The sequence below is a fragment of the Phragmites australis genome, chromosome 7, assembly GCF_958298935.1.
Source record: "Phragmites australis chromosome 7, lpPhrAust1.1, whole genome shotgun sequence".
Classification (NCBI taxonomy): Eukaryota; Viridiplantae; Streptophyta; class Magnoliopsida; order Poales; family Poaceae; genus Phragmites; species Phragmites australis.
In genome coordinates, this window is record NC_084927.1 from 31,129,586 (window position 1) to 31,239,352 (window position 109,767).

Genomic DNA, 109,767 nt, shown 5'->3' on the forward strand with positions numbered 1-109,767 from the left:
TGATGAACCATTCGAATGGTCAGGGTGGAGTCATCTGCAGTCTATCCATCCATGATCATTGATCAATCTAAACAGAAGCGTGGCACTAGTGATATACACGGCGCAACAAATCGAGCAACTAACCGTCAAAAGTTCCAGGACCAATGAGCACGTACGAGGTCCACGATTTAGGTTTGCGGGAAAACCAAACCAGATAAGATAACCACCCCAGGCGGGGCGGAAATTGAGGGGGAGCTAAAAAACGCAAGGTGAAAAACAAAAGCTAGGGGAGGATGGGGAAAGAAAGATAGAGAGAGGAGGACGCACACTTTTTAACCTTTTTTATGTTGCACGCATCCATGGACCATGGCCGTGGTAGAGAGAGAAAAAGAAGGCAAGGCACCGCACCACCCGACGAAACGAGGCAGAGAGCAGAGCTGAGCTGCTGAGAGGGCTCCAGAAGAGAGCGAGAGGGTCGAGGCGTAGAGCTAGCACAGCTGCAACAGGCAAGAGCACACACCGCTCCTCTCCCTGTTCCACGCCCACGCCCACAAGCAAGCGCACCACCACCGAGAAGAAACCGCCTCTCGCTCCAGATCTCGCTGGCAGGGGCGCGCTACTATGCGCGAGTAGGTAGATGAGGGCGGCGCCCATCAGTGCTGAGGGGAACGGGGTGGGAAGCATAGAGGCGCTGCTTTGGCCGGAGGAGAAGGGCGGCAGAGGGGCGCTGCTGGTGGAGCCGAGGTCGGTGCTGGACTGCAGACGGAGCCCGAGCCCGCCGTACTCGACATCGACGCTGTCTTCGTCCCTGGGCAGCGCCGGCGCGGACTCTACCGGCGTGGCGGCTGTTTCGGAGAACAGCGCCGCCGCCGCCGAAGCCACCAAATGGGCGGCGCCCGGCGAGCATGGTGGCGGCGGCGGCGGGAAGGAGGAGTGGGCCGGCGGTGAGCTGCCGCCCATACCGGGGAGCCTGGACGTTGGGTTCGTTGGGCAGGAGAGCTGGGATGCCATGCTCGGCGACGCCGCGGCGGCCGCCGGGCAGGAGCAGACATTCCTTAACTGGATCATGGCCGCCCCCGGCGACATGGAGCCACCGGCGCCCCCGCTCCAGCACCAGCAGTTCCTCGGCAATGCCGCCGGCTTCGGGTTCCCGGCCTCCAACCCGCTCGGGTTCTCCCTGCAGCATCACCCCTGCGGCTTCACTTCGGCCGGCGCGCTCGCCTCCGACCTGTCGTCTCCTGGGGCAAGATCGCTCACCAGCAGCAGCGGCAGCAGCAGCAAGGCCACTTCCACTTTCGGCCTCCCCCCCGAGGCGGCGCTTCAGCCGCCGCCGGTTACAACCATGCCTTTCCACAACGGTGCCGACATAAAGCCCCCTCTTCTCGGCGTGCCGTCGCCCAGTCTACTCCTCAACCAGCACCAGCCGATGCCGGCGACCTCCTTCTTCATGCCGCTCCCCTCCTTCACCGACCATCAGCAGCAGCCACATCTCCCGCCGCCGCCGAAGCGTCACCACTCCATGCCCGACAACCTCTTCCTTCTCCACAATCAGCTCCAGCCGCCACCGCAGCCGCAGTGTCTCCCTTTCCCACCACTGCATACTACCGCGCCCTTCCAGCTCCAGTCTTCGCTGCAACCGCCGCGGGGCGCGATGAAAACAACCGCGGCGGTGCAGCAGCAGCAACAGCTTCTGGAAGAGCTTGCGGCGGCTGCAAAGGCGGCCGAGGTCGGCAACTCCATTGGCGCGCGAGAGATATTGGCGCGGCTCAATCAGCAACTTCCCCCAATTCGGAAGCCTTTCCTCCGCTCCGCCTCCTACCTCAAGGAGGCCCTCCTCCTCGCGCTCACCGACGGCCAGCACGGCTCCACCCGTCTCACCTCCCCGCTCGACGTCGCCATCAAGCTCGCCGCGTACAAGTCCTTCTCCGACCTCTCGCCCGTGCTACAGTTTGCCAATTTCACGGCCACCCAGGCGCTTCTCGACGAGATCGCCTGTACAACTGCTTCTTGTATCCGCATCATTGATTTCGACCTCGGCGTCGGCGGCCAGTGGGCTTCCTTCTTGCAGGAGTTTGCACACCGCCGTAGAACTGGGGGTGTTTCTCTGCCAATGTTGAGGCTCACAGCCTTCGTCTCGAGTGCCTCCCACCACCCGCTTGAGCTGCATCTTACTTGGGAAAATCTCTCGCAGTTTGCTGCTGACCTTGACATTCCATTTGAGTTCAATACCATCAATCTCGATGCATTTGATCCTTCGCAACTCATTGCTCCCACAGCTGATGAGGTTGTTGCGGTTAGCCTCTCGGTCGGTTGCTCTGCACGCACTCCACCGCTCCAGATGCTGCTTCAGTTGGTGAAACAGCTTGCTCCTAAGATCGTGGTGGCTATTGATCATGGCAGTGACCGGGGTGACCTCCCATTTTCGCAGCACTTCATGAATTGCTTCCAGTCCTGTGTGTTCCTTCTCGACTCACTTGATGCCGCTGGCACTGATGCGGATGCTGCCAGTAAGATTGAGAGGTTTCTGATTCAACCGAGAGTGGAGGATGCAGTACTTGGGCGGCGTAGAGCTGAAAAGGCAATGGCTTGGCGGACAGCGTTCACATCGGCTGGGTTTGCTCCGCTGCCTCTCAGCAACCTTGCAGAGGCACAAGCTGACTGCCTCTTGAAGCGGGTGCAGGTCCGAGGCTTCCATGTGGAGAAGTGTGGAGTGGGTCTAGCACTCTACTGGCAGCGCGGCGAGCTTGTGTCCGTCTCAGCATGGAGGTGCTGATCATATCTACCTCGTCCATCATCATTCCTACACCATTTGCAGGCATGTTTAACTCCAGTAATATGCATTTTGTTTTGCAATTAAAACATTGCAAAGAAACTATTGTCTTGGTTGTTGCACACCTCCGATTGCTTTACTACTGTTGTTTATTAGCTAGGCCTAATGAGTTTAGCAATCTTGGTGTGGGTGTCTCTATAATGTAACATGTTGGTCTAGGGTCTCACCACGCTGTTCTTGCTCTTGTCTCAGTTAGCCAGAAGATAATTTGGCATATTTGATGGCCTTACGGTGCATTATTAGTGTTTCTTGGCTGCTTTTTAGTTCTTTTGACAATTCTTCACCGTTTCCCTTTTTTTGTGGATGTGCCTTAAACCAGATCGCTACATAGTGCCAATAATGTTCTGTGGTTTTGCAAGGTAAATTTGTGCAAGACTGACATATGAACTGAAATGGTTGAATATTTAACTCTCTTGATTCAATAATCCACAATTGATGTATAAATTTCTAATGCATGCGTCATGTAAACATGCTGTAATAGCATAACAAACTAGATTTTAATGAAGACAATTTTGATTGCTAGTGCAAACCACATCATGCAAGTGTTGTTGTCATAACCAAAAGGTAGTAGAATTTATGCTCTGAAATTTCGGTTGAAGCATCTCATGATCCGATGAGGTCTTCAGCTTAAATTGCCGTTGTATCAGAATTATAGCTGATTTGTGGGTGCTAGAAGAAAATTTTATTTGGCTGTGGAACATTCTTGGCACTTAATGTAATCCTAGTCCTGTATATTATTGATATATGCCAAAGCTAGATTTTGAAATAAGAGGCATATGACAGGGTGAAGCTGTCTATTTATGTGAAAGAAAGAGAGAATATAAAGTATAGCCATTGTATTTGCTTATTTTGCCAAACATGATGTATGCAACATGGGCAGTTCCCAGGCCATGCTGTTCTCTTTTCATACTAGACTAAATTGTGAATATAGCATGACGATGATAAATTTTTGTTCTAACCTGTGAACTATATGCTTTGATAGTCTCGTAGGCAAGCTTGCAAGGGGATACTCTATTCTATTTCAAGCGGAAAATGACATGAATTTAAGCAGATATGATTATAGGTATAAAATTGCATCGGTTTCACTTTGTCCTTTCTAAGTTTCTGTCTAAGCATACCAGGTCTACATGTGTGTAAATTCATAGCATTGCTTGTGTGGAAAAACCACCACTAATATGGTAATTTGTGCCTGTTGTGGTAAGGTGGTGGAAAAGAGTAAAAGTGACCTTTTTTTGGATCATTCTGCACGATCAATTTTCAAGATGTTATTGTATTAAATGTTTAGTGTTGTTAATACACTTGAGCTTACAAGTGCTGATATGCAATAATTTGTTGTTTCCCAATTTACTTAAGGACATCCTTCAAGCAGCTGGAAATTCCTGAATTTTGTTGATACTCCATAGAAATACTTTGATTGTGATTTTTTTTTATTGGTGTCTTTAGCAACTCCTGGCTTCATTTTGTTCACTAAAGCTTTGGGGGAAAAAAGTGCCATGTAATGAACCTAATGTTTTCTCCTTAAAATAAAAGCTATCCTTCTTGCAAATATATAGCAAACCTTATACTTTCCACTGTTTGATTTGTGTGATATAACATTGGAAAAGTTACTCTGAACTATTGGTGGGAACATGTACAACTGTAAATCTGTCCTGAAAACAGAGAGCAGCCGACCTGCGCAGCATTTAACACGATTGTGCTACTATTGCTCGGTCCATTGAGATCAGTGTTACTACCCATATGCCAAATAAAGCGATTTCCAATTTGCTTGCAAATGGTTATTGTATACTGCTGCTGCTCAGAACGGTCCATTGAGATTTGTGTCTGCCTTGTCTCCCATATCCTCAATTATGCATCACTGCTTGTTTAGATAAAAATATAAGCATTGTTGGTGAGCAGCTTTGAAATCCTCGTCACCCTCGCAATAGAAACCTCCCGTCCTTTTGTTCTCAACTGTGATGTGCCCTACAATTACTGTTCCTTCTTAATCGAGCTTGTTCAGCTGTAGTGTCTACAAATCTACGAGCCTGACCTCTGGACCACCGCGGGACGGTGGCACCGCAACCGAACATCAGGGATCGAGTGGCTGACGCGCGGCCGCTGGTCGCCCATCAGCCACCCACTGACCGTGTGGTCCAAGCGCTGTCCCTTCGTCCATAAACACTTCGCACTTGCATTGTACTGAGCCCTGTTCTTGATTAATTGGGGCATTGGCAGAGACGGTACACCGGCCCTTTATTTCCAGCGACTATTTCATCCCTTGACCTCGCACATGGCCTGTGTCCCCTCCTGCGTGCTGGAACTGGAAGAGGCCCTATTCATTTCGCCATTGCGCTCTCGCCTTCATGATCTCCTGCCCTATGATTGGCCCTCCTACCGCTTTTAAAATACTCCAGCTCCTGCATGCGTCAGTCTATCAGTTTCGGAAGCTGGTTGTTTGTTTGTTTGTTTTCTCTTGAAGCTTGCAAACAAATCTAAGATTTGAAAAACGCGAAAGGCGCCATGTTACAGGTGTGATGGGCGAGTTAGCCCCCTGTCTGCCCACGCAAAAAAAAGAATCTCCTCAAGGAGAGCCTCCTCTGCTCCTTGAGACTAAACAAACTGCATGAGAACGTGCTATCCGATCATGAGACTGACAGCTTCTTTTCTTTAAACAAAGGGTGATGGCGAGTCTTGAGCAGTGCTAGTATTTGTTTAAGCTGCCATGTACCCATGTTGCTTCCTACCTTTCCCTCCCAGTGTTGCAACCTCTCCCTCTCATCATGCTTGCTTGCCGTGATTGCTGCTGTATTTTTTTAAAGCACCCCACCGCTCTTCTGGGTTTCTGCTTCAGTAGTTTCGTCAGGCAGGTGTAAATAATGGGTGTTGCTTTGATCTGTAATAAGCCAACCTGTCGTCCTCTCAGCAGTGCATTGTAGATCATGGAAATAGTTCAAAAAATTACAAAGAGCTGCGTTTCACGGCTCCAGTTCCGCCCCAACCAAATCAGTCTGGCTTAGGTCTCATCTCATCTTTGTCAGGTTCAAAATCACAGAGCCTCTCTGAAGTGAATAAATTTTGCTAAACGATCAAAATCATCGTGAAAAATCTGCACCTTTCCGGACGACCCTTCATGGGAAAGTTCTTCCAAAATTCAAGATCAGCCCACGTTCTGACGCCGCCTCGTGATACGCGGACGCAGCCGACGCGTCCACATCAGCGGTAGGGGAGAGGGAGGGACCCCGTCCTCGGCGCTCCCTCCCGGGACGGGAGGGGAGCGCGCGCGGGCGCAGCACGGTGTCCACTGAAATGGCTGCAGTGCAGCTCACCCCCACGTACTGTATAGTGGAGTGGCGCTATCCGAAACAGATAATCTAACAATTCAATCCCTATAATACTATTATATATATTTTTAATATTATTATAATATTTCTATTTTTTATCTCTAACAGTTACATTATTTTCTACCTTCTATTACTTTCCTGTTCTATTCGGATCCATATTCATACACTGTAAACAATGTTGAGGGGAGAGAGGAACTCATATTTACTAATCCCCACCACTGTACCAGCTACCACCGCATGGATCCGGATTTCTTGATGTTGACGTCACGGTGACTTCATCGCTGACACGTGAACCTAGCCCCACGTGTTAGCGACGACGCGCGACATCAGGAGATCCTTGTCCCTACCGTATCCCTATAGCGCTGGAAAAAGATTTTGCTGGATACGTTTGCCGGCTGATCCGATGGGCAAATCTAACGGCACAGTGATACGGTTCATTTTTGCGGTCTCTACTGGAGGCGCCCTTAGGGTTGGTTTCTAAGTGATTTTATAGTTAAAAATAATTTTTAATATTTCTTTTACTCTATAAATGAAGTGATTATATAAAGAAAGTGAATTAGAGGAAACTATTTTTTTACTCCTATCACATAATTTATTTCAGTAAATCACCCTCACCAAATCACTTAAAAAATTAAATGCTACAAGTTATTATTTAACAGGGTTTTTACTAATTGTATTTAAAAAACTGATGTAAAGATCTGTCAAATAGACCCCAATCTCGCTGCACAGCACAGGCAACTAGGCGAGGCACAGCAGCGAGCCCCGCATGAGCCAGGTCCCCTGCGAGGGGGCCGGGGGGGGGGGGGGGGTCCAAACCACACCGCTGTTGCGCAACATGATTTTCATCCCTCATCTGTCACCTCCCACCCGTCGCCGATTCGTCCCGGAGATCTTCCCCTGTGTAGTCATGGGATTTTGAACTTGTCCGCCGCACAGCACAGCACGCAGCTGGATGGATACTTGACCGGTAACACGCGAACCAATCCGGTCGAGTCTTGGCGGCGCTCGGCCGACCGATGCCGATCGGGCGGCCCGCAGCCATCCCGCCCGGTCGCTGACGTGCCAGGGGAGGGAAACCGCATGTGACGCAACGCGGAGCCCCCGCCGGTTGCGCGGGGTCGCTCTCCCGGCTGGTGCAGCGCGCGCCGGTGCGAGGGCGCCTCGCTTCTGAAGAAAAATTGCGCGGCGTGCGTTGCGCTTGGCACGAACGGAAGCAACAAAAACAAGACACGAAAAGCTGTGCAGAACGGCCCGATTCGGCTGCGCCAAATTTGCTCGGCCTGATGACTCCCCGGCTTTGTCATCTTGCTGCGTCGCATCGGATTGGCCGTTCGTTCTGGTCGCCTCATGCCTCTGTTCAGCCATTGCACTCGATGGGTGTAACGCGATGCAGTGACGCAGCAGCGCGGCGTAGGGGCCCGTGCTTGGAGCACAGCGCTGCAGGAACAAGCTTGGCAGGCCCACGAGATGTTTTGATCATGCGGGGGGTCCGGCCGGCCAGGGCCCCACTCTACAGGGTCTGCTCGATGTTCTTATTAGTCTTGCGCCGATGAGCTGGAGGGGCAGCCATGGAATATGATTGGTGTTTGGAGATCTTGCGAGGATAAAATCTTGTGTGTTGCTTGTAGCGTGGGTGCTGCACTGCTGCGTTGTGCCTTTCCTAGCTTGTGGGCAATGGACAGTCGGAGGAGTGAGGCGACGGGAAAGCACCCACCGGAGCGGAGCTTCCTTGCAGGCAATGCAAGGCAAGTAACGAAACAAACACCACGGCCCAGAGCCCCGTAGCGTGAGCATGCATGCGCCAACGCCCGGAGCATACGTGCGTAGCTTGCTGCCTGCAAACCAAGAGATCTTTCTCATCATCGCTGTTGATGATGAGATATGGAACATGCATCCGTATCCGTGTCCGTACATGCCCGTCCATGTGTCGGTGAACGGACACATGACACGAAGGCCTTTCCATGACAGGGACCTTTAGAGCCGCTGCGTTCGGCCTAGCTCTTAATGGGACATTGAGACGTCGTCAGGTGGGGAAAGGGGACCGCAAATCGCGTCGACCGCGGCAAGTGCTCGCGTGCTCGCTCATTAGCTAGCCGGTAGCCACGAGAGGGTGGGTGCACTAGGCTCTAGGCATGCCCAGAAATGGCAAGGGCTTTCGGCGTTCCATTAGGACAGCTCTAACCACGAAGTTCCACCTTAGCATCTTTCTTCTATCGTATAAATTTTGAAAAATTATGAATAATAGAATCCGTATAAATTTTAAAAAATATGTTTTAATGATTTCTTAGAGCAGCCACTAGTCGCAAAAATGGCCATCTTTTTCTGCACACACTCACGCTCGTGCCCGTGCATGCCCTCTGCAGCTAGCTAGCTGTTCGGTTCGATGGCTCGGAGGTTGGGCCTCAGCTGCCTGCTACGTGCTACAGTCTACAATGGTACTGTGAGCTCGTGGCTGTGCTATTTCGTCTCAACTTTGACGGTCACACCTTGCAGTCAGAAAATCAGCGACGAGTACTGAATACATGCATCCAAACTTGACTAGTCCAAACCGGGACCTTTTGTAATATTTGGGGCTGTTTGGTATAACATTAACTAAAAATCTAAGATTTATATTGGATCTAAAGTTTATATAATAAAATAAAGTAATATAAATATTTATTTTTATTTCAATAAAAATTAAATAACTTAAATAAATATACTCAATTCATCTATGTTTCAAATCTTAGATTTTTTAAGCTAAATATGACTCGCTCTATAAAAATCTAAGATCTAGATCCCTGCTAAACAAAACCTTATTGCCAGCAAATGATGCTGAACTACATTAGGGCTTAACTTTCTGAAGTAGTTTCGAATTCAGACCGGTGACATTAGAAGTTTTAACAAGCATTTGGACCTCCAAAGTTTTAGCAAACGGCGTGCACAATCAGATCAGCTGCACTAATCTCGCGAAGAAGTAAGAAAAGGGGAAAATGAGGCAAGGAACACAAAACAATACATGAATCCAGTACTGATTGAAAAGAGCTTCGTTGTCCTTATCAAAGAACACTACATGCCTGCTTTTAGTCTTTAGAAAATATGCATGCCTTTGTCCATTTGATCCAAGGGAATGAAAAGGAGATGAAAGTCACAAGAATCTTAAAGTGGTCAGGAACATGTATGCAATGTAAAAGGCCCCCAATTCAGAGCGCTTGTCTATATGTGCCATATTCAACCGTCAGTGCAGCACCTGTTAGAATTATAGGGGCACATATAATTTTAATAATTTTTAATAAAACTTAAAGACATATTTTATAGGGAGGCAATTCATCATGAGGCTCTTTATCTAGTAGTATCATATTGCTAATTAAGATAGAGTTTAGGAGTTTTCTTTCTATATATATCTAAGGACCCTACCGTATTGAAGATAATAATATAGACTATTAATTAGAGAGTAGTCCTTAATTTAGAAACACTCTCATTACATGAGTCTATATAGGAATTAGAGTTTTTGCCTCTTCCTCTCTTTGTTTCACTGCCACTTTAATCTACTCCATCCTAGCGTCGGCATGCACTGGTGGACGGGAGAGCAGATCTCCAAAACCGTCGTTCTTGAGATTTTATGACCAGTGAGGCTAGTCGCATGGCTTACCTCCGCAGCAAGGGGGCTAGTCGCGAGAGCCTTGCCTGGTCACGTGATAGGGCCATGATTTTATGAAAAAAATATCGACTAGACTTCAAGAGATGGCAAGTGAAGGTCACACTGTGGCACACTGCGATGAATGTATATTGAGTTGTTAATGGCAAACCGGAAGGAACCCTTACTCCTAAACAAGAAAAAGCGTTTACGGATGCCATAACAATCTTTGTGGGATGTACTCTGAGTGTTCTTGCTGATCGTCTGTGTGATGTCTATATGCACCTCGCGACGACTGGAGTAGGGATGTCAACGGGGCCCCGATCCCCGTTCCCCGACGGGGAATTCCCCTATTAGGGGATGAGGATGGGGCCAAATTTCCCCCATGAGGGTTTAATGGGAGAAAAGTCTCCCCCGTCGGGTATGACAGGGGTGGGGACGGTTTCCTATTCCAGTCCCCGTTTCCCCGCGGGGCTGATATATGCAAGAAACAGCCCAACTAAAACCTAACCCACCAAAGCCTGTGGAGCAGTAGGCTCGCTGGCTGCCCTTCACCGTTCTAGCGTAGCGGGGACGGGGAACCCGTTGGGTACACATTCCCTGCGCGGGACGGGGACGGGGGAAATTTCCCCCAATCGGGGTGGGGATGGTTACCCATTCCCCGCGGGATATTTCCCCGCTGCCACGCCTAGACTGGAGTCCTGGAAGTGGGACTCGGTGGTTGCCGTGGATGCGGCCATTGGTAGCCTAATCAAGTTATCAGCACTTATCGAAACGCAAAAACACGCCTCCTATTTGGCGTGCCAACTATCAAGAGTTACCTCTGACAATACTTCTGGGGTATACCGGGCGATAGGTGCGTGATCGATGTGTATATGTATGAACTCAAGAACACCAGGGTTATCCAATTTCAGGCCTTCTATAGAATAATAACCTTATGTCATGTGTATTCTTTTATGGATAATATAAAATTGCTTATAGATTTCCTCTTCTTTTTACAAGCCTTATCATCCTCTATTTATATAGCAAGAGTGGTGTACATACAAATAGACTATGCTAACAGCATAACCGATCTAACCCTGATAAAACCAACTACTCTTAACTAGAGTAGGTATGCAAACCCTACACTGGTCGACCGGCCTATCTTGTCCCGTCGCCCCACGCCCCACGCTTGCCTGCGATGCTGTCCCATCGGCCATGCGGTGCCACACCTGTGTGTGGCACCATCCCATAGTATTTAATGCTACCAGATGGGACACTGCCCATCTATATCGGTCAAAACTATGTTTGGTGGAAGGGGTGCCTAGGAAAAGAAAACACATGAGCAGATAACATTTAATGCGACTTGATAGGTTAAGATGAAATATGTACCCTGCGTCCAGTGAGGCTGGTTGCAGGGCTTAGCTCCACGACCAGGGGTTGGTCGCGAGAGCCTTACCTAGTCGCGCAATAGGGCCACGGTTTTAAGAAAAAAAAAATCTGCTGCCAGCTGTCAATCTCTTATGCGGATTCCCCATGATAGAGGACCCCCTTATTCAATACAACGATAGTAGCTCCCAAGCTCTCCCACGGATGTGGTCGGATGTGCAGTTTGCTACGTGACCATGGTCAGACCTGGTCGCACCACTTTGGTCCCAGGTGGAAATAGTTTACCTCGGGAGTGGTTGGCGACACAGTCTTCCCTCGTGGTGGGCCCAAGAAACCGCATCCTGAGATGGGTTAAAAACACACAGAGAGAGAGAGATCGTGGGAGAGAGAAAAAAGGAGAACATGGGAGAGAGACAATGATGGCCGCCGAACCCAAGGGAATTTTTGCTTCTTCTACGTGGCTTTTCAAATTTTGAACTGACCAGGCCCCACGGTGGTTGATATACCGCAACCATCCTATAAATAGGGGCGTCGATGGCTCTTAGCAGATACTTTTGTCATTCTCCAAGCCCCCCCCCAGCCTTTGTGCACAGAGCCCCTCTTCTTCGTCGCCGCTCGTGGTCTCGCCATAGCCTTTTTCACAATCCAATGGCGTCGCGCTCCGATAAAGAACTTGACTTCTCCAAGTTCAAGTGCACTACGGCGAAGATGAGGCAGATGCACAAGAACCATCTGCTTCCCCGTCGCCTATCTTCAAGCTACCACCCTGTGGAAGATGCACCTGCTCCGCGCCAGGGGGGAGATCATTACGTTCGCCTCCTTCTTCCTCCCCAGCCTTGTGATGTCCCTCTTTGAATTCTTCACCACCGTTATCACCTTCTATGACATCTTCCACATCCATCTCAACCCTAATTCTATCATTATGCTGAGCATTTTCGCTCACATGTGAGAGAATTTCATAAGGGTCGAGCCGTACCTCGATCTTTTTAGATTCTTCTACATGACCAGGTTACAGATCAGGCCAACCATTGGGAGTTGCAGGTTTCGACTCCACAACGGCATCACGGGCTCCTACCTCGAGATGGGCCTCAAGTCGTTGTGGTCAGGCTGGAGGGACGAGTGGTTCTACCTCTAGACAAAAGATTCTATGGACAATATCCACTTGCTAGCTAGGCCGACGCAAGTCACCGAGAACTAGGGGAGCACCCATACGACAACTCCAAAGTTGCTGAGCCTCACTGCTCGGGTTAAGTAGCTCGCAAACATCAGGATGTCAGGATCAGACGCCGTCCAGGACTTTATCAAGCACTGGTTGTTCCCCTTGCGGAGGAGAGAACGTTCGCCCTACCTGTACTCAAGGAGTGAGGACAACACCCGGGAGACCTCCTTAGGTAACACCGCAACTGTTTTTATGACGCTTGTTGCTAGTCGTGCGGTATCTTAGGTATCTCTTTTATTTAGATCTCCCCGATGAGGCGGTCGATCTGTGGGTCAAATTCCTAATGATAGCTGTCTTGAGAAAGAATGGCCCTTCGTGAGACGCTCCACTGCGGTGTGACCTCACTTCGTCAGAGAAGGCTCGGGTCAAATTGGTATGTTTGGTCTATTCCTAAAATTTCCACCTCCAACCCTTCTCCTAGGTCAGAGTTTCATGGTTTGTGTCGCCATTGGGTCTCTCTGAGGTCGATGTCTTATGCCCGATCATAGACTTGGTCACGATGATCGCCTGGGAAGTTGATCTTATTGCCCACATGTCCTCTCTACCGCCCAGCATCACTCTAGTTGGCCATCGACCCGATCGTGAAGTTGACCCAGCTGGCCACAAAGGTGATCAGACTGCTCAGAGCCAGGTATCAACGCGAGCAGTGGTTATAGGAGCAGCACCGGTTAGCAGAGGTCCACCAGCATTGCCCCAACTTGCCTAGCTCTGACCAGCCTTGACTCGACCAGCCTCGCCCCAACCAGACCAGGGTGATCAGGTTGTCATCGGCCAAGTGTCCGCGCATGGGGGGAAGAGACAGGCGAAAGATTTGGGTTTCGTTGGAACATCTAAATGCATTCGTGGGACACCACGTCTCATCGGTGGCCTTGGCTTCCCCGCCAAGTGACTTTACGAGGACGAGACTTGTGCTCACTCCTCTGCTGATGCGGTAAGTTCTTTGGTTAGGAGTGGATCCTTTGAGCTCTTTCTTAACGTTGTGATCCACGGGCACTGCAGGTCTTTAACCCCACCTTCAACGTCGATCATGCCTAATCCACCAGTGCCTCAGCAAGGCATTCCTGGCCCCCAGCCAGGCGTAGCTCTGCCGCCAGGAGCATTGGTTGTGACTTCCAAGCGCTCAGAGTTAGTCACGGAGCCTATTTAAATCTTTGACCTGCTCTCCCTGGTCGATCGCTTCCCCGCCTCCATCCGCAAGCTGATTGCAGAGAAGGAGGTAGCAGACAGCCGATGTGCTAAGCTGGAGAAGCGGGTGGCTGAGAAGAAGAAAGCGTGACTCTTGCTTCAACAGGAAAACACCATGCTCCAACGGGGAAAAGATGTGCTCGTTGCTAAACATGCTGAGCTTAAGGAGAAGGAATGAAGGACCTGTAGTATTCTTCAAGAAGCCTTTAAGGATATTTGGAGGCCCTTGAGGAGCGTTAGGTTGGACGCCCTGACCCGAAGGGCAAAAGAACTGCTGAGGGCTAGGCCGTCGCCATCCGTGTCCTGATGGATAGGTTCTCCCAAATCCTAGGCATTCTGGCAAAGAGGACGTGTTCAACGCGGTGAAGGCCATGGCGGTGTACGTCCTCAAGTGCTACTGCGACTGCGACCCCCACTTCAACCTCGAGAGCGTCTGGGAGGGGATCACGACAGCAGCTATCATAGGAGCGGGGAGGCTAGAAGAGGAGTGCCGAGGGTCGACAGATTATGTGGGGTCCATCTTTTGGATGGAGACCATCGAAGAAGCCGGTGAAGAGGAGTAAACATCGAATTGTAATTTAGTCCAATATCTTGTATGAATGATGCTTTCAATTTCTCTGATGAGCATGTGTCGCTGTTGTGGTCATAGGGTCCCTGAATTGACCGAACCACCTGCCCACTCTGAGCTCCCGACCACGCCTGTATATAGAGTGCAGTAAGAGGCGTCCAGGCTAGCTACTCGCTCCGAGCCCCCGACCATGTTTACTCACTATTTCGCAGACCAGCGCAGTCGGGAAGCGGTGGCCGAGTGCGAGCTTGGGTTCACGGTCGAACAAGAGATCCTGCAGAGTGACCTCTAAGGTGCCCTGGTATTACCACCACTCAGCATATGTAGTCCTATGTCAGCCAAGCGAGGCTCGACCAGCTGACCCCTGTGAGGTTTGTGACCAGTTTGCTTGGTCAGCTTGTCGCGAGAAGCTGCTCGTGGCACGAAGAGATCTAGAGCGGATGACAAGAGAGAGCGACCAACAATGAGAATACCTCCACGACCACTTTAGCCAGGCTTTTACACCCTTCGACTCACTCCTGCGATCCGCCGGTATTCAGGTTTGCCTAACTCCTAGAGACTTCTGAGGAGGCCGGCGATCTTGAGCAGAGGCTTCACGAAACTGTTGGGGACCACCTTTTCGAGGTCAGAGTTATCAACACCTGTCTTACCCTTGTATGCGTCCATGACCATATCCCCGACTTGGACCTTGCTTCGGTAGTTGCTACCAGCTTTGGTGGGATTCAGAGGTCCACGAAGGAGCTCAACACTCTCACAAACTCATTTTTGTATGTAGCTTGCTCCCTCCTTTGGACTATCCGGTTTGACCCGCTGATGGGGCATCTTCAAATCCTTGGGATACTGAATGAAAATATCAGAGACAACCCCTAAGCAATACTCAAGCGGTTATTTTGTAATGTAAGGATATGCTTTTATGTAAACTTTCCATGTGTTCAAGCGGCGAGTAGGTTCTGAGTGCCTATTACAATCAGGGGGGAGCAAGGCTTCCATACCGCTCGCTAGTTAGGTTTGTGGCGCCTAGGATAACCCTTGGCATGACAAGCCCTTATGTGGCGACCAGCGCTCGACCCGAGTTTGGACTTGTGGCTTTGAGGTCGTTACCCCCGGCCACCCATATCCTAGAAACTGTCCAAGTGACAACTTGAATCCCCTTTCAATTGTTTGGTACTCACCATAAAAATGAACATGCAAAGTAACTAGTAGTATGGGAAAGCGGAGAAGAAGGACTATATCTAAACTGCTCTAGCCCCTGACCGCATGGTCTGCGGGGAAGCTGTCGATTAGGCGATCAAGCTCTTGAATCGGAAAACACTTACAATATGCCGAGAGATTTCTCTCATCTGGGAAATCCTGCAAAACAAAGAGTCTAGTTATTGAATTGAAAAAACTTAAAAGCCTTTATTCCACGCTTGTCCCGGAAGATCTTGCAAAATAAAAAACGTGTACTTGTGCTCCAGCAGCCTTATACATAGAACGTGCATAACTGGTCGATGTTCCAAGAAGTGTGCATTTCACAGCCATCCTCCACAGGTAGCTTGACTGCACCAGGTCAGGTAACCTTGATCACTGTAGGGCCCCTCCCACTTGGAGGAGAGCTTATTCTGACCCGCCTTATTTTGAACTTTTCTTAGGACTAGGTCACCTACGACCAGGGTCGGCTCCCATGCCCGGAGTTTGTAGTAGCGCCTAAGGATCTGTTGGTATCATGCTGCTCGAATTAGAGCACAATTGCGAAACTCTTCGATGAGTTTATGTCATCCTCCCGTCGAGCCACCTGGTCGATATCTGAGTAGTTGGCCACTTGAAGAGACTAGAGGGCGATCTCAGAGGGGAGTATTGCTTCAACGCCATAGACCAGAAAGAATGGAGCTTCGGTAGTGGTTCTGTTGGGGGTCGTTCATAGCGACCAAGAGTACTGTGGGGAGTTCATCCACCCAATATCTTGAGTAGCTCTAAAGCTGATCAAACACTTAGGTTTTAACCCCTTGTAGTATCATCCCATTCGCCGTTTCGACCTGTCCATTGCTTTGGGGGTGTGCCACCGACACGAAGCATACTTTGGTCTCAATCTCTTCGCAGTAGTCTCGAAAAGCGCTACTTGCAAACTGAGTCATGTTGTCCGTAACTATGTGATTCAGATAGCTGAACTACACTACCAACCCACGTATGAACTTAATCTCTACTACGGAGGTGATCTTCCTAACGGGCTTGGCTTCGATCCACTTAGTGAATTTGTTGACAATCAAGAATAGGAATTCAAAACTGCCAGGGGCTTTAGGGAACACTCTCATGATATCGAGCCCCCAGACAGCGAAAGGCCAGGAGAGTTGTATGGTTTGCAGTGCTCTGGATGGTATGTTGGTATGTCAGCTATGGTACTGACATGACTTGCACCATTTCACCAGCTCGCAAGCATCCTGGATGGCTGTGAGCCAATAAAATACTTTCCAGAATGCTTTTCTAACCAGAGTGCGGTATGAAGCATGGCTACCACATATGCCTCCGTTGATATCAAAGAGCACTATGCTTCCCTCTTCCTAAGTGATACATTTTAGTAAAAGATCGTTGCTTCCTCTGCTGTAAAGGCGTCTCTACTAGGGAGTATCTGTAGGCTCGCGACGTGACCTTTTCTGACGCATCATCGCCACAGGCTGCTCGATTCTGAAGGCAGTCTAAGATCTAATCCATCCAGGTCGTACCAGAATTAAACAGAGTGACCACATGATGGCTACCCAAGGTCGACGACACCAAAGGAGGTGTTGCCTCAAATGGTGTTGCCGCTGGTTCTTCGTTTCCAAGCAGAGCATCCCCTTCTCCTTGGCATGAGACTGCGGTGGATGGTTGTGTGAGTCTTTCTTCAAAGACTCCGACTGGGATAGTTTCGCGAGAAGATGCCAGACAGGCCAGCATATTGTTAGTGGTTGGAAAGCATATTTGAACTACATATCTGAGGATATCGCCGATCGGTGAGGTTAGGACCACTCTAGCCTCCGCTCCCTTCAGTGTAAACGACCCATCAAAGTGCATGGTTCAGTGTTCCTCTACCTTTGGTCATTGTTCCTATTCGGGCTCAAAGGACGACCACTCGACCACAAAATCGACCAGCACTGGGGACTTAATAGCCGTTCGGGAGGGCGAACTAAATACCGAACTCCCCGAGCTCTACATCCCACTTTGTTGTTCTTCCTGTTGCATCCCTATTGTGGAGACTTTCTCTAATCGGGAGCGAGGAGATTACCTTAATTTTGTGAGTCTGAAAGTAGTGTCTGAGCTTGCGAGAGGCCATCAGCAAGGTGTATAGTAGCTTCTGAGCCTATGGATACCGAGCATTTGTGTCGTGTGAAAACTCACTGGTGAAGTACACTGGTTATTGAAGACCTTCTCATTCGATGACCGGGGCTACACTCGTGACACGTGGGGTAGTTGCAGCATAGGGCAAAAGCTCCTCATCTAGTCGAGGAGTGGTTAGTACAGGAGGGGACGAGAGATACCTTTTAAGATCCTAAAAGGTCATTTCTGCTTCTGGTGTCAACAAGAAGTGGTCGCTTTTCTTTAGGACTTGAAGAGCGGCATCCCCTTCTCCCCTATCCTCGAGATGAACCTGCTCAAAGTCTCCATATAACCTGTTAGTTTCTGGATTTCCTTTAACTTGGCCGGGGATCTCATTTGGTTGATGGCTCTGATCTTGTCGGGGTTTGCTTCTATTCCTTGAATAGATATGAGGAACCCCAGCAATTTCCCTGATGGAACTCCAAACATGCACTTCTCCGGGTTCAACTTCATGCGGTACTTCCGAAGGTTGTCAAACGTTTCTTGGAGGTCTGCAGCCTGGTTGTCCATGGTTCTACTCTTAACGATCACATCATCAACGTATGCCTTGATGTTTCTACCGAGCTGTGGTCGGAGAATGAGCTGAATACAACATTGGTAAGTGGCACCGGTGCTTTTTAAAACTAAAAGGCATTTTTACATAGCGAAAGACACCAAAGGGTGTTACAAAAGCAGTCTTCTCCTCATCTTCTTAATACATGATAATCTGGTGGTACCCCAAATGGGTATTTAAGAAGCTTAGAAGATCACTATTGGCAGTTGAGTCAACAATTTGGTTGATCTGGGGTAGAGGGAAGAGATCCTTCAAGCAGGCCTTGTTAAGGTCGATGAAGTTGACGCACATACTCTACTAACCATTGTGTTTCCGGACCATGACTAAGTTAGCCAGCCACTCTGGGTACTGCACCTCTCGGATGAGGCCTGCTTTCAGGAGCTTATCGATCTCCTCTCGAAGTGCTTCTTTTCGGTTTGTGCTTTTTTTCGATCGAGTGCAAACCGACGTGCCTTTTTCTTTACTGGTCGCACGTCAGGTCATACCAACAACTTGTGTTCGATCACGTCCATAGGGAATCCGGATAAATCAGACCGATTCCACAAAAGATGTACGCGTTCGCCCAAAGGAAAGTGATGAGCTTGAATTCCTATTTAGGGTCTAGGCTGGCCCCAATCTGGATTGTCTTGGATGGATCAGAGTCATTGAGGTGAATGGCCTTGAGCCGATCATCTGGACTGGCGATAATGTGGTCCTTCACCAGGAGACCACTGGGCCTAGTGTTCTAGGGCTGCAACCCGGGAGTCAGCTTGACCATGTCGAGACTCCTCTTGTCACAGTGCAGGGCCGTCTTCATGTTGCCAATGACAGTGATAGCTCACGTCAGACTAGGAACCTTGATGATGAGGTAAGCGTAGTGGGCGACGACCATAAATTGGGTTATCGCTGGTTAGCCTAGGATAGCATTGTAAGCGGTCCCCAAGTCCACCAAATCGAATAGGACCTTTTCGGTCCTGAAGTAACTCGGTGAGCTGTAACACCCTAAATTTTTATTTTTTGCAATAGTTCAAAATTTTGCTAGAATTGAATAGGAGTCGTAGATTTAGTTCAATTTATAAGGAAATTAATTTCTAAATTTATTTCTATAGGTTATATTTAAGTTTGATGCATTCTTGCTGTCGTAGTTGCAATAGATTTTTATGTGTGGAAAAGGTTTACAAAATTTCTCTAGATGACCCTCGTTAAAAAAACCCTTTGCAAAAATCCGAGCTCCACCGGCTAAGATTGTTTCATGGCTTGAAGGTTCTTATTGTCCAATGGACTCCACCCATTGTAAAGTGACAATGATACAAACTTTCATACTAAAAAAAGGGCTATAAAAGCAGAGAAGTAAAAATAGGTACATGCATGCATATATGTACAAAGTGATATACATGTACATATGGTCCATACATACGGATCGCTATAGTATATCTCTTCATGCATAAGCTACCCTCATATAGGAAAATAGTTCCAAAGTTCAAACAAGCTAGACTAAAGTTGCAGTGAACATGTTGATCCACTAGCCATGATAATCATGATGAATCACTACTAAAGTATATCACATGGCAGTTGGCTCTAAAGCTTCATGGCAGATGGTTACCATCCGTCTGTTAGAAAGTGATTGTGATGACCCTCTAATGACCGACAGTTGTTAGCCATCTATGAAATCACATATCAAAGACAGCTAATCATTGGGAATAGTAACCATATGCATCACCTCACGTAATAGTAACCATCTGGTAGACCATATGGTAGACAGTTGCTACGATGAACCATCTGTTTTATGACATATCTCACACAATGCTAGACAATAACTCTCTGCGATGTGTGTGGAGGCCAGAAAAAAACCACCATCCACCTCCCATCACAGCCACCACCAGCTCGTGGTTGGGGCCGCCATGGACATTGAGGCACTCATCACCGCCGAATCACAATCATTGTTTTCAACCTCATACAACCACCGTCAAATCCTGCACGAATCATGTACACATAGTCAGCACGAAGGCCGCTGTCAAACCATCAGCACACACATTAAGAAAAAAAACAAAGCGACACCTTCCTAGCAGGAAAAGACGTGTGTGACTAAAACCAGGAGGAGAAATCCATTTTCTAATGTGTGACAGAAAGAAAGGAATAAAAAAATAGGAGAAAAACACCTAACCCATCCCTAGAGGACACGCACCAGCCTTCTTCCTCCTCAGTGTACCGCCACACCAGCCGCCATGCCCTACTTCCTCGTTGGCTCGCTGACACATCGGCGGCTTCTTTCCTATAACATCTTCCACTCCTCTACGAACGGCGCTCGCCTCGAAGCCACGTTGCCACCTCCTCCCTCATGAGATCCGGCCACACCGGATCTACACTGCTGCACCCGTCATCAATGTCGCCAGCATGCATGTTGCCACCGCCTTCCTCGGCTCCTGCTAAGGGCGAGCAAGCAGGAATCATCGTCGAGGAGGCATGGTAGAGGAGACCGGATGGCAAGATGAAAATAAGGAGGGAATGGAGATTAAGATTGGGAGAAAAAGTTGGGCTATTTATAAGGTTCCGGTAAAACCAGATAATTCTTCATTAAAATCAGCTGTCATATCTTCATCCTGGCCATGAAACCCTAACCCTAAAAGGATATATCGACTGTGATGTCTAACGTGACAGTCGTTTCCTCTCAAGAACTGACCGCCATATCTTCTATACTCTATTTTTTGTACAATCTTTCAAACCTACATTGATATCATGTATTATGCTATCCATAATTTCATACACAATGCACATTTCATATCTATTAAGTTAGAGACATATTGCATATTTGCATATTGGTTTATACTAAAACCAACCAAAAGAAAAAAAATACGATTGGCGCCCCATAAAGCTAAAATGAAATCAGGTTGGTGTCATTGCACTGCCTACATTGCCTACCTATCACATGCACGACCTACATGCTACTATGTACTAGCTTCAATAATACTATCTACTACATGTTCCTCCTCTTTGAGGTCGCGATGTCCTCGTCATTGTCATCATCGATCGATATCAATTGGGACCAATGCGGGTTGTCGGGCTCCTCCTAGTAGTCCTCGTCGTTTTCGTCCTCGTTGTCATTGGAGTCCTCCTTCTCCCCCTCCTCGTCATCATCGTCATCCTCCTCATCGCCCTCCTCCTCCTCCTTAGGCTTCTCGTCATCGTAGCCCTCATTATCGTCTCCCTCCTCCTCGAGCCCATCATCGTCATCTCCATCATAGCTATGCTGGTTGGTGACATCGCCATCGCCAAGAGCCACTGCCTGTTGGCGTCGACCTCTTCATCACGATCGATGAAAGCACAGGCGATGTCAATTTGAGCAGCGACGGCGGTAGCAACGCCAGTGGTGGCGATGGCAGCAATGAAGGGGTAAGCGGGTAGGGTGACGAGGAGTATGAGGAGGCCATGGTGTGGCTTCAAGAGTGAAGTGTGTGTGTGTGTGTGTGTGTGTGTGTGTGTGTGTGTGTGTGTGTGTGTGTGTGTGTGTGTGTGTGTGTGTGAGAGAGAGAGAGAGAGAGAGAGAGAGAGAGAGAAGAATAAAGAAGAAGATCCTAACCGGACAGCTCCGTCGTGCGTGAATATATAGTGCGAAGCGTAGTGCGCTTGGCTTCCTGACTCTTCATATTTCAGTTGGTTCACAAAAAGACCAACTGTTGTCATTACTGTATCGCAATCAGGTTGCCTAAAAAAGCATCCAGAAATACATTGCAATCGATTTGTATTGTAAAGATGTCAACGGTGTTATTACATATCAGAGACGGTTCAAAAGATCAATTGTCTTGCGTTATGTTAGGAACGGTTTGTTCAATAGAACCGTATGCAATGTGCAAAGATGTCTGCGATGTTGTTACATATTGCAAACGGTTCTAAAGATCAACTGTCTTGCGTTAGGTTAGGAACGGTTCTTTCAACATAATCATCTGCAATGTGCATGCATCCGGGACTGTTTTTCCCATGCTCCCCAGAGCTATCGGCAGAAGATTAACTTTAAGAACTTTCTGCCTTATCTAATTCGCAGTTGGTTTTTGTTTTGCGTCTGTGATATCCAGTCACATATGTGACGTCTTGTAGTGAACAAAGTTACAGCCGTATGTATTTTTGCTCACCAATCAGTGAGGAAAGGATCGAACAAAAGAAGATCATAAAAGGGAATGTATACTGAACATGGGTAAAGACATAGGTTATTGGCATTTGCATTATTACTGTCGTAGTACTGTGTTTACAGAATACTTATGCATGCTTGAACATTTGCTTTTGGACATGGAAAGGGTTAAAAGTGTTACTGACTTACACACTGCCAGCATTGAAGCTCTGAAAATACAGTGTCGATTTTCTGAATTTAACTGCATCAGATTTTTTGTATTTTTGTGGCTACTATACTCTGTGCAAACATATAGTGAATGTAAACGTACTAGTAATTACATGAGGCCACTTGGGAGCCAAATGGGCCTAAAATATGGGGCCTAAAGACTAGTGCATGTCACTGTGGAGAGAACAAAGATTTGCCAACCAAACTCCATCGCAGTGGAGCAAAGCGATGTATTCGGCATGGCCTTCGAAGCAAGTCCCAAAACACAATGTCACATATGTGCTTGTGTCATCGTGCATGGAAGTTCACAAGCGAAAGCCAAAAGACACTGCCGATGTTGATAAAAGAATTTGAAGAAAATGAACGAAAATAAAAAGTGACGTGAACAAGGAATGGGTTAAGGATTAGATAAGCGATGAAAAGCCTACCTCGTTGGGCAGCCGAAAAGGAAAATAAAAGGAAGAAACTTTGCATGTGTTGCGATCACACACGACCCTTTTGAGATGCTAAGTTTCTAACGCCGCACCACTACATCTCTGGTGTTGTTTCACATTTTCGTGCATTTTTTCAGAGCCTAGCAAGTAGAGTAGGAACTACGACCGTTATAAAATAACACATGCACGAGAACAATATCTATCTACTGAATCTTGAATACACAATATATATTTAGCTATAGTTTGTTGCTGCACACCTGGTAAAAAAACTAGTTTCTCTTCCTCCTTTTGTGTGATTGTGCGCGTAGAACTGACGCTTCCTCTTCTTTTCAGAAAATCTTTCACGTATGTACTAGTACCAAAATCCAAAAAAGAATGCACCTGTGCTCATCGGAAAGCTATGCAAGAGAAAGACAGGGGAGGGGGCCCAACCTCCCTATCTCTGCTCTGCAATTCTGAAACCTGCATGGCACCCTTCTCCACCAACCTCAATCTTCTACCGTCACTCACTTCATGTGGTCCTCTTGCTATCTAGTGGCACATCCTTTTGTTACAACATAGACTAGTCGTTTGCTACTAGCCATGTGTACTTAACGAGAATTTCATAGTGAATCATGCCTTTCGAAACAAAGGAATAATAATCGTCAGGTGAGAACTGAGAAATGCATGCTGTGAATGGCACAAATTTTTTGAAGAACACACTTGCACGTATTATATGCATGTAGTGACTAGTTACTGCAAATCCAAGCATGACAGCCAAGTCAACTCCTAAACCTGATAAAGTTAGACATATATACAACCGCCACTACCCCTATATGGCAGCTTCTTTCATGGCACTTTTGCTTATGATATACGGAGTAGTTACACCGAGCAAGCAGCAGCCCAAAAGAGAAACGATCGAGTGCCTGTCTTTGTTCGTGTTCTCTTGCCACACTAACCAACCGGTCCCAGTCACGCCTCCCATCCAATCCCGGCCCCTTCTGCTTTCTCGGCCGGTCAAATGCAATGCCTTCCTTTCCTGATGATCAGCTCCTCCAGCCAGTACAATCCCGCACTCGGCGGCTCAGAAGATCATGATGAGAACGTGGAGTTGGTGCGGGGCCGGTGGCGCTTGCTGCTTGGCGTCTTCTGCGATCACGGTGGCCTCGTTTCCGGCCGGACGTTCTCTTGGGTTGAAATGCTGCGCGGCTCATGTGATCCGGGATCGACCGCTCATCCTTTTCCGTGGCCCGATCGACCGATCAATTCGAGCCCTCGCTCTCGCCGGCTTTACTTTTCCCCGGGGCGGTTTGGATTACGCACAGGGATAAGGGTGGCCGCCGCGCTCGAGTGGCAGGTCTGATCTGTGTGGATCCGCGTGCGTGCGCCTCCGTTCGCCACTGCTTGGAGATGAGGAGGAAAGCGAGCGATGGAGAGCGGCCGCCGGCAGGGCGAAGCTGAATTCTTCTTGGCGTGTAACGCGATCGAGCCCGGTGTGTTGTTTTGCATGTTGGACCGGACTGGCGTATCAATGCAGCGCATGTGAGGAGCGACGAGTAGGCACGTACCAACGAAATGTGTAGGACATTTTGAGTGACACTTTGGCAGGAACCAGTTATTAATTTGCGTGGCAACAAAACGGAGATTTGGAGATAGTATCGGATCTCGTATCGGTTTAATCACCGTCATGTAGCTGCTGTGTCGTGTACCAATTTCTTTTTCCTTTATTTTTTGGTTAAGGCATCTCCAGTATTATCTGCAGCTGCTATTTCTTATTTCTTTCATTACACTTTTTAAAATATTATGTTTTTAATTCTCTATGTATCATAATATTTATAATATTTATAGTTATCTTTTATTTTCTCTTTTTAAAAACTAGCTCTCTAAAATTTCTCTTCACCTTAGTTCTATCTTCATCTCATCACTTCTTTTTTTACATATCGTAATAATAAAAACTAGCTGCTATTTATAACTATTAGAATTGTCCTCGGAGTGTAGCAGCTAGCATTAGCCAAAGGATTGCACTAGTAGCTTGCAGTCTAAGTAGTCGAGAAAAGGCGAGCATTGCTCGAACAAGCAGGGGACGAGCTCGCGAGCTTTTCGCTTTGCGGAGCTGCCCGAATTCCAAATTGTTTGGACTAGACCAGTAGCAGTAGGTAGGGTAAGTATGCAGAGCAGTTGGAACAGTACTGTACGGCAGCAAGGACCGGCGTGTCGTGCTGGTGCGGCGTCCAATCATTGTGGAAACCCAATGCAAATCCAGGGGGACGAAGCATGGGCGGCCATGCTGTTCTGACCACAGGTTTTCGGTCGGCCGAATTCGGCCCAAATCGGGATGAACGCCCACCCGGTCGGCGTTGCATTTCGCTGCGGGAGCATGGAGAACCTCTGAGATTGCAAAAGCTCATTTCCAGCGCTGAACGACTGAGTGTCCTACTGGCATTTGGGAATGCGCTTGTTGGATCAGGTGCTTTCGCACACACTGAGATAAGATCACGCTCGAAATCGGCGGTTCAAATAAAGAGGATAACAAATCTCTCGCCAGAAACGGGAAAAAAACACATACAAAAGTTAATGGCTAATGCGTGTCCAGCTAGAACGTGCTTTGCCGAGGGCATCTGATGCAGGAACATATTCGTGCCGGCTTCACTAACAAGGCTGTTCGTTGCTCTCTCGCCGGTGCAGTGAGGCCGCGAGGACACGATAATGCTTCTTCTTCTTCTTTCTTTCTTTTTTTTTTTTTGGAGACTGGCCACAATAGTGCATTATGCTTGCCATATTGCATTGACTTCTCTCCATCTAGCAGTGGCCACAGTTGACTAATGTTTTCGCTCTATGGTGCGTGTCAAAAGTGAATGATGGAATATCTATTATGTGTGTGGTGATCACGTATCAGAATTCGATTCGATGGATTCCAAGTGGAAGAGCAGGTCTCGCAATCCTTATTTGAAAGAACTGCATGGCTCCAATTGTGCCAAAGATGAAGAGGCCCAGGTGTTTCACACCATATATACGTGCTTAATTTCTAGGCCCACATATTCCGGCCCAGAGAATGTTCAAAGGCCAGATGTGCGTTTGAATAGCACGACCTTGACCAAACACAATTTCCAGCCCAAAGGAGAGGCCTAGTATTCCACTGGGCTTAGCGATTCGTGTAGCTAGAGCTTCTCGACTGCAGTCCTTTCGGCCTAACGGAAGCCCATCTAACTCTATCTGTCGCAGAAAACAGTAGCGTGTCAATCCAGCAAAATGGAGGTGCGTTTTATAATCACTTGGCAGATTGGCACGCTATGCTGCACCCGTGGAGATTTAATTGAATCTCAAAATACTGCTACTCTGAACAAACCTCTCATCAAGGATAATGAAATCAGGTCTCTGAATTTCCTCGGCTTTTCAATACATACGCATTCAGATAGGATTGTCACTTTGATGCAAACACGGCATTTGAAACTACACAATATAGACATTATTGGACATATTTGACACAACCATTAACCAGCTGCTCTGCTTAGATTTCACACAACTACTTGAAACAAATCAACAAATCAGAGTTCATAGCACATAGATTGCAGCACAACTATTTCAATCCTCACTGATTCATTTACTTTTCATAACAACCCACCCTTTTCTTCATATATATACATATATGCTTTTCCTTAGAATATCATTTGATATGTGGTCAGCATAATGTAATCACGGCTAAATCAACAAATGAGGGTCAAATCACATAGATCAAGTCCAGCGATTATTAGGGCAAGGCATCTTTGGATCCAGAGGTGAGAGGATGAGAGGGCGACAACGGATCACCTTGGCTCCGGTTGCCCGACGCCAGGCTGGAAAGCCGAAGTCTAAGGTTGCTGTTGCTGATGAGGAAGAGGAGGCGAGGAGAGCGCGTGGTACATGGGAGGTCGCAGTGGAGGAGGATGATGGGTGGATGCTGGTGGATCTTCATCGTGCAACCAGAACCAGCGCTGATCCTTCGCATGATCTTCGCGCTGCTGGATCGGGGTCTCGGTTTTGGCCCATCACGAACGAGAGTGACTCGAAGGACGATGAGGAACCGACATCAATCTCTATGTCGAATTTGCTTTGGTCAGCGACTGAGGAAGTGTTTACAGTAGAGGAGGTCTTTCAAGCGGAAGCGGTGCTGTAGTGCCCAGTTAACATGGAAAAAGTCGCCATGATGGGGTCTTTGGCGAGCATCAAACCTGCAGTTTCTTTGGCACGTAGAATAGTTTCGGCAATTGTCCAGAAACAGACCCGGCGTGGTCCACGACCACAAGCTAGACTTTCAACGCTAGTTACGATCAGCGATGTGGCCGTTAAGGATTGTCGCTCGACAACAACCTTTCATTCGGTTACAACTTTGAGGAACATAGTGCGTTTTCATGAGGAAGGCAGGCCGGTCATGGCGGATCCTAAGGAAGACAAAGCCGTTTGAATTTCAAATTCAACCAATTTTCCTAGATCCTAGATCATCGGTGATTATCAGAGTTAGTCCCACGCCATCTATGTTGGTTCACGGTGGACCCAAGCCAGTCTTTTTTCAGTGTTGCACTGCCTTGGGTCATCTGTATGCTCGCAGGGGTGTTTTTCCAATGGTTTATAGGGAAAAGGTGGTGGCTAATCGTATTGATCTCCTAAGTCAAGCCGGGGCGTGTGCTATGTCTTGACCCAAGTACGTAGAGATCGTCCGATACGACATCATGTTGGGAGGTAACCAAGGCGGGGCTGATGGTTACGATGGCGATACAAGCAATTTTGGAGGCCGCCTTGGCGGCAGCCGTGATGACCACAATGGCTTCAATCATCCCAGTTATGACTACAACCATGGAGACTACAAGCAGGGAGGTTTTGATGTCAATGGATATGGCTACAACGATTGTTTCAGGGGAGGAGATGACTTTAGTTATGGCAGTGAAGGCGGCGGATGGGGAAATTTAGGCGGGCTAGGGTTCAATCCTAGTTATGGAGGTTTTGGACTAGGCTATGGTGGTGGTCATGGTGGTGTGTTCCGGAGTCATGAACGATGGGGTTTTGCACCTCACCGCGACGCAGGAGGTCATCACCCTGAGGGCTGAGGCCAGGGCCATGGCTGTGGTATGCAATATCCCCGGACAGGTGGTCCTCATCTTCTGCAACACGCAGGCGTGCAAGCCTCAATGGCAGCTCCTGCGCCAATAAGGCCACAAGCTCTGCATCAAGTGGTCCACCTCCTTCAGTGCTAGGCTCCACGGCTATTGTCGCTATTCCAGTTCCTAGTGTGGCGTAGTCGACGCCACCGAGGCTTGTGTCCATGGTGGGAGTACCACACAGCCAACAACCTGCACCAGATGTTGCTAATGGCACTCCAGTGGTGCCAAAAAGATGGTGGCGATGAATCATGAGGCCAAATAGCTTGCAGCCACCTTTGGGGTTCTTCCAATGACTGCGGCGACAATTTCAACTGCGGCAATGCATGCTGCAAATGTTGGTGCGATTAGTGTGCAGACGGCTCAGCATGCGACCACAGTGCTTCACCAAGGTCAGTCCACAGCTCCAGGCAAAGGGTAGAAAAACTCGGTGGGTAAAAAACCCATGATTATGCGCTTAGGTTCCAATGCCTTGGACGATGCAAATGTGTCGTGTGGTGAAAGTGCATCTAGCTCTTAAGTGTATTTTTTTAATTAATGATAATACATATGGACTAACAATGTTATTGAAGAATTGTTACTAGTTTATTCCACAGGTGATGCATGGAGGAGAGATATGCTTCAAGATGAATGAGCTATAGGTGATGATCGGAAGGAGAAGTTCAAAGAAGATTGACAATAAATATTAAGGCTAAGTCATTTGTGAAGACTAAGTGACTAAAGGTATAAAGTTATCAATTGAGTTTTAATGGACTAATCCATGTTCTTTGTGTTTGAAAATGAGTTAAGTTTAGGTTCCTTAAGAAGGCATGAGCTGAATTGAGATATTCCATATGCCAAGAGTGAAGAACAAAATTAGACTCTATATATGATAAAGTGAATTTATTGAAGATGTCGGATACAAAATAGTTTTTTATGGCAAGATAGTGAAGGGCAAGCAAGACTCGGCTGTGATGGACCATCCGGTGGTGAAGGGCAAGCAAATGGCTTGGTGCTGAAGGACCAAGGCAGCGGTGAAGAGCGAGTGAAGGGTTTATGCCAATACCATGCGAGGCCATGAGAAGCTATGGGTGATTCACATCAATCACATGAAGAATCAAGAAGAGATAGAGTGAATACGATGTAGAAGTTGGTAACTCTCAAGGTTTGAAAGAAAGAATCTGTACTTGAAGGTATTCAAGGGCTCAAATTGATTCAAACGAGTTTTATATTTGAATTTGAGTATAGTTATGCCGCACTATTAAAAGATATGCAATGTAGAGCTATTTGTCGTGTCTAGGTGCTCAAGAGTGTCTAATCAACTCAAAGTGAGAGTTCGCTTTAGGAATTCGGTGTGGAAAGTATGACAGTGTTTGAATTAGATTTTGGAGTGTTCCTAGTTTGATAAAAATATGATTTGGATCATGAATTCAGTTGGAATGTGTAGCCCTCTAAATAAGCCTTCTGTAGAGTCCAAAATCGTCGAAATTGAACTTTGAGATCAAAAGTTATCGCTGTTTTCAGAGGGTCAATTATGCTGAACTCGGACACTCTGGGCTGACCCGGATACTCTGGGTTTAGCTGCGAGCCGGGTGGTCTATTATGGCCTAAGTGTTTTACCCGTATTCTCTGAGTTGACCCGAAGACTCCATGTTCTGGTAGTTATCCGGACTCTCCAAGTTGTACTCTGACCAGGATTCTCGATTACGTGTTCAAATGCCAACCTGGATACTCCGGATTGATCCAGATACTACAGACTGGTACAAAAAACTATGTAGCAGCTAGTTTTTAGAATAATGGTATAAATAACGCCTCACCCCCACCCTTATGTGCTACTGCTTGGGCACGAAAAAAAAACCTTCTAGAGCCAAAAGAATTCTCTCCCACTTTATTTTAGTGTGAGATTTGAGAATAAGAGTGAGTTGGGTTGAGAGATTGGAAGATTGAGTGCAAGTGAGCTAAACTCCCAACTTCGGCACTCGAGTTCATCAGCAAGAAGTCCGCGAAGCGTTTGTTACTCTTGGGGATTCAATCCCCTAGGTGGCTAGGCGTCGGCGGCGAGCACCCAATGTTGTGGTGTGCTGCGAGAAGTTTGTGAAGGCTTCGATTTCACCTTTAGAAGGGAAGAAATCAAGAGTGAAAACCCGAGCTCAAGTGTGACCGAGCTTGGAGAGGAAAAGTGTTGGGAGAGACCCGGCTCAAAGTGTGACCGAGCCTCTCAACGGAGACGTAGGAACGGAGGTGTCCGAACTTCAGAAAATAAACCTTGTATCTCCTCTATTGTATCCTTGTTCTTAGTTCTTGCTCAACATTTATGCATATTGCTCGATATACTTGCTTGTGTGAACTTGATTGTAAGTTCTCTGTGGATATACTTGGAATCATCATTTGAAACAAACGACTTCACTTGGTTTGATCTAAAACGCCTTAGGCATACTTTAATTTCAGCTTCAAGTTCATTCTTTGTTGAACCCAGAAGTTCTAGATTAACGCGGAAACTCCAGATACTGTATAATTAGCTCTAAACTCATATGTTTCAGATTCAACCCAGAGTATCCGGTGAGAAGTGTTTTTAGGATTTTCGCCTAGAGTTTTCTTACATATCTTTTGCTAATTTTGAATAATCTTCGTTTCCCCAGGATTGTAACTTTTACACTTATTTAAGGTGATTGTGCACTAGTTGAGCCTTGCATATTTAGGATTTTCCCTTGTGAAAAAATTGTTAGTTTATTTTTCGCTGCAAGTTTAGACCAAAGGTAAAAGTGGATAGATTTTTGTAAAAACGTCTATTCACCCCCCCCCCCCTCTAGGTGACATCATTGTCCTTTTATGTGGTGAGCCATAATTGGAGTCTCAAGTGGATGTTTCAACATTGGATGGCCACATGATGGAGCACCTTTCTTTGTGTAAATCTTCATCGGCTCAAAATATGCATCTGATGGTTCAATGCAAGGCAAATGAAATCTTAGATATAGCAGTGGAGAAGGTCTTGGGTGAATGTGCTGATAAAATTCTTGCAGAGGGAGAGGATCATGTGATGTTTGACAAAATGGTGTCAGATGAGGAGCAGGGTGTTCAGGAGGTGCAGGCGGCGGGGTTTTGCAAAGATGCTAACTCGATTTTGCAGGTTCAGGGCGGTGTGTCTAGAAGGGCTTAGATGGTGATATTTCCCTAGAGTTTGAGCCATCTACAGCCGTTGGGGAACTGATCCTTGGTGCCCAAGCCCTCCTAGCGAACCCCGGCAGCGCTTCTGGTTCACAGGGAGGGAACTTGGTGCTTATACCAGAGAGCATCGTGGATCTTGCTACTAGTCCGATCATGGCTGGTTCAGTTCAGTCGGTGGCAGCCTGTGCTGCGACAAGCATTGCTGTGATGGCCATTCACCCACAGGCGCGAGACGAAGGGCTTGGCCTGCCCACTAGACAACAGGGAGGTTGTGCCTTAGCTGGTGGGTCAGGTAGGGTGGTCTCTATGAGGTCCAAGGCTTCTTCGGCTCCAATGAGCCTGAAGTCTACACCGCTCAAGCGAAGCAAACGGAGGGCCGAAATAGCAGATGAGGATTTAGTGCAACGTGCTTCCTGTTTGGTTGGAAGTTGATGTGGGTATGAAATCCAACTCCATCCTTTCTTTCTCTGAAAAGCGAATGACTGATAATATTCGAAGTATTAGGGTTTTCATGGGGCACAATATTGATGAATCAATTATGCTTATTAAGGGTGTTGAGGCTTCTAGGTTAATTTCTACACCTTAGAATCTTGACAAGCTAGGTAAAAATGTAGAAGAAGAAGTTTTAGATGAGGGAGATCGTGACTTTGATAACCTGCTTCTTGGTCATCTTTGTGGTGGTTTAACAGAAGAGGTTACGGATGAGCATGTGGATCAGTTAAGTAGTGATTCTGGTGACGTCCCTAGAAAGAAGACAAGTAGTCTTTGAAGTGGGGTAAGTCTCTCGGGAAAAGTGCTACCAAAAAACTTTTAAGGTCTGAATGAAAGGAATCTTCTGGAATAGCAGAGCTCTTAGAGACTTGGCTAAATATAGATTTTCAAGAGATACATCTAGAGAGGAATGTCTAGATTTCATTGCAATTCTTGAAACCAACATAAAGCATTTTTCAGACGATTGTCTTGATGCTTTTTGTGGGGGAAAAGAATTAATTTTGGCATTGGACGGAACCAAGGGGTAGATAAGGAGGTGTTCTTGTAGGAATTAATCTAACAATTTTTTATATTGGAGCTCTATCTTTTGGTGACTTTTACATCAAGTTTACATTACGAAACAAAGTTGTGGTTTTCGTTGGGTTCTAGTGGTTGACTATGGTGCAGCTCAACCAGAATACAAGGAGACTTTCTTGACTGAGCTAGTGCACTCTTGTTGTATTGATAAGTTACCGATGCTAGTGGGTGGGGATTTTAACATCATAAGAGACCCTTCTGAAAAGAGCAACGAGAAATTTGATGGTAGATATTCTTTCTTGTTCAATGCCATAATTAATGGCCTAGACTTGAGGGAGTTTGAGCTATCTGGTCGTAAATTTACTTGGTTAAATGATAGAGATATTCCCACTTTTGAGAAGCTAGATTGTATTTTAACTAGTATAGAATGGAAGCAAAAGTATCCTTTGACAATGGTACAAGCTCTAACTAGGAAAATTTCTAATCACACACTTCTTTTGAGCACAGGAGAACCTACTAACTTCGTCAATCATCTGCTGTTCAAAGTTTGCATTAAGCTGATTAGCTATAGAAGGTTTTTGTGATATGGTAGCAGAGGTGTGGAGGTAGGAAAATTCAAGGATGACACCTTGAGAGCGATGGCAGGATAAGATTATAAAGATGAGACAGTACTTGAGAGGATGGGCTAAGAACTACTTAGGTGTATATAGAAAGGAGAAGGGGGAACTTCTTAACAAAATTGAACTTAAAAATCAGCTCAAAGAAAGATTAGCATATTTGTTGAGGGAAGAGGAGTTTAAGTTGCTCCAGCGATCTAAACAAATAAGTTGCTTCAAGGGGATGATAATACTAAATTCTTCCATTTGGTAGCTAATGCCCGGCGTAGGAAAACTAGAATTTTCGAACTGGAACAAGAAAATGGGGTAATAAAGGGTACAAAGAATCTGAAGATTTACATTACTCAATATTACAAAGGGTTGTTTGGTCCATCTGAGGAGAACCCGTTCTCTATGGACGAAACACATCGAGATGATATTCCTTAGGTTTCAGATTTCGAAAATAGCTTGTTATCTACACCATTCATTGAAAACAAAGTAAAAGAAGCAATTTTTCATATGGAGCAGAATAAAGGACCTAGCCTTGATGGATTCGCAGTAGAGTTTTATCAAACTTTTTGGGAAATCATTAAGGGAGATTTGATGGCGTTGTTTATTGACTTTCATTCAGGTGATTTGGCTCTTTTTAGCTTAAATTCCAAAATTATTGCATTGCTACCAAAACGAGTTGAATCCATTCAAATTCAGCAATATAGACATATTTGTTTGCTGAATGTTAGTTTCAAGATCTTCACCAAAGTTCTAACAACAGAAATTCTCTAGTAGCTCAAAAAGTTATTAGACCAACACAAACGGCCTTCCTACCTGGTCATTATATTATAGAAGACGTGATAATCTTACATGAAATCATTCATGAGATGCATAAGAAAAAGATAGATGGTGTTATCCTTAAACTAGATTTTTGAGAAGGCTTATGATAAGGTAAAATGGGCGTTTTTACAACTAACTTTATGTATGAAGGGCTTCTCTCCTAAATGGTGTGAGTGGATAGATAAGGTGGTACGTGGAGGTAGTGTTGCGGTGAAAGTTAACGATGATATAGGACATTACTTTCAGACCCAAAAAGGTTTAAGGCAAGGTGATCCCCTCTCTCCAATATTGTTCAATATGGTTGTAGATATGCTGGCCATTCTCATTGAACGAGCTAAAGAGGAGGGGCAAGTCACATGTGTCATTCCTAACCTTGTTGAAAATAGATTGTCAATCTTACAGTATGCCAACGATACAATCATTTTTATAGATCATAATTTAGATAAAGAAAAAATACATGAAAGTGTTTCTTTGTGCTTTTGAGCAGTTATCAGGCTTGAAAATTAATTTTCATAAAAGTGAATTGTTTTGTTATGGAAAAGCTAAAGATTGTGAAGCTGCTTATTCACAATTTTTGGATGCCAGTTTAGAACTTTTCCTCTTAGATACTTGGGCATTTCGATGCACCATAGGAAACTTTTGAATAGAGATTGGAATGAAATAGAGGAGAGAATCTAGCGAAAGTTGAGCTACTGGAAAGGAAAGCTTTTATCCTACATGAGCCGTTTAGTTTTTGTAAACTCGGTTTTAAGTAGCCTGGCTATGTTTGTGCTTTCTTTCTTTGAAATGCCTAGAGAGATACTAAAGAAATTAGACTATTATCGATCATGTTTCTTTTGGCAAAATGGTAGGTATAAGAAGAAGTATAGACTAGTGAAATGGAGTATTCTTTGTACTCCTAAGGATCAAGAAGGATTGGGAATCCTTAACTTAGAGTTGTAGAATAAAGGCCTACATAGCAAGCGCCTGTTTAAACTAATTAATGAAAAAGGATTCTGGTAGAATCTCTTAAGAAATAAATATCTGAGAAACAAAATGATTGTGGAAGTAGAACATAAGTCTAGGGATTCGCAATTTTGGACCGGTCTTATGGTGCTCAAACAAGATTTCTTAAGTCTTAGCTCTTTTAGATTGCAAAATGGATCTCAGAAAAGATTTTAGGAGGATACTTGGTTAGGCCAAATCTCTTTAAAAGAGCAGTACCCTTCGTTTGTATATAGGAAAAATGCTACTATAGCTAATGTCTTTAGGTCAAGACCCCTGAATATTTCTTTTCGTAGAACACTTTTAGGGGATAATTTAGCAGTTTAGAATGATTTGATCTTTAAGCTTGCTTTCATTCATCTGAATGGCATTCATGATTCGTTTCAATGGTCCTTACATCAACACGGACGATTCACGGTCCGGTCTATGTACATAGCATTGATTAGCGAGTATGTCATTCCTACCAATGCTCACATTTGGAAGTTAAAACTTCTGCTAAAGATCAAAGTGTTCTTATGGTTCCTTTTTAACAGAAAGATTATAACCAAAGATAATTGAGCAAAACGGCGATGGGAAGGTAGTACCAAATGTTGTTTTTGTAACACAGAAGGGACCATAAAACATCTATTTTTTTATTGTTAGTTTGCTAAATTTATTTGGCGGATGGTACAAGTTACATTCGGCATAAATCCTCCTATAAGTATTTCTAATCTCTTTGGAAACTGGCTTAATGGATCAAGTCAAAAACTTAAATACCACGTGTTGGTTGGATCAAGTGCGTTATGTTGTGATACATGGTTAAGTCGAAATGGCAATGTCTTTAATAAGGTAACAACTTGAACTTCTATGCAGTTTCTTTTTCGGGGTACGTACTGGATCCGCATATGTTCCATGCTACAGAAGAAGGAGGTAAGACCTCATATAAAGGATGCTTGTCGGTGACTAGAGATAATAGTGATGGAATTCTACGCCCAATATGGTTGGTAGTTTAATAATAAGCTTTGTGTTTAATTATTGTTTAATAATATCGAGACGTGAAAGATTGCTATATGTTACACCCGGAGTGTCAAGCTTTGGTTCTAGCTTTGTAATAATGAACAACTGCGTGCATAGCTTTATGCAGAGGCTGAAATAAGTATTATTTCTTTATCTAAAAAAGATCATAAAAACAACTAATTAAGCGTCATTGATTCATGTATTCTTGTGCTCGTAAAGAGGACTACCAGAAGGGAGAAAAAGAAAAATCACCTTCTTACCACGAACCGCCTAGAGCTGTCGCCGCCTTCTACGCGCACAACCACGTGCCCCGTTGGCACCACGACGGCGTTGTCTGTGGTTCGCCCCTTGCTGCCGGAGCACGAGGATGCCTCTACGGTGCGGGAGCCCTAACGCCGCACGGTGCAGCATAGCTAGGTGAGCGACGAGATCGTGATAACGACCTTGTAGAATCCACCGCGTTGGTAGCAAGATGGGGTGAGAAGAGAAAGCATCTGGGTTTCGACGCCACCCGCTAGACCGGATCCAGCAGTCTGAGCGCAAGTAGAACACCATGTCTGGCCATATGCTAACGCGTCCAACGACGGTTGTTACGATTGGCCCAGCGTGGTGCAGCGAGGGAAGCACGATCGTTGTCCTTGTCGTCAGATTGGTGCGCTGGAGTTGGCCATTAGCAGCGAGGCCCTCCAATGGTGATGACGGCATGTGGCCGGAGGGAGAACGGCATGGCAGGGTGGATCATCTGGGAAGAGAGTAGTGAGGGTGTTGGTTAGGCGCGTAAGAACATGAAGAAGCTGCAGCTGAGAAGAATGGAATTGTTGCTCGTCAGGTTGCACGATTTTTATCGACAGAGCAGAGAGGTGTGGTCACCGGGCGCGAGGAAGACGAAGCTCGGGTTCGGCCATAGGAAGAGTAAGAGGAGCTAGGGCGGTCGATGAGGGTTGTAGAGTGATCCGGGCGGCAGATCCAGGAGGAGTGGTTGGGAGAGGAGCAGCTTTGTGCTGCTCTTGTGTCACTCGGTTGAGAGGAATGGAGATAAGGGTGAGCGAGAAAAGGAGAACAGCCACACTCGTCGTGGCAGTGGGAGGGGAGGCACAGGAGGGCGGGGGTCCATATGTCGGCACAATAGCTACAGTGAGGTAGGGGTCTGGGAGTGTGCGGATCCCAGACCTGTTAGAATATGTAATAATAATAGATAGATTAGGAAAGTGAGTATCAGTTTTCAAAGTCCGTGACAAATCTGGAATGTGGATGAAGACTAGAACAAGTACGATCTGAACATAGGATCGTATTGCAAGTTTGCAACATGCCCCCAGCCTAGATAGACAAACAGTACAGCGGATCATTTCCCAGCTAAAAGTTTTGTTCCACTTGTCGATGAACTTTATACACTTATTTTTGGAGTTGCTTTTGCTAACAGAAAGATCGTGGGACTATTGAACGGTGATGTGTATCTCCAACAAAGAGCAGAAATGTAATCCGATCGTATTCATCCTCGTCGGCAACCACAAGCAGGCATTCCATATACATATACCAAGGTGCACAAGCACAACGCACCAGGAGCAAGATCCTACAGTTCTGGGACAGAAGGGCACCTACTCCTCAGGCCTAAAATTAGAGGTGATCTGCTTGCTCTCCCGCTACTTCCACTACAACACGAAAACACACTAGGCTATGCCATCTCCACAGCCTAAGGTTCATCCATAGAGGACACCGGCAGGTCGCTAGCGGGAGCAGGCCTTCGGGGCTCCATCTTGGCAACAACCTCTGCCACGACCAGCCTCGACAGCAGCAGCCCCGCGACGAGGGCCGACGCCATCAGCATTGTGAACACGGCGCTCCAGCTCTTGGCAGAAATGTACCCCGTCAGCAGCGGGCCGACCGCGGCGCCGATCGACCCCGTGCCGTCTATGATCGCCGTGACGGTGGCCAGCGCGCGGGAGTTGCCGTTCAGGGAGCTGTGCGTGCCGAGGTCCGCGGAGACGGCCGTGGTGATCAGCGCGTAGGGCCCGTTCACCAGCATCCCGGTGACGAACATGAGGGCGATGTTCCAGATCAGCGAGACGCTGCCGTATATTCGGTAGAAAAAGAGCGCCGGTATCGCGGAGAAGGTGAAGCTCGCGGCCGTCAGTGCCCGGGCGTCGAGGTGGTCGGAGATGTGGCCGGCGAGGATGCCGCCAACAACGCCACCCACGTCGAACAGAGTTGATAGTACCCCAGCTGAGGAGTCTGACAAATACTGTCCACCTATGGCTGAAAAATGGAACAGATTGGATGCCAGTATAAATATTGTAATGCTAATGAGCTCTAGTACTTGGAACCTGTAGTTCAATGCACTAAAACTATTTAATTTTATATGATCGTTGCATGTGTATATCATGACACTGAATTCAGTCAGAATTAATTATCACACCGGAACTAGTCAACAAATTCTAGTTTCTCTATTCAGAGTCTAATGTGAGAATACAACAACATACTCAAAGCATAAGTTTCTAAATTATCCAGGTAGAACTATATTGCCACACACTAGCAAATGACATCGACAATTCTGAGTCTGAGTCGCTTTCTTTCATGGTTGGTTTAACTCAAATACTGAACGGTACCTGGAAAGAGCTTATAATTTTCAATTGCCAATCTGCTTTGACATTATGTGATATCTAAAGCACACATCCCACCAAATGGCTACATCATATCAATATTGTTTTTAAGTTCGGGTGTCAAATAATGCTTTCTGAGCACCATAGTAAAAGGGTTCATTTGGTAGAAGCCAAAAAAAGAAACACTGAACTAATTGCATACATATAACTGGACGAACCTGTGTGGCTGATATAAAAGGGAAGCCAATACAGAAATGTATAAGCCACAAGCTTGCAGAAGAAAAGGCAGAGAGCAAAAGGAGCTACACCAGGAATTATCCACGCCTCAATAAATCCAACTGCCTTTTCTTTTACATCTAAGCGTCCTTCCAACAAAGGGGCGTCCATGTCATTCTTTTCAGTGTCCTTCAAGTGGAGATCCAACTCAATTCCAATCACATCAGGACTAACAGGCAAGAACAGAAACACTGTGAGCCCAACTAGTGAAATCATGATACCAGGCACCGCGAAGGACCAAGACCATCCAAACTTCAACATTGCAGCAGCAATTAAAGAGCCAGATATGTTTCCTACAGATGTATGAGCATTCCAAATTCCCATTATTAGTCCTCTCTTGCTCTTCCCAAACCAATTACCAATTACTGCAACCACTGAAGGCCATCCAGAAGACTGAAACAAGCCAGCAATCATCTGCATGCCCAAAAAGTAGTAGAAGTTGTGTATATTGAACCAGTATCCAGCTCCAAAAGCAGCAGTGAACAATCCAGTGCCGATCATTCCGATAGTCAGCAGGATCCTTAGATCCACTCGATCGCCCAAATGGCCAGCAAAGAACATGCCAAATGAATATACACCAAGAAAAGCCAAATCAATCTCGCCAAGCAACGCGGTTCCATCTTCATCATTGAACGGAGCCCAACCACTAGAGAGAGTCATATTGTTCTCTGCGCCTTTTAACTTTTCAAGATACAGATGACTGGGCCAGTGCAACATACCTAGGTTTGTCTTAGGATCAAGAACACTCTTAACAATGCTTGTAGTTTTTCTAGTGGCATGATAGCTAGCATATGATAAGAATGTCAGTACTAATACAAGAGCCTGGCATGATCTGAAAGAGAGAGGACTCCCCCGGACATTCTCAAAAAGCTGAATTCCCAGGGGCTTTTTGCTACGCATTTTGTTTCTCTGTTCACTTGAGGAGCCCATGAATGAACCTGAATTGATTTCTGCGCAAAGATAACTCAAGCCACGGAGAAGGCCAGCCAATATTATGCTATTTGCCTTACTGGTGAAGGTATTGTCTGGAAAGGTCAAACAGAGCAGACATCAGAACCATCCACAAGAGTATAAGACCATAAGAGTTGGCACAAAGGGGAAACTTCCAGAGCATAGTTGTTCAGCACAAAATTAACAAGAGCGACAACTACAATTATTATTATGTAATACAAAGTAATCCCATGACAGTAAGGAAAATAAGCTGGTCATAATTTTGTAACCAAATGAACAACATATGCAATTTTTTTATATGTTGGGTGGGATGTTGTGATATCCATGATGAGTTTTTTTTTTCTTCTTTTCAGAAACGGGACCCACACTCATCCATTTGCACAGAGGAAATGAACGAGCGCCCGGGGGGGGGGAGCGCCGGGGATCGAACCCGGGTCGCCCCCCTGGGAGCTGCCTCCAGGGACCAGTCGGGTCCGGCAGCCCCCCTATCCATGATGAGTTCTAAATCACCAATTCTTTTAATTGAACCGTCATTGACATCAGAATAAGCATATCCTAAAGTCAAGTAATCTTCAGTTATAATGAAACAAATTGCATGGGCAAGAAGCAATCGAAACAGAGTATCAAACACTACCCATCAGATAAGTAGGTAAAACAACCAATATCTAAATATTTGTCTGCAATAATTTGACAGTACAACAGTTTCTTGATACAGCGAACAGAAATTAAGGTAAAATGGGGGAAAAGTCTCAATAAGTGGGAAAAATTTATGCCAAACATCTATATGAATATCAAAATCAAAACAGAGATTCGATCAAGGCTTCTACCATGATAGCCTGAAGGCACCAATCCACCGTAGAATCACCAAAAGAGAAGGGGAAGGAGCGAGCTTTTCCAACTAAATTGAACGAATTGATAGTGGCATGAGCTAAATAGGCAGAAAATGCGAACAAAATCCCTTGAACTATAGATTTATCTCACCTCCAGTTCAGGAAGGAACAAAAAGGCATGCTACCTACCTATCTATCATGCTACCTCCAGCTCGAATTGTAGTATTGCTTTTTCGACAACGGGTCGTGTAGTTGTCGAAAAAGCAATACTACACGACCCGTTGTCGAAAAAGCAATACTACACCATCAATCTTGCAAGCAAGCAAAGAAAGCCCGCACGCGAAAGCAACCACAGGATCGCACTCTTCAGAGATAAGCAGGGATACAATCAAAATCAAACCAGGTTGCCGCCAACTCGCAAGGGAAAGAAGGCCGGCGATCCGTTAGCTCTCATCTCACCGGTAACGGGAACAACCGTTCTTAGGAGGCAGGTAAAGGAACGGAATTGCAAGGTTGCACTGAACAATGGATGCAATTACCTTTCAATCTAGGAGAAGTGTCCGCCGCCTCTGTCCTTGAAGTTGTCCGAGGGAACAGCAGTTGTTCTTGACCGCTCGGAGCCGTGAGGGAGGCGCGTGCGGGGCGCGGACCGCGGAGGGCAGCTTTCTGGGGCGCCTCGGCCGTGACCTCCAAAGCGTCACTGGTCTTATTTAATAGAGCTTTTTTGCCTGGCCGTGGTGAACCCAAGCTTGTCTCTGGTTCGGCTCCTTCCCCGGTGAGGTTCAAGATTCCTTAAAGGCTAGAGTTACAGGGTAAGGTCTATTCGGTACATTTTCGACTCTAATTTTTTTTAATTAGTTATCTTTAACTTTAAAAATTTTGGAGCTGAAGTTGTCGGTAAATTAATAAAATTTGGTTGAGTCATATCTTATATTATATTATATTATTTTTATAAAAAAAAGAGTCACCACGTTCGTTCTTAAAGTCACAAAATTATTATATTAATTAGAAAAAAAAAGATCTAAATCACTCATTGTAATAAATATCTAACGGTCAAGATTAAACCGAAGAGCACATATCAAAATCAAATATAATTAATAAATAGCTAAATTCAGAAACCAAAGAGTTTAAATAGTTAATTTCAGAATTAAAAATTATAAAAAAATTAGCAATTTGGTTTCCATATAGTTTGGAAAGCAAAATATCCCAATAAAGAATCTAAATAAAATAAAATTAATAATAATTAACATTGGGGTTATAATAGAAAAATAAAGATCCATATCAAATATAGCCTTATAAAAACAAATTAATATAAAAATTGAATACCTAAATAAATAGTCAATATAAAATATAATTAATCAATAGCTAAAATTCATAATAAAAAATAAAAAATAAAATTATTAGTAAGATAATATATTAAGAAGCACCATGTAACTCAAGATTATCATATCAAATAGGCATCAGGCAAGGCACCATAGGTAGACAAAGTAAACCTATTTTAATTTTTGTTAAACTGTCTGCTCTGGCTCGCTTGTGCAACCCGGCCAAGACAGGCCACGGCTAGCCTCGATAGCAATTGAGCCAAGCTAGCCCAACACTCAAGCTAGGCCAACTCGGGCTCCACCATGGGCGGGCCTACCTACACTGCTAAAAATAATTTTAGAGGTGGGTGATAACCTATTTACAGAGACGCTTAACCACCCACCTCTGATCGAAGTCCTGTGAAAATAGACGATTTTCATAAGCGCAAAAGAATCTGTACGTAAAAACCGATTACTAGAGGCGTTTTACTTAAAGAACTACCTATGGTAATTCACATTTGCACAGTTGATTCCTTAAGCGGATCGAATCTAATAGTTGGTCTTGAATCGACGTTTTTAGGCCCGAAAAAAGGAAAAAAATATTTTGGCCTGGCCAGCCACCCCTACAAGTCACAAGTCACACGATTTTTTTTGCGCAAAATATACACGTGTGCGGTTCGTGGCACTCGAACCTAAGACCTTTCAGTTCATGTGATACATCCTTATCATCCTACTACATAAGTACTAGTGCTACTAATAGCATATTTAATCATTTTGATCTCTTATGTCTAAAACTTTAAATAATTATTTAGACATCTAAATGACTTCAAATGAAAAGGTTTTAAACTAGAAAGTTGTAGATTTTATCGAGGGTTATAATTTTAATATAAAGTTTATCCTCATCTGACTTTGTATAAAAAAGTTACGTATTTTTTTTAAATAAACTGTCATTTATTATCAAAGACGGTTCACATAAGAAACAACATATATTAATCATCTCATTTTCAGAGATGGTTCACATAAGAAATCATATTTGAAAATAGTCTTTTACACGGATGATTCATTATGTGAACTGTTTGTTATAATCATCTCATTTCCAAAGGTGATTCACATAAGAAACTGCATCTGAAAATCATATCATTAACCGCCTCTAAAAATCATATCATTACCATAAGAGACTATTGTAAGAATTCACCAGTGGTAATTTATTTTCACATGTGACCCAAAACCGCAGGGGCCCTCGCCAACTACTCAGAAGATTTATTATATGAACCGCCTGTAAAAAGACATTATGGATATTCTGAAAAAATAGTTTTTTATAGTGCTACTTTGTCCTAAGTCCAGCCTAACCGAGCCAATGGGACCCACAATGCACTGTAGAATGGGCCCCGTATCACTGTTCAGTGGATCCCACTTATGAATAGTACCATTTTCTAATTTTCCATTTTAATTCTAGGTTAAATCTTCTAGGAGTTCTAACTTCTCTGTTCTGACTCCAATTCTGACGATTATTTCACCTAAATTCATCTAAATTCGAGATACATGTTTCTATCATAGGGTAATATCCATTAGGGATCATTTGGTATTCTATTTGGTGTTGGTTGATTCTTCTCTAGTGTATATCGTTGTTGATCGTAATCATATTTACAGAATCAAAAGATTTTGCGGAGAACCTGAAGGATCCTGACTTCGACCAAGGGTTAGAAGACAACTTCAGATAAGGCAAGTCATATCTTCTTGATCATTTTGAATCCATGTTTTCAATAATCTAATTGATCAACTTGAAACTTGACTTATCATCGCATGTGCCATGTATTATGCTATTTCAACTGCATGCAGTAGTTAAATGCTATCAAATTGTGGTCATGCCTTAAACATCATTATCTAGAATATATATCACCCTATTCATTGCTAAATGAAGATGCATGCTCCGTCCTTATAAGCACCAAATCATGGACTACCATTCTAAGCCACCCCAGTGTAATCATACATCATGTATAAGAAGGACTTGAGTTTTTTTTATCTCCCGATCAAGCTGGACTCTTACTAGGAGGGTCGGGTGGGCAATGAGAATACAAGCATATGTCAGATGCTTTGCGAGGGTGTTATTGAACCAGATTATTTACAAAAGTCCAGGTGGTACCTAACATCCCTTATGGGTGTTATTGAACTAGACTCTTTACAAATATCCCGGTGGTACCTTGACATCCTTTACGTAGGTCTGGTGCACTTGGAGTATCTTGTAGTATAATTCGGCAAGGAAAGGTGATTGAAACGTCTAGGTATGTTTTGTTCTTCCACTTACAATGGTTAGAGGCTAAGCATATCGTGTGGGTACAGTGTACAACCTCTGCAGAGTGTAAATCTATTCGAATAGCTGTATCCACGGTTATAGACATGCAAAGCAATAACCTCACTTGGTTAGACTCGAGGAGTGCATGCATATCTTTGACGAGTGAGTGCGTGGACTAGATGTCCATGTGATGAGATTGTTGTCTTAGTCCGACAAAAGCCGTGTGGTACTAGAGGTATACTAAATATAATGATAGAGCCTGCGGAACGAGGTGTAGCCCCTCCTAGGACCGAAAACCCTCAGATACACCTTGAAGTAGTATAAGACGCTGGGTACATTTCGTACTTATTCTTACTATCATTCAGATAAGGAAGCTGATACCGACTTCGCTAAGGATGGAGACATGGATGAGAAGTAGTTTAGTAGTCATGTTCATACTATAGCTACCTTTGGCTTGAGGTAGATGTTTCATTGTGCTTTTGATGGCTGTTAGGTCAGATTTGTAATGTATAATATGATTTAAAGATTTTTTATACTCTGTAATTATAATGCTTTTATGTAAGAAGTATGATTGTGATGTCATAATTATTGTACTATACATATCAGTTACTTGATCCAAAAACTAATACTGGGGGCATAGGAGATCTTAGGAACGAGAAGGCACTTGAATCCAGTTAGCACGGTTTTGCCGCAGTAGATGGGGATAAGGCTGAGGTCAGTAAGGCAGGTTGAGGTCGATGCAGAGGATGTTGCCAAATATATTATTAAAGTATTTTTTAAGATAAATTTATTATGTTATTTTTAAGTATTATAACTTAATATATAAAAAATAATTTGTATCTTAAATTTAAAATAATTGACTACATAGAACTAAAACGATATTTATTTTGAATTGAAGGGAGTATCTTTTACTCCATAAATTAATCCCCACATCATCGTGTAAATGCAAGGAATATTATATTGATGCACGATGTATTGGTTGGCACTCATTTCGAGCACCTACAATTGCATGAACTATGGACTAACTGGTCCTTTTTTTATGAACAACAAACTGGTGTGTGAAGCAAATGAGGTTGTTCCTTGTTCACACCGGGGGTGATGGCATGCACCTAATTTTGCCGTTCCGGCTTATATTCCTGGTGCCAGTTGAAAGCTAAGAATAGAGAATAGAGAGAATATAGCCGGTGGATATTCTCTGGGAGACGGATATTCCCCAAGCTAAACGCCTCCTAATCGGATCTTTTGCTTAACAGCTGTAGGCAGGCCCGGCCCTAGGGCAGGGCAACAACGCCCTTGGGCCCCAAGCAGCCAGGGGCCCATCATGTGTAGACCATCATATACTCATATATGTACAAGTATTATACCAGGCTAAATCGAGGAGCTAGGTAGCCTCCAGCCTGAGATCAGGAAGGATCAAGAAGCTACGACTCGCTAGCTCTCTTCTGAATTAATAAATAATTTTGTGCTTTGAGAGACATGAGCCCTTAGGTCATATGTGGTATTCCTCCTCTCCCCTCTACAAACTAAGAAGGTCATCGAAGTTATTTATTTATTTTAGTTACTGTGAAAGTCGATGGTTCCTTAAAAAGCTGTTTGAGTTTCGAAAATAAAGTTTACTTATTAGATCAGCTCAGAAAGAATGAAGTGAATGATAATGAATAAAAAATATTTCACTAAATTTGTAGGTTTATAAATGTAGATGATGGTTCTTCATTATAATGCTTTAGCTAATACATTTCCTCTACAAGTATTCTATCAATAATAATATGTGTAACTGCTTTTTTAGTCTTCTTACGAAGCAAATGGCCGCAAAGTAAAATACTCACCCAGCCTAGCAGGGTTTGAGGATTCCATCCTACTTAATAAGAAACCTGGGACATTCTCTTTTCTGTCTTCATTTTTTTTATGTTACAATATTTTTTCAAAACTTATCGCTAATATCGATATGTTTGTGATTGTTATTGATGAGTGATTAGTCTATTTGATGTACTTTATAGAGCTAAATATTAGTTTTTCTAAAAAGTTTTTTCCGTACCAGAGCAAAAGGCCTTCACTTTTATTTCGCCCCAGGGCACCCTTCGGAACCGGCCCTGGCTGCAGGGCCCTCGCAAACCTACGATATTGTGGCTATGCGCGTGTGCCTTTTATTCTATTGCCAACCAAATTGTAGTTACCAGCTCCAATGATGTTGTGGGTGACATAGGCGAGAAAGTTCCAAAAGCAACTAGGTTCTTCGATCCCTACCCAATAAGCCGCAGGTAACCGTAAATGCAAGTCGAAGGCAGCGGTAATTGGACAGAGCAAGAAACAGGCTATGAACTGTTGATACGCGAAAGCTGCAAATATGGCCTAAATTTTGGGAACGAACCTTGCTGAAGATCACCTCTCTCTGGTTGATGTCAATCGGAGCTGAGCAGTTGACGCGCGAAGGCCGTGACGACGTGCCTGCACATGAGCGGTGAGACGAAGAGAATCGATTGAGGAGCATGCGCGCATGCACGCATAATTGCAAGCGTCCAAGGGAAACGATCGGTGACGCGAGATGAAGAGAGAGGAGAGGTACCTTCGTCCGTCCAGGAGCACCATTGCTGGGACTGGGAGAGAGAAACGGACAAACAGAAGAGGGAAGAAACCTGTTTTGCCTATTTATGTACCGGGAAATAGTAGCGACGGATGGCTGTATCGGTTTATTTATGCACAGTACAGCTGCTAAAACTATTTGCTCCCGCTCCAAATATGAAGCAGTTTCTCAAGAAACTTGTGGAACATTACACATGCTAAGATGTACGTTTGGAAAATGAGCTTATCCTCTGAAAAATGTGACGGACTATCATGGCACGTTTCAGGCTATCGCTCCTGAATATTCTAGGTTCGGTCACGCACAGCGACCGCCTCGCGCTGCAACGACCGATCCGTCAAATTGATTATTGCTGATCACGTCGAACTGGTGAGGCAGCGCGTTAGGCGACACGGGCGCAGCAATCACGCGCCGAACCTGCCGGGCCGACGACGCGGCGTGTCCAACCAACCACTGGTTCGGTCGGATTTTGCGCGCGGAGACGCGCGTGTCCCGGTCGCCTCCCTCCCGGCCGGACATCCTGCCACGGCAGGCCGGGAGCAGGGACACCTGGCCCTGGCCTCGAGGAGAGGCGCGCGAGCTCCCGGCCGGGCTGCCTGCCCCTCGGCGGCCACACGTTTTCCAGGCGTTCCGTGGGCGCAGGGTCCGCGCATGGAGAGCGACAGGGGCGCGCCGAAGGGGCCGGCAACTCTTGGACGAGAGCGCGTACGGCGACGTCGCGGTTTTATCCGAGATGGCTCGCCCGCGCACATCAGTAGCTCGTGGCGGGCGCTGCTGAAGCTGTCGGCCTCAGCTTTCTCAGGCGAGGGCGGGTGGCTCGGCAGGCGAAAGGCGCGGGGCAACGGTGCGTCGCGCTGGTAGAAAGCAGATTCGGCGCTGTGACCGCGACCGACGTCCGACCGAGCGGGCAAATACCGTGCCAGGCAGTTCGGTTGACGGAAGGGGCGTAGCACCGTCCTGTCTCAGCCAAGGTGTGGCGCGGCATCAGTAATAGTGTCAGTAGTTCGGCACATGATAACCGACTTCTCATCAGATTGAATTCAACCATCTCGTTCCATCGATGAGTGGATCAATCCACCATTCCACAAGATCCACACACCATGGCACCACACAGGCGACCTCATTGGTTGTTGGGTGCCTACCAGCTCAACCATGTCATACCTAGATAAACTTGAGCATTTAATGAATCACCGATTATGACCGGGGAATTTCGAATCCAAACATTCCTTTCTTATTAGCTACAGCTAGCTAAAGTTTCTGTAAGTTACAACATATCTTAAATAAAAGAAAGTCTTATGCGAACGGACAAGGGGTTCAGTGGTAAGTCACCAAGGAGGTGTCGAACCGGCGAGAGCTCGAGACCCGTCTCGCACACGCCCCATTTAAAACCTCCAATGAAGATCTCAAGGTGAAGATCCGGTTGTAAAATAAAAAATAAAATATAAAATATAAAAGAAAGTCTTATATACTATCCGTTGATTTATATCATAGTTTTATTCAAATGTGCAACTTTACTACTATAACCCACTCTTCATAAAAGTGCTTACATGCCATATCCAAGAAAAAAAAAAGAGTCCATGCAAGATCCTAGCAGAAGAAGGGCTTATCCACCACTAGATAAAGTTGGCCGCCCAAGGTGCGTCGGCGGCCGAAGAGCAAGAATAGATCTGGAATCAGCCACCGGCGATATTTTCGGCCGGCCCACAGGCCGCAATGACACAGCCCATAGCACACTGGCCTGCACAGAATAGACCTGGAATCGGCCACCGGTGCACCGTAGTCGTCCTGGACTCGAGTGAGTCGATTCACGTTTGTGGTTCGCCTCCTCCTCCCATCCCGCCGGCTGTCGCGGCGCCTCCCTCGGCGCTCAGGCCTCCGCGACTCCACCCCTCCCGGTGCCGGTTGTCGGATAGGGGACCGGCCGAGACCTTGCTCGTCGGATCCGCGGGCATCCTCCCCTGCTGGGTCGTCGTCGGCTTGACCGCTCGAATCGGCCGAATCGACTTCTGCTGCATGGATCCGCCCACCTAGGCCCTGAGGTCGACTCTCGGCAACAACATCATCATTCATCAAGGATTCAAGGTGCTTGCTTGCATCCCCCTATTTGCAGCCGCATGACTGCCTCTCTGATTCACTGATTCAGACATTGAGTGATTGCTCTCTCTTCTCTTCCTCGGTTTCTTTTCACATGTCTCCGATGACGACAAGCAGCCAAAACGACGTTGGCATCAAGGTAGGTAGCATGAACGGCGGTGGACAGTGCGGAGCGGAGAGAGGGCGCACTGAGGCAGGCAGCAAGAATCGAAGCAAACTCGAAGGCAACGGCAGGCGACCGACGATGGCTTGCAGGGAAGGGGGAATGGTCACCGGAGATGGCACCAGGTCTGGCCGGAGGAGGCACGGATCCGCGGGATCTCACTGGCGCCCCTATCAACGGGGCAAGGGAAGCTGAGGCAAGTCAGTCGACGTGATGTGAGGGCACAGGAGAGAGGGCGATGGTTGGCGGGATCCGTGGGTCACCAAGGTAGTGGTCAGGTTCATCCATCCGCCTGCATGGGAGGGAGGGAGAGGCGCCAACGACGATGCAAAAAGTAAGGGAGAGGCCGATGGTGGCTATAAAAAAATTATCGCCCAAAAAAAATTATAAAAAAATCGATAAACATGATAATCCTTTTTATTGACGGGGCCGTTAAATTTACTTATCGGTCAAAATTTTCGATAATTTTTGAATTTGGTGTCTTTTGATTCCCGGATCCAACACGCGAGCAATAAAACGTCAAGCCGCAGATCGCCAGACCACCCCTTCAATCCTAATTCATTTATGTGTTATTTTTTTATATAAAAATGATTTGGATGCAATCTATGTGATTTTCTAGGTAAATTGAGCTCTTTTTTCTTTCTAATTTTGTCTGAAATTTTTGGTCTACCGTCAATGCGATAGAGTTCCGATAAATCTGATAATTCTGTTTATCACTAATCTCCGATAAATTTTTATTATCGATAAATTTTTTTAAGTTGGCTAGAGAGGGAGAAGAAGGGAGTGAATTAAGATTGCCCATTGGAGAGGTATGTTAGGATCTATAGCTGACATGTACAATAATTGTATAGCTAGTAAGCTGACTACGCTATTGGAGATGATGACGCAAGATGATTGTGAATTGTGAAGTCGTTCCTCAAAAATACAATCTATTTTAGCCCAATACAATCGAGCCCAGGCTTGTTGGGTTGTGTCGGGCTTTTCAAGTCCTGGCGCGAAGACCGGTCCAGCCCAGCAGATGGACGGATCTGCTCTGATTTTATTTTATTTCACCCCAAATTAGTGCAATCCTGAAATTTCTTCCTCACAGTCTGTCCTCTGCGTGCCCCACCATCGCCTCTTTCCACCAGAACCTCCTCGAGAGGCGTCGTCCCCGGCCGGGAGTGGAAGTCCATCCGCACCTGGGTTAATGTCTTCTTCTTTTGGTAAGTAAACCCTAGCTTGCTTGGATGGATTGTCAGAGAGTTCGTTTCGTCCGTGGGGATCTTGCTCTTCTTTGTTTGTACTGTGAGCAATCAAATCCAAACCCTAAGTTCTATCGAATCCATCCAGTTGCGGATTTGTTTGCTGCGCTTCCCCAATTGATCTAATACATCCATCGGTGGTTCGATCTTCTTCAGTGCGCACGGTCGATCTCAGTTGATACGATAGGATTTGATTCCCGAGGTCTCCGTGCAGTTTTTGGGTTGTGTCCACGTTAGGGCTAAATTTCGTTCCTCATTTGTACTGAAGTGCAAACCAAATTAAAAAGACTGAATATAGATAGGGTTTAATTAAATAATTCACTTCAGACAAAAACATAACAATAGTTTGGAGTTTGGACAAGCATGCTGTACATTAGAATATTCACTAGCAAAATTTCCTTTGTTCTTACTTTCATGATGCTCTGTTTCCATTCTGTTTTACTAGCGCTGTACCTTATTAAAAATTTTGGCAGTCCCTGTCCTGCCACTATAAAGTAGGCTTAGCTGATCATCTGGTTCAATAAAGAAGGGACTAAGGCTATGCATAAGCTGTAAAAGGACGAAAAGCAACATCTAAGCTTCTCTTTCAAGGCCTAGTTTTGGAGCTCTTGCTGCTGCTGGGTACACTTGGCCAAGATCATGGTGAGTTCATTTCATCTACTGTTGAGTATCTTCTGCGTAGTTAATATTCAATATTATAATTCCCAAGTTGTTTTCTCTTCTTATGTTCTTCAATTGTCATTTGTATTATTTCTCATATGGTGCCACTTTACAGGCAAGCCTTGCTGATTCTTTTCTAGCTGATCTTGATGAACTGTCAGACAATGAAGCCTATCCTGTGAGTTGATTTGTATTACTGTCATGTAACCAGATATTTAATTATGTATTTTTGGAGGATTTATTAACCTATTGTCAAAATTTTCAGGAAGAAGATAATGCTGAGGCAGCGGGTATGGACGAGGATGGCGATGATGATATGCCTGACCTCGAGTCTCTTAATTATGATGATCTTGATAGTGTCTCAAAGCTGCAGAAGACACAACGCTATAATGACATAATGCAAGTATGTGATCAAACTCATTCCCCAATTTCTTGAAGATGGTTTTCCTCTTTTATATATATTTGGCTTGTGATTTGTTTAAATTGCAAACATAAATTTGCATTAATGTGGTTGGAGAGAAAATGTATAATTATCTTAGGTCACACAATGTTTTGCACCAGAGAATTGTTTACTTATTTAACATGTATCTTGTCCAAGCATTGATGCATGTGTCTGGAGTGTTAATAAAGATCTTTGACTATACTTCATGTCGCAATGTTTTGCTTAAAAAATATGATCCTGTCAATATTTGAGTATGTACATCACAGAAGTCTTATTCTTCCGATGCGTGACATTAGGCATCTTCATTTATTTGTTTGTAGAAAGTAGAAGATGCACTTCAGAAAGGCACTGACTTCTCCAATCAAGGTTCCATCCTGGAGGAGGATCCAGAGTACCAGCTTATTGTTGATTGCAATGCTTTATCAGTAGATATTGAGAATGAGATCATCATAATCCATAATTTCATACGTGACAAGTATAGGTTGAAGTTTCCTGAACTGGAATCTCTTGTTCATCATCCGATCGATTATGCCCGTGTTGTCAAGAAGATTGGAAATGAGATGGATTTAACACTTGTAGATCTGGAAGGGCTTTTACCTTCTGCAATTATAATGGTTGTCTCAGTGACAGCATCAACTACAAGTGGGAAGCCTCTTTCTGAGGAGAATTTAGAAAAAACCATAGGAGCATGTGACAGAGCCCTTACTCTCGATGCTGCAAAGAAGAAAGTGCTTGATTTTGTAGAGAGCAGAATGGGTTACATTGCACCAAACCTTTCTGCAATTGTTGGCAGTGCTGTTGCCTCGAAACTAATGGGAACTGCTGGTGGTTTGGGAGCACTTGCAAAAATGCCTGCTTGTAATGTTCAGCTACTTGGCGCAAAGAAGAAAAATCTTGCTGGATTTTCTACTGCCACATCTCAGTTTCGTGTTGGTTATCTTGAACAAACTGAAGTATTTCAGAGCACCCCTCCAGCTCTGAGGACTCGTGCTTGCAGACTTATTGCTGCAAAATCAACTCTGGCAGCAAGGATTGATTCAATTAGAGGTGATCCAACTGGAAAAGCTGGGCGGAACTTGTTAGAAGAAATTCGTAAGAAGATCGAGAAGTGGCAAGAACCACCTCCTGCAAAGCTTCCAAAGCCACTTCCTGTTCCGGACTCTGAGCCTAAAAAGAAAAGAGGGGGTCGTCGGCTTCGAAAAATGAAAGAAAGGTAGCTGTTCTAAGCTTTCAGGCAGATTATATATATTGAACAATGTTGTGCGTACTTTTTTATTTAATTAGTTGTTTATTTCTCTTCTGTGAAACTCTATTCTGCAGATATGCACAGACGGATATGATGAAGCTTGCAAACAGAATGCAGTTTGGGATTCCAGAGGAGAGCTCATTAGGTCAGTTATTATTGATATGACTGTTTTATTGTCATTTTTGTGTTTAGTTTCAGCTTGTCTTAAGCTGGGAAAAATTACCTTTTTGACACAATCACATTTTGATGCATCAGGTGATGGCTTGGGGGAAGGTTATGGCATGCTCGGACAGGCAGGAAATGGCAAGCTACGTGTCTCAGCTGGACAAAGCAAACTTGCTGCTAAAGTGGCCAAAAAGTATCCTATCTTCATTCTTTCTCCTGCATGATATTTAGCATCCTTTTGTTTGTTGCCATGTTATATTAATTATATTATAGCAATAAACATGGCACTACTTTTCAACACCTACATGAGATGGTATCTAGTGCAAAATGTTCTTTCCGATTTTCTGTTTTAAGTCCGTACTGAGAAAATGTTGCTAAAGCACTGGATTTTGGATATCCTCCATTGTAAGATATCAAGGCGCACAGCAGAAGAAATGTTTTTTTTGTAGCTTTCTACTTATAATTTCCTATATGATTCATAGAGCTTGATGCTTTCAATGTATTGCCTCATCCCATCCTCATGGTCAAGTGGTTCTTTACACAAATTTTAGGAAAGTCAGATGCTGCATGCATTCTGTATAAGAGGCACAATGACTATGAACCAGTTCCAGTAGCCCAGTATTATTGTGTCCTCTCATAAATTTATTACATTACTACACAATGTTGCTTCTATTTGAAATGTTGATGTCTTCCACAGTACTCGAACCTCACTTTGAATGTATGTTGCCTTCTAATATCAGATTCAAGGAGAAGAGCTATGGTAGCAGCGGTGCAACTTCAGGACTGACGTCTAGTTTGGCATTTACACCAGTTCAGGTGAGATCTTGTTTCTTGAGTTGTCTGCTTGTCTTGTTGTGGGTCTGTTTTGACTTGTTCATGTTTTAGGACTTAGAAAAGGTTGCACAACACATTATTGTGTCCTATCTTGGTTCACTGTTGGATAGCTCCTATGTTCGACTTGAAGTCTCTAATTAACCCTATATTTAGTTACCATGATTGTGTTTAAGCACCTTCTACTGATGTTTATCGCTAGACCACACTAGGTTCTTATGCTTTTTAGCATCATTAAAGTTGCTTTGATAGCCCTGCTTTGTTTACTTTCCAAGATTTAACTTACACAGAAAGGTCCCTGCCATCACTTTATCATTGTGATGTTAATATTTTCTCGTGCAGGGAATAGAGTTGTCAAATCCGCAGGCCCAAGGAAACCTGCTTGGAGGTGGAACTCAAAGCACCTACTTTTCTGAGACCGGCACATTTTCAAAGATCAGAAGGACCCAATAGAGACTGCTATCTTCGACACAACCATCACATCGCATCACATTTGCCCCGCACATTTTTTGTAATCCTTTGGATGCACTGACAAAAACCCAGCTTGTAATGCTCTGAATCTTGTTTTTGAACTGAACACAAACTCCAGAGATACTTATGATAGCATTACAGTGTTATTAGCCATGCTTCCAGTGGATGTTTGCAACCTTAGCCGAGGTTGAACATACAAGTTTAGTTGGGAGATATCTGATGTTGGTTTTATATTATTGTCCTTGATCCTTATAAACCAAATAATACATGTTCAAAAGTACATATATTTTGCTTTAAAAATAACTATTTTTCATTTCATGGTTTCTACTGTCCAATCTTAGGCAACGCTGGCTGCTTTTTAGTTTTTTTTTTAAGCCGGCTGCTTTTTAGTTTGGTAGTGTCGTCGTTCAGCGTATGACCATTGCTCCATACGATATACGCTGTACATATCTTCTCAAGAAAAGAAACCTATTCGAAGTGTAAAAAAAGAGGTTCCGCCCTTCGTCCTTATGATAGAAGCGGAGATGAAACGCCACAAGTTTAAAATTGTGAATCAAATGTACAAGTTTCAGTATTTATTGAATATATCAAGGGATGACATGTTCTATATCCATGCGAACTTTCAAGAACTCAGCCGCATTTCTGATACAAAAGCAAATGCTATGTGAAACGGTGATTTTGCATTGTTTCGCCAGGTTTGCAAGATACACTTTGACAGAAATGAAATACTTTAATCCACAATTTTCAATACTCTGTTTGATGGCTGCTGCCAATAGTCACAACAGACTTCGAATTCGCATATAAAAATGGGCTGGGTTTGCTCACCCTACAGAAATGACCGACAAGAACTGTACGATAAACCAGCCAAAAAGTTCATTGCAAAATTGCGTAGGATTACTATTTCAATCATCCTACAAAAACCGTTGGATACAACCAAGTACATTGGTTTTTTACATGGGTACTTCTCAACCAAGTCTGTTGGTTTCCTCATCTAAATGACCTGTTGGATACAAGTATATGACAGCCTTGACACAACCATCCTAACCCGTAATCCTCGATTTTGTACAAATGGCGTGTCCCACGCCTTCCCTTTCATTACTTTACTACACCTAATAGACACGATAAATGGTAAAGCAGGTAATGATCGGCCAAACATTGTTTATTTGCACATGAGTCATGACTGAAGCAGCCCATCACCTTCCCAACCAAGCCGTAGCATCTGATCCACTACCTTCAAGCTCAACTGTAACATTACCAATTCTATCAGGAAGGTTGAAAGGAACTACAGAAAGGGTCACTTCCCATGCAAATGGCACTATGCTAGTTATATTTAAATATTCAGTTCCAATGGAAAGTGATTAAATGGATTGGGTCATGCATAATTTATAGTTCATTAGGAATTCAGGATACTCACAGCAGGATCAGTGAAGACTATTAGCTTCTTATCAGCAGTAGACACTAGAAGATTTGTATTCTCTTTGTTCAGAGCAATTGCTGTGATGTCATGGCCCTTACCCAGCTTCAGTGTATGAAATACCTGACAGAAAAACATTTCTGGTGAGGATTGCACAAAGGACAATTAATGTGAATCCAAGGTTCTAATGTTAACCTTAAGTTTATGCAGATCAACAAAGCAGATCGAAGGCACATGAACAAATTGCTCAGTTTCAGTTAGTTCTGAATCTTTTGATACATCATCCTTGCCATTGGGTCCATCAAGCTCATGAGCCCCAATCTCAGTACTGTCATCACACTTGTAGTTGTTGAACAAAGATGTTCCAATTAAAGCAAAATGACCATCTGTAGAAATCTCAATGCAACTAACTTGTCCAGAAAAAGGTAATAGAACTGAGGTAGCAATAGGGAGTCCATTGACAGTGAAGGTAGATAATGTTTTCTTCGATTCATTCCAAACCAAAATGACGCCTTGAGAAGACAAGCATACTGCATGTGCCTCCACAACATCAAGCCTCCTTATTAGCCGACCAGTGCGTAAGGAATGTAGAAGAACGCCTGATGCGCTCGACGAGGAAGCAACAACTCCCAAATCAGGACTAACAGAACAGCAGGTTACTTCCCCAAGATGTCCTCTTATTACATGCATAGGACCTTCGATTCGATGTCTCCTTGTTTCTGAGAGGTTGCTCAGGCTGCTAGTACTGCTGGATAGAGGACTACGCGGTGTCGTTGGTGTTGTCGGTGGAGGTTCAGGAGCATTTTTCTTATGTGAAGAGCCTGTCCGATGAATCCTCCAGAGAATAACTGTGGTATCTCTAGACCCTGTCACAAGGTAGTTGCTATCAGGAGATAGCGCAAGGCATGTCACGGGAGCAAGATGTCCAGATGCAGTTTCAATCGTCTTCGCTCCATCTGGGGATATCAATTTCAACGAACCATCCGCATGCCCGCCTATTATTGATCAAAATGTAAATGTTATTTAAATCATTATAAGCAGCTTTATGGAAAGATGACAAAATAATGGAAGCAGCTTGTAACTACCATAGGACACTCCATAAGAAAATAGATAAGTTCAGAACAGATTATATAGCCCGAGCCCCGAGTATATTGAGGCTGTAGACAGCCGGCCTAAAATTTATGTAGAAGGAGAGGTGTTCAATCCTGTGACAAATTGCAATCAAATCCAATCTACTTAAGATATGGAGTAACCAAACTTGCACAGGGTAACCCATAGTTCACCCTGGATACGTTTCTTTGCATCTTCTTCTGTCGACCAAGTTTGAATTTGGAATATTGTGGCAGGACACCACATCATCTACCTAAATTAATTATATGTATTCTAGAAGTAGGACAATACATCACAAAGAAAGTGAAATGAGAAGAACGAATGAAGAGGAAGGTAGATCAGTATGTGTCTAAAAAAATATAAAAATAAAGAAATCTACAAAGGTAAATAGTGAAAAGAAATAATCACCGGTAATTATCTCTTTGTCACAGGTGACAACAACAATTGCTGAACTGCGGATTGCAGAAGCAGCAAATGCTATAGCTCTTGGGAACACATAATCTTCTGCAGAACTAGCAGATCCTTTGAAAATGCGCATGAGTGCACCACCGGTTGAATTTGCAGCACTTCTACCATGATGGAAAAGGAAAGGTGTCCCTTGGCCATCTGGAGTATTTGGCTGCCAATGGTGAAGTGCCACATGCGCTGCAGGGGCATTTACATCTACGACTACAATAGAGTCGTTTGATACAAGCATAGCACTGGCAGGAACATTGCAGCGATCTGGATTAGGAAGTACATAGGATTTAAGTTCATTCGGATTCCGGAATATCGTCTGCACAGTAAATTAAAGAGTCAGGCCATGCCAAATATTAGTGAGCCACATATGCTATTATACCATGAATATGAAGTATGACAGTACAACTGTACAAGAATGCTAAGTGCTATCTTACATTTAGTGATTACTTATGCAGCACAGGAGCTGTTACAAGTGGCTGTCTATCACGAAGTATGACAACGGAAATAGTGATAATGGACACTAAATCCTAATACCTAGATGGATAGATTTATATATTCAATAAATAACTAGAATGCAACAAAAATCAGTGTTTTAGAACCCATTTCAGACCAGGTGTAGCACCCCAAGACATCCAAAGCATCCCAGCAGTTTGGGTTTCCATCCTTGCTTTGCCTCAATGGATTAGCCCGAGCGGTATAGTCAGTTCTCTAGGCATGCCAGTCCAACTCTCAACTAAGCCGTACCGGACTAATCCCATCGCACATAAACAATTCACATGAGGAAACCAGCTTCACTGGTCAAATCATGCCTTGAACTCTTCCAATGGAATCACCATCATGGTCTGCTGGCAGGTTCCCAGCAATTCAAGGCCATGAAGGCTCTTTATACCCTAGATAAACTAAATTTTGGAAAGGGCTGAGATGATAACAGTTAGCAATAGGTTCCATAAACTATTTCCTGGTTCTGAACAGGAAATGGGGGATAGAAATGACCAATTTGTTCCCAACAGTTAGCAATAGGTTCCATAAAGATAATGCAAACTAACACTGTCGTTCCATAAGCTGTATACTGGTTCTAGACAGGAAACGGGGGACAGAATGACCAATCAGTTCCTGGCAGCCTTTTCCTCCCTGATAAAGACAACACAAAGTAACACCATCAACAAGGCAACAACTATTCTAGTAACCATTAAGTTGCTGGAGTTCTCCCGAGGGGCATTTGTTTGGGGACACTTGTTACAACTACTGCTAAAATCAACTGATGCTGGAAATTCATTTTTTGGTATGCTTGCCATTGACATACCAGTTCCACCATGGGCAAAACGCCAAAGCAGTCAGCTACATAACCCCAATATAACTAACAGCAGGCTATTCCCATCTATTTACTGATTGCTATGGATTTACCGAAATGGGTGATCCGTGCAATCGACAAAATGCGATGTGGATTTCTTTGGAAGGAAGGAAGTAAACGGTGGCTGCTGCCTTGTTTCTGGGATAAAGTATGCAGACCTCTTGAGCTTGGAGGACTAGGAATCCGTAATTTGGAAATATTGGGGTGGGCATTGAGGATGAGATGGTTATGGTTACAAAAATCTCAGCCGGATCGGCATTGGGCTGGTCTACAAGCTCCTCTACATCCAAACACCTCAGCCATGTTTGCTATTTCGGTGATCACTAATGTGGGTAATAGGTTAAATACAATGTTTTGGACAGATCGTTGGCTCCATGGTCAGTCGTTGGCTGATTTGGCACCTGCTGTAGTTTCTCGAGTGCCAAAAAGGATTCTCAACCAACGTTCAGTAGCAAAGGCTCTCCAAGAGCACAGGTGGGTACATGATATTTGAGGAGGGCTATCTACGGAGGTGTTAATTTAGTACCTGCAGCTTTGGGATGCCCTAGAGGAGGTTGAGCTGATACCAGAGGTGGCTGATCAACACTTATGGCGTCATTCAGCTTCTGGACAATTCTCTAGCAAACCTGCATACAATCTATGTTTTGTTGGTTCAGTCGGGTTTGAGCCGTGGAAAAGGTTATGGAGGTCGTGGGCTCCGCTGAAATGCAAGTTATTATTATGGTTGGCAATTCGCAACCGGGTTTGGACGTCGGATAAATTGATTCGTCACAGTCTGCAGCAGCATCCAGAATATTGCCCTCTATGTGATCAGGGAGAGGAAACAGCCCAACACATCCTCACCAATTGTGTGTTTGCCTGTGAGGTTTGGTTTCAGATCCTCTCACGTCTCGGCTTCCAAGAATGCACACCGAACCAACAGGACTTAATCTCCACGGATTGGTGGAGGACGGCCCATCGTAGAATTGACAAGCCCTACCGTATGAGATTCAACTCTTTGGTCATACTGGTGGCTTGGTCGTTGTGGAAGCATTGCAATGCTTGTGTATTTGAAGGAGCTTCTCCTCGGGTCCAAGAGGTGCTAGGGAATATCTCACATGAAATACACCTTTGGAATATAGCAGGTGCCAGAGGGCTGGGAGCCTTATGGCCGGGATAGTGTGCTGCCCTATGGCCTTGGTCATGTCTTGCTCTATAGTTAGTGGCAAGTCTTGTTCTTTCTGTCCTAGGAAGGTGGTGTGAGTAGCGGCCCTCCCACCTTTAGGAACATATATGTACCCTTTCTTCTTTTATTAATATAAAGATACCCAGCTCTCCTGCGTGTTCGAGGAAAAAAAACTAACAGCAGGCTAAACAGCAAAAATACTTGACCTCATGAAGCTGCTAATATTAAATTACCTGTAGTTGTAAGACCTCTGCCAATGGCTTTCTCTTCATGTGAGGGACAGTCAGCAACTGAGATGGTGTTTGTCCAAAGTAAGCGATTTGATCTTGCGTAGCTCGCCGTTGCACCTAAAGCATTTCCAGTAAAACATGAGAAGCTAGACAACAGCTACTAGAAAGTAGAAACCTGTGGACTAACTTCAATGCATAATACTTACCGGATCTGCAATTTTTCCAATATCCACAGTTCCCTCGTACGTAATGTAGAAGAATACATTATTGGCCATAACCGCTTCTTTACCCCTCTGTTTATATCTGCAAGAGGAAGTCCTCACCAATGAAAAGGTGATGCATATAGGAATAATGAAGAGAAAATCAAAACTGGCTACTCAGAATAACTAACAAAAAGGATGTGTTAACATGTTAATCGTAGATACCAGACAAGAAATTCAATGATGAATTGCTAAAGATAGGAATAATTTATTAGGATCATTTTATCTAAAATAGGAGCAGAGAAATATGAAAGCAGCCAAGCCTTTTCTGTTCATATTGGGACCTGAATTATTGGCCGTCCACTATATTGGAAATTCTGATCCTTCATCTCCCTATATTACATAGATCTTTCTTTCTGGAACTAGTAGCATGATGCTCCATCCAGAATATTCAAGTCCTTTACAAGGTATCCATCTACCCTTAAGCATCTTGGACGTTCTCACACATATTGATGGGTGAAAAGATGGTGACAAAAAGGCAACACGGATCACTTTAGCTATTATTGTACATGCAACTCAAATAGCGAATCTTCGAAGATAGGGTGAAAGCATCAACAGTATTAGCATGATATATACCTATATCAAATTATAGTTTGTGTATGTGTGTGCGAGAATGCAAGAATTTGGTAAAAACTAGAATAACATAGAGCATACCCAAATATAAGATCAATCCACTCATGCAAATGAGCAGAGACATGCTCACTCTCAAGAGCCTTCCGGTGTTTATGGATAAAATCAACAGGGTTCTCAGCCCAGGGAGGCAATTCTACAGAATCTGCAATGGTGCTCAGAATTGCAGAACTATGTTTTTGCATCTTCAGCTGCATATTTGACAAAAGTTGAAATGCAATTACCTAGCTTTCCTCCAAGTTGAGTTGTCCCAAAGTCGATACAATTTATGTTGGTAAATGCCTCCGGGAGATAAAACATCTCAGGTACCTAGATGAATATCATCAGATAATTAGATTGCAGAAAAGATCTTGACTTGATTTCGGCACGAGCCAATAACACGGAAACTACTGCAGACACTTGTCGGTAGACTTACTAGCTCTTTTACATCACTCATGTCTTCGAGAACACTATCCCATGTACCAGAAAGATCAGAAAACATGCGATCTGCATGGTCAAATTTGCCACCTTGCAGCTGTATAGAGAGTGTCGTAAAAGGTTCCACCCTGAAAAGGTAATACAAGACCTGCAATAGATATTAGTCGTTAGTAAAAATCAAATATCAAAATTGTAGGACAGAGTAATTGAGTAATGGCGATGGAATTTGTGTTTTCTAAGTATCCAAATAATATCAACAAAGCAGATTGCAACAAACCAAAGTAATAAAAAGACGCAGGCACAAAGTTGACTAATGCTGGCAAAACCATGCACGTATATAAGCTGCAGACTCTTCTGTGATATTTTGGAGATTATTTAATAGTCTGCTTATTACAAATTGATTGAGCACAAGATTATTGAGGACTCTATACAGAGAGTTGAATGCAACCCAAAGTACTTCCGAAATGAATAATGCCCAGCCGGTATTACAAATTATAAGTAAGCATTTCATCTTTATTAAGATATACCGTGCCAGCACTGGAGTAATGTGAACCATAATGAAACTTTGGGATGATTGGATCCTCAAATGTAGAGTATCGTTCTTGGAACTTCTTTAGACGTTCAGGGTTTAGTGCTCCAATTGGCTGCAAATAATACCAGCTATGGTTAACAGATAATTGGCAAAAGACAGGAGCAACAAATAGGCACAATTCAACCTTTGAAAGATCTCGATACGTAGAAGTATCATCCAGATTCAACACTCTGGACTTGTAATCTGCTATTATCCAAGGAAAAACAGGATACTGCACAAGCAGATATGATTATTAGAATGACAAGTTACCCTGTTTAGAAATACAAATTGTGCAGGTTACTGACCTGAGTAATGTCATTGTAACTGCGCCCAGCCAGAGTGTTCAGTTCCATCAAGTACTCAAAATTGCTAATCTGAACAAACTAGACATATTTAGATCTCAAACATACCAACAAACTGCATAGTAAAAATCATATGAAAGTGTTTTGTGTACCTCCCAGCTAGCCCAGCGTTCCATCAACTGAGTTCTTTTAAGAATTTGCTCAGCTCTCTGAAATAAATAAGGATAGAAAACTGCCTATCATTGCAGATTGATAATGCTAAGATTAGGTCAAAATGTGTGGAAGCCGAACACAAACCTGGGTAGCTAGAAAGATGTCATTCAGGTTAGGGGGTTTAGTCTGAACTATAGCTCGATAAGCGTTTTTACGTGCATCAATATCCTACATTAAGCATTAGACACAAGTCTGAGATACTTATTAGATGCGGCAAGCACGGAATTCAAATTACAGAGTAGAGTTTCATAAAGGATGTACCCCAAAGTCAAAAAAGAAATTCGACCTATCGACCATGAATAGTTCCAAAGCGCTTCGACATAGCAAGTATCTGCAACAAGTCATTTTAACATACAAAATGGGTGAATAGCACATAAAAACAACTATATTGTATGGTAATGAGTCACAGATGCTGAGTGCAATTACTCATCCTAAAGACAAACAGATGAACGATATATTTCTTCAACAGAACTGGATATATGCATCGGACGATATACTAGAAAGCAATTTATAACAATAGCACCAGATCTGGAAGTAATATTTACCGTCTGCTATATATCTGATGAAGTGAAGAGATCAACCAGCTTCGATCTTTATCTTGTTGGTCGCATTGGCCACTAGTAGATGCACCATCATCAATGTTACTGTCACTTGAACGCTCATCAACTATAAAGTTAATCCTCTTTGATGTTACCTGGGAACAAAATTACAGAGGCACATGACATCCATTAAAAGATACCATGGGAGTTAAATGAAAGTGGACTAATCGATCACTAGTTAAAATATGTAACCAAATAATTCCAACAACATGACTTGATATGACAAAGACAATAGGTAAGCAAATCACAAATCAAACAATGGAAATATTACAGATTTTGCACAACCCCAAGACTAGAACATAATATAGATCATGATAAGTAGTATAGATAATTCCACTGAATAAATTGAATCAAAAGAAATACCAAAGCATTTTTTAGGCATTACTAATCAAATGAGAACTATTCTTAATATTATTTATTCATACAAAAGAATAATAAATTTGTCATAGCTGCACATGGATTCATTGTAAGAGAAAAGGAAGCCTCTAGGTGTTTGGACATATTTAATGTCGTATGATTAAGTTTCCATTTTAAGGTGCTCATAGAGAAAAGAAACTTGTTGGGATTGATAATCCTATACCCTATAGTCACTGAAATGTAAGGTTTCTTGCAGTATTTCAACTGAAATATTGCGCTAGCTAAAACAAAAGGACATTAACAAAATATTATGAGAAAAGACACACATGCAATGTAACACTCTACTTTCCAGACTTTTACAACTTTTTAAATTTTTCCAACATTAGCGAGTAGCTTCACCAGTAGAGTAGTTTAAAACCTATTTTCAATAACTCAATAATGAATAAGTTAATGATCTTAATGGTTGGAATTCAAAATCCTTGAATTCATCTTCTATTCAATCCTTGATCATACATGATCCTTCCCTAGTTTAATTCAAATCTTATCCAAATCCTTGCTTAAAGTCAATATTTTCTTTTCCTCAAATCCTATCAAAATCCAAATCCAAATTCAAATTCCTTATCTACTCATTCTTGTTTAACATCATCTTTCCTTTTCTCTCAAATTCACTCTAAGCTCAATTCAAATTCAAACCCTATTTAAATTTCTCTGCAAAAGTTTCTATTCTAAAACCCTAGATATGCCTAAAGTGCCCTTGGCCCAATCCTGCTCAAACCCAAGCTCTTGGCTGACACACAAGTCTTCTAGAAGCCCCAACAAAAGGATCCACGAAATTAAATATTCACGGAGTCCTGGACAACCTCATCTTCCCACGCAGTTTCGAAGTTCAAAACGGCCTCAAATACAAATCTTGACAATAACAAAATTATACTCGAGAGCTTCGATTTGCACCTACGAAAGTCCCTATTTGGACATTGGAGCTAGGAGTTATGACCCCTCAAATTAGTGCTGCATAGATAAGTCCGAGATCAAACAGTTTATCTTGTGACATTTTTGAAAATCAAGACGACGTTTTCAGAAGTTCCAATGCATACCAAAGTTGTAGATTTTTTTTAGTACTACAAGATAGAGTCCAAGAATATCCAATTTGGTGTTCGAAGTGTTCGAACGGTAGAGATATCGTCCTCGGAATAGAGGACTGCGAAAAAAGAAATCATGACCGACTCGAACCCTAGCCCCATAAATAGGAGTTGCACGCCTTCCCCTACCCCTTTCCATGCCCCCAAACCCTAGCCGACGCTATTGCCCTGTCCGTGCGCCGCCGTGTTGCCGCGCCACGTCGTCGCGTCGTCTCCCGATGTGTCGCCCCATGGAGGAGTCATGCCTCGTCGCCCCTGCCGCCGTAGACGACATCCTGCCTTGCAGCACGCCATCAACACCGCCCCTACCCTTCTCCACGTCCCTGCACGCTGGCCTCCTCCCCGATTCTCGTAGCAAGGTAAAGACCAACCCCTCCTCCTCCCTTCCCCCTATATCGTTGTCATGTGCAAGCCCCAATCGAGTACTAGTCCCCACGGAGCCCTCGCTGTGCTGCCATGGCTGTCACCGTTGCGGACAGCCACGCGGTGGCCGATTGGCATCGGCGTTCCCGACCAAGTAGTGCACCGATCGCCACACCCTTTCACCAGTGTGTGCCCCTGGTAGCCCTTAACCACCCCACAAAAACAGGTCACCCAATATAGCACTTGCGCGGCTGGGATCAAGGTTGACATGCATGCTATCCGGTGTCTGGACGTGTTCTTCGCGCACACCAAGTTTGCATTCGCATTCCCCGTAAATCCAGAAGCCGTATGGATGCGCAACTACATCACGGCGTATCCCATGGAGTCTTATACGTGAACCTAGGAGCCCTTCAACGGTTGTGCAGCAACACGATCGGAACGCGGTTGCCAACTGCAACATGCCGCAGCCATTACCCATCTCATCTCCGCTGATCGATCTTCCTCTCAGGGGAGGATCTACCCAAACTCGTGCCATAGAATTGTGTTCATAGGAAATATGAACGTTTTTGTTCAGACAGTTTCTCAAATTTCATCTTCGGGAACACGTGCATCTTCGTCGCTACATCTGGACGCGGCCACAGTTGAACCTAAGAGTAGTCGTCGCTGCTTTGCCGCTACCTCGAAGGACCGCTTCCAAAACCAACCATACCGCTGAGTTAGCCTTTCCACGTTCTACACCATGCTTCCCTTGTTTTGCTGAAACGCCATCGAAGCCCAGCGTCAATGTCAGTGGCCACGCGCTCGACTGCCATCTCCGATGAAACCCGAGCTGCCGACGCAGAGTCGCCGGCAGTATCCTTAACCCAGCAATGCAACCTCTAGCTATTTGATCCATCATGCGCGATCGAGACTAGACTTTAATGTACCCCTTCTTTAATCCAAGTCGGCGCTTGCATGACATGCCAAGTCAACGCCACATCATGCTCCTTAACCTAATCAACGAAGTCTAGTCAGCTCTATACTTCTTGAACCTTGCACAATAAATTTTTTTCTCATATGAAGATAATTACAGTAAACCAGCTTTTCCTTTTCAGCCTAATCTATCTCTCGAAAGCCATTCTCCTTCATCCTAACTCCGATTTAAGCAATTCTTGCGTCTAATTTTTTTTTTCCTAAAATCATAACTTATCCAACCATAGTGTTTTTAAAGTGTTTTGATGATGTTTGGTATGTTGTTCTTAGTGTTTTCTTTGTGTTGTTTGTCGGTAGTTCCCGCGATATCAATAACATTCCGGAACAGTTCGAGGGACCCAGATTTCGACAACACTGAGCATCACATTGGAATAAGGCAAGTGTCCTTGAACATTTTGTGCCTAGTTTTATAAAGTTTTGTTTTACAAGTTGCATGCTGGTCAAATATGATATCCTATGGTAGGGTTTACTAGTTTTCCCCAATATTCCTTGTAGTTGTAGTATGGTTATCATGTTTTGGGTAAAAAATGCTTAGTTGTGCTTACTCATGGGTAGCATGCGAAAAAAATGTTTTGGTTAATCATGATGGTAACTTTGGTAAACATGCTTAGACATGGAAGGTAGGGTCTAGGCAAGTTGGTTGACATGTGGATGTGTTCCAGGCAAGATTGTTGGCTTTGTCGGATAAATGTTTATCTCCATGTGTTAGGATGATGGCGGTCTTGCCCAGACTATGTTAAGGGCTGGTTCGTGAAGCGACCACCCATGAAAATAGTACAGCTACAAGTTTAGTATGGGACGGGCCTAGTCGAGTAATTCGTTATTCTCTCAACATTGTTAAGATCATTTGGTGGTGCAGGGATGAAAAGGTGTACTTCCTGGAACCGTAAGACGCAAGAGGAGGCTTCTGGGGTGAAGGGTGTACTCCACTTGTGGATGGCGATGAAACCTCAACGGGTCGACACGTGCTGAGAGAGGCATTAGAAAGGCTTTGTAGTTGTTTCCTGGTCGCACACCTCGGAAGTGTGTAAGTGTTTGATCAACACGGGTATAATGAAAATCATGACTTGTAGGTAAAGTGTACGCCCTCTGCAGAGTGAAAACAGCCGTGCTCACGATCATAAGCAGCATGGACTCCTCACATAATTAGTCGGGTGGTTTCAGATGGTCTTTGGTTGGTTCAGGTGGATCACAGTGGTGGTGTGATTTGACTTTGGTTTTGGTTTGAGGAGGATGGAACCTCAGTTGAGAAGTAAGGTGGTTAGAACCTTAGCTCAAGTTTTAAAAGACCTTTCACATAGTAAATATGTTACTTTTATAATTGTTTTACTACTAAAATGGCATTTATGCAAATAAACCCCTGAGTTAAGTCATTCTTGATATTAGCCTCATGTCATACTTTCCCACACTTGCTGAGTATTCTATGTACTCACACTTACTATACTCAAACAATGTTGCTCAGTCGGGGAAGATTTTGAAGACTTCGCAGAAGATGACACTTTCTAGGGTGTGTTCTCCGTCGATTGCCTGTGGAATCGCCTGGAAGGTTGAAGACTACGCTTAATTCCGCTACATCGCTAGTCCCTTTTGTAAGAAGGGAGGTATGTTTAAGTTTTTCTGTTACACTTATAACGTCACTATATGTATGTAACTTAATCTTAGTATACATATAGTTTATATTCGGTTTGGTCTTAAAACCAGGTGTGACATGCAATATGACAAGTATGTCAGACAATAAACATATTGATTTTAGTACAAGTATGAAAAGATTATCTATAAACACAAGAACATTTTACCTACTTTGCAGCACACCATTAGTAACCAGGGTAACACTGCAATATAACCTTTAACTTGTTGTAGTGGCCAAAATGAAATCTCGCCAAAGTCGTTGAGATATGTTGTAATTAATACAACACGACATTTATCTACAATTGCATCATTGCACTAGACCTAGAAATACCGCAGTGCTTCTCTATACCATACTACATATAAAATAACATTGGAACATTCTTATGAGAAAACACTAATGCCAAACATGCTTATAAGATAAGTCAACGCAAGACAAAACAAAAACTCAGCCGTGTATTTTTAAGAACTGCTCATGGCTCAAGTAGAACTTTGCAACTGGTTAATACTTACTTGGAAGGTTCCTCGGACAACTTTCAATGGTCGCACCATCAAGGATGGAAGTTCGACGATAATTCGCTCATCGGTTTCACTAGGCACATAACTGGGTGCAAGAACTGTAGATCTAACCAAATTTCGATCAGCACAAATGCCAGAACTTCTTGAGCCTACTGATCCTTTTACCGATTGTTGATCAGCTGCTGAATCATGTTGAAGTTGATCATCATCAACACTGCTGTGAGTAGTCTCGGTCTCTAACTGCTCTTTTTCCTCATTTCTTTCATCCATTGACATGGCGTCAGCCATAATTACAGAAGCAGATGATGGAAGAGTGTTTGTTAGTGAAGAATCAACACCCTCTGAGTCGCATTCCTTTGATTGCACAGCAGCACTAAGAAGCTTCCGCTCCTCATAATCAGCAGCTGCACCTAAATGATCAGATCCTTTGTAGTTTCTTTTCATAAATCTTCTCATCCTTGAAGAGCTTTCAGTAAAATCTAATTTCCAGAAAACCTGCAAAACACAGGAGTGACAATGAATATTAAAAAATATCCAGAAGAAACATCACACGGGTTCTCATTTCACCTAGTTAAGAATGTACTGGGCGACGAATTTGCACTGTTCCCATTAAGATGAAACAGAGCAGGAAAACAGAGAAAAAAATAAATTATTGTTGGTACATACACGATCAGGAGTACAGAGAGGTTGTCCGAAAGGTCCATATAGTCTACCCATATCTGTTAGGCAATGAAGAAGATGCCGCCATGCTCGAAGTCCAGTTGATGCACGATGCCGATTCAACACATCAACTAGTGTTTGCCTCTCCATCTGCATTTTCCAAAGTTTATATGACGTATGGTAAATTCTAAATCTCAGAAATTGCAGCGTTCCAAGTGGATTTACCTCAACTCGTTGTAAGTTTCTTGCTAAGGCTAAACAAGAAACAAGAACTGCAACATATTTGTATGAAAGGGCCGAAAAATCCCTTCCTGGAACCGACTTAGAATCAGCTGATTGCAGGCACTCCATCCAAGCAGCACTCATAGCTTCTGATATATTCCACCTCTTTGCACGCTCAATATCACCTGAACTCCTTCTTTGTCCTGATGTTGCCATTGCTACAGCACTAAGGCCCCTTCTTGAACCAATCTTAGCAGTCCGCTCAAGGTCACGAGCGGCCGCCAGTGCGGCAGCTTTTGCTGCTGCTTTGTCTTTTGGCGTGGACCCAGGCTTGTTAGCTGCTGTAGGCTTCTGGAAACTTGAGAAAGTCTGTAGTCTTGCTGCTGCTTTGCGCTCAGGCAATGATGTGTCATGCCTATTCAAGATATTCCTAGGAGGTGTTATTATTTCTGCCCCAGAGGCACCAGCAGCCATCATGGCCAATGCCATTGCAACTGGTGGTGAGGCAAAAGCAGCAGCCCAGCCAGGTGATACCATCAAAAGAGCAGCCTAAGCTCAAAAGAAATGAAACAAAAAGCTTCCGATCAATATGTTTTCCTCTGAAGATAAAGACATGAAAACATATGATATTAACCTTTAAACCAGACAAGACCAGCAACTTTTTTCCTAAAAGTTCTTGACAAGGATTGTCATGCTAAATGATACAAAGTACACCTTGAATATTTAGACATAGAGATCAGGTTAAATATGAAATACGAGAATCCACAACAGCAAATGATATGCTTAGCAATCTTCAAACAACAAGCAATTTTTTTTAGAGAAAAGGGAGTTGTATTAGACCGACTTCTAATGAAGCCAACAATAAGAAGCAGAAATCAAGCATACATGATTCTTAACAGACTAGGACTTGGGACATACGAGTTACTATCAGCTTCTGAGTTTCACAACTATGCTCAAGATTACCAGATTAGGTGAACATGGCCAGAATCATACTCCTTCCATCTTTAGTTGATGTTTTGTTCTTGTGCACACTTATTAAGGAAAACGCAATATGACCATATACCCCTACTAAGTTTTTTGTCCTTTGCTACTACATCAAATTTGTTTGTCTCCTAAACTACCCTCTTTAATCTTAGTGACCAATGAACAAAGAGATTGAATCTTGTAAAATGTAGCATACAATAAGATTCTTTGGAACGCAGGAATTTTTTCTGATTACAATGAGAATTAAACTATTGTTTATGAAATTCTTGCATTGCAAACAGGCCCTAAATGAGGTATGGGGACTTTAAGGAGACACAGTCATGTTTCTCCTAGAAACCCTATAACATATAGAACACTTTTCACTTCTAAAACATCAAATAAAAGAACATAGGGAGTACCCGATTAAGCTAAGCCTACCAGCTTATGGTGAGAGTTATGGATGATTAACACCAATCCAACCATTCTCTGTCACCAATACAGAATTCAGCTTTAGCACTATCTTTTCTTAAGTTATGGTTAGCTTCTACAGAGAATCGGACAGTACCTCAATGGGTAATGCATCTGCTGCCAAAGCACGATCATCAGCAATCAGTGGATTTTGTCCATCTGAAGAAGTAAGCTCGTGAATACCAGCCAAAAGAGGCCGCCATCTTCTTAGGATGGCAACAAATGGTGGTAGAATCAGCTCAATGTATTGTTTCCTTAGGGGTTTTCTGTCCCTACCAATAGCATGCCATACCTGCATCAAGGGTAATATAGCATAATCTCTTATGAGTAACAAGGTATAACTTCTTCATATTCTCTGAAACATCATTACTAAAATAGATGAACATGACATGCCCATTTATTTACAATGTTGTCATTGATGCATTAATGATAATAGTCTTTGGATGAGCAAAGACAGGATATTGTTCAAAATCGTATGCATGTATCACAGAGAAGTCAATGCAATTAGGGCAGGTCAAGAATAACTTCCAGTACATGCTTTATCTACCATGGGAAATCTTGACTTGGAAAGTATTGTGAACATTGAAAAGTAAAAACAAATCAGACATCGAAACGGGAGGGAGAGAAGGAAGGTGGGGGCATGGGTATGGTCACATCTACATGTTAGCACATAACATTGCCATATTTAAGATTAAACACAGTGATCCTTCATAGCACAAAAAATGTCAAGAAAATAGATCTCAAAATGTGAGACACATTGAATAACCTACAAATTGCAGAAAATGAAAGGTAATCTTGGGGTCATTCAATCCATAGCACTAGGAAGAATGTTAGAAAGGCAATTGCTATGTTCAGTCTGCTATTCCACTTAGGGGCATGACTTTTAATACATTACGAGACAGATACATGGTCAAGTGGAGAATGCAAAACAAACTCACCTCTGAATAGAGAATAGAGGAAGCAACCAACACTCTCTGTCTCTTAGACTCGGTAATTGGCATATTGAGGATGGGGCCAAGCACACTGCAGTCACAAATTTCCAATGAAATAAGAATTAACAGAATTATCACTAGGGGTGAAAACGGCTCGGAATCGGTTAGAATAGGACTACTGTATTTGAAACCATATTTTTTGCCGGAACGGATTCGAATACGGATAGTTCGGATACGAATATGATCACAGATAGTGTCAGAAACGAATACAAAATGAATATGGATCTAAAACAAATACGGCTGGCGAATATTTACCGGAACATGAAAGACTACTCAAATTGTATGTAAGACCATAACAAAAACAAAGAGCATATTCATACTAGGAAGTTACTACGCAATAGCTAAGATAATATAGTCCATACACTTGGTCACTTGGATAAAAAACAACACAACTTAGTTCATCACAACTTCACACGTTATGCTTGATACAAGTTCACACAGACACACAATACTTAAACTTAGTACATATATTTAAACTTAGTTCATCATAAACTCACAAAGCTAGTAAAAGACTAAAGATAACATATACACAAATGGAAGGGAGGGTCTTCTTCGGGCGAGCCTACCGCCGTATGGATAGCGCCCCAACGCCACCGTTGCGTAGGATGGGAACCGGCAGACAACCACGTCCATGCCCTTGATCGGCGTCTCGTATGATGGCTAACGATTGAGATAGAAGCATCCCGTTTAAAAAAGTAAACATGTTACCCTTCCAACGGGCGACACGTTTAAAAATAAAAAATGCTTCGTTCTCTTGCTCTCAAAATTCAAAACACTATCAAAATTATCATGAAAATTCTGAACAATTTTGGCAATGTAGAGGATACTATGATTTAGCCCTCAAAAAAATTTCAGATAAAATATATGATATGTACAATGGGAAACACAAAAAGACAAATTTCATTGTACATAGAGCTAGATTATAGGATCCTCTACAATATTTTTTTTTTGATTTTTTCATGATTATTTCAATAATGTTTTGAATTTGCATTAGATTGTTGTTTTAGCCCTGGGTTTCGGATAATATCCGGACTCAGGTAGTCCGGATATCCTATACCGATGCCGATTCCGTCGGAAACTGCTACGCCGATTTAGAAAAAAAAAATCCAATGCCAATTCCGAGCAGAAAATATTCGATGCTGATTCTGAAAAAACTATCCGTTTCCGGTTCCGACCCGGATCGGCTGGAAACTATCCAAGCTGTTTTCACCCCTAATTATCACCTACAAGCCACAACAGACTGAAAGACCACCCAGATATTATGTAATATATGAAAGCAACTGTGCCTATGCTACCATCAACAAAGTTCTGATTATTTACTAAATTATCACAAATGTTCAACTTCTACCAAAGATCATTAGCACATCTTTTTTTTTTTTTTTTGAGAAACCATTAGCAGTTTGGCACAGCTACATGCAATTTGTTAATTGAACAGCAAGATGAGAGCAATATTCTGGCATTGGTAAGCGATGGAGTTACCTCCAAAGAAGTGCAGACCGAGGTTTTCTTGGAGATGAATAACTGTTTCCATCAAATGGCATCATGCTTCCAGCCTGATGGCTCATTCCTTCTGATATTACATCCTTAATGTTAGTGTCCCTCATAAAAGCATCACCTTCACCGTTGTCATCCTCCCTCATCGAAACAAGAACCATTCTGAGCATACAAAGAAATGGCTGATCGCTATCTAGCAACTGATAGAGTGCAGTCATAACCCCCATACCAGGGCCAGATCCCCCTCCAATACCAAGTCCACCGCCAAGTCCAGAATCATCTAATAGAAGTGCCTGCAACACTGCAACTGACTTCTTCACCAGTGGAAGTTCAATCCAATTCCCATTCGAGTCCTTCTCTAGAACAGGTTTCCAAGATTCCCAACCACTTCCACCACCACCAAATATATCAGATTTGGGTGGAATGCCAACACCATACCACAAACGGCTTCTGTACTTCCAACTTTCTCCAAGATCTGCTATGCAGCTCCCGTAAGACACAAATGCATGCTTGACAGATTCATAAGGCTCAGCTGCTGTTGCTGCTGTAAGACGTTCCATCACGGCAGCAGGAATTTGTCCATTTGCATCGGCCAAAGAAGTAAGCACCTGCTTCAATCAAGCAGCAAATAAGAATGAAGACAGCATTCACAAGAATAAAATTCAACTATCTATTGGCAATAGTCTATCAATATAAGCCATAAGGAACAGTCAGCAGAGTGGATTATATATATTTTCCCAAGATACCGAGATATGTACATGAACAGTTATTTCTTAAATCAAGGAATTAGACCCTCCAATAGCGTCTTTCAACTTTAAAGGTATTTCACGCTGACACATTTATGTGAGCACACAACAATAGATATAGACTGAAAAAATGTAGATGTAATCGACTATGGTACTGTGTATTTAGAACTTTCTTGCGGAATCCCTCTTCAAGAAAGTGGCGGGTGCGATGTTTATCTCCTCTGTTAATCAAACACCAACTTCAACCCAAAAGTATAGTGTGGATCATACCAATAATTTGATCTCACCACATATGATGAACAAGCAGGATGAGGTAGCCTAGATGAGTAAGGTAAACAATAGCTCTAGTGAAATATCCAGGCATGATTACCCAGATATCAATTATGATAAATTGGCAATAATGAGCCAGGAACATGGTCCGAGAATGAGATCCATAACTGACAGTGGCACCTTTTGCAATGACATGAAACAATCATATAGTGCATATAAGTATAACTGCTCAAATTTGAAGCGTGGTTAGGGGAGCTAAATTGTCACTTCATCAAAATGATACCAATAACTGATAGAATGCAATAACATATAGCCATCATGTATTACATACATCTAGCGGGAGGCCACCAGCATCACTGGACAAAGATGACCGTCTTAAGGCCCCAGCAGCCATAGGTTGGTTACCAATTTTATCCAAAGAATTTGACCGACTGGCAGCCAACGAGGCCATTGAGGCAGAAGATACGACGCTAGCACCTGAAAGGGATGTGCAAAAATGTTGGCCTTGTGACCTCAGATGATCTTCCACAAGCATCAGAATAACTATTGCATTCTCCGCTAGTGCTACTGAGAGATGAGCGGCATTTTCTGCTTGAACTTTTGCTTCTTCAGGAGACAAACCCTCAGCTGCAACACCAGCTGCAGCTGCTGCAATTACTTCAGTCTGATGTACATACAAGTAAAAGAAAGACATTATAGACGACAATAACAAATATTACCCACAAAAATGGAAAAATTATCAAATTGCAACAACCTGCATCATGATGATATAATATAAACCATTCAAAACTACAATAACAGTATGACAGTTATTGTCTAAGTTCAAAAAACTACAAATAGAAAATGGGGTTTGGTATCTGTATTCCTAGCAACATCATTAATAACAGAAAACAAATGTTGTTACATAGCAGTGCTACCGCATCTAGGTGCCAACCTACAATATTCTTGTGTAGACGGAGTAGGGGACATAGTCAAAGCTACCAGTTCTACTATTCCAATGATAAGAATTACCCATAACCATAATTCATCTAGGTTTATCTGAACTTTCCTTTTCCCAATCATTATATCATAATTCAAACCAGACCAGGATAAAGAACAACTTTCAGCACGACAAAGGGAAAAACTAACTACAGAAAGTAGCAACAGCAAGATATAAGGAACAAGCGCCCATATCGTGTACAAAAAACATCCATGCTTAGCAAGCAAATCATGTCAAGAAAAGGACAACTACCTGAACTTGAAGCTCCCTGGCAGAAAAATCAAGCAGGTCACCCAATAATCTTCTTTTGAAAATAGGTAATGATTCTTCACGTCTTAAAAAAAAACAGAAGTAGAAGGTTGTCATAAAAATGTGGGAAGAAAAAAAATCCCAGTAACAAAAAGGTGATATACTGCAGAGAAAAAATACTAGGCTTTTGGGTGCAGGTATCTTAGCATAAAGTTCTTAAATTCTTTCTTGGACCAGTTAGCTCAATTGTCAAGCTAACCTGCAGATTTTAAAAGGGAGGGGAGCTACCTGATCCTTTGGCCTCCAGTGCTAGTTCCTCCGACCATTGAAAGCCACTCTGCACAATGAATTGTTGCCTCCACGTCCTAAATAATTGCAGGGGCAACAAAAAGAAATTTTCATGTTAAAATGCAATGCGTTTGGCAGTGATATAACTGGCCCAAACCCATCCACATAGAAAGGAAGGTTGTGAGATACGAAAGCACGAAGCAAACAGGTTACTGAATAGCTGCATAAAAATTATCTTGCCTTCCACCCATCTTTTTGTCGCATTGAATGCTCCAGCATGATAATAAGGAAATTGTGTATGAGGTCTTCAATCTCACCAATGCTTCCACCATCAGCATTTTTCTTAGCACCCTTCTAGAATTAGAGATTTCCAAATTAGAGCTACAGGTAACACAAAGCATGAAATGACGAAATGCAGTTGATGTACTATTCCATCCGAACACAATTTTCATTACAAAATGGTGACAAAAGGCTTGTAACACTTACCTCATGATTATAAATCAAAACCTCCAAAATCCATTCTGGCCACTCTGCAATTGAGGTCATGGTGGTTCTATTATCTGGATGACTGCAAGCCAAAAAGAGAAGATCCTGAAACGATGTAGAAGAGAATTTTGACACCATAAGAAATTAAACAATATCTCAAAAGAAATGAATTGATAAGAGGAAACAACATACAAGTCTTAGTCTGTTATGAACAAAGAGGGTGGACACTGAACATATAACCATATAGTGCAGTACAAGTGAAAATAAATGTGCAGGTGTCTGACAACATGGTGTCAAAATGCACTTAATCTATGTAAGGGACACAGACATCTTACTAGTGCTCTTCTGATTTATTGGCTGACTTTTACTGACAAGCATGGCAACTGGTGGTTTTGGATTTCATGGAGACGTGTGGCATTCAGATTTAAGCCATACTTGCATGTGCTCTAAACTCTAGACTGGGAATAGTTTGAGTAATGCAAATGAAAATGACTAATCACATACTGCATAATTTTGAAAATGATAGCTCTAACCTATGTGAAGCAATTCAAGACATTTAAGTCACCAAAGTGATAGATAGCGCAGGTCTATACGTACAGCTCCATCTATCTTTCTCTCCCCATTGATTAACGTTGGGTCACGGTGTAATCTTGGTAATCATAGTGAAATCACAGAAGGAAAAGGCAAACCACATAATCATTTATGTAATGAATGCCAGTCAAAACGATACCACAAAGAGAAAAGGCCAAACTATGCACCTAACTAAGTAGCTTTGATCTTGTTCTACAGTCAAGACTTGTGACCTTTGATCATGTAACATAAGGCAATGAAAACACACCTGTATAGCGCGAGCTTGGAATGCCCTAGATGCATATGGAAGCGAGCGGAGCAGAACTAACAAAATTTGGATATGTTCAAACCGGTGACCACAATCATATAGGTTCAGATTTTCATCAATTGAAGAAACATTAATCTGCATTCAAGAACATAACAATATCAAAGCCAGAAATTTTAGACTACAATATCAAAGCCAGAAATTTTAGACTGTAAGCAGTCCATTCAACAGTTCATCAATAAAATTGGAAAAGAAAAAACAGGGCCCATATCATTAAACTTGAAACATTTTGTCATGCTTGAATGCTACTATAAATCGAGTGAGCAAAAATATTAAACCACATATAATAAAGACCAACTGGAATTCATAAGGTCCCAGCCGCTCATCTAGTTAGAGTCCATTTAGCATTCCTGCTCATTTTTTATTTGAATTACCATTGAAGCACACGTCAAGAGATTCTTTTCATTTGCTTTCGTTTTTGTTTGAAGCATACATCTTCATTAGGATCTCTATGTTAAGAAAAAAAAATTGTTGCAGTATTTTGCAAGAGGGTTGAAAGTCGAGTGTGTAAACCAAGAGACAACTAAATTAAATTAATTACATAAGCCTAAGCAAATAAACATATCCAATTATGTAACACTCAGAAAATACACATACCACAGCAGAAATCAAAGCCATATAGACATTAGCAGTCATAAGCCTACTTGGGGCTGCTTGGAATGCTTTCTGCAATGCAAAAAGTAACAACGATACTTTGTCTTCTGACATAGTATTTCCTTCTTCATTAAGGGTGGCCTGATGACCACCAGGTACATTTGGATTTGCAGCACCAGAGTCAAATTTAAGGTGACCTGATGCAACTAGAGCACCGAGAATGTGAATGATTCCAATAACAATTCCATCACCTTTATCAACATTGTAAACATTATTCCGGACATTATCAGAAGTAATTGAGAAGGTAATGCCACCCAGATTCTTCAGGAGCCCATTCTCGGAACTCAGCACCTTTCTTCCGATATTTGAGTCCAGCATCTTACAAGATGCATCATTTGTGTTAGTGGCTTCATGTTCAGCATCTTCTTCATGAAAGATGGTTTCATGATGTTCAGCTGATTGAATTTTATCAACCTGGCATTTTTCATCACCACTAGCAGCTTTTCTGTCAGAACTTCCATCCCTCGAGACATCATTTTCACTTAAAGTTGCACTAGAATCATCCAAAATATTTTTATTACCAGATTTAGCTTCCTGCTGTAAAAGAACGAGAAGTGCTTCGACACCACCACTAGAGATGAAGGAATGAGCAAACATGTTGGCTCTAGAGATGTTAGGCTGTACAATCAACCTATAGATGAGATGCAACACTCTTGCAACCTGCCAATAACCACATAATTAAGATAATAAGAACCAACTTATTACTAGATCACCACTAAAGCAGGGTAGATAAGTAGCTCCTACACATATTACATTGTGACTTTCATAAGATCAAGGCAAGTATAAAATAAATCCTAAAAGCAAAATATCACCAGACAAGCTTTAAGAGCAAACAGATAACTTGTATTCTCAAATTTGCCATAGTTAATATAGCTCGCCGATATTGCTGCACTATAGCCAATCTCAAGCCCGGGTAAAGTAGTAGGAGGGTTGTGGTAGGCTTGGCGAGCCAACCTAAAAACCTAGACACTCTTATGGACATGAACTAGCCTACCCCAACTTGCTTTGGGAAGCTTTGGTAGTCAATATAACACCTCATGGGCATGAGCGCAGACAGAAGCAGAAGCAGCACACAGCTAAGAAGCCACCACCAATAGATGGGAGGTTTTTTAATTGGCAGTCAAGTCAATTGTCTCCCTACCTCCCTAGAGTTCCATCTCCTTTAAGATGTGGTGTTATCCCTCTTTCACCATGGTATTTACCCCTATGAAGTAAGGTTCATGATTAAATCACCTACTTCTCATGCTGTATGGCAAAAGGTGCATCAGGGTTCGAAGTAACTTTATAATTTCCAACATATATGAATCACTTGGTTGTGTTTAATTGATTCAACATCATCTTTCAAATTACATATGTAGACTCACAACATAAGACATGGAAGGATTATGTATTTTCCACCCTGATCGTAGCTCAACAGAAAGAAAAAAGATTGAGGGCACTGGTGAAAATTTGACAAAGTTTGTCTAGTAATGCCAAGTCCCAAGTACCTGATTAGGTTGTGGGCAGTCGACAATAAATCCAATCAAACAGCAGACATCATCTGAAGCCACTGTTGAAGACGCTGCTCCTAGCAGTAGTTCAATAATAACCAAAAGTTCATCGACCAGAGCATTCACTTCACCCGAAGATCTCTTTGTTCCAGTAAGTGCAAAGTTATCAATTGAATCTGGTTCTCGAATTGCCCAGTAACACCTTCTGCAACCATCAAGAAGCATTTGCATTGCTTTTGCATCTCGCATGCAAGCAGACTCTGTAAATACCATGTCTGCAAGAGAGGAGAGAAGCTTTTTCTGTAAACCATAGTTGCACGAACTCCACAACTTCAGGTCCAACAGCAAACTGCTAAAAAGCTGCACTTTAAGCTCATGATTGTTTCTTTGAGACTGGCACAAAGATACAACTGCAGCAACAAGCTCCTCATCAATCAGTGCCTCTTCTCCACTTTCCAGCTTTGAAAGAGATTTCAACAGATAATGTAAAACACATGATAAAAGCTCTGGTGCAAATGTCCGGCTTAATTCTTCATTATTTCCAGGATGTTGAATAGCCAGGGAAATAATCCTGAAAACTGGAGCAGAAAGGGAAGCAGTGGCAAGCGACAATGATAAATCACCAGGTGTAGGTTCAAGGCTATCCATATGCACATTGCTTATGGTTAGTGGAAGTAAAGCCACTGGACCCCCATAAGCTAAGGCCCATAAAGATTCTGCAGGCCGCACACGAGATGAAACATGAACCAACCCAAGAACCTCTGCAGGCCTTCGATGAGTGCCTAAAATTGAACAGAAGAAAGTACCAATTAGATCATATTGATGGCAGAGCATGACCCAATAGCATCCAGTGGTATCTGGAGCACAAGAGATACATATAACTGTTTCAATAGCTTTGCAAAGTGAAAATGGTATGAATGGTTCAATTTTGAAGTGTGATCCTATTAAATGACTCAATAATTTGTCAATATTCTTTTCGGTTACATTGGCGAACTGAGCCTCCTATGTGTAAAATACCTCTGTTGGTAGAAGCCGCGGTAAAATGCCTAGCAGATTGCAATCAACTATTTTCAAACGAAAATGGGATCCTCAGATTCGGAAAGCACAGCTACTAACATGGACCATAAACCAAAAGTTTTGGATTCAAAATAGATGGTAATGCTGGTGCAGGAAGAGGAATATAGTGAACACTAAGTAAGAGAGGGTGGAGGATAAAACCTGATGAACCAGAAGGGGAAGCATCTGGACAAAACCGACCAGTAAGCAGAGTAGGATGATAGAGAAGATGCAAGCTTCCACCGATCTCATTGTTAAGTGTGAAGCTCTCTTCTGATATATTCTTAACATGGTCATTGGTTGCCTTCCATGGCAAACCTGCGCCATTTCTGAAACTGGGAAGTGTATCTCCTCCTCGAGATGCCAGCCGACTCATTCTGTCTGGCCCAATTGGCTCCTTGAAGATGTAGACAGGCCCCATTTCAGCAAACAATGGGCATTGCCGCCGGCGCCTCTGAAGGCCTGCAATAGTTGGCGGTGGATTCGTTCCAATGCAGCAAAATGCAAGTGGCTTTGAGATACGCGGGAACTCAAAAGGACGGCTCTCATACAGGCTACCATCCACATACAGCCTCAATTCACTCTCACCCTTCCCAAGCAAACCATGCTTGCTTGTGTGCTCCAAGCCAACAAAATACCAACACTGAGGCTTGAACGCATAAGTGAAGTGCAGAGAAGCTTTCTTACCCCTCCCGCCCACACTCTCGACCACCAAGAACTGGCCATGGAAATAGGCCTCCACACCCAGGTTATCCGAAGAGAGAAAGCTGAAAAGCCGGGGCATGTGTGTCGTTCCTTCTCCTGCAAGGGCACTGGCCGCCGCAGCTGCTGACATTGCTGATGATTTTCCAGATGTTGCCGCGGCAGCAGCAGCAATGGCAGCTGCAGCTGTTGCTGTGCTAAGTGTGTCCGAGAACGACTCTATATAAATCCAAGTGGCAAACCCATATCCATTCAAGAAGGGCCACCTGCTATCACCAGGGCCAAGCAGACCAGAGCTCTCGCCATCAAACTCAAATGTCACAGCAGGACCTCTTGCTTCCTTGCTCCCCATGGCCTTCTCAAGCGCCAGCATCAGTGGCAAGGCCCAGCTCGTCCCAAGTGCCTTCCTAACCAAACCAAGCCAGGAGTGCAGGTCCTTCACGCTAAGCGAGTGCCCTCCCAACGTCTCAATGCACTGAAGCAGTGGTGTCCCGTCCCAGTTACTACCCCGATAATCCATTTCGACGAACAGCTTCTCTGCAGACTCGAGGAGGACGGCTAGTAGGCCCCGGGAAGAGCACATGGCACGGTTGCGAGTGCAAGCGCGGAGCGCGGCGTGCAGACCCGCGGCCATGCGAGTGCGTGGCGACGGCTCGTCGTCGCCGGGGAGCTGAGGCAGCAGCTCAGCGGCGACGACGGCGGCGCGGGAGTTGGACATGACGCTCGGGGGAGCGCCGGTGCCGGTGACGTCGCCTACCTCGTCCACGCCGTCGGCGCCGCACATGGTGCCGAGCAGCACGTCGACGACAGAGTGCACCAGCTCGCCCTGCTCCTGCGATACCACCTCGCGGAGGAGGTCCACCCCACCCGCGATCGCCGCCCCCACCGCCCGCACCACCTCCTGCGGCGCGTCGGCCGGCACTCCCGGCGGCCGAGGCCGCCTCTTCGGCTGCGGCGATGGCTCGTAGGGCGTCGCGGGCGTCTCCATGCCCATCCCCGGATCCGACGCCGCCTCCTCGACGCCCACCTCGTCGGCGAGCGGCACCGCCGCGAACTGCTCCTCGGAGCCCTGCTCCCGAGGCGGCGCCGGAGCCGGCGGGGAGGAATCGGACAACTCGTGCGCGTCCTCCGCCATTGCTAGGGCTTCACTCCATCAAACCCAAATTCGAACAAAGTCTCGGGGGTGGAAATGCGAGCGGGAATCGGTCAACGGAAGTGAAACAGCGGGCGGGCGATTAAGCGCGGCGGAGACTGGATGGGGGGGCAGAATCGGAGCAAAAAAAGGACGCGCGCAGTGCGGGCGTGGATCTGGGGAGATCTACGGGGTGTTGTGGGGGGGATGCAAGCGAAGAGGTGGGTGGGATTAGCGGCGGTGCATGGCGAGATCTGAGAGGCGGAACGGATGAACTGAGGAGGGCCGGGAAGTAGACGTGGCGCGGCTTGTGGGTTCACGGGTTGTATTGGTGCGGTGGGTTGGCAGCGCCCGACCGTAAGGATGTGTTTGGTTATGGATGGTGTTTGCAGATTTGTATCATAGAGTCGGAATGAGCGCAAAATGAACAGAGTCATTAAAATTTAATTAATTATATTTGTTCGGATATGTTAGATTGAGTATTTATTTAGTTGATTAAATTTGAGATCATGTGAGCAGATGTAAGAGTTATAATTATAATTAGTTACTCGTAAAAAATGATTTTATGTAGTAACAAATAGACCTATTTACACGAGCGAATATAGTATTTTTATTCGTCAGATAGTTAAAGATGTATATTTATATCCAAGTAGATATAGATAAAAAAACATACTTCTTTTTAAAATTATATATATCTATCAAATCAAACTTAGATAATTTTAACCAAACAAACACTCGAAAACGACCAGAGAGACAGTCGGAGGTTGAACAAGCTGCATGAGTTCATCGCATCTACTCGTATGTTGCACTGCTCCGATTACCGTTGTTGTGTTTCTCATTCTCTTCATGGATGCTTAGATTTTACGATAAGTTCAATTCAGGAAAAGTGAAAGTCCAACTAACACAAGAAGATTTCAGGAGCATCTATTGTTTGGTGTAAGGACCAGGCAGAAATGGAGACCCGACCGTTTAATAAAAAGGAGCTGCTGCTACCAACCTGCAAACGAAAGGGAAAGCACGTCCAATAATCAATCGTTCAGATGATTGCGATTTGCAAACAACACTAGACGTGTTTTATTTTAGAAAAATCAAAAGTTTGTATATTTTGATCAACATTTAGTCAAATTATAAACATGCTTAGTGTATATAAATTATATAATTAGATTCATATTTCAAAATATTTTTACACTCTATTAATTTTGTAGCTATAAATAATATATTTTGTGAGAAAAAATGATCAAAATTTATTTTAAAAACCATACCATAATAAAATATGTCTTAAATCTAAGTAGTACATCCTAGTTATATAGTAATCTACATGCTCTCTTATTTTATCTTACACCATATCTTTTACACTACATTAGTTTTTAGCTATAAATAATATATTTTATTAAACAATAATGATTAAAATTTAATTTTAAAGACGATGTTATAATAAAATATATATTATATTATTGAATGGAGAGAGTACTACACCTGAAAAGGGTCCTAATTCTGTAGGAATCCATATGCTCTCTTATTTCGTCTCGCACCACTTATATTGTACCATACGATTAGAGTAAGAGAGAACACATATAAACTTACGTGCAGTATATGATGAGGTCGAAAAATTCTTAGCACATTCGCTCGGGGAAAACTGCCGGTCCAAAGCTGCAGCTGCTCTTAGCTGACCGATCTGCCCACAGCTCAAAAGATTGAAAAACGGTTGGACCGTGCTCTCATGTGAAAGCAGCTGGCAGCAGTACTTCTTCAAAGAGTTCCAGTGTTATCGGTTTAAGCCCTGGGTTTTTTTCATGGATTGTTAGGATCTAGATTTTTTAGTGAAATTTTTCTCACTAAATTATAGATTGTAGAATTTTGCAGTACAATATAGATTATAAATTGTAAGAATCTGTTCTTAGATTATAACCATTTATTTATACTTTTATTTTTAGAGTTAAAATCTGTAATCAAAATAAAAAACAAACAGTCTCAGTCATGTACAGTCCATAGTATTATCAGAAGGAAAAAGGAAAAGTACGGGTGTACAGCATACAAGGGGTCGGTGATGCATCCAACGACCGGGGCCATCGCCCATTTTTACCCGTGCAGAAATTCCGTAAAAGTTCAAGCAGGAAGGGAATGGAACGCCGCAGCACTCTACAAAATTGCAAACTCGAATAGAATCGACCGGGAGGTAAAAAAAGGACAGATCTAGATTAAGTTTGCTGCAGATTCAGAGCTTTGTCTATGCGTACTCTGAACAATCTTCTATCATCTCTGTATTTGTATATTACCCCACAAAATTGCAAACTCGAATAGAATCGACCGGGAGGTAAAAAAAAGGACAGATCTAGATTAAGTTTGCTGCAGATGCAGAGCTTTGTCTATGCGTACTCTGAACAATCTTCTCTCATCTCTGTATTTGTATATTACCCCGAGGAGCATTCAAGTCACGTCATAGGAAACAGTACTAAATTTATATTACTTCTGTTTCAGTTTACTTGACACTATCTTTTATTGAAGTAAATTTGTTTGTATATTTTTTAAAAGAATTTATAGATATTTAAAACTTTTATATTATTAGATTTATCATAAAAAGATTACTAGTATTGTATATTTTTAAATATCTATAAATCTTTTTTAGAAAAATGTTTGATCAAATTTGTTATAGTAAAAAATAGTGACAAATAAACTGAAAAAAGTATTTGGATGCTCTTGGTCTGCAGTCTGTAGTAACAAGCACCTTGTTTGCCCCAACGACCTCCAAGTGGTAAGGCAGAGGAGTTTTACTCTGTTTTTCCGATGCTTTATTTTTAGGAAGCATTTTTTTATGATGTTTTAGAAGTGGGTAAGTATTTTTTGTTTATTTTTAGGAGGAAATAGCCATATTACTTTAAAGAAGAAGAAAGCACCCAAATTCGAGTCTGAGTGCTTTGATTTATTAAGTGTCATGTCATTTAAGGAAGAAGCATATACATATATTTTATTGCATTTATAAGAATCAATATATTCCTTAAAAAAGAGTCATGGTCTTCTATTCTAAAAGAAAGAAATATTTATGACTCCCCCTCTTTAGTTTTTTTTCATGCTCCATTTTGTGAGTATCAGTGAGACTAATCCAGAATGCAGTTCCATTGCTAAAAGTGATGACTCATACATCTGTCTTTGAAGATGGTAGAATCACTAGCTTCAGGTCGTTGGTGGGAGCCCTCAACCGGCGTCAGACGATGAGTTAGCGGACGCGCTATACCTAGTCTTATGTAGGATGGACGTGTAATATCAATAAATATCTATAAATTCATACTAATACAACTTAAATTAGTTAACTAGTTATTTTAACTGGTTAGTTAATTAAATTATACTAATATAGATCTATAGATCGCTCTACGCTAGGTACTAAAATTCCCACGAGGGATGCACGAACCGCATTCGCCTGAAGCCGCCGCACCAACACCACCAGGCGGTGCTGTCAGGGCGAGGGCGCCGCCCAGGGTCGACGGCCTGGTCGAGGTCCTCCTCGATGATGATGCGCAGCATAGACGAGAACACGGGGACATGAGGCCGCAGAGCTCGCTCACACGTCGGGGACAGCCACCGTCTCCCACCCGCGCTCCTCCTCGTGATTCCACCAGCGCGCCTGCAGCACGGTGCCCACGTTTCGCGACAAGTAGGCCAGCCTATCAGCGCGCACCGGCACACAAGCATACTGTCTGCCGTCCACGGCATCATCTCACCATGGGCGCCACCATGGATCACCACCAGCACCGGCAGCTGGATCTCCTGATCCCGCCATGGACTGCCTTGCCGCCGAGCACCCAAGAATTACCAAGTAAATTCCGATCGATCTGCTAGCTAGCTAACTAGCCAGGTATACGCTAGCCTTACATGCTTTATATATGCACACATTGCATGCCATGGCTAGTGTTGATGACAATATTTGATATCTAAAGTGGTAATTGCAATGATGATTATCAGTTTAATGGAATATTATTGAACCTAATCGAATGCGTGGGAGTTGTTGTACCGAACAAGTGGTCTCTGACGGAGTGATCTTCGAGCAGGTGATTTTTGGCTATGGTTATCCCTGACTAGGTGATCTCTGGCTATGTTATCCCTGATCATGTGATCTCCAGCTATGGTTATCCTCGATCAGGTGGTGTCTAGCTAAGTCGATCTCTAACTAAAGTGAACTCTGAGCACATGGTCTTCGAGCAGTCTGGTCGAGCTTCGAGCACGTTGGTCTCCAAACAGAAATTGATCAAATTCGAGCATGAGGATTCTGAACAGATGGTCGGACCGAGCGGTGACTGATCGAATTTCGAGCACATGGTTGGACCAAGCAGGCGATACGTGAGCAAGTGTTCGAGTCGAGCAGGTAGTCGAGTACAAGAAGGCCGAACTGCGGACGAGTCGAGCAGGTAGTCGAGTCCAAGAAGGCCGAATTACGCAATAAAGGATATTCGGATGGATATATGGGAACATGCGAGATCAAGTCAGAAAGATATATCAATTGTAGAAAGTTTAGAGATTAAAAGGTATAGCCGAATCATATCTATAAGTCTGGTTCAGTTTGAATTAGAGTCTTGATCTTTTACGACTAAGACTTATCACCCTTTAAATATAAGAGCATCATGGTTGATTGAAAAAAAATCCGATCGATCAAACACAATTTACATCACCTTTTGTTTTTACCTCTTTTGCATAGATCCTATAGTCACATTCTCTTTTCCAATCTACATTGCTACCTATTTTTTATCTCGACGACTAAGAACAAGCCGTCGGCCATCTGCGCTTTGATAGGTCTCTCCCGAGCATGGGTGATGATGAAGATCCGATGACATAGTGCCATGACCATGACTAGGGTATCCTGGGTGCTTGAAAGGATCGGTGACGTCCTAAGAGAGAGATGGAGATCAATTAGGACACCTAAAACTAATCGGCTCCAAAAACTTCACAGAACAAATCTATATCAATTTCTATCTAGATGTGCTCTACGTTCATCTAGTGTGTCTACTTAGCGTTCAAAAATATTTGCAACCTATAGCCAATCCTAGCAAACTACTTAGGAAAGTAAATATGCAAAGGTAGATTGTAAGTATGTAAATGCAAAAACGTAAAGAAGGTAGAGAGAGTAAATTTGGTATAAGTGATTTTTATCCCATGATATCGATGGCATAAACGTCACCCCTAATCCACGTTGGAGCAATCACTTAGGCTATAGCTCCCATATGGCACCCGATCATGACCCTTGAGCCACTTAGACCTCAAGTAGGTTAAGCCACCAAGACACAATGGCAAGATCTCATCATAAGCCTCTCTTCCAATCACTTGCCGCTGTCTTCACTTCGGAGCTTGAGCCACCAAGGCAAGAGTCTCTGTTTCACCGTACAAGCATCTTGCCGCCGCTTCACATAAAGTCGGAGGGTCAACAGGCATAAGCCACCAAGGTTCATGGTGCTGATGAGTCAACAAAACTCTAAGGTGTCGATGTACCACTTAGTACAATATAGGATCACTCCTTGACCCCTTCTCTATGTAACAACACCTACCAATAACTCTTTCTAGCCCTATTAGCACTAATCAATCCCTAATCTTGTGCTTAATCTCTTATATGATCACTTGTAGTACTTTGGTGACTTGAATGCCTTCTCGAGTGTATATGAGCTTCATCGGACTCCTGCACACTCAAATGACCAAATGAGGGGTATTTATAGCCTCAAACCCGCGCATTAGCCGTTTCTCCAACGGTCACAAAAGACTATGAACACCGGATGATCCAGCGTTTAGAACAGCACAAATATCAGATCATCTGGTGTGTATAGCAATAGAAAACTAGTCGTTAGAACCTCACTCAAACACATTGTGAACACTAGATATTTCAGCGTTAATTTGAACCCCATTGTCGGACTATCCGGTGTGTATACTTCAGCAGACTAAGCCACTTCTCCTATATTGTTCATTGTCCGACGTGTAGATCTTCAGGACACCGGAACATCCGACATGTACAACCACACCAAACTAACCGTTGAGACATTCTCCTGAAAAATGCTCCAATGCAAACATCCTGCGTGTACACCTCCGAGCACCGGACCATCTGTCGTGTCGATATTCAGTCTTCAATAGTTTTCCGGAGAAATGCTCTGGTATGTATGTTCTCTTTGAGTGTCGGACCATCCGGTGTGTATAAATTTTCTACACCAAAATATTCCTCCTGAAAATTGCTCTGGTGTGAATATCTTGCTAAATACTGGACCATCCGGAGTAGTATTTATTTTCTTCTCTGAGCTGAAAAAAAAATACTCTGGTGTGTATAACTTTTAAAGCACCAGACCATCTAGTGTTAACAATTTTTTCTGAACTCATCCAATTCAATACTTCTTGAGTTCAACTTCAATGACTTCTTCATGTATTATATCATGAGATATAAAAAATATATATTTGACAAATATATTAATTTTATTAACTTTAATATCATTAATTATCAAAATCACGTACATAAAAAAATCATATTCACTACCGTGCTACTCGTCGAATATGACAAATAAAATATTGAGTGTTCCGCGCATCATCTTTTCGCATCAACAGCTAGCTAATCCGGACCGGAGTCCTCCTGACTAGTTTAGTTTACTTAATTGCGGCGCACGATTGAAACAAGATGAAATGAGCAATAGGCATGGACCTGTATATAAAACCCGCAGGGCACGCAGCATAAGAGATCGAGGCAACCACAATCTTATCTCGCTATATTGCTCTTCGAAATGCCACTGCCTATACGGAGTGTCGGCGACATAGCAGGCATGGACACATCACACACACATGTACCTCGGCGACGACAGGATGAATCATCCGCATGCCGTCTAAATCTTGAACGGAAAAAGAATGATCTAGAGTAGTTTACACGGAGTAAGAGATCGAACTCTGGCACCGATCGACGGTGTAAAACGGCACAAGGGTACAGGCAGTCGGGCACGAACCGATCGACGCAATACAGCCTTGTTCCTGGGGCATGTCGCGCGCGCGGCTTCTCTTCAGAGGGCTCGCGCCTTGACGATGTCCATGCTCATCTCGCTCGGGTCCGTGGCCTGCAACTCCACCTGGATGCCGTCCAGCTCCCGCTTGAACCGGTCCTTGGAGCTCGCGTACAGCATCTTGCTCCTCACCCTCGACGTGTCCGGGGACCTGGGCAATGCAATGCGGATCCATCCATCGCTTCAGCAACATACCGATGAAGGAGCAGCGGTTGATGATTAGTTGGTTACCAGGAGACAAAGAAGATCTTGCTCTTCTGGCAGTTCTCGTCGGTGACGAAGTCGAAGTCGTACACGGCGTAGCGGCACTCGCTGGCGGGCATGGAGGCGGCGAAATCGTCGTAGGTGTCGCCCGGCTGCCCCAGCCTGTCCACCACCACCTGCTGCGTCTGCTCGTCGATCTTGAACGTGATGAACCGGAAGCTCCTCTTGGCCTTGAGGTCCTGGAACTTGTGCTTGCACTCGTCGCTCACGGCCATCCCCGACGCCGAGTTCGCCTTGCATTTGCAGCAACAAGAAGTAAAATTAAGCAGCAAATATTGCACGGCGTCACCATTAGCAATGTCCAATAAATCAAGTGTAAGATACTGATATATGAGACCACCAAGTACTCACCATGGTTGATGGGTTTCTTTTCTTCCCACAGCCGGGCTCGACGGTGGCGAGGAGGGGACCGGGAGGTGGTGCGCAATGGCGAAGGCGCGGACGGGGGCAAGATTTTCAAGGCCTGAAACGGAGGAGGGAGCAGGCGAAATATAGGAAACGGAGATCTGTGCATGGCATGTTGCGGCGCTATGCCACATTAGGAGTAGAGGGAGCGTTTGAGCAGGCACGTCCCCTCCTTCGCGCGGCATGCGCGCCACCACCCATCGCTTCAACAGGTTACGGCCTCTCCGGCTGGCTAGCCAGCAGAATATGAGGAACACTAATTTCTGTCATCTATATCTATCTATACTTATTATCTAAACTATAAAATCACGAGGTAGAACAATCATATACATACTAAAAAAATATCCAGTAATAATCAACACCTTTAGATCTATCAACATCTAACAAATTCAACAACCAAAATTTATTTATGATGTTTCATTCAATCTAATGGTCAAGAATAAGTTATCATTAACCATTGGAAATCCAATATCCATCTCAACAAGTATCCACGGGATTACTAAATTCTCAGATCTAAATCCAATAGCCAAAAGCTATATTTCCTATAAAATGCACGAGTTGTGATAGAACCAAATGATCTCTACTGTCTACTGAATTGATCAAACGGTCACCGTACAGAGATCAAATGGTCCCTGTTTCTAAAAAAATATTTAATCTCATATTAGTTACCTTCTATATCTAGATGTCCAATAATTATCTTTTATACTTTTCTAAAAATACATTCAATCTCTTATTATTTATCTTTCATACTTAGACGTACAATATTTATCTTTTATACATTGCTATATTCTGAATTGATTTCACGTTTGTGAACACATGTGCAGTTGTTAGTCTTGTAAAATATATGAGTTGTGGTAGAACCGAACGATCTCCACCGTCCACCCAAGTTGATCAAACGGTCATCATGCAAAGATTATCCCCATTCCTCTTTTAAAAATATATTTAATCTCATATTACTTATCTTCCATATATAGACGTATTTAATCTCATATATAGATATCTAATATTTCTCTTACATATATTTAAAAAATATATTCAATCTCACATTATTTATGTCTCATACTTAGTCACTCAATATTTACCTTCTATATATAAACATATAATATTTTTGTTACTATATCCTGAATTAATTTCACGTGTTTGCAGTTACTAGTATATAATAATATATAAAAAATATGAGTTGATTTTTTATCTACGTCCACTTTATTGACTGTATCCACTACAATCAACATCCTCTTATTAACTCAATCAGACATCTGATATGGATTTGATGGTACGCTGTCCATCTAACAGCTAAGCCCGTATGGATCCGTCTCTCCTCCATCCCTACGCCCACACGGTTCCAGCAGGAGCAAAGCAAAAATTACGGGATCAATCGCCCCCAGCCGATCGGCAAATGGCAGCAAAGCGGAAATTACGGGATCTTATCTCCCTGGCCGATGGAATCTCGCCTCCCCTGTCGCTCTCTCCCTCCTTTTTATCACGCAGTTTCAAGTGACATGTAAAGAATTTGTTCTGCAAAAAAGTAAGATGATCAGATCTCACAATTTTTTTTATGTATTATATACTCTTGCTCACCGCTTGATGGACGAGGGGGGCTGGGCAGAGAAGCCCTATAATTTGTTTGGTTCAATTCCCAAAGAAACCAGGTGGGTTGGACCGAAGGAATCCGCAGATCTATTTTAGTTTAACTTAATCAATTAATTAATTTTTTTAACTAGATAAAAATGACTAGTTAGTTAATTAAATTATAATAACATAGATTCATGAATATCTGTTGGTGGTCCACATCCATTCCTAAAAACAGAGTGTAGACAAATGCATCTTTTATGCATAGCTACGTGTGCTTAGGAAGAGACCATCTTTTATACTCACTTCGGGGTGGTCAATCCTCATGGTATAAATCAAACTTGCCATATTATATCTCCTTGTAGCATTGCTGTTTGACTTACTCCCTCAGTCCAAAGATACGATCCGTGCGTGTTTTCAGAAAATTTAAACTTTATATATGTCGATCAACACAGTCAAATTATAAGTGTGTATAAAAGTTATACAACTATATTCATATTTCAAATTGCTTTCACATTATATTAGTTTTGAAGCTATAAATGATAAATCATATGAGAAAATAATAATCAAAGTCTAATTTTAAAGACTGAACAAAAAGAAAATATGAAGAGTGTTCTTCATATTTCCTTGCATGTTACTTCGTGGGGGATAATATGAAGTGTTATTTGGTAAAAAAAAATAAAAATTGGAAGATTATGTTCATCTTATTGGTCGAACTGGCAGAGCTGGAGCAAAAGGAAAAACTTACATGTTGATAAATCCAGGAAATAGCTTTACAACGATCTGAAGAACAGCCAGAGGTACCAAATTGATCATTTTCAAAAAGCACTTAGTTGGAAGATAAATTCTCATGGTAAATTACACGAAGGCGCCCCTCAATAAATGTAGTTCAGAAGGATCCTTCGTATCGTAAGCTACAAAATTTTCATTCTTTAACCAAAGAATTTTACAACTTTCGGAGCTTGCTTAACTTTTGCCTTTGTGTTGGCGTTCTTCTCATCATTTCCGGTCCCTGTTGCTGATTTTGAACTTGGTTGCTTTGCCTTTTTCGATTTGGTGGGTTTTGGCTCTTCTTCTTCAATGAAATCGTCTTCAAGATCATCTCCACCATGGAGAACGGCACGGCCTTCCTGATAGTGTTCTTCCATATTGATATCTGAAATAAGCATACCAAATAAACCAGTGAATAGCATTCCTGTACTGGACAACTACAGCAGAAGTTCAGCTGCATCAACTTACTGACCATCTCAAACTATAGTACAGCAGCATTTATCTCAGACTTTGGCATATGCATAGCCAGTAATCATTATAAGAAGTAAAAAGCAACATTTCACCATACAGTGTGACATCATGCAGCCAACAGATGATTTTTGTTCATCTTTGACATTCCTATAAAAAATTATGTTCTCTAATAAAAGTATAAAACAAAGTAGTATGCCTCTAGAGATAAAGTAACTATAGATTCCTTTCCTGAATCACCACTCCACATAAATGGTAAAATTATTTTGATTTCCAAATGCATCAAACAAGCGTATGGTGTATACATCCTATGAAAACACTTCGCATGCTTATTGTGGAGATTGGATGATAACAACAGGTAAATCGAATATATAAAGCAATCAAAAGAACATTCCAAATGCTAACCAATGCTCCAAATTTTGAGAATGTGTCAAAACTACTTGTGGTATTACAAATATATGTTAAGGCAGTTGATAGTTGTGGTTAACTTACCATCATCTCTGGAGGATAACAAATCTTGTTCCCCTTTAGTTGGACAATGCTTCGCCAAGTGCGTAACTTCACCACATATCTTACAACAACCACCCTAATAAATATAGAGAGAGTTTACATTCGCATGCAATCAAGCCTTCAACAAAATAAAAGAAATATATAACAAGTGGTAGTCTCAAGTACCAACATTAACAAAAGCAATAAAAGAAACTTTTGATATTAACAAGCTGATTGATGTCTCTAACATGATTTTCAACAGATTTCTGCCCAAGGATAGGCATGTGCCTTGTGCAGGATCACCAGGATAATAGAATTAGAGCATGAGGGACTATAAATTTTATTCAGACTATTAAGGGTCTAATAGTCAAAGGTATTAGAGCAATCTCCTAGTCCTAGGGTTTCCCTTATATACCTCTATATATAGTGCCCATTGGGCCTCAATGTATCTATCCATCGTTTGTGCAATCCATACAAAGTTAACAGACTTGATACAAGTACAGCAAACCAGCAAACTGTTTCTGTATGTCTGAATTCTGAACAAAGACAACCTTCACAGCAAAATGTATCAATAGTTGTTTTGTTGTAGTTTAGAGGCTGATTGGATAGAACTCCTCAAATGAGCTACTTATCAATTGTGTCTCATGCATTTTAAAGCTTAGCTATACATTTATTCACATGATGCATTAGTATCCAAGAGAAAAAAGAAACTATCTCTGGTTCTCCCACGCTAGAGGTGTCACAGCAGCCAAACTAGTAAATAGGTAACGATCATGACATGTTTGTTTCCAATAAGTTCTATACACAATTAAAACCCATGTGTTCTAATTTAAGTGCCTTGCATTAGCAATACCATGAGAACTGAGTAGGAATAAGGGAGTATAGTGAAATACCTTAGGATAAATGCCATGTTTGTTTTCTGGACAATTCTTGCTCAGGTGCCCTTGCTGTTTGCAGACAAAGCAGCTAGCAAACTTTGTACCCCCTGTATATAGAATCATGTTCATTGACTGAAACCACATAGATAACGATAACACAGCTAACAGGTTAGATAACCAGAAGATTTCTAAGATGGATGAACGAGGATCACCATTTTCAATGGGCTTGCCGCCGAACACATCAGAACAGGGATCCCACCGCCGAGCAGGCGAACACATTAGAGCAAGGATCCCTCCGCCACCGAGCTGCCTCTTCCCCTCCCTCTCTCTGTTTCTGAAGGCACTCTGAGATCCCACTACTCCGCCTCTACCGTCAGTTTCAGGTTCAACCGCCCGCCTCATCTTTCCCTTCCTCTCTCTATTAATCTATTTCTATTTCCCTCCCTCTTTCCGTGCAACGCACCCCTCTTTTCTCGCGCACGCCTCTTTTCCCGCTCACTTGCTATCTCGCCTTCATTGAATGGCGTCCGCATTGAGCTATTGGGTTCCAAAGCGACGCCTTATCGCACCTAGGCGACGCCACAACGCTCAAGGTGGACGCCATACACCCGGATGGCAAGACGCTGCCGATGCCTAGAGACTGAACTCGCTTGGACGACTAGGCGACGCTTTAAAAAACATGCTACTTATACATCAAAACAGTCACTTAGGGATTAGGACTAATTGACAAAGAATTGAAGACGAGTGGTAGAATAAATCCACTTAAAACTACTAGAATCAATGTCTAAGCAAAAAAAAAAAAGTGTAGAAACCATCTCTAAGGGGTTGTTTGTTTTTTTTGACCCCAATATGCCAAGCCAAAATTTGGCCAAAGGCCAAATCAGGGCAGTGCTAAATTTTAGCTGTCAAAATAGTGTTTTGTTTCAAGCCAAGCCAAAATTTGGCCGGCCAAAAATTTTTGCCGACAATTTGGCCACCCGAGGGGGTTGTTTGGTTAGGAGACAAAGTGAGCCAAGCCAAATTTTGATCGTGCTATGAAAATTTAGCCTCCGTTTGGTTTAAGACCAAAATTTGGTCATGCTCCGAAAATTTGGCCGGCCAAAATTTTTCTATAGCGCTTCTGGGAAAATCTCGAGCTGCCAAATCGTCTGCCAAAATTTTTAGCCAGCCAAATTTTGGCTCGACCTCAAACCAAACGCCATTTTGACGACCAAATTTTGGCTGGTCTAAATTTTTCTATAGCATTTCTGGGTAAATCTTCTAAAACCAAACGGAGACCAAATTTTCAGAGCAAAATCAAAATTTGGCTAGACCCCCTTTGACCCTAACCAAACGGCCCCTTATTTTGTGAAATGGACATAATTTTGACACAATAGGTGAAGAGTTCAACAAAAAAAACTTTGCATGGAAAAACACATGTGACAGTGTACTTATTATTGAACGGATGGATAAGGACAGCGCCACTCGATTTAATGCTGGCATCACTCCAGATAATATGACCACCATACCGCTTAACGTTGTCAAGCTTACAAGCTGGTGCACTTCTTGGTATGACAATGTGTGCAGGTACGCCACGCAGTTTTGCAGCCAAAGCCACGGCAGCGGCATGATTCCCACCGAGAAGATACCATCATATCAATACCTTCTTCGTTCTTCAGATTTCTGGAAATTTTGCAAAAATAACACTGAAGCTAGCACCGAACCTGCTATGTGTCACAACTCACAACGCCCTTCGATGCCTGCTCATCATCAAGCGCGAATATAGAATTCGAAGCGCCTCGGATCTTGAATGCTCCTCTACACAACACAAATATCCCCACGTAGACAATCAGTACAGTACCACATTAGAAATACAAAGCATTTCCAGAACTGAATAACACATCGGTCCGTAATCCTCACGCCTTCTGGAAGCACTCGCACTTGAAGAACAGTTGCTTCCCCACTATGGCATCTATCGATGTCGACGACAGAACGGGCGTCCTGTGCACGTACGGCGCAATGCGGGCTTGCACCTCCCTGATGGAATCGATGTCTGCAGCATAGCCCTGGCCTTCTGTGCTGTCACCGCTGCCGTCTCTGCTTCCCATCAGGCCTAGTGAGTTTCAGCTACATGAATTATCTATACTGCCCTTAACTCAGTGATTGAACATAGCAGGGGCGGACGGGTTCAAATGAACCCCCCAAAAGAATTTAGAAGATAAACTGCTACTGGTGCTCCACCACGCAACAAACTGGGTGGATTTGGGTATTCCTCCGAGCAAGAAAGATTTGGATCGTGATTGGTCATAGCAAAGAAAAGATACTGCGGAACAAGACTGGCTCCTAGAACACTCCATCCAGGGAAAGTACGGCTTCCTTACCAAGAAAAGAAGGAACGAATCGAGGTTGGGATGAACCTCCAGTTCTCCACTACGCGCCAAGAAGGAGGAGGAGGAGGAGGACGACGACAGGAGAATAATGCCGCTGCGTGCTCCGCTTCAGTGCAAGGAGGCCGGGAGGAGACTTCCTATAGGCCGGTTGACCGAGCCGATACGCAAGCCCATGAGTAGCCCACGCAAAGAAATCGGCCCAGCAGCGGCCCGACCCACGCGACATGGACAGCCGCCTGCTGCGAGGCCGAGGAGCGATGAGAGCTGGCCGTTTCACAAATCAAACTGCTGCGAAAAAAAGACCCGCAGCACAAGTGCCACAATAATTCCAGACTCAACTAAGGTGGCTACGGGTTGGATAGGAATAGGTGGAGTGAGAACACACTAGATTTAAAATCTAAGATAGCAAATCTGATCTGGTCTTGAAATACTTACCAGATGAGAAACTAATTCTGATCTCGATGGGGACTCGAGACCCGACGTGGGATCCGAAACCTGAGGAGGAGATGCCTAGATCCAGATCTGTCTTCTCGATGGTGGCTTCGTTGTGCCCTCCCACGTCGTGTCGTGTCGTCCTACGCCCGTGCTGGCGCTCACCCTCGCTGCGCCATCGGGTCGTGGGGTTGTGGGCATCTAGTCTTAGCAGCGAGGTAATAATCGGGGTTGCAGGCTACTAGGACGTAAAGGATTTGGCAGGCCCACAGAACTTTGGATTTCAGGTGGCATCAACATGTGAAAATTAGATCCAGACTCGAATCCAGTTCGAGTCAGGGCCCTAATCTGGTGGCTCTATATAACTGTTTTTTCATCCAAACTCGCTCGTCGTCGAAAACCCTTGGGACCCGCACACTGCTATCCCTAGACTCAACTGAGATCGGCAGGGAGATCATGAAAAAGAGAGAGGGGGGGGGGGGGATATGGGCATATAGGAGCATGTGTGCACCTATGTATGGCCTACCAGGTCTATCGCCTTTCTGACTCCCAACAATGTCTACTCAGGTAGTCAGCTTGTTGGCAGTAGACAGCAGTAAAGCAGCAGCATACCGGCACTGGCTGTCCGGCAGTGGCCATAGGTCGAGCCACCGTCGGTCTCCGTCGTGGCAGCGATGGACCAGGAGCAGGTGAGCTTATCCTTGTAGATACCTAGAGAAGCGCTGACGTTGGCCATTAGCACAATACCAGCTAGCTTCTACTGAAGAGTAAAGAGCAGTGCGTGCACACTGTCGCTACGATTGCTGATATCAGAGCGATCTCCTTCTTCTTGACACTTTCCCATTGAAATTTCTAATTCAAGGAGAGATCACCTAGCTAAGAGTCGGTTTGTTTTAGTTTTATACAGCGAGAATCTAGTATAATATGTAGTATTTGTGAAAGTTTCTTTCTACCAGATTATGGATCGTATGAACGATAATGACGACTAGAAATGTTGAATAGACAAGTCATAAATTTCTTATGAAATTAATGGCCATCTACTATTTAGATCACATAACGCACCTCAAAACTTAAGTAGAAGCAAAACGGAGACAAACTTAGTTACTATGAAAGTGCCCGAGAAAGAACATGGCGCTTACGGGTGTAGATGAACACTAGATTCCATTTGTACTCATCCCATGTGTCAGATGCCATAAAAGATGACAATTTTGATGGAAGAAAAACTTAGAACCAAAGAAGAGAGCATCGGAAGATGAAATTCTCTGAGTTGTTGATTTAGAGACAAGGGAATTTAATACTCACTTGTATATATTCGTATATGAATTTTATATCTCTAACAACAAGAAGAAGAACTTCTCAAGGTGTGAAAATTTCAGCATTCATCAAGTCATCAAGTCAGCCACATACGGTCATGTTACTGCATTAATATACCCAGAAGCAGATGGAAGGGAGCGGCATAGGTATGCGGAAATCAAGCGATACAAGTAGTCTTTTTTTTAAGCAACATGGCAGGTGCACTACCTATTCATTTTAGAAGGGTAGAGTTTACAAAAGTGCCAACAAGCAGTTCACCGCTAAACTTAGCCAGCTCGCAGCTGGCTACAAGCATGAACTAAATGCAAGGAGGCAGGGAGAATGAAAAAGGAGAAAACAACATACGGGAGCTAGTCTGGCAACCTAAGGTTGAAGAAGGAGAACAAACTTCAAAAACTCCTAATGATCACCTGTCATCACCATCCTCCAATTCTTGATATCCTCCTTTTCTCCGTACGCCACCTTCATGTGATCCTCTTCGCATCCTTCAAACACATGTCGATTTCGCTCTCTCCAAATGTTCCACCACGCATACATGATTGCTCCAAGCCTGGCTTTGTGTTCTCCACTCGGCCCAGACACCGCGGCCTCACGCAACCAATCCTTGAGTGATGCATGAAACACACCCACCTTAACCGTAGTATCGAAATGTAGTCAAAGGAGAACCTGTGAAGTGACCATTTGGGCAAAAGGGCATTGCAGGAGAAGATGGTCTGCCGTTTTGGGCTGTTGGTGGCATAGGGCGCAAACTACTCCGTTATACATACCTCTCAAATCCAAGTTGTCAGCTGTAAGAAGTTTCCCATGCATTGTTGTCCACGTGAAGAACCTCACCTTTTGTTCTGCGTTGGCCTTCCAGAAAAAAATGTCAAGGAATGGGAGTCTTGAGCCGTTGAACTGCACCTCATATGCGGACCTCGTCATGTAAGAACCGGTGGCAATCCATCTCCAAGTGGTCGTATCTCGCTGGCCCGGTAGCAAGATGACCCTCTGAAGCAACATCCAAACCGCCATGAACTCCTGGAGCTGCAGCATGTTATCAATGTTCTTTAAATTAGTGATCCACCATGAATTGTTTAGTTCATGAGCAATTGTTCACGTTTTGAACCTAGCAATGTTGTACAAGTTTGGCGCAAGGGCAAGCGAGGCTGCCTTGTCCAAGCCATCGATCAATCCAAAACTTAGCTTTGGTTTCATCACCGATTGAGATCACTGTTGACGCCGCAAAGAGGTCATTCTCAGTTTTATATAGGTGTACTGAGAACTTATTCCATAGCTTATCAGAGTTACACCAAGAAAAACAAACCCACCGCAACCGAAGAGCTCTACCAAAACGCTCCAGTTCCAAAATACTAGCCCCATCGAGGCTTTTCGGCCTACACATGACCTCCCAATTTACAAGATGGAGCCCTCTTTTGTCATTCTCTTTAGCTCCTGACCAAATGAACCACTTTCGTATTTTGTCAATATCCTTAATTAACCATTTCGAAAGCCTGAAAATAGTGGCATGGAAGCACATTGTTGATGTCAGCACTGACTTTATGAGCTCGATCCTTCCTGCCTTTGTCAGGTGCATGCTTTGCCAACTAGGAAGCTGACCCTCTAACTTGTCAATAATAGGTTGATAATCTATCTTTCTAAGATTTCGCAAATGCAAAGGGAGGCACAAATATTTGCACAGAAATTTCTTAATTTTCACTAGGAAATCAAGAAGCATCTCCTCCAAATTTGTCCAAGTTTGTATGCAGTCCGGACACCTCACCAAAGAACAAGAGGATCTCTTTGATTGATTTTAGCTCCTGAGCCCTTGGATTTAGCATAATAGCAACATCATCTGCGTACATAGCATGCTCAATGATCCTTGATTTTTTGTGCACTGAAGAGATGAAGTTCAGATGAGAAGCTAGGCTTAGGATCTTGTGAAGAGGTTCCATCACCAGAGCAAAGAGCATTGGTGATAGTGGATCACCCTGTCGAAGACCTCTTCTGTGCTTGATAGGTCTGCCCGAGACACCATTAAGAAGAACTCTTGAGTTGCCAGTGCCCAAGGTTAGATAGATCCACTCCCTCCATCTCAGACCAAAACCAAAATGCTTCAAAGTCTCAAGGAGATAAGGCCATAGCACTGAATCAAAAGCTTTATGAATGTCCAACTTTAGAAAGAGGGCTGGCCTTCCTTTCCTATGCAAGTCTTGTAAAAGGCACTGCATGTGAACAAAGCTGTCTTGTATGCACTTCCTGTGAACAAAAGCACTCTGGCAACTTGAAACAAGAAGGTGCATATGTGGCTCCAGCTGGTTGGCTAAGATCTTGGAAAAAAAAAATCTTTGCAAAGCTGTGGATCAGGCTAATTGGTCTATAGTCTGCTACCAAATCTGACTGATCTTTTTTTGGCAATAAAATTAAGTTGGTAGAGTTGAGCAAGTTTAACCGGAATGCTTTTAGTCTAGTTAGCTGCTCAATTGTCTTGACAAGGTCATTTTTGATGATGTTCCAGCAGGAAGCATAGAAAATCCCGATGAAACCATCCGGACCCGGCGCTTTCTCTCTCGTCTAGCCCATTACGGCTAATTTGACCTCTTCCTCACTGATATACGAATCAAGGACTGAAAGTTCCTGGGTTTGCAAGTCTATTTTACTCCAGTCTAAGATCTTCTCTCGCCTGAAAGAAGTATCAATAACTGAGCTGAAATGCCTATGGATCTCCTCCTCCCTTTTCCTCATGTGTTACTGCCACCCCACTGTTAGCTTTCAAAAGTTGAATATGGTTTTTCCTCTTCATCCCATTAGCGCGCAAGTAAAATAGTTTTGTGTTTGCATCCATAGCTCTGATACGGTTTAACCTAGCACGTTGCTTTGCTTTGATCTTCTGGATGGCAACGAGCCCAAGAAATTTGCTTTTGATTCTTTTCCTGAACTCCATTTCCAAACCTGAGAGGCATCGGCTTTCCCGTGCGACTTCTGTCATTTGCAGCGCCCATTTGGCCACCTCCATCTGCAGCCTTATGTTCACCATTCCTGATCTCCATGGTTTTCATGTACATCCCTGGGCTGAAGGACGGACTTGAAAAAAAGGTTGTCCACATGATGAGCATTGGTGAACTATTGCGGTGGATTTTGTTGACACCAGTCCAATTTGTAATTGGCCGGAAATTTTATGCTGGTGCTTACAAGGCAATGCGCCATGGTTCGCCCAACATGGACGTGCTCATTGCTCTAGGGACGAACACTGCTTACCTCTACTCAGTTTACTCGGTTCTCCGAGCAGCCACCTCTGAGGATTACATGGCAACTGATTTTTTTGAGACTAGTTCCATGCTCATATCATTTATCCTTCTTGGAAAGTACCTTGAAATATTGGCAAAAGGAAAGACCTCTGAGGCTATTGCCAAGCTGATAGATCTTGCACCTGAAACTGCAACACTGTTGATACACGACCAAGAAGGAAATGTTGTCGGAGAGAAGGAGATTGACAGCAGGTTGACTCAGAAAAATGATTTGATCAAAGTAGTCTCGGGTGGAAAAGTTGCTTCCGATGGCTTTGTTATATGGGGCCAGAGCTATGTGAATGAAAGCATGATCACTGGAGAATCACGGCCAGTGGCGAAGAGGAAGGGTGACACTGTAATTGGAGGAATTGTGAACGAGAATGGTGCGCTTCATGTCCGCGCAACATTTGTTGGATCAGAAAGCGCGCTGGCACAGATGTAAGGCTAGTAGAGTCAGCGCATGGCAAAAGCTCCTGTCCAGAAGTTTGCTGATCAGATATCTAGAGTCTTTGTCCCCTTGGTAACTTCAGTTGCATTCTTGTAATCGAATCAACGGGAGCATTTTTATCAATGCTGATCAATTTGCTCCATGCTTGCAGGTCATCGTTCTTTCTTTGCTTACTTGGCTTGCGTGGTTCTTAGCTGGGAGGTTCCATCGCTACCCTAACTCATGGATACCATCTTCCATGGATAGCTTTCAGCTAGCTCTTCAGTTCGGGATATCAGTTATGGTGATTGCCTGTCCTTGTGCCTTAGGGCTTGCAACTCCAACTGCTGTTATGGTTGCAACTGGAGTCGGAGCCTCGCAAGGCGTTCTGATCATGGGTGGCCAAGCTCTTGAGAGTGCACAGAAGGTCTGAAGAAAATGTAATTATCAACATGTTTAACACAGTGCTTCAAATTGTTAACACACATTAATTGTATCACATTTTTTTTATAGGTGGACTGCATCGTTTTTTACAAGACAGGTACACTAACTATTGGGAAGCCTGTTGTCGTCAACACAAGGCTTCTCAAAAACATGGTTTCGCGTGATTTCTATGACTATGTTGCAGCAGCAGAGGTATGTTCTGCAACTCTATTGTTTCTCGTTGTCTTTTTTTGGTAGAAATGTCTGTCAATGATTTGGAAAAGATTCCTTTTAAAATTTCGTGGATCCTTGTCTCGCTCAGGTCAACAGCGAGGATCCAGTGGCGAAGGCGATAGTAGAGCATGCTAAGAAGTTCCACTCAGAAGAAAACCACATCTGGCCTGAAGCAAGGGATCTCATTTCAGTAACTGGACATGGTGTCAAGGCGAAAGCTAGTGACAAGAGTGTCATTGTGGGAAACAAGAGTTTTATGTTGTCATCAGGCATCGATATCCCCATGGAAGCCTCAGAAATTCTCATGGAAGAAGAGGAGAAGGCTCAGACTGGGATTATTGTGGCTATGGATCAAGAAGTTGTGGGCATAATCTCTGTATCTGACCGGATAAAACCTAATGCCTATGAAGTTATATCATACCTCAAGTCCATCAGTGTCGAGAGTATAATGGTGACTGGGGACAACTCGGGGACAGCTAATGCCATCGGCAAAGATGTCGGCATTAAAAAGATTATCGCCGAAGCGAAACCAGAGCAGAAGGCTGAGAAGGTGAAGCAACTTCAGGTGAGCTATATATTTTGTGCTTTCTTTCGTTACTTTCTTGTTTTCCTCTGACATTCATTTAGTTATTTACTTGTTTGCGATCCTCGAATCTTAATTCTTGCAGTTGTCTGGAAGAACCGTGGCGATGGTTGGTGATGGAATAAACGACTCCCCAGCACTTGTGTCAGCTGATGTAGGTCTGGCAATTGGCGCAGGAACAGATGTCGCCATTGAAGCGGCCGACATTGTCCTCATGAAGAGCAACCTGGAGGATGTGTTCACTGCTATCGATCTCTCCAGGAAAACCTTCTTCCACATACGAATGAATTATGTGCGGGCGCTCGGCTACAACATCATCGGCATGCCAATTTCTGCTGGGGTGCTTTTCCCATCTACCCGGTTCCGCTTGCCACCAGCAATGGCGGCTTCGTCTGTCAGCGTCGTCTGTTGGTCCTTACTGTTGAGGTACTACAAGAGTCCAAAGAAGTTTGGCAATTGATGACACAGTAGCGACCAGCATAGCATTTGCAGAAAATAAGCTATAAGCTATAGATACTAATGAGTAGTTGTGGTGCAGTTCTCGACACAAGCAAGGTAACACTCTGGAGTCTGGATTGTACAAACATATGCATCATTGCATGCCAATGTAATATGGCAAGACGAAGGCGTCCGAAGGATACCTATTCAATGTAGTAATTTTGGACTGAGAAGAAAATCTGAATATGCTGATTGATTTCATGATCTGTACGAACATGATCCACGGAGTATGGAATCTGAATACACGCCTCTGGTCTGGAGGAGGGATCAGGTACAGGTGCCCACAACCATAAATGGGGCAAGCGTCGATCGTCGAAAGCAGAAAAGCTTTGTGCTTGGTGATGCTGTTAGAGCCTGGAAGGATGTTTATTCACGGTCGTTTTCCTTCCTGAGGCCAATTAGTTACTTAACCAAGCTGCTAACCTCTTTTAATCGCATGATAGGCGCACTTGCAACAGAAAGAAATCCTGATGAGGTGATGGCGTGCCTGAGTGGCTCCTGGCTCCCAATGCCACCAGTAGAACATGGTCCAGTTACCTTTTTGTAACGTGGCTGAGTGCTCCAGTTTTGTCCCAGAACAATCGGGGTGGAATGGTGGAATCCGACGAGCTGCTGGGGAGTGTTTCATGATGATTGGACTCGAATTCGATACGACTTCGCTTTCGTTCTGAGGCTACGTGATTAGGTACTGCGTGGGCTGTTTCCAAGCAATTCGAAGTCAAGTTTGGATTTGCCAAATTTTATGTCAGGTGCTCCTGTCATCCAGGCCTGCACGCGTTATTTGGAGAAGCTTTGGCGTCTACGGCATTCAAACGAGTGCACGAATTCAAAAATTCGTACCCCAGGCAAGCTTGCCCTTGAATGTATCTTTGCCGGAAACTGAACGGGGCCGCCTATCTACAAGGCGACGTACATGTAGCTTCAGCGTAGGTCACCCAGTGGCCTAGAGAGTCCCATAAATATGGGTTACAGCCCATGAGAAGGTATTTTTATTCTTTTTTATGTTCTTATTTTTATAATATTATTTCTAATTTATTGGTTTTGTCGGTTTATGATTTTGTGTCTTTTATATGTATTCAACATTTGAAAAGTTTGATTCAATATTTTGCGAAGCCTAGTTCAATTTTGGAGCACTAGTTCAAAAAATTTCAAATTCACAGCCAATCTTACAATTCGTGCCTTCATATGCATTCAGCATTTTGAAAAAATCCATTTTTTTGTGAAACCTAGTTCAATAATTTTTAACACTAGTTCACATTTTATGTGAAAATGTTGAAACAATATATTTGAAACATTGCAACAGTACATTCAAAAATGTTGTTTTTTAAAAAATAAAAAATATTCATATTAGATCTCATTTATTGCATTACTTCTAAATAACATGATGATTCAAACAGATTTTAAACGGAGTTACGGTTTAAGAGAAAAGTGCATTTGATATTCGAGATTCAAACTAATTAATTGCTCACCCATCCCTCCCCTTCCCGCATGGCTGGTTGTTTGTTTCACCCATCTTAATCTCAACCATCCATCTTCTCTAACACTAATCTCAAACAATGTCCTATGTAGTAGGTAAAAAAGAGCGACTTATATATAGGAATTCCGAATATGAACGGGCCTGCAAGCAGTGGGCCGCATGTGCCACTCTTCCATATATTTCCAGCCTGCTTGAAAAATTCATTGCCCAATCTACAAAGAGGTCAGTGAACGGTACCAACTAGCTCGCATATTCTTGCGCCTGTCCCGAAACAACACACACCAAGTAGACATGAGTGTGCGTTTGGTTTGCAACCAATCTTTGCCTGTGCTTGCTACCAACTTTGGTAAGATTCCCTTCCGTCTTGCAATGCTAGCTCATTTCCTCGCTAAGGTCTCGCAACTCATGGGTTGCCAAACTGGCGACCAAATTTTGGCAAGTGGGGCTAATTTTGTAGCAAACCAAACGACCCCTATTACTAGTGTGCAGTCAGCAGATAGTGTTTACGATGCTAAACTATTAGGGTGAATCACTGTGTTTTTTTTTGTTATAACTATAAATAAGTATTGATTAAATCATTGACATGATAAAAAAGAATACATATTGATCAAGTGAGAAAATCAAGAGTCTAGATAAGGTAGCATCTTTATTTTCTATCCCTCGTTCCCTAATATAATCACCGGTACGGAGAGGGGTGGCTGGTGGGGGCCTTGGCTCCCCAACCCCTCTGCTGTAACTCAAGAATTTACTATCTACTTAGTAACCGTGCACGTGTAAAGCTAAAGTGTGCATATCGTACCGTCACCGACAAAGTGCATTGTTGTCTATATGAGCTCATGCCAACCAGCATCCACTTGCCTCCTGTCTGCTTGTACTCCCTCTGGTCCACCACATGGGTGTTGAGGTTGCTCAACTTGTTCTCCAGCGTGGAGCACGTCGGGTCCCTAGCAATCCCAGGCACCAACCGCTGCACAGACTCCTATAGTCCTACTTGCTCTCGAGTATATAAGTGCTTGTCACGCTTGGCTACCACCGACGTAGTTGCTATGTCCTTGATCGTTGCGACACGGATGCTCTCCCGCTTGACTTCATCCCCACCAGTGCCCTCCTCGCTACGCTTTTGCATGAGAAACAACCAATACACACTGGTACTTATTTTCACTGTCTGGTTAACTTGAAAGCTGAAGTTATTAGCATCACCTAAAAAGTTTAAGCCAAATATGATCACAAGACTTAAGCTTAATAAACAAGCTAGGTGTAGTTCAACCATCATTCTATGAGATGTCTTTGATGTAGTTGAAACATCATCCTGGAGCAATCATTGAAATGCCAAAATGAACCATGTAATTGTAAGTACAACAACACAATCTGAATTGGTATGCCATATGAAACGTAAAGAGTAGGGAGATATAACTACATTACCCGTTCTTTGGAATATTTTGTGTGCAGCTCACATCATTTGTTTCAGGACGTGAACCCATTCACTAACAGCATTGAGTTGTGTAGATGGAAGCAGCTGCTAGCATGCACGGATGCCCATAACATGAGCATGAATTTGACAATGCTCATCTCGACCATGAAGAAAGACATGTTTTGATAGTATATGGTAAACATTTTTGTCAGTGTCAATGCATAATACAACAAAGCTATATTGCTACAAGATCAGTCTACCACAAACAGGACTACAGGAGTGTACATGTATCTAGTATCTTACCTTCTTGCTTACGTGTTCACAACTTATAAACACACATTTTCACTGCTGTTAGTAAATTTCAAAATGCACAATATTCTACAGTCTTGCTTAATATCGAAGGCAATCTTGCTTAGATTGTTTGCATAGTAAAAATGCACCTTTATCAGTGAAATGTTAAGCCCTCTCTCCCAAATAACAATGACAAAATTTAATTTTGGTACTTACAGTAGAAGTCAAACATATACATACAGGTCCAAGTCCATGGATAAATCAAAGTTGTTGCTTAATTAATAGAGAAGATTACGGAGTATTACTTTTCCCTATAGTCCATAGATAAAATAAAAACCAGAATGTTTTTGTTAGTCCAAAAATTGAAAACTTAAAGAACTAATTACTAAGGTTTAGTTTCCAATTATAGCTAGCTAGTTCATGTCACCACTACGTATCGTCACTGGAAATCACATCCCCATGGCACTAAGCACTCACCAAATCAAGCAAAGTAAGGCTAATAGCACAATCACTACCACAGAATCCATTTAGTAGGACGTCTCTATATAGATAGATCTATGGAGTCACCGGTATAAAAGGTATCATATATGACTCTAAACTAGAATTGTCTGAAAAAAATAGCAACGAGCAGTTGTAACAAAGCGGGATACTACAATACAGACGGTTCTAAACTAGAATCGTCTATACTAATAGTATAACAGTTGTAGTTTGTAATCGTCTGTATTATTCCTTTTTATCCAAACGGTTCTAATTTCGAACCGTCTGTACTATTGATAGTAATAGTATAGACAGTTACAAATTAAAACTATCTGTATAAAAAGGAATAGTACAAACAGTTCTAAACCTAGAACCGTCTGTACTAATAATGTCCCACTCGTTTTGAGCGTATATCTTAGAAAGATTATTTTTATATAATGGTCATCAATGAATGACAGATGAGACGTTAAGGAATGTTCGCGCGAGGTTAGAGGTTGTGGGTTCGACTCCTAGAAAATGTACTCAGTGGTATTTCGTGTGAAAAATCGTCTGACTAGAGACCGCACCTACATAATAATATAGAGGGCTAGTGTGGGTAGGAAAAATATATTTTTAGATTCTTTTAGCTCCAGAAAACTTAATACAGACGGTTCCAATAACGAACCATATGTACAAATAATTTGTACATATGGTTCCAATAACGAGCTGTCTGAACAAATGATTTGTACAGGCAATTAAAAAACCATATGTATAAATCTAATTTATACAGACTTTTTTCCGCATACGATTCAAAAAAGTGTCCTGCATGGAGTTTCCGAACAGTCTGTATAAATCATTTTTCTACTAGTGAGTACAACATACAAGGGAAGCACACAACCACACATAATGTCTGGAATTGGATCGACGCAACAGGAAAAGGGAAAAGAGGGAAAGAAGTGAGCAAGCTTACCACACAGTAGGGCATGACGAGTGTCTTGGTGATTGCGAGCCACAGTGTGCCAAATCCGAAGAAGGCGTAGGCGAAGCCAATGACGAGGATGAGCCAGGGCGGAAGATGATTGGTGAGCACCCCTGGCACGAGGCTGATGTTCTTACCAATGATGAGGATGGCGCAAATGGTAGCAAGGGGCGTCACGGGTCGTAGCCGCTAGCAGCACCGCGATGGTCAAAGATTATCGGTTGGGGTGCATGGTAAACTGACCCGTCAGCTTGGGTAGTAGTAGGACATGATGATGTTGATTGAAGAACTCATCGGCGTAGCGTTGATCGGAGAACTCGACTGCGCGACGTAGATCAAAGAACTCGACGACAACAGGGCTTCTCCGCCGGTGGTGTAGCAGGGGCACTGCTGGGCAGCGACTGCTCTTCAGCCAGAGCACAAGCACACCGGCCAGGGCAGCGACAGGACATGACGTGGCGCATGGCAGGGCCTCCAGCCACTCTCGGTTGGCTGCAGCAAGGACGGCGACACCATGACGACAGTAGGAGGTCACATGACAATAGAACTGTAGGCCAGCTCATACCTCATTAGCGGTGGTGGCATCTAGCAGGGGTCCTTAGCTGGAACGCTAGCCCGCTGGTGCAGTAGGGACTCGACGCCTTCTCTCCGTGCGTGGGACGAAGGTGCAGGCTGGGCACAGTTGCCAGGAGCAGCGGCACGCTCAGTGAACAGCAGCAGGGGCTTCGCCCTTCCTCCTTTGCACATGGCGACAACGTAGCAGGACTCGGCGGGCGGCCAGGGCTTCACCCCTTCTCTTCCATATTTGGAGGAGGGCGTGAGGTTTCCAAGTGTAAGAAGCGGGCACGAGGTTTCCAAATTAGCATAAGATGCAGGAAGAAAAGTAAGGGTAGGGGACGGGGTGATAAGCTTTGACTGTGGACCGCTTGATCGTGTATAATGTACGGTGAAGATCGTCTAGTTCTATCACAACTTATGTATTTTATAGGAGTATATATTTTAGTTAAGACTTTTTAATTGGACCTCTTGATGAGTTCTTTCTTATTGGGTGGTGTTACTAATGAAACTTTTCTGGTTCCATCACTAACTATAGTGACACAGAAAATGTAAGTGGTTATATGTATTTCCTTCTCATTGTATGGTGCTCTTGATGAAACCTTTTCCGGTTTCACTACTAACTATTGTGACACGGAAGATATAAGTGGTTATAGCATTTCCTTTAATATGACCATACATCGAAAAACCCAGGCATCCAACCAGATGAGCTGCACATCGGCGGACTCAACCACACAAGCCACACCCGCTTCTTCCTGGTTAGACTTACTGCTTGATTTGGCGTACGACATTTATGTGCAAATGTTATAAAATGGTGGAAGTAGAACATAATCATTTGCTTATCACTATAGAAACGAGATAGGTGATTAGAAAGGAATGAATAAACGTCTTAATAATTTTTTTACGAAATTAATAGTCTTCTTCTATTTGGATCACCTAACGCACATCAAAACTCAAACAGAAATAAAAATTGAGAGAAGTTTTAACCAAAAAAAATTGAGGCAATACGACTCCACAGATGATATATAAATTATAGGTTCCATTTAAGATTAATATATATGTCTTACCACTCGAAAGATCACAACTAGCGAAAAAATAAGAAAAGATGAACACTGGGTAACGAAACTCTCCAAATTAATTGTCACGTGTGTATACGGATTTTATGCCTTTAGCAATAAGAAGAATGGTCTCACAAGGTGCTAAATTTCAGCCCAAAAACAAAAACGAAAATCAAAACTGAAAAAGAAAAACTTACACACAAGACAAGTGAACCAAGAGAGAGAGAGAGGAACTCAAGTATATAAGACAAAATAATCTTTATTCCTCAAAGAGATCAACTCTATTTTTGGCAGATTACAAGATTTACCTCTAAAAACTTTGACATATTACATAGGCTAATCATTCATCCTCTTTTTCACTAAAATTCTAGCATAATGCTCTCATATGGTTAGCACAAGGGGCTCAAATACCTGGTTCACCCTCTCACATAGTCCTACCTATCTATTTATAGATCTAGGAAACTTGATCTCCATTTTTTCTAGTTTTTTCTCAAAATACCACTCTATTGTAGTACACTTCTATCTAACACTAAGGATATTTTAGTCTATTTTCTTCTTCATTCATCGGACGGCCGTAGCGCCTTTACGACTTAGCTTCGCCTCGACGCAAGCTTCATAATGGTGTCACATATTTCTCCAGTCCTCCCATAGTTTTAATGCCAAACCATGAAACTCTGGTGCGTTTCTCAAAGCGTGACTAGCTGTCACTTGTTTCCACCTGAAGCAAATACTCCGATGATGACATGTGTTCTCCGTCTTATGATCTTGACTGCCGGCAAGTCTCTCCCGCTCCCGATCCTTCGGGCCGCCTTGTCACTTGCACTGGTATCCCTTTCGCTTGACTTTATCAATACGCCATCTCCATCATTCGTTTCATGCTTTGCTTGACTTTCATGTATAGACCTAGGATCACCTTTGACTCCACCCGACCCTCCTTAATCATTCAGCACCAAGTAGCCGTTTAGCCTCGATCACTTGTTGTCGACCGCCAAGTTGCATTTATCATCTGCACACCTTGAAACAAGCAAAACACATTTCTCCACACTCCAAAACATCTCCATGTTAGCACAAAATCAAAAACTTTAACTCAGAGCATATCCCGCAGAAAACGTGAATACCAGATGTTTTGGCGTGTTTTGCTCCTAAACACCGAATCATCTAGTGAGTGTAACAT

At 43.4% G+C, this 109,767-nt stretch overlaps 5 protein-coding genes and 1 pseudogene across 11 annotated transcripts; 3 read left to right on the top strand and 3 right to left on the bottom strand.

The window, feature by feature from the left end:
* The first annotated feature begins 282 nt into the window (after positions 1–282).
* On the top strand, positions 283–3,045 carry LOC133924725 (scarecrow-like protein 6). The gene has a single exon (XM_062370387.1). The coding sequence runs from the start codon at positions 617–619 to the stop codon at positions 2,750–2,752; it is 2,136 nt and encodes a 711-aa protein (XP_062226371.1). The 5' UTR covers positions 283–616; the 3' UTR covers positions 2,753–3,045.
* A 33,845-nt stretch (positions 3,046–36,890) lies between these two features.
* On the bottom strand, positions 36,891–40,729 carry LOC133924728 (putative glycerol-3-phosphate transporter 1). 3 transcript variants are annotated; one of them, XM_062370391.1, is made up of 4 exons: positions 40,572–40,729; positions 40,030–40,100; positions 38,194–39,276; positions 36,891–37,631 (listed from the first exon to the last, which is right to left on the bottom strand). In XM_062370391.1, exons 3-4 carry the CDS (start codon positions 39,179–39,181, stop codon positions 37,069–37,071), a joined length of 1,551 nt encoding a protein of 516 aa, XP_062226375.1. In that variant the 5' UTR covers positions 39,182–39,276; positions 40,030–40,100; positions 40,572–40,729; the 3' UTR covers positions 36,891–37,068. The 3 variants fall into 3 exon arrangements, with proteins under 3 accessions (XP_062226375.1, XP_062226376.1, XP_062226374.1); XM_062370392.1 differs by lacking the exon at positions 40,572–40,729 and adding an exon at positions 40,222–40,238; XM_062370390.1 differs by lacking the exon at positions 40,030–40,100 and having other exon boundaries at positions 36,895–37,631.
* Positions 40,730–49,533: 8,804 nt separating this feature from the next.
* Positions 49,534–53,756, top strand: LOC133924729 (U4/U6 small nuclear ribonucleoprotein Prp31 homolog). Of its 3 annotated transcripts, none has more exons than XM_062370394.1 (9): positions 49,534–49,666; positions 50,179–50,347; positions 50,481–50,543; positions 50,631–50,768; positions 51,128–52,020; positions 52,128–52,198; positions 52,309–52,411; positions 52,959–53,034; positions 53,392–53,756. In XM_062370394.1, the coding sequence occupies exons 2-9, from the start codon at positions 50,345–50,347 to the stop codon at positions 53,500–53,502; spliced, it is 1,458 nt and encodes a 485-aa protein (XP_062226378.1). In that variant the 5' UTR covers positions 49,534–49,666; positions 50,179–50,344; the 3' UTR covers positions 53,503–53,756. The 3 variants fall into 3 exon arrangements, with proteins under 3 accessions (XP_062226378.1, XP_062226380.1, XP_062226379.1); XM_062370395.1 differs by having other exon boundaries at positions 49,543–49,666; positions 50,232–50,347; XM_062370396.1 differs by lacking the exons at positions 52,959–53,034; positions 53,392–53,756 and adding an exon at positions 52,701–52,935.
* Positions 53,757–54,392: 636 nt separating this feature from the next.
* LOC133924726 (BEACH domain-containing protein C2) lies at positions 54,393–81,339 on the bottom strand. 3 transcript variants are annotated; one of them, XM_062370389.1, is made up of 31 exons: positions 79,292–81,338; positions 78,071–78,855; positions 76,527–77,243; positions 75,873–76,007; positions 75,035–75,139; positions 74,789–74,899; positions 74,549–74,625; positions 74,264–74,345; positions 73,364–73,696; positions 72,002–72,624; positions 70,469–70,553; positions 69,628–69,822; positions 68,103–68,648; positions 67,884–68,027; positions 67,212–67,712; positions 62,188–62,336; positions 61,904–61,973; positions 61,727–61,810; positions 61,582–61,638; positions 61,433–61,501; positions 61,273–61,359; positions 61,084–61,200; positions 60,555–60,704; positions 60,364–60,448; positions 60,164–60,284; positions 59,456–59,552; positions 59,253–59,366; positions 56,453–56,819; positions 55,130–55,929; positions 54,935–55,057; positions 54,393–54,763 (listed from the first exon to the last, which is right to left on the bottom strand). In XM_062370389.1, the coding sequence occupies exons 1-31, from the start codon at positions 80,964–80,966 to the stop codon at positions 54,695–54,697; spliced, it is 8,673 nt and encodes a 2,890-aa protein (XP_062226373.1). In that variant the 5' UTR covers positions 80,967–81,338; the 3' UTR covers positions 54,393–54,694. The 3 variants fall into 3 exon arrangements, 2 of the variants coding, with proteins under 2 accessions (XP_062226373.1, XP_062226372.1); XM_062370388.1 differs by having other exon boundaries at positions 74,789–74,902; XR_009910846.1 differs by lacking the exons at positions 54,393–54,763; positions 54,935–55,057; positions 55,130–55,929; positions 60,164–60,284 and having other exon boundaries at positions 56,678–56,819; positions 74,789–74,902; positions 79,292–81,339.
* Positions 81,340–87,813: 6,474 nt separating this feature from the next.
* Positions 87,814–95,279, bottom strand: LOC133925577 (uncharacterized). Its single transcript, XM_062371455.1, has 7 exons — positions 93,030–95,279; positions 92,833–92,924; positions 91,943–92,036; positions 91,149–91,367; positions 88,618–88,700; positions 88,205–88,470; positions 87,814–88,124 (listed from the first exon to the last, which is right to left on the bottom strand). Exons 1-7 carry the CDS (start codon positions 93,217–93,219, stop codon positions 87,974–87,976), a joined length of 1,095 nt encoding a protein of 364 aa, XP_062227439.1. The 5' UTR covers positions 93,220–95,279; the 3' UTR covers positions 87,814–87,973.
* A 368-nt stretch (positions 95,280–95,647) lies between these two features.
* On the top strand, positions 95,648–102,328 carry LOC133925579 (copper-transporting ATPase HMA5-like; annotated as a pseudogene).
* Positions 102,329–109,767: the final 7,439 nt, after the last annotated feature.

Coding starts and splice junctions, on each gene's coding strand:
- LOC133925577 (XM_062371455.1), bottom strand. CDS start 93,219: ATGAGGCGGGCGGTTGAACCTGAAACTGACGGTAGAGGCGGAGTAGTG. Junction 88,701..91,148: donor GAAAGTTGTAAAATTCTTTG/GTTAAAGAATGA, acceptor CCTCCGTTTCAG/GCCTTGAAAATCTTGCCCCC. Junction 88,471..88,617: donor CGCCACCGTCGAGCCCGGCT/GTGGGAAGAAAA, acceptor TGCAAATGCAAG/GCGAACTCGGCGTCGGGGAT.
- LOC133924725 (XM_062370387.1), top strand. CDS start 617: ATGAGGGCGGCGCCCATCAGTGCTGAGGGGAACGGGGTGGGAAGCATA.
- LOC133924726 (XM_062370388.1), bottom strand. CDS start 80,966: ATGGCGGAGGACGCGCACGAGTTGTCCGATTCCTCCCCGCCGGCTCCG. Junction 74,626..74,788: donor GACAAAAAGATGGGTGGAAG/GCAAGATAATTT, acceptor GCAATTATTTAG/GACGTGGAGGCAACAATTCA. Junction 69,823..70,468: donor CCTCTATTCTCTATTCAGAG/GTGAGTTTGTTT, acceptor CCCTTGATGCAG/GTATGGCATGCTATTGGTAG.
- LOC133924729 (XM_062370394.1), top strand. Junction 52,021..52,127: donor CTTCGAAAAATGAAAGAAAG/GTAGCTGTTCTA, acceptor TCTATTCTGCAG/ATATGCACAGACGGATATGA. Junction 52,199..52,308: donor TCCAGAGGAGAGCTCATTAG/GTCAGTTATTAT, acceptor TTGATGCATCAG/GTGATGGCTTGGGGGAAGGT.
- LOC133924728 (XM_062370391.1), bottom strand. CDS start 39,181: ATGGGCTCCTCAAGTGAACAGAGAAACAAAATGCGTAGCAAAAAGCCC. Junction 37,632..38,193: donor CTTTTATATCAGCCACACAG/GTTCGTCCAGTT, acceptor TCCATTTTTCAG/CCATAGGTGGACAGTATTTG.